This window comes from Enhydra lutris, unplaced genomic scaffold (genome assembly GCF_002288905.1).
Source record: "Enhydra lutris kenyoni isolate GAN:26980312 unplaced genomic scaffold, ASM228890v2 scaffoldscaffold26, whole genome shotgun sequence".
Classification (NCBI taxonomy): domain Eukaryota; kingdom Metazoa; phylum Chordata; class Mammalia; order Carnivora; family Mustelidae; genus Enhydra; species Enhydra lutris.
The window spans coordinates 6,816,661-6,940,460 of NW_019154110.1; the positions used below are offsets into that span (position 1 = coordinate 6,816,661).

The 123,800-nt window shown below is 43.4% G+C and overlaps 2 protein-coding genes across 9 annotated transcripts in view; both read left to right on the forward strand.

Moving 5' to 3' along the window:
• Window positions 1-11,728: 11,728 nt before the first annotated feature.
• Window positions 11,729-74,838, forward strand: LOC111151308 (ras homolog family member T1). 8 transcript variants are annotated; one of them, XM_022509205.1, is made up of 20 exons: window positions 11,729-11,889; window positions 29,335-29,393; window positions 31,284-31,365; window positions 34,693-34,736; window positions 35,026-35,079; window positions 35,211-35,263; window positions 40,507-40,615; window positions 40,929-41,030; window positions 47,066-47,164; window positions 47,700-47,808; window positions 48,575-48,695; window positions 51,118-51,202; window positions 51,553-51,698; window positions 52,886-52,986; window positions 55,054-55,184; window positions 55,837-55,920; window positions 57,556-57,675; window positions 59,552-59,754; window positions 60,816-60,911; window positions 73,741-74,838. In XM_022509205.1, exons 1-20 carry the CDS (start codon window positions 11,814-11,816, stop codon window positions 73,856-73,858), a joined length of 1,992 nt encoding a protein of 663 aa, XP_022364913.1. In that variant the 5' UTR covers window positions 11,729-11,813; the 3' UTR covers window positions 73,859-74,838. The 8 variants fall into 8 exon arrangements, with proteins under 8 accessions (XP_022364913.1, XP_022364912.1, XP_022364915.1 ...); XM_022509204.1 differs by lacking the exon at window positions 60,816-60,911 and adding an exon at window positions 62,555-62,677; XM_022509206.1 differs by lacking the exons at window positions 11,729-11,889; window positions 60,816-60,911 and adding exons at window positions 23,264-23,318; window positions 62,555-62,677.
• A 38,318-nt stretch (window positions 74,839-113,156) lies between these two features.
• Window positions 113,157-123,800, forward strand: part of LOC111151765 (rhomboid like 3) — a 47,321-nt gene continuing 36,677 nt past the window's right edge. Inside the window, exons 1-2 of the mRNA XM_022509949.1 lie at window positions 113,157-113,267; window positions 114,768-114,791. Of these exons, the coding sequence (XP_022365657.1) occupies window positions 113,157-113,267; window positions 114,768-114,791 (135 nt within the window). The remainder of the gene's footprint in view (window positions 113,268-114,767; window positions 114,792-123,800) is intronic.

A 123,800-nucleotide genomic window follows, 5' to 3' on the forward strand; every position in this document is an offset into this window, starting at 1 on the left:
GACCCTGCTTCTGCCTGAAAGGAATCTGACTTTTACAATAATCACTTCCTTGAATCTCTTTAGAGTTTTAGCACCTAAATATGCACCCTAACCACAGTCTTAACCATGTAAAAAAAAAAAAAAAAAAAAAAAGATGTCTTTTTCTTAACTACTTTGTTGAGATATAATTTACATACTATTAAATTCACTTATTTAAAGTATAAGGATCGGGTGACCCCTGGGTGGCTCAGTTGGTTGAGAAACCAACTCTTGATTTCAGCTCAGGTCATGATCCCAGCCAGGTTCCTGGGATAGAGCCCCACATGGGCCTATTCCCTTGGCAGGCAGCCTGCTTAAAGACTCTCTTTCCCTCCCCCTCCCCCCACTCTCCTTCTATTTCTCTGTCTCTCAAATAAACAAATAAATAAAGCTTTAAAAAGAAAAAAATAGGGGCGCCTGGGTGGCTCAGTGGGTTAAAGCCTCTGCCTTCGGCTCAGGTCGTGATTGCAGGGTCCTGGGATCGAGCCCCGCATCGGGCTCTCTGCTCAGCAGGGAGCCTGCTTCCCTTCCTCTCTCTCTGCCTGCCTCTCTGCCTACTTGTGATCTCTGTCAAATAAATAAAATCTTAAAAATTAATTAATTAATTAATTAAATTAAAAAAATAAAAAGAAAAAATACATAAAGTGTACAGATTGGGGCACCTGGTGGACTGACTCAGTCCGTAGAGTTTGCAACTCTTGATCTTGGAGTTGTGAGTTATGTCCTGTGATGGGTGTAGAGATTACTTAAATAACTTTAAAAACATGGGGTGCCTAAGTGGCTCAGTTGGTTAAGCGGCTGCCTTTGGCTCCGGTCATGATCCCAGAGTCCTGGGATCCAGCCCTGCTCAGCAGGGAGCCTGCTTCTCCCTCTGTCCTTGCTTGTATTCCCTCTCTCACTCTCTCTCTCAGTCAAATAAATGAATAAAGTCTTAAAAAAACAAAAACAAAAACAAAAACAACAACAACAAAAAAAACAGAGGCCCAGACAGGGGTCAGTGGTTTGCCTAGGACTGGTCAGCTAGCAGAGCAGGGACTGGCCCAGTTTTCCCTCTCTCGAGTCTCTAACCTTAATACCCTCTGCTAAGGCCCTGTGTTGAGCCAGGAGCTGGCTTTCCACTAATGGGACACAGCTAGCCCTAGAGTGACGAGGTACTATTCTTTTCTGGTTGTTGGTGGTAGCGGTTCTCAGTTGAGAATAGTATAGTGGCTTTGGGTTGTCTGAGTAAGGACAAGACCTCTCTCTTTGTGCCAGCTGACCTTTAAAGGGCTCTCTGTTCTCATTTCCTGCATCGTGAAGCTTTTATCTTCTCACCCAGAGTCACCCTGATGTTTGCCCTTTAAAAGTACCAAGTCTGAGGGGCGCCTGGGTGGCTCAGTCCTTGGGGGTCTGCGTTCAGCTCAAGTCATGATCCCAGGGTCCTGGAATTGAGCCCGCATCAGGCTCCCTTTCAGCAGGAACCCTGCTTCTCCCTCTCCAGCTCCCCCTTCTTGTGTTCCCTCTCTCGATATCTCTATCATAAATAAATAAAATCTTTAGGGGCACTGAGTGGCTCAGTGGCTTAAGCCTCTGCCTTCAGCTCAGGTCATGATCTCAGGGTCCTCTGCATTGGGCTCTCTGCTCAGCAGGGAGCCTGCTTCCCTCTCTCTGCCTGCCTGTGATCTCTCTTTCTCTGTCAAATAAATTAAAAAATAAAATCTTTAAAAAAATAAAAAATATTTAAAAAATTTTAAAAAAATCAAAGTACTAAGATTGAGAATTCAGAGCCTAGGGTTTTTAGCATCTTGAGGTGCTTTAGTTAAATACCATCCTATCTGGTGGTTTGACTAATGGGGCCTCTGTGAGCATGGGGTTTGTTGCCTCACCACGTGATTTCTTCAACCCAGAGGGGAAGCATAAGAATCAGAGAGGTAGAGAATGAAGGTTAGTACTCTGCTTCTTGGCTTTTGTCTTGAGCTTTCGGTCTGCAAATCAGCCTTCCAGGACACTGTGGAAAGTGGTACCCTTCCTCAAATGAAACAAAGAAAAATCCTCTAGAATAGAAATAATGAAGCTGAAATGCCAGTGAGTGAAGGACCTCTCACTTGGAACTATACTATGTGGGGGAAGAAATCATCCACAAATGGATCAAGCTGGAAAGACTTCCTATGGGGACACAAAGGCTCATGGGAAGAGCACCGAGGACTCCTGTGGCAGCTTCTCACCTTCTCTGCTGATGTTTCTCTCAAAAGCTTATGTTTTCTTGAGTAATGTTAGCAACAACGGCCACCTCTGTCTATCTCTCCCTCTCTCTTCCCTTCCACCTCACAGACACTCTTTACCCTCTGGGGAAGAGGCACCTACTGGAGGGAGGCATGGCTATTCCCATTATTGGGGTCCAGGGCTTTGGGTTCCTAGAAGAACCCCCTACCAACCAGGAAGCCACCACTTTCCTAGGCTCACAGCAACCTCTCATACAATTACATCTTTATGTCCCTTAATTTTCCTCCCTCCAATACATTTTTTTTTTCTGGAAAAGTTTAACCTGAAGACTTTATCTCCCAGCTGATTGCAGAAACTGGCCAGGAAAAGCAACAATGCTGTTCCTTGGAGATACCTCAGGCCCTTTTGCTGTGGTTAAAGGAAAAATCCCTTCCCTGGGGGCACTTGGGGCTTTTGACAGGAAGAGAGAATTTTCCTTCCTATATGCTTAGCTCCATCATTCCCCACTGCCGCCTGAGCCCTTAGCCCCAAACCCAAATTCATCCTCATTCGTAATTGATCAATTCGGGGTTTGTGTGTTTGAGCCCCACATTGGGTGAAGAGATTACTTTAAAATAAAATATTAAGAGAAAAAAAACCATCCAAAACCCTAGGTGCTGTGTGATTTCGTGTCCTTCCAGAGGAGTCTTCTTTAATTATAATGAGGGTTTTGTCGAAGATTTGTTCTGATTTGGGGTTTACCTCCTAACCAGCCATAGGCTTTCTCAGGACACTGTTTCCCAAGCTTCAGTCTTTTATGTGCCACAATTCTTGTCACACTTGCCTATCTCCTGCACCATGTTTTACTTAATGTTTTTTCCTAAACCAACTCACTAACCCCTTCAGATACATTCATTTCAAAAGGAAACTTTAAAAAAATGATGTAGATAGGCATCAGAATCCTGTGTCTTAAATAAAGGGGTAACCCTAAATATATGTTTCATGGAAAACCAAAACATTGTGAGCAGCTTGGTTCTGTCCTATAAGGCTCTGAATCTTAGGCTTGTTCTGGAGCTGGCTTGCATGTGTTCTCTCTCTCTCTCTCTCTCTTTCTCTTGTGCACGTGCCCACGCACACAGAAGGAGATTAACGGCTGTTATAGATTTACTGAGGCTTTCATCCTGACTTAATTAGGATAGAAACGGAAAAGGGAAAAATTCTGGCTACAGAGGCCACCATTTCAAGTGTCCCCACACCATCTACAATTACCCCATTCCACAACTTAAGGTAATGTGGCCCTGAGAGATGGTGCACTATGGAAGACTGTGTCTTCCCTCCCTGCTCAGGGGAGTCTTTTCACCTTTATTTTTCAAAATTAATATCTCCTGGGGAGAAAGCCTTAAACCTTTGTTCAGGACACAGTGTCTTAGAGTTACCCCAGGATCTTTTCTTCACCACCTTCTGGACAATTAGTACCAAGTTGTGACCCTGGCTTCTGCTTACTCAAATTTTCCCGGGCCCCTCCACTTCCCTCTGCATCTACTGTGGTTCAGACTCTAATCACTTCTCTGACAGATTATTTTGATTTGAGCCTCTCTGTCTCTAGTCAGAACCCCCTTCCCATCTGTTCTCATTCTGCTAACGTGAGTTCCCCTGAACACAAATCAGATGTCACTCCTCCACTTCAAACTCCCTGGGGGCTCCCCAGTGCCTCCAGCAGAAAGTTCCAGTTCCTACCTCTACTCTTCCCTACCTCTAGCTCTATTTCCTGTCATCCTCCCCCACACACCCTCCACCCCAGCCACCTTGCTTTGTGTCACATCAAATACTTTCGTGAATCCAGTCTACTTCCCCTGTAGTGTGCCCCCCACTGCCCACCTTGTCCAGAGGGAGATCTCTGTTGAAAATGGTGCACAACATGTTTAGATCAGATCAAAGCAGACCCGCTAATAGTAGAAGTTATCAGGAAGGCCCCTCGGGCTAAAACCATGGTATTTTACCTTAGGAAATCTCTAGGGATATTTGCCTGCTTGCTGGGTTAAGGCATGGTGTGGCCCGGGGGTCATCTGTTAACACCGTTGAGTAGGAAGAGCAGACTACCAGAGGAATGCAACACAGTCACATCTAAAGATTTAGATGATGAGATGTCACTTCTTGTGGAATGTTTTTGAAAGGGTACAAAGAATGATTTGGAGGATTCTGGTGATGAGATGGGTGCCTAAAGACGCACTGCTTTGTCTATACTAAACCAGTGTTGTTGGTTACTGTGCTCCTCGCGCTGAGCACAGAGCCTCACCCATGGTGGGGACAGTAAATACTTGTGTTTTTTTTGTTTTTTAAAGATTTTATTTATTTATCTGACAGATCACAAGTAAGCAGAAAGACAGGCAGAGAAAGAGGGGGAAGCACGCTCCCTACTGAGCAGAGAGCCCGATGCGGGGACCGATCCCAGGACCCTGAGATCACGACCCAAGCTGAAGGCAGAGGCTTAACCCAGTGAGCCACCCAGGCGCCCCCAGTAAATACTTGTTAAATGACTTCAGTAATATGGTATCCTACATTAGTGTCTCAAAGCATTGCTATTCTTCTAAATATTTCTTTTTTTTAATTTTTTTTAGATTTTATTTATTTATTTGAGAAGGAGTGAGAGAGAGAGAGAGAGAGAGAAAACAGTGGCGGAGAGGGTAAGGGAGCAGGGAGTACGATGTAGGGCTCAATCCCAGGACCCTGGGATCATGACCTGAGCCAAAGGCAGATGCCCAACAACTGAGCCACCCAGTTTCTGGTAATTTTATTTTAAATATATAATTATTAAATTAATTATTTAATTTAAATATTTCTGGTAATTCTATTTTAAAAATATAATTATTAAATTAACCTTCAAATTTTACAAAAGATGGTTGTACTAAAAATTAATTCATGATCTTTTTTTAAAAAAATTATTTATTTGACAGAGAGAGAGAGAGAGATCACATTAGGCAGAGGGGCAGGCAGAGAGAGTGGGGGAAGCAGGCTCCCTGCTGAGCAGAGAGCCCAATATGAGAGCTTGATCCCAGGACCCTGAGATCATGACCTGAGCCAAAGGCAGAGGCTTAACCCACTGAGCCACCCAGGTGCCCAAAAGTTCCAATAATTTTATGCCATACTTAATTTTTTCCCCTATAATTGTATGCTTTTCCATTTTTAACTGTTGTGTAATGTTCCTCTAAATAGAATATGTATAGGTATGTATATTTTTCTTCTTTGAATTATTTTCTTGGGATATATTTAATTGTCATGATTTCTTTGCAGAAATAAACAGAAATTATAGATTTACTCTTCTATGGAATTTTTTGTTTTGCAGAAATAGACCGTGGCCTAAAAATTTCTGAGAATCACTGGTCAATATTGCAAAGGTTTTAATGTCTTTACAGTGATCAAAAGTTATATTTAAAAAAAAATTTTTTTAAAGATTTTATTTATTTATTTGACAGACAAAGATCACAAGTAGGCAGAGAGGCAGGCAGAGAGATAGGAGGAAGCAGGCTCCCTGGTGAGCGGAGAGCCCGATTCGGGGCTTGATCCCAGGACCCTGAGATCATGACCTGAGCCGAAGGCAGAGGCTTTAACCCGCTGAGCCACCCCGCTGCCCCTATATTTAAAAAATTTTTAAAAACGTTATATTAAATGCATTTTTGCCTTTTGGAGTTTATAATTTGAGTGGGCAGGCTAATCAGTTTGCCCTTGGAAAAATGACACATGTCAGCAAATGAATTCCAAATTAAACAATGCAGTGAACGGTGATATGTGAGCCTGAACTATGTGTTAAACAATGTGATAAATGTATTTTATCTGGATTTTATTTAATCATCAAAAGAGCCCTATGGGGGTGCCTGGGGGGCTTAGTGGGTTAAAGCCTCTGCCTTCGGCTCAGGTCATGATCTCAGGGTCCTGGGATTGAGCCCCAAGTCAGGCTCTCTGCTCACCAGAGAGCTTGCTTCCCTTCCTCTCTCTCTGCCTGCCTCTCTGCCTACTTGTGATCTCTGTCTGTCAAATAAATAAATAAAATCTTTAAAAGGAAAAAAAAAAGCCTTATGAGATAGCTCCATTTTGCAAACGAGGTTTATGTTTTCAGAGAGGTTCTGTAACTTGCCCAATGTTTGCCCAGCTAGCAAAGTGTTGGAGATGAAATGTAGGCTCCAGAACCCAGGCTCTTACCCATTCCCTAAGGGAATTCAGACCATGTGTGGGGAGGATGGTCTGTGAGGCTTCTCAGTATCAATTATCTCTCTCTTTTTTTAAATTTTATTTATTTGACAGACAGAGATCACAAGTAGGCAGAGAGGCAGGCAGAGAGAGGAGAAGCAGGCTCCCCGCTGAGCAGAGAGCCTGACTCGGGGCTCGATCCCAGGACCCTGAGACCATGAGACCATGACCTGAGCCGAAGGCAGAGGCTCAACCCACTGAGTGACTCAGGTGCCCCGTATCAATTATCTCTTAATCGAGGGTTTTTTCTTTACAATCTGTATTTGAAAGGAGCTTAAGAAAATTAAAAAGAAAACTGGATGCAACCTTATCAATATGTGAGGATTTTTTTTAGACAAAAATCAGTCTTTATTATCTTGTTGAGTGTTATAAAAAGTATCCAGTACTTCCATACTTAAAATATTCGTTCTTTTTCCAAAAGCTAAAGAGAACCTGTAAAATAAAGCATTTATATGCTGCAGAGTGGAGGATTTTTTTTTTTTTTAGTATAGTTTGACACACAATGTTATATTAGTTTCAAGGGTACAACATAGTGATTCCACAACCCTGTAAATTATGCTGTGTTAACAGATGAGGGTACTATGTGGAAAAATTGCCTTTCAACGTGGTTAGTTTTCAAATGTCTTTTAATAAGTAATTGTGCTGAGTGACAGACCTTCAAGCCCAATCAAGCAAACAGAATCCGTGACCTCTAGAGACCCATCCATGTGACAACGCAGAGGACATGGATGTTTGAACAATGAACCAAGAGCAAGTGCACTGGAAGGCAAGATTAACTATTTACTCTGTATCTAGGCTTTGGACTTTTCCGTTCCACCAGAGCCGGCTTGACAGGAAAAGGAAAAAGTCTTCCTGGACAGAACGGGAGACAAAAATGAAGTATAAGTGGACAATGAATATTACTTTGGGTTTAAACGTGAGAGGCCAAAGATAAAGGGATCTGAGGAGTGGGACCAGTGCCAGCCCGAGTCTGACTTGGCCTCCTGCCCAGGACTGTGGCTAACTTACCAATCAGAGGCCAGCCTCTTGGTTCCACCCAATGTCAGTCATATTCTACCCACTGGCCCTGGGTGTTTCACTGTTCTGGGATGTAGAGAGAGGCTGTGTGGCAAGTTCCTCCTTTGACAGACATAAAAGATGGATCCTAGGGGCGCCTGGGTGGCTCAGTGGGTTAAGCCTCTGCCTTCGGCTCAGGTCATGATCCCGGGGTCCTGAGATCGAGCCCTGCATCGGGCTCTCTGCTCAGTGGGGAGCCTACTTGTCTCCCCCCACACCCCTGCCTGCCTCTCTGCCTACTTGTGATCCCTGTCTGTCAAATAAATAAATAAAATCTTAAAAAAAAAAAAAGATGGATCCTGTTATCTCCTGGCAAAAGTACTTTGTTCAGACCTCCCTATGTACTCAGCACAGTTGAGGAGGCAGGAAGTTTGTCTTGTGATGGTAGAGCTCCTTCCTAGCAGTGTTTTGGAGGAAAATTCCATCAGGGCCTTCTAGATTCCAATCTGTCTTCTTAGCTCTATCCAATATACTTAATACACAGTAATCAATCTGTAATATCCCAACAGTAAATTCCACTGCCAACAGCTCCATTCCCTGGCTTGTGTTTTGCTGCAGTGTGGCATCACGTGGCTCTACACTTGGGCTCAGGGAAGTGTACGGAAGTCACTTTCTTCACAATTTATTTAATATTTGTGAATCACTGACTACATACCATGCCCTATTATGAGTGTTTTCCTACTGCACTAACACATTTAATCTTCATTAACAATTCCACGAGGTGTTATCACCATTTTGCAGATGAGTTACAGAGAAGTTAAGCAATTTGCTTGATGAGGCACAACTGGTTCCTGGCAAAGCTGAGGTTCAGACCTAGGCAGGCGGACTCCAGAGTCCCAGCTCTTAAACCCTGAGCTATTCTGTCTCTAGGAGGACTTCACAGTGATCCCCGATGGATGCCTGTTAATATCTTGAGAAGAGCATATCAAGGGAGTGAAGGCAGCCAAAACTCCAGAAATGTAGCTGATTGGGAGATGGAGAGGGGATGTAAAAAGAAACCTACATAGCCCAGGAGGCCCAGACACCCTCTCCCCCACTTTAATGAGTGCTGTTGTCTGTTTGTACTAACAATTAGTTGTTGCCTACTGAAAGTGGTTGTTCGTTCTCTCTATTCTGCAGCTCTTGCGCCTGGATTTTTTTTGTTGTTGTTTGTTTGTTTAGATTTTATTTATTTATTTGACAGAGAGAGAGAGAGAGATCACAAGTAGGCAGAGAGGCAGGCAGAGAGAGAGAGGGGGAAACATACTCCCTGCTGAGAAGAGAGCCCGATGTGGGGCTCGATCCCAGGACCCCAGGATCATGACCTGAGCCAAAGGCAGAGGCTTTAACCCACTGAGCCACCCAGGTGCCCCTTGAGTCTGGATTTTTATTTTTTTTTCTTTAAGATTATATTTTTTTATTTGATGGCGAAAGCGCAAGAGAGCCCAAGCGGGGGGCGGGGAGGGGGGCGTGGCAGAGGGAGAGGGGAAAAGCAGGCTCCCTACTGAGCAGGGAGCCCGACCAGGACCCTGGGATTATGAATCAAGCCAAAGGCAGATGCTCAATGGACTGAGCCACCCAGGCACCCCCGAGTCTGGGTTTCTTAAGTAGGTTTCATTTACAAAGGAGTTCCCAGTATTAACTCTGTGATGTTCCCTGCCAGATAAGCTCTTCTTAGTCTCCTGCCTTCCAGACATTTCAGCTAATAGAAATGCCAAAGCTGTTGCCCAGCACATATGTACAACACTATGAAGGCCTTGTCTCTTCTTATGCTTCTGGAGAAGTCCCTCAGAATTAACACTGTCCTCAGCCGGCAATGCTGTTGCTACACTCGTGGGATCAAGAGCCCCCACAAAAGGTGGCTAGGAACAGGCAGTGCCCTAAAGAATTCACCCCTCTGTAAGGGGCCTTTGTCCTTTGTAGTTTAATATTTTTGTCACTTTTTAAAAAAGATTTTATTTATTTATCTGACAGAGAGATAGAGAGCACAGGCAGGCAGAGGAGAGGGAGAAGCAGGCTCTCCGCTGAGCAGGGAGCCCAGTGCGGGGCTCGATCCCTGGCCCTGGGATCATGACCTGCGCTGAAGGCAGCCGCTTAACTGACTGAGCCACCCAGGCGCCCGAGTGTCACTTATTTTTTTAAGAAAAAGTTTTTTCCAGGGCGCCTGGGTGGCTCACTGGGTTAAAGCCTCTGCCTTCACCTCAGGTCATGATCCCAGGGTTCTGGGATTAAGCCCCGTAGCAGGGAATCTGTTTCCCCCTCTCTCTCTGCCTGCCTCTCTGCCTACTTGTGATCTCTGTCTGTTGAATAAATAAATAAAATCTTTAAAAAAAAAAGTTTTTTCCACATATATCCTTTCATGGGCTCCTCCAAACAATTCCATAAGGTCAGAGGCTGGGAAGAGATGATAGTCTTCATTTGGTAGAGAGGAAACTGAGGCAACAGGTGATGTGATTTGCCCAGAGTCACACACAAAGGACGGCAGAGCCTGAGCTCAGTGTCAGCTGTGCTGCCACTGGCAAGTCAGGGTATCTCTCTGGGTCCTGCTTGTACCTATAGAGCAATGAGATTGGAACAGGTGCTCTGTAGGGGTCTTTTCAATTCAACCATCATGGAATCCTTTCCCCTGCAAGATCTGATTATCAAGACTCCCGAATTTCACATTTCCATCCATCTTATTTGCATCCATCCCAGAATACGACTTCATTATCTCCCAGCAAGCAGGGAGTGTATCTCTCCTATTTCCCTCCTTATATTACAGAGTATTTTTTGGAAGGGCTTCCTTCTTCTCCTACACTCCTTAGGGACATCATTATACTAAGAGGCAAAATACTCTGGTGGAAGTGTAACAATGTATTTGCCTCAAAACCTGTGGCTTATAACTTCCTAGCGCACTTCACTCTAACAATGGTAGCTGAGATCAACAGACCAAGTACGGAGCCTGGGAGCCTCACACTTTACCAAATGTTTGACATGTATTATGTTACTTATTCTTCAAAACCACCTGACGAGGTAAGTATTGTTATCATTATTGTCACATTACAGAATGGACAGGTTGGAGAGGTAAAAGCACTTACTCGGGATCCCATACCTAATTAGGTAATGGAGTCTGGATTCAATCCCCTGGAGCATGTCAGCAGCTCTTAACCGCTATGCCAACACCCCACGGCTCCTCCTAGGAGAAAAGGGGATTGTATTTTGCACACTTTATTTCCTCTAGAAACTTACTTTGTAATATTTAAGATAGAAAAAAAAAAAGGCACATTATGCAAAGAGTATTTCCTCATTAATTTTTCCTTCCTTCCTTCCTTCCTTCCTTCCTTTCTTTCTATCTATCTATCTCTCCCACTGTGTGCCAAGTGCTGTTTTAACAGTTGGGATGTAGCGACAAATTCCTCCAGATGGAGAGGGCCAGGAGGAAGTAAGGCAACATTAGAAAAGTCAGTAATAGTTTCTAAGCCAGTGTCACCTATGTGTCTAGCATTATGTTCAGCAAGCCTAACTAAAGATAATTATCAGAAAACCTTGCTCCAGGGAAATGACAGAAAGTGGCTTAGTTTGGTTTAGAAACTAAGTTTGGCTTAGCGCAGAGGAAAGTCATTTAGTTTGCTACAAAGAAATGAATCTTTTTACAAGGACAAGGTAAAGAAGAATGTCATTGTTTAGAACTGTATTTTGTAAGCATCACAGACAAAAAGGAACCAGGGTGATGGTTTATGGGTAGTGAAAAAGGCTCTATCCCGGGAGCCGGTCACCCTTTCATCAATGAAGCATTTTCTGAGGGCTATGTCCTATGACGCTACTGAAAACCTGGTAGGCAGGTCGCTGCTCTCCCGGAGATTATAGTCCGGTGAGAATATTCCCGTCCTGAGGCACTGCCAGGCTCTAGCTATGTGACCTTGGACAAGTACCTTCTCCGGCCCCAATTCTGCAAAATAAATGGGGTCAGACTAGCGGATCTGCCGTTCAAATTCCCAGTCCCCGGCGGTATCCGCGGCCCCCCTACCCCGCGGCTGGGAGAAGGGTGGGCGAGGCGTCCCCGCCCCGCGCTGCGGCTGGCCGGACGCGGGGGGGCGCCGCTCAGGCCCAGAGAGCGTTCGCGTTCGGAAAGTGCTTGTCCCTCGCGGCGCCCCGTCGGCCCCGCCGCCCGCGGAGCGGGAGGAGGCGGAGCTGGAGCTGTCCCGGCTCCCGAGCGGGGAAGCAGCGGAGGAGTCGGCTCGGCGGGCCCCAGCCGACGATCGGGCGGGGCGGCGGGCGAGGCTGGCAGGCGGTACCCGCAGCGCTGGGAGAGCGGCGCCGCGGGGTGGGCGCTCCCGGCGAGAGGTGTCCGCTCCATGCGTGCGGGCCGAGTCCGGCCCCTGCGAGCTGCCGACATGAAGAAAGACGTGCGGATCCTGCTGGTGGGAGAACGTGAGTCCGCTCGCCGGGGCCCTTGCAGCCCCAGCCGCCCCGGGCCTGCTCGCCCCTCTCCGCGCGCTCGGGCCTCCCAGCCCCTTAGCACTCCCCTTCCCGCGGCCCGCAGGCGGCCTCAACCTCTCGGCTCACCCGGGCCCTCCTAACACCTCCCGCTCCTGACCCCCAGTCGTCCTCGCCAGCCTTGTCCCCACGAGTCTCTGACCGCCGGCCTCATCCCTCCGAAGGTCCTCTCCTCCTTTTCCGCTTGGAATCCTTTCCTCCTGGGCCTCAAAGCGTTTCCGAGGCCGCTTCCTTTTCAGAGCCTCTTGTCTTCCGTGGAGATTCGCTTGTCACTGCCAGGCAGGTGCTGATACAGGCCGGCTGACCAATTGGGATAGCGTGAACCGGCTCCCGGGGAAGCTAGGGGGAGGGGTGCAGAACTGTTCGACTTGCCGGCAAGGTCAGGGTTCTGGGTTTTGGGTTTTTGGTATTTTTTGTTTGTTTGTTTTTTTGTTTTGTTTTGTTTTGTTTGGTGCTCGCAATCTTCTCACCCTCTAGACATTCACTTCAAGGTATGGAGCGTTTTTGGCGTTCCTTGCACTTTGCATTGGAATAACTCCCGCTATCCTCGATATTTCCCCCCAAATTTACTCTCAACTTCAAGTTACACAAGCGCTCAGTGAATGAATAATTATTTGGGGAGGGTCCTTTAGTTGAGAGAATTATTGTCACCAAAAAGCCTAGTCGTCCCCCTCCCTTCCCCTCCCCCCTTAAGCAATATTTATTGGATAGCTACTTGGTAAATTTGTAAGTAACAGGCACACAGGAGACCCAAACTGACACATACACATAAGACCCCCTAGAAATTCTTAGATTTCACCTTTTGAAGATATAATAAAGGAGAAATGCCTTCCGTTCACTGACTTGGGGACAGAACAACAGGGACTTCTTGATAGCAGTTGGCTAGTTACATGACTCATTTGGTAGGACTAAAATAGGAAAGTGGGCTGGGAGGACTGAATTGCTTGTTTGTACATTAGTTAATGCTCTGCCATTGATGTTTTGAAGCATTCTGTTTCAAACCCCATTTCATCCTAGAGTAGCTTCTCCAGGTCACTGTGATGCGCTCCCAAGGAAGAAAGCTAACACATTTTTACCCTCTTCTGCAGTGTTCTTTGATAGTCATTGAAATCTCTGTTCACCTGCTGTTTGGAGAAGTCTTTAAAATCAGAATTTGGAAGGAAGCTTGGCCTGATACAGTTTATTTTTTGGTTTGCCGTTGTGAAATTTAATCTTTCTTTATAACTATATCTTAATCTGTATTTTGCATGGATTTCCTTGACAAAGTTCAGGAGGGTGTTACTTAACGTATGATTCATACTGATGCATTTGGAATAAGGTAAGGTAGGGAAGGTGAGTGGATGAGCCACTTAAAAAGCTGATCCTTGGGACGCCTGGGTGGCTCAGTTGGTTGAGCAGCTGCCTTCGGCCCAGGTCATAATCCCAGCGTCCTGGGATCGAGTCCCACATCGGACTCCTTGCTTGGCAGGGAGCCTGCTTCTCCCTCTGCCTCTGCCTGCCATTCTGTCTGCCTGTGCTCGCTCTCTCTCCCTCTCTCGCTCTGACAAATAAATAAATAAAATCTTTAAAAAAAAAAGAAAAAAAAGCTGATCCTTAACTGTGTCATAAAATAGCTGTATAGTACAGTAATTGTAATACTAATTTTCTGAAGGCAAAAACCCTATGTTTTGGTTTTATTTTGGAATATGGGAAGCAATTACAAATAATTAGTCTGTAAAACATCTAAATAGAAATGCTATATGTATGTAAGATATATTGTCCGGCCTTAGGGCATTTAAATGAAAGTGTTTACAGTATTATTTAGAAATACATAGAAAGAACTCAAAATTTGTTTGAAAAATTAAAAGCCATGTTCTGCAGGTATGAAAGCAAATAGGAGAGTTAAGAAAAGTGTGCATGCATGAGTTTTTTGGTCACAGGGAGAACCTGACCTAAAAGACAGCCTTAGTTTTCAAGAAAGAGATTTTTCTTGAAAAGGTTTGTACCAAAAGCTTTAGGCAAGTTACCATATGTATAATTTTTTTTCCCATTTAAAACTTAAGAATTAGACTTAATATGAAATATGTAATTTTAATTAAATTAAATTTTAAAGGTGATATTTGGGGGGGGAATGTTTGAAGCATTATAGGATTTAATGTAAATATTTGACAGTTATTAGCCTAGCTGTCAAATACCACCTTAAATGCTGAGTAAATATAAATGTGACCAAGACTATTTTAATAAATAAAAAAAATATAAACTGGTCTAACACATGGATTTATCAGGAAGCCCACTTTTTAAGGTAAAAGTGGTAGTAATTTAGTTGTCATTTTAAGATGGTTAAGGGGAATAGGAAAAAAAAAAAAAGGAGCTTCATCTCTGATATTGTTGTAAAGTCTGTTCCTTCTCTATCGCTTCAGTATATTTTACTGCTGTTACTGCCCCTGAACCACACAGCAGCATCTTCATTCACTGAAGGTCCCAAAGAGTTGTGAATGGTTTCAACATTCTGTTGGCTGAACCTATCCTGTACTCTGGAGATGAAATGGATCTTTTCTTGGCCCATCCAGAACCTGGATTCTGATCTATCCAGGCTTAAATGCCTACTAATTGCTTACTGTCTCTTTAGTTCTTAGGTCAAAGAATTTAGATTGTCTATAAATTTTAAGGTATTTATTTGCGGAGAAATCCAAAGTGTTTTAAATATCTGCACCTTATCTTTTTTCTTTTTTTTTTAAGATTTTTATTTATTTATTTGACAGAGATCACAAGTAGGCAGAGAGAGGCAGGCAGAGAGAGAAAGGAGGAAGCAGGCTGCCCGCTGAGCAGAGAGCCCAATGCAGGGCTTGATCCCAGGACCCTGAGATCATGACCTGAGCCGAAGGCAGAGGCTTTAACCCACTGAGCCACCCAGGCACCCCTCTGCACCTTATCTTAATAATATTGAACATGATAAGGTCCATTCAGGCCACGTTAAAAGTCAGTTACCATTCTTTAAACAAAACAAAATTTTTTAAATCGTTAAAAATACAACCACGCAAAACTTAGTTCTTCAGGTTATGATTTTTCATGCTCACATTCTTTGGCCAGCATTTGTATTTAGCTAGATTTGCATAACTATGCTTAACAGTTGTCCTTATTGCAATAAAATTAGCATGAACCTCAATGGCCTTTTGTCTAAATCATGTAGCTACATTAAAAGTACACAAGATCTAGTTTCAGTGAAGTCTTGTTTTTAAATAGAGATATGTTTGTCTTTACTGGTCAAATCATTAAGAAAGTGGAACTGTTACCCTCTTTTTAAATGAATCTGGTGGCTCTATTTTTTTGTTTTTTTTTAAAGATTTTACTTATTTATTTGACAGATCACAAGTAGGCAGAGAGGCGGGGTGGGGGGGGGAGCAGGCTCCCTGCTGAGCAGAGAGCCCGATGCGGGGGCTCCATCCCAAGACCCTGAGATCATGACCTGAGCCGAAGGCAGAGGCTTAACCCACTGAGGCACCCAGGCTCCCCGAATCTGGTGGCTCTTAACACAGTATGTCTAACTGATTAGTTTATCATCGAAACTAGTTCAAGCCAAACTTGCTCAGGCTTCAGTTGGCTCTGGCCTAGGCTTTTGTAATATCTCTCCTTAACTGGTCTCCCTGCTTCTAATTCCATCTATTCTCTATGTAACAGGCAGAGTCATCTTTAAAAAATATCTCAGATCCTGTTACCCATTTTTAAAATTCTTTGATGATTTCTAATTTGACTTAGAATGAAGTCCAGACTTTTTAATGCAGGCCTGCCAAGTCCATCACAATCTGACCCTTGGTTTACTCGTGCACTGCTCTCTACTGCTGTCTTGACAAGAAGGCCCTGACTCGGGCAATTCTTCCCTGTGTATTTTTCACTTGATTTTTGGGATGGATAGTAAGCTTCATGAGGGCAGAGGCTGTGTCTTATTCATTGCTGTATCCCCAGTGCCTAGAGTCGGCCTGGCGCAAAGTAGGCAGTCAAATGCAGTTGACCCTGAAACAACATGGGTTTGAACGGTGTGGGTCCATTGATACGGGGATTTTTTTATGGTACAGTACTGTAAATGTATTTTTCTTATGATTTTTCTTTTATTTTTTTAAGATTTTATTTATTTATGACAGAGATCACAAGTAGGCAGAGAGGCAGGCAGAGAGAGAGGGGGAAGCAGGCTCCCTGCCGAGCAGAGAGCCCGATGTGGGGCTCGATCCCAGGACCCCGAGATCATGACCTGAGCTGAAGGCAGAGGCTTAACGCACTGAGCCACCCAGGCACCCCTCTTAGGATTTTCTTAATCACATTTTTTTCTAAAGCTTACTTTATTGTAAGAATATAATATATAATACATATAACATACAAAATATGTATTAATAGACTATGTCATCAGTAAGGCTTCCAGTCAACAGTAGTTATTAGTAGTTAAGTTTTGGGGAGTCAAAAATTATCTGAGGATTTGGGACTGCTGGGGATATGGGGAGTTGGTTGGTGCCTTTAACCTCTGCGTTGTTCAAAGACCACCTGTAGTTTTTTGTTTTTGGAGAGAGAGAGAGAGAGTGTGTGCAAGCGAATTGGGAGGGAGGGGTGCTGATGCAGAGAGAGAGAATCCCAACCAGGCTCCGTGCTCAGTGCAGAGTTGGTTTCGGGGCTTAATCTCATGACCCTGAGATCATGACTTGAGCCAAAATCAAGAGTGGGACGCTTAACCTGCTGAGCCATCCAGGTTCTCCACGTCATCCGTAGCTTTTGGAAGAATGAATGAGTTCAAGTTAGTTCCATTTATTTAGCCTTTCCTTGTTTTCCAAACCAGTCCTCTTAGTCATAAACATTTGACCATTCTCCTTTCTTAAATCCAGTCTGATGTGTGGTTATTGTTAGCATTTGAGGGCAGCGTTCGTCCAGTGTCTTGTTCCAGGTCCTTAGCTTGGTTTTGCCTGGGAGAGTCCTGTGTTCTGGCAGTAAAGTAGACCAGTGATTTCTAATGACGGTGTCATGTCTATTCCGTGTCTTGGCTGCCAGCAGTTAATATTCTTTTTTTTTTTTTTTTTAAGATTTTATTTACTTGACAGACAGAGATCACAAGTAGGCAGAGAGGCAGGCAGAGAGAGAGGAGGAAGCAGGCTCCCCGCTGAGCAGAGAGCCCGATGTGAGGCTCGATCCCAGGACCCTGGGATCATGACCTGAGCCGAAGGCAGAGGCTTTAACCCACTGAGCCACTCAGGCGCCCCAGCAGTTAATATTCTTGTCAAAAGACGTTAGCTACTACTTGAAATACCAGCAGTCATCTTAGTGGGTTGGGGAAAGATCCTTCAGGCATAAAGTAGGAATAAGAATCAAAGAAACTGGGGCGCCTGGGTGGCTCGGTGGGTTGAGGCCTCTGCCTTTGGCTCAGGTCATGGTCCCAGGGTCCTGGGATCGAGCCCCTTGTTGGGCTCTCTGCTCAGCGGGGAGCCTGCTTCCCTTCCTCCCTGCCTGCCTCTGCCTACTTGTGATCTCTGTCTGTCAAATAAATAAATAAGAATCTTTAAATAAAATAAAAAAAGAATCAAACTTCAGTAATAAGCTAGCATTTATGTTGTTAGGAAAAAAGCTTTTTGCACTCCCTTTATTTTTTTTTTTTAAAGATTTTATGTCTTTGACAGAGATCACGAGTAGACAGAGCGGGGGTGTGTGGGGGGAAGCAGGTACTCCGCTGAGCAGAGAGCCGGATTCGGGGCTCGATCCCAGGACCCTGGGATCATGACCTGAGCTGAAGGCAGAGGTTTTAACCCACTGAGCCACCCAGGCCCCCCTCTGCAGTCCCTTTAAAGCCATATTGCTTTCCATTCTGGTCTTTGTTAAATCCTCCAGTTTCAATTATACTGTGTTTAGTACCTGGGTGACAGTTTGTGACCAAGGATGTTCAAGCCTAGTCTGAAGAGTCTCTTTGTTCTTAGGAAGTTCGTTCTATGTCATTCTTGCATGCGTATCACACATCTGTCTTTTGGTTCCTCTGGCACTGGTTGAGCGCTAGGGTTGATCTAGTGCAAAGGACAGGGATGGATCGTGACGTTTGTTCTCCTGCAGCCCAAATAGTTTGCATGTGGTCAATGAAATTTTCCTTTGGAACAGTACTCAGCTATTGCCCCAAATGGTAAAGTTTCCCAGTTAAAATTGTAACTCCATAGTCACCCTCCTCATCCCTGTATATTCTAATTATGAAATTTAGGAAGAGCCAACAAGGCTACGTAAGGAGCAGCAGATAAGAATGAGGAGTAGGTCCCTTTACCACTTGAAACACGGGGTGTTTGTTAACAAGAGAAATAGCCAATATGGCTGGTAAGATGGTAATTAGAACCAAAAAATGTTATTTCCGCTTCATGAATATTAGGAATTTGCTGTCATTTAGAACTAGATGTTCAAAAGATGTGATGAAAAGACAAAGAAATTTTTAGCCTGGATGAATCTCGATAATTTGTTCTATAGTGATGAGTTGTGTTTCCCGTGGATGACCTACTTAGAAGCATGGAGTCTCAGGCAGCGCTGGGGCATGTTGTGTTGAACTGATCAGGAGGCCTTCCCTCTCTGGGGATAATTGTGACCGTGCCTTTTGTTTTTAGAGATTACTTCAGTGTTTCTCAGGCAAAAGAGAGGAAGTAGAGACTGTTAGGTGGCTGGCTAACAATAATTTTTTGTTCTCCATATTAATATTTTTGTTAAATATCTTTCAATTATATTTTTACATGTCTTTTATTAATAAATTATTTGTTATAAAATTATGTAAGTATATATGGTATTTGTATTAAATATAAAATTTAATGGGTACAGTAATGAGAGAAGTTCGTTCCTTTATGGAAATTATTTTTTCTTTTAAGATTTTATTTTTTATTTGACAGACAGAGATCACAAATAGGCAGAGAGGCAGGCAGAGAGAGAGGAAGGGAAGCAGGCTCCCCGCCAAGCAGAGAGCCCAACGCGGGGCTCGATCCCAGAACCCTGGGATCATGACCTGAGCCGAAGGCAGAGGCTTTAACCCACTGAGCCACCCAGGCACCCCTATGGAAATTATTTTTGAAGCTATTGAAGATATGTAGTCTTTATACTCAGATCTGCCATTGTCAAGGGGCCTTTTGGATTGTAGGCTTGTTCAAATAGTTTTTAAAATTTAATATTCTAAAATGTTTTCATTGTTTTTAAGGTACTCATTTGTTTCTCAGTTAAAATTAGTCTAAAATTAGTGGCCTATTGTAATTTTAAACCTGCTGCTTCCCTATTTCTTTTATGGTCTCATTCAGGGTTAGGTGGTTAGGCCTTAAAGGAACCAAAAAGCTCTAGTTTAGATTCACCGAAGCATTTCTTAACTGAATCACATCTGCCAATCTTTTATTAGTTAAAGTAGCTATCATCTTACTGCTCTTCCAAAAGGAAACTCAAAATGATACTAATGAAAATGTACTCATTTTCTCCCCAAGTTCACTGTAATCTCTCTCTCTTGCTCTAATTTTCAACTTTTTTTTAAAAGGGGAAATCCCCTTGGATTTTTATGTGGGAGAGATTCCTGTTCTTTGATTTTTAAAAGGCCTACAGTACAGTTACTTCAGAAAGTAGATGGAATTGTTATGTTGCAGGGAGTACTAAACCGCCTCAGATTTTTTTTAACAGGTGAGGCAGAATATGAATGAGTAAATAAATAAAAGTACCACACTCTAAGTGGTAGTATTCATAAAAAGAGCTCAAATTGGGGGCACCTGGGTGGTTCGGTGGGTTAAAGCTTCTGCCTTTGGCTTGGGTCAAGATCCCAGGGTCCTGGGATGGAGCCCCGCACGGGGGGGGGGGGGGGGGGGGTGCTCGGGGGGGGGCGGGCTTCCCCCTCTCTCTCTGCCTGCCTCTCTGCCTGCTTAGATCTGCGTAAAAAAAAAAAAATTTTAAAAAAAAAAAAAAAAAAAAGAGCTCAAATTGAATGATTCTTACGTTTGGCGTCACCGTCTGTATGTCTGTATGATCAAGCGTAAGTAAAGCTCTTTAATTGTTGTAGTTATGGTGCCCTTTTCTCCTGCCGGGGGTTTTCCTCCTCTGTCCCTGAGGCCTCCCCTGTTGGAATGGAGCTGGTGGCAGGTTTGTACTTGGGCCGGAGCCTGCTGCTGCACTGGTGGTCAGAGCTGCCTTGTTGAGAGTGGTGAAGAAATCGGAATGTCCTCAGAATGTTGGTCTTTCCCTTCTGAAACTATCCCTGGGAATGTAAGGGGTCCATGGGAAAAGCAGACAGGGACAATGGCCAGGAAAAAGGTTGTTCTCATGAGTTTTAAGCAGAGAGATGAGGAAGAATGGATGACGTGGAAGGGTTGTGGTGAGGGAGGAGACTTTAAAAGTAACGTGGAACGCCTGTTGAAGGCCTGCGTGGTTGAGAGGAGCAGTAAGTCTTTCGTTTTCTTGGAAATTAATAGGACTTTTAATGTTGGTGTTTGACTTCATTTTGATCATTTTGTTGAACATTTCCAGTTACGGATTAAAAGTTTGTTTTTTGTTTTTGTTTTATTTTTGTTAAACATTTCCAGTTGTGGATTAAAAGGTTTCTTCTGAAACTGGTGAGGGTTTTGGAGTGGTGGGATACAAGCAGAATTTTAAAATGGTAATTCTAGGGGCCCCTGGGTGGCTCAGTCATTAAGCATCTGCCTTCGGCTCAGGTCATGATCCCAGGGTCCTGAGATCGAACCCCACCTTGGGTTCCCTGCTCAGCGGGAAGCCTGCTTCTCCCTCCCCCTGGTCATGTTCTCTCTCTCTCTCCCCCCTCAAATAAATAAAATCTGATAAAAAAATAAAAAAGTAATTCTAAAAAGGGGATTGTGAGAGGAATCAAGGTCTGAAAGGTATTAACACAGACAGGTTTCTCAAGGACCAAGCAAGTATCAAGAAGCATCTGAGTTATTGAGCATCTGATTCATTTTTCCCATTCTTAACATAGTTGATCAACGATAAGAATGTAGAGATGTAAGAGCTCTGCAGAAATGGAACAGTTTCTGGGAACATCTGTGCTGGTGTTAGCTGTGGGTTTTTGGAGACACTAGGAAAAAAAAGACATCTCTACGCGGGTGAGAAAGACCCAGAAGTTCAAAGATTACAGGAATTGTACAAGCATTGGCTCTTCTGGAAGGTTTGTTGTTTTTAGTACTTGGGAGTTTTATTACTTATTAAAACAGCGTATAGTACAGGGCCTGGTGGACTTCACTGGACCCACAGCAGAGGCAACCTCCTGTCAGGTGACCCACAGTCAGCCCTGCTGTGTGTTGCCTTAAACTAGACATCACCACTCTTTGCAAGGAACTTTATTAGGGCTCTTTCCCAAATGCATCCTTCTTGCTCTGCAGCAGCTTCAGTTGCCAAGAGTAAAAAATAGGCGGGAGGTCCAAGTTCTAGGTTTTCTGAAGCGGCAATAAGGCAGTAGCTTGGTTCATGTTCAGGTAACTGTTTGGCCTCCACTGTGCGTAACCATGTGCATATCAGTAATTAGAATGGACTACTGTGGATTTGGAGATGAATGTTACCTTGAGCTAGCTGAAGGGTTGGGGTTTCTGGGACCCTAAATAAGGCCACGCTGAAAGGAGTTACTTAAGGAAAAAAGTTACGAAATGCTGATTGTTAGCAAGTTCTAGAAATTTCTGGACCCCATATTGCCTTGGAGAGTCCTACCTTGTTCTTATAGCTAGGTGAATGTTCCTGACAAATCACTTTCCCATACACGAAATAGATCACAGATGCAGTTTGGGGATCTGTCTGCCATTGTTGGGGTACTCTAAAGTACATCACTCTAAGGTACATGTAATGTGCACTTTTTCATCTGTTACAGGCCAGTCTTCTAAGGTGTGCTGCATGATAGTGTAGATTAATCACAGAGCATATAAGCATTGATAGCATCTAGTCTTTTTTTTTTTTTTTTTTTTTAACTGATGAGAAAATTGGGGCCCAGAGAGTCAGTGACAACTCAAGGTTATACTGCTAATTAGAAAGCTGATTCCCAAATCCAAATTATCTGGCCCATTCTAGTGCTCACTTAACTCCTTTAATTTAAACTGTGATCATGATCATCACGACAAATGCCATTTGTGTATTTAATGTTTGCCAGGTGTTGTGCTGAGCATTATGTATCTGTCATTGTAATTAACCCTCTTACCAACTCACCAGCAGCTGTTCAGCATTATATAGATGAGTAAACTCAGGTTTGAAGACTTGCCTGGGGAAACACAGCTAGTAAGCGCTGGGACTAAGATTTCTGTCTAGTCTTGGCTGATTCCAAAGCCTTTATTTTTTTTTCTTTTTTTTTTTGGTGAAATATTTATATCAAAGGTATAAAGTATAATATAACAAATACCCATCACTTAAAGAAGACATTACCAATCAGTTGAAGCCCCTTGTATTTCCTTCTCTTTCTCTCAAAAGGAAACAACCACTTTCCTAAATTTTTTTTTTTTTTTAGATTTTATTTATTTATTTGACAGAAAGAGACAGCGAGAAAGGAAACACAAGCAGGGGGAGAAGGTGAGGGAGAGACAGAAGCAGGCTTCCCGCTGATCAGGGAGACTGCCCTGGGTCTGGATCCCAGGATCCTGGGATCATGACCTGTTCCAAAGGCAGACACTTAATGATTGAGCCACCCAGGTGCCCCAGTTTCCTAAATTTCAAATCTGTGCTCTTAACCACTAAGCTGTAAGTTGCATTTACTAAGAGCATTTCCTAGGAGCTAAGATTCAGTAATGAGCAAGAAAGACACATTCTCTGCCCTTGTGGAATTTCCTGTGGGTGATAATGAAATTCTTGTTCCTTCGTCTTTCCAGACACTCAGTAGCTGGTAGGAAAAGTAAAGTTTTCATCAAGGAGGTCTAGGAAGTCCTTCGGGAGATCACTGGTGATATGCTGGATGTTTGCCTAGATGTTATACATGCACAGTACTGTCTTTAGAACCTACGTGTCTTAGCTCATTACTCAGTTTTTCCTCCTTGAGACCAAACCATACGCTGCTTTTATGGGCTTTTTTATTTTCTGCTATGTTTAGAGCAGAAAATATCCCTTTCTCTTCCCACCTTTCCCTGCCCCCTTTCCCTTTTTTCAAGCACGATTGAGCATAGCACTTGATCCCTAACTCTTTCATAGCAGTTTTATCTATCTTGTTTAATACATTTTCCATATTATCCTACAGAGTATGTAAGTTTAAACTTTGTACTTGGAAGACAGTCACGTAAATACTGAGCAAATGAATTGGTAGGAGTCTGCACAGGGAAGATGGGTCATGTAGAACCATAAGTTAATACTGTCTGTATGATCTTCCAGTGGTTTTTTCCCCTAGTTTGTCCAGACATGAGCAAATATGCCAGAATGGAACTTGTACTCTTGGATAGAGGGTCTATTGCAGTGTTTCTCAGTTTTTGAGCCATCTCTACTTCTCATAAATACAAAACTGTCATGTCCTCTTCATTCTGACAATTTTCTGAGTGTTCTACAATTCAGTTCAATTTTGACACTACCCTGGGTTAGCATCAGATCCTACAAGTTAAAGTCCAAGGTCCCCAACAAGATTACCCTTACTTTATTATTTTTTTTGAAGATTGTATTTACTTATTTGACAGAGCACAAGCAGAGGGAGCGGCAGGCAAAGGGAGAGGGAGAAGCAGGCTCCCTGCAGAGCAGGGAGCCGGATGTGGGGCTTGATCCCAGGACCCTGAGATCATGACCAGATCAGATGCTTAACTGACTGAGCCACCCAGGTGTCCTTACCCTTACTTTAGACCCCAGCTACAACTGGGGTCCCTAGATTACCCACACTTCTTGGCTGACTACAAGTTTGGAGCTTCCTACAACCCCCTTAGGTTTGATAATTCACTAGGACAACTCACAGAACTCAGGAAAGTGCTATACTTACATTTACACAAATGAACAGCCAGATTAAGAGGTATGTAGGGCAAGGTTTTGTAGGATCCTGAGCATGGGAGCATCTGTCCTCATGGAGTCGGAGTGTGCCACCTTCCTGGTTCATCATTATGTTCACCAACTAGGAAGCTCCCCTGAGCTTTGATGTCCAGAGTTTTTTTTTATGGGGATTCATTATGTAGACATGATTGATTAAATCATTGACTATGTGATTGAACTCAATCTGTGGGCTCACTCTGGCCTTCACCCTACCAGCTGCTGGGTTTTGGGGTGGGGCTGAAAGTTCCAACCCACTAATCGCATGGTTGGTTTTTGTGACAACCAGTCCCCATCCTAAAGCTCTCTAGGCCCTCCTGTCTAATCAGGATAAACTCAAGTTTGTTGAAAGAGACTGTAACAAAAGATACTCTTATCACCTAGGAACTTCCAAGGGATTTTGAAGCTCTGTGCCGGGAACTGGGTGGGGACAAAGACCGGATGGATTCTTTATTACATCATGCCCTCCTTTAATATTATTGGCAATTTCAACGTTAATTGCACAGAGTAATTTTAGAATTACTTAGAATGTAGTAATTTTAGAATGTATTTTTCCCCTCAGAAGTTACTCTACTGTTCATAGCTCTTCAGCTGCTGTTAAGAAAAACTTTGAATGGGATAGTTCCAGAAGCTCCACGAGGTAGACTTAATTTCCTAAATGGCAGGGCTGAAACGATAGCAATGCTGTTGTGCTTGGGCAGGGAGAAAGTAAGTCAGATAATTCAGTCTGGCTGCTGTGCTAGAGGTCTTTCTCCCACTCATATAAAATTAGAAAATTCAGTTCATTATCAAATATTTGATTATTACATTACTGCAGATGCAGACATGTTAAGTATGTACCTTGTATTCATAACAGTTTAGTGTTCAGTTATGTGGCACAGAAGTAGTCCAAAGAAGGAAAGGGAGGGCTGCAGTCGCCCTGGGATGTCTTTAGGGAAGAGGTAGAATTTGTGCTGCCCTTGAGAGATGGTTAACATTTGGAAAAGCAGAGGAGGGAGAGGGAACGATGTGTTAGATGAAGAAAACCATGTGAGGAGGCAAGATCCATAATAACCTGTTTGTGCTTACACAGAGCAGAATGGCCTTATTTGAGCAAACCATGCATGTGGAAATAGTGGGAAATGAGATTAGATAGATGAGGTGGCATTAAATTATGCATGATTTTTAAAGGCCAGTAGAATGTTTCACCTTGATGTGGTAGGTAATTGAGAGTCAAGGCTTTTGATCAGATGAGTTAGAAAATGAAAAGATGTCTAAGAGAGAGGGGTTGCCATTTGTATTCTAATGGATTTTAATAAGAGGAGAGGTTGGAGGAAGGGATAGAAAATATCCTAATTATAGAAAGGTGGGAACGGAGAGGAAGGAATTAATATTAAAAATTTCAGAGGAAAATTTGATAGAATTCGAATGCTCAGTACAGAGGAAGGGTAAATCAAGCATGGCCAGTTTTTGAGTTTTTGCTTTTTGTCCTGATATGTAGAAAGAATGTTCTTTTTTTGGTGAAAATCTCATAAATCTGTTAGTATATAATCTCCATGAATGTAAAAATAAGGAAGAACTAGTGCCTTGATCAGGTGTATCCCCAGCACCAGGAATAGTGCCTGGTCTATAGAAGTCCTCAAGAAATATTTCTTGAAGGGGTGAAAGAATGCATTTAACATTCTTTAGGTAAATTTTAGTTGCCCTTTGTAAAAAAAATTTTTTAAGTAGGCTCCACGCCCACTGTAGAGCCCGGTGTGGGGCTTGAACTCGCAACCCTGAGATCAAGACCTGAGCTCAGATCAAGAGTTGGATGCTTAACTGACTGAGCCACCCAGACACCCTGCCATCTAGAAATGTAGAACATGCCAGTTTTTACTACTAAATAGTGACTTTTAAAATAGTACTTGTTAACATTTTCTAGTAGCAAAAATTGTTTATATTTGTTATAGAAAATTGGGAAAAGATGCAGAAGTACAAAAGCACAAAGAAAGTTGCAATTATGTTTACTTCAGAGATGACTGCTGTTGGTGTATAGATCCTTCAGGGTTGTTTTTTTTTTCCAGTGTGAATACATATTTATAAAATGAGGTCATATAGTAATCCTGATTTATACCTGCATAAATGTCATTTTTTCGGAGTAAAATGGAACAATTTGAGCCTCCAAATAATGACAGTAGTGGATCTTAACGCATAGAGTAGTGTAGGAATCCATGAGACCGTGCTGATATGAATCAGAAGGGAGTTTTTGCTTAAAGCAGAATGCAAAGTAATGTAGAAGGACTGATAGAAACACCACCACGTAACCACCACTAAAGCAACACAAGACAAAACAAGCAACACAAGACATGAATGGCTGCTAAAACCAGTAGGTGAAAGTTTGATGAGAAACAGTATTCACATAGTCTCAACTTAGAGTTGACTATAGCGGCTTGTAGTCTCACAGGATACTTATCAATTACAAAGGGAATGATAATAACCTGCAGACACCACCTCCTCCAAGTGATGACAATTAACATCACCATGAGTGGGACAAATTGACATAGTCTCCCTTCTGCTGTGATGTACTTTGAGGGATACAGTATCATTTCTGGACCGTTCCTTTGCAGAATGCAAAACCTGAAATTAATTATGAGATAACATCATATAGACCCAATTGAGAGAGAGTCTACAAATTAAATGACTTGTATTTTTTTTTTTTTTTAAATGCTGAGGCCATGAAAGATAAAAAGAGGAACTCTTCCAGACTAAAGACTAAGGAAGGGGCGCTTGGGTGGCTCAGTGGGTTAAAGCCTCTGCCTTCGGCTCAGGTCATGATCTCAGGGTCCTGGGATCGAGCCCCACATCGGGCTCTCTGCTCAGCGGGGAGCCTGCTTCCTCCTCTCTCTCTGCCTGTCTCTCTACCTACTTGTGATCTCTATCTGTCAAATGAATAAATAAAAAAATCTTAAAAAAAAAAAAAAGACTAAGGAAACATGATGACCAAATGCGACATTTGATCCTGGGGGAAGAAAAAGATTTTTCTCTTCTATAAGAGATGGTAATGGGACAAATGGTGAGATGTGAAATAAGGTCGACAGAGTAGATAATAGCACTGTTAGTGTTAATTTCCTGATCTTGACAGTACACTGTGGTTATGGAAGAGAATGATCTCATTTTTAGGAAATACATAGTTAAGGGGCTTAAGGGTAAAGGGGCATCTACAACTTACTCTTAAATGGTTTAAAAAGAGTAGGGGGAGGGAGAGGAAAGCAATGATAATGTTAACATTTGAGGGATTTGGTTAAAGAATAGATATGACTCCTTTGTACTATTTTTGCAGTGTTTCTGAAAGTCCATACTTTCTCAAAATAAGTTAAAGAAAAAAAAAGTGGAATCAGAGCTGCTGGATTAGTCACCAGTGAATCAGTGAATATTTTAATTAATTTATATAGTTTTTGTGTATGTAGTGCTTGCTGACTTTAGGGGCTATCATTCCTTCTCTGTATTATTGTCTTAATATTTTTTAATTTTTTAAAAGATTTTATTTATTTGGGAGAGAGAAAAAGAGCAAGCAAGTGTGCAAGAGGGAGCAGGAGGCATAGGGAGAGGGAGAAGCAGGCTCGCTGCTGAGCAGGGAACCTGATGCGGGACTTGATCCCAGGACCCTGGGATCATGACCAGAGCCAAAGGCTGACACCTAACAGACTGAGCCACCCAGGACCCCATGTCTTAATATTTTTTTAAAGTATGTTGCAGGAAAGAGAACACTGGCTTAGCCATCAGAAAGATGGGTTATTCTCTTAAGTCTGCAACTCATTTTTTTGTGAGCCCTTGAGAAATCGCTGTTTCTGGGTCCCAGGTTCTTCATCTGAACATTTTTGCAGGGGGCTGGATAAGCTGACATTGATAACTATATTCTAGTGGTTCTTTGAGATGGGCTCTGGATTCACTGACATGGTTGGAACTCAGAGAAGTGTTATCTTATAGTCAGCTACTTGAAAAAGGCCCAAGCCTTCAAACACGAGTAAACTGAAAAGATCCTCAGAAATCGGAGCTAGAAGATACCTGTCGCTCAGTCTACTCTGAGCCTCCCCTAACAACACTTGTTTGCAGCTCACCCTGTAGGTGGTTTTGACCCACACTCTTTTTTTTCCTTTTCAAGCCATTCATTATTTTTCCGGAGACTTGACTTGTGGTTTTCATCACTGTTTCTTTTAGTCATCATTTTAAAAAAGGAATGTGACTTTTCTTCACTTTAAAATTTTCCAGTTCTTTCATATTTAGGCTTTACCTTTGGAAACTAATTTGCCGTTATGGCAGAGATTAATAGGCAGGTGGATTGTTTTCCTCTAGAATCACAAAAGGATTTAGTTGATGCAGTTGAATGTATATGATCAGAAAGTGATGGGAATGGAAATGAAATTTCCAAATGAAAATGAAGATTTTTAAGTTTGTGCATTAAAAATCTTGCTAGAAGAAAAAAATCTTGCTAGGTTAGAAAATATAACAGGAAAGCTACTTTGTTCTCACTAAGTTTTTCTATATGATAACCTAAAAAAAGAAAGAATGTAAGGATGTCCAAAGCAGACACACTTATCTTCTCTTGGTGAGGATGTAAGTTAGCTTGTTCTTTTTTAGAGGTGATTTAACAGTAGTTATTAAAAATAAAGAAGATTATGCATGCTAACAAGTTCATTTCTGGGAATTTACCCTGTAGAAATATTCATTGCAGCATTGTTTATAAAGGCAAAAACGTGAACAGTGCTCATTGTTAGAAGACTGCATTAATAAATTAGGACATGTCTTATGATGGATTCTTATACAGCTGTCAAGAAATAATGTAAGAGATCTTTTATATTAATATAAAATGGATTTCCTGTTGCTATTTTTTAAAATTGTGATAAAATATTTAAGGAATATGGTTTGACATTTTAACCATTTTTGAGAGTATGGTTAAGGGGCGTTAAATACATTCACAGTGTTGTGTAATCATCAGCATTTTTTCTATCTAAAACTCTTTCATCATCCCCAATAAAACTCTGTGTTTATTACATAATAACTGTACCTTCACTCATCTCAGGAAATTTTTACATATGGACTTGGAATGCTACCCAAGTACATAATTAAACGGTAAGGGAAGATTGTAAAATAGTATGAATGCTGCAATTCTACTAGTAAACTGTGTGGTGAATTATTGTAATAACATAAGTAAGGAAAAAATCCGGGAGACTTCATATACTAAACTGGTAAAAAGGGATTTGGGGGAAGATTTTTGCTTTTATATATTTTGGTAATTTTTTAGTTTTAAACAATGGGTATGTGTAACTTTTCTAAGCAGAAAAAAAGATAAACTTTAAGCATTGTACTAAAACTGGGTGAGTTGGATGCCTCTGATTTTAGCTAATGAATAACAGACTCTGCTGTGTTGTTGAATTTGAGCTTATGGAGAACCTAGACATTTTATTGTTAAAATAATGATGTTTGTTTTCACAGCTAGAGTTGGGAAGACATCACTGATTATGTCTCTGGTCAGTGAAGAATTCCCAGAAGAGGTAAACATTTTTATGTCTTTTCTACATTTGAAATCTTTTTAATTTATCAAAATTGAGTTGAAGTGAAATAAGTTCTGCACTTTTTTGGCAGGTGTTTGCTTTCTGACAGCTGTGACTTTAAAAGGGCTCATATTAGTTTACACAGGGCATCCCTGAAATGTAGTGCAGGAGCAGGAATCAAACCAGATCCAGGTTCACTAAGTCCTTTCCTTTTCCTCTTTTGGATCTTGGCTAGGACGTTTGTCATCTCTGTGCCTTAGTTGTCCCATCTGTAAAATGGGAGCTCGAAGGGCTATTACAGATCATCTAAGCTGTTAATCCTTTCCAAAAAATAAAATGTTATTCATAGCCCCGAAATATAAAATAGGCAAGTATTCCTTTAGTTGAAATAAGGGTGAAACGTCTGGCTGGCTCCCCACCTGCCTTCCATCTGACACTCCCTGGTCTTTGAGGCATTAGAACCCCTAGGATTCCGACCACATGTCTGAGAACCTTTCATGTTATCCATTACATCATTTTACAAATGAAGAAACTAATTCATAACACCACTGAAAAGATTGTTGTGTGTCTCAAAGGAGGTAAGGTTAATGATAGTAGAGTAAGGTGATTTTATGATTACTGCAATATATTTGTGTTCCAAAATGAGGGACTGTTGGCTTAGGCCTTACGTAAAGTTAGAATTATGTTTTGGGGAATAGGATTGATGCAAATGGGATGAATACTACTTATTCTCTTCACATAGTTGGTATTATTAGTCCCACAGTTTGCATTTCCTTTTTCTTTCCTCTTGTTTAGTTAGGAATATCTGTATAATTTCATTGTTTAGACAGGAATTTGGTATATTATATGGTAGTGTTTTCAACAATTACAAGTGCCACCATGACCATTCATTGTTTCTTTTGCTTTTTCCCCCCCCTCTTAAATGAGATACTGAAATAAGTACTTAATTTGTGGAATGAAGTGTATCATCATCATATGATCACTTGGAGTATAATACCTAAATGTTTTCTATGATCATTTAACTGAGTTTAGAATTGTCATTTTAGCATAGTCCTCTTGGGTATGGATAAGAGGTTTTTAATTGATTTTAAAAAATCATACAGTCTTCCTTAAAAAATGGAGTCATTTAATAAGGCTTATGTAGCCAATCAGTTATCTTCTAGAAGAAATTAATTTTGATAATTTATTGTTTTATTTGAGAATTGCTTTGGATTAACATAGCTCCTCATTTGTAGAGTATCCTAAGCATCAAAAAAATGGAATGAAAATAGCATTTTTAAAAAATCAAATGTTTGAAACATTTAACTTAGGTTAAATGAAACATTTAACCTAATTGAAACAATTAACTTAGGTATTATTTTAGGCTGTATTAGAGCTGAAGTATATTTAATATGTCCTGTGCCCACACAAGTAGAAATGTGCATGCTTTTTTTTTTTTTTTTTTTAAGATTTTATTTATTTATTTGAGAGAGAGAGATCACAAGTAGGCAGAGAGACAGGCGGGGGAAGGGGGAGCAGGCTCCCGTTGAGCAGAGAGCCAGATGCAGGGCTTGATCCCAGGACCCCGAGATCATGACCTGAGCTGAAGACAGAGGCTCAACCCGCTGAGCCACCCAGGCACCCCTAAACATGCATTTTTTTTAAAAGAAGTGTTTATCGGGGCACCTGGACAACTGGGTTGTGCATCCAACTCTTGATCTCATGTCTTGATCTCAAGGTTGTAGGTTCAAGCACAAAAAATAAGCATTTAAAAGTATAATAAATCTTGGAAGGATAAGTATGGGTGGAAGGGGCTAATATATAGGTGAATTTACATGATCTGTTAACAAGTTTGATGGATAATAGCCGAAGGTTTTTTTTTTTCTTTTCTGTGTTTGTTTGCAAATGAAGGTTCCTCCCCGGGCAGAAGAAATTACCATTCCAGCTGATGTCACCCCTGAGAGAGTTCCAACACACATCGTAGATTACTCAGGTAATGAATATCCTCTTGTGGGTGAAGCTGCAGGGTTAATCGAACAGTCCTCAAAAAAGGGGTACATACTGAGCTTTAAAAAATGTGCCAGGATAGGCGTTCCTTTTTCTCTAGCAATAAATAATCATTTCCTAATCTTGTCTCATTTATATCTCCTTGCCAACCCCCACCCCACACCCCACATAAAGCCTCCGTCTTGTAGTTCTCTGTCCTAGATCTACTAAGCTGGGTTCCATAATAATGAAAAAGAAAGAGTGATGGTAAATGACGAGTAGTAGATAAATCATTACCCTCCTTGACTTGGCATGTTTGCAGAGGTAAGTTCTGGATTAATTTTGTTATCAGGCATTCAGGAATGCTCTTATGATGTAGAAAGAGTTCTGAGTTTGAGAATTTGTTGAGTTCTAAATTTGTTCTTTAATTTATCAGAATTGTCCCCTCCCCAAAATAACAGTTAAAACAGTCGTCAGCTTGCTTACATTATATGATAATAGAAGCACATTTGTATTGCTTTTAATAATTTAAAATTTTTCTACCCACTAGTACTTACTTTTTTTTCTTTCAAAGATTTTATTTATTTATTTGACAGAAGGGGGTGGGGAGAGTGGCAGGCAGAGGGAGAAGCAGGCTCACTGCTGAGCAGAGAGCCTGACGTGGGGCTCCATCTCAGGACTCTGTGATCATGACCTGAGCCGAAGGCACATGCTTAACGACTGAGCCACCCGAGTGCCCCTAGGACTTACTTTTTAATCACAAAATTATTTTGCTCTGTTCTGGGACTTCTTTAAAAAAAAAAAAAAAAAAAAAAAAAAAAAAAGGAGGGGTGCCTGTCTGGCTCAGTTGGTAGAGAGTGTGACTCTTGATCTTGGGTTTGTGAGTTCAATCCCCACATTGGGAGTTAGTTGTAACAGATGGACCACTCTGATGGGTTATGTTCATAAAGTGGGAAGCTTTGTGGGGGCAGGAGGTATAATGGGGAATCTCTGTACCTTCCACTCAGTTTTGCTGTCATTTAAAACTGCTCTAAAAAATAAAATCTGTTTGTAAGAATGGCATAATTACATTGGTAATACTTTGTTTTCCTAAGCTGGTATTCCACATACTTTAAAAGTGCAATGCGGGGCACCTGGGTGGCTCAGTGGGTTGAGGCCTCTGCCTTCGGCTCAGGTCGTGGTCCCAGGGTCCTGGGATTGAGCCCTGTGTCAGGCTCTCTGCTCAGCGGGGAGCCTGCTTCCTCCTCTCTGCCTGCCTCTGCCTGCTTGTGATCCCTGTCTGTCAAATAAAAAAAAAAATTAAAAAAAAAAAAAAAAAAAGTGAAATGCCAGGATTTGCAGTCCTGCAAATTACGATTATCGAACTCTTAAAATACGATTATCAAACTCTTAAAATTTGGCTAGTCTAAGCTGAAAAGTGCTGTAAGTATAAAATACAGGTGGAATTAGAGAGTTGGTATGAGGGGTGAGTGGGTGGCTGAGTGGGTTAAGCCTCTGCCTTCGGCTCAGGTCATGATCCCAGGATCCTGGGATTGAGCCCTGCATTGGGCTCTCTGCTTGGCGGGGAGCCTGCTTCCTCCTCTCTCTCTGCCTGCCTCTGCCTACTTGTGATCTCTGTCTGTCAAATAAATAAATAAAATCTTAAAAAAAAAAAAAAAAGACTTGGTGTGAGAAAAAGAATGTAAATTTTATCACAATTTTTTTGTTGAGTTCGTGATCAACTTTTAATATTTTTGATACCTTGGATTAAATGAAAATGTACTTTTACCTGTTCCTTTTTACTTTTTGAACAGGAAAGGGGCATAGGGAGAGGGGGAGAGAGAACCTTAAGCAGGCTCCACGCCCAGTGCAGAACCTGTCATGGGGCTGGATCCTATGACCCTGAGACCGTGACCTGAGCCAAAATCAAGAGTCAAACACTTGAGCCACCCATGCACCCCATCCTTTTGATTTTTTTAATATGACTATGGCAGCATTAAAAATGACATACAATGGCTTGCTTGTCCAGCTGCTAGACAGCACTATACCAGAAGCTGAGGGGGTTGGACGCTTTCTGTGGCAGTCAGCCTTATAACCTGCTTCATTTACAAAATTATTCTCTTACTGCATTGGAGTTGAAGCCATTACCCATTGATTACTCAGCACACGAAAAGATACTTAAAATGTGGCCAGTTATTTAGCATAAATTAAAATATCATTATGCTCATGTATGGTATTAGATTGTATGTCAGAAATAACAGGCATTTTGGGGGGGGGAGAATATTTAACGTAAGGTAATCTAAATTAATGTCCGTTACTGGTTTCTCTTCATTTGAATGCTTTTTAAAAAATTGATTTATTTGTTGGGCGCCTGGGTGGCTCAGTGGGTTAAGCCACTGCCTTCGGCTCAGGTCATGATCTCAGGGTCCTGGGATCGAGTCCCGCGTCGGACTCTCTGCTCAGCGGGGAGCCTGCTTCCCTCTCTCTCTCTCTCTCTGCCTGCCTCTCTGTCTACTTGTGATCTCTCTCTGTCAAATAAATAAATAAATAATCTTTAAAAAAAATTTATTTATTTGTTTATTTATTTGAGCGAGAGAGAGCAAAAGCCAGAGGGGCAGGGAATCTCAAGCAGACTCCCTGCTAAGTGCAGAGCCCAGTGCAGGGCTTGATTTCCTGACCCTGAGATCATGACCTGAGCTGAAACCAAGAGTCGGACGCTTCACTGACTGAGCCACCCAGGCGCCCCATTCATTTGTATGTGTTTTCATCGTAGCTCTCATCATGCATATCCCCTGCGCTCTGGGGTTATATGCACATCCACCATTTGAGCCCATTCCAGCCAGAGATACGTGCTAGAAAGGGAACTCTTGACTCATCACTATCATGCTTGGGTTTTGCTTCTGGGGCCTGCTTTCTTAAGATACAAGCTCTTAAGCTTGTATTGCCCAGATTCTCACCTGGCCTTCTGACCCTGTGTGTGTGGACTCTTTGTCTGGGCTTCTGACCGCAGCACCTAGTCTTCTAGCTTGGGTTTCTGATCTCTTTGGCCTGACCCGTCTCAGCTCTGGATCAGATGCTGGCCTAGATTTATCACACAATGCCTTCTGCTCTTCGTGCCTGAGTTATCCCCTGGTAGACTTGTCTTTCAGTGCCAGCCAGCTTCCTTATCATAGTCCAGCTCTTTCCTTTCCCTGACTTGCCCTTGTCTTTGGCACCTCATCTGGCTCTACACTACTACATAAATGTCATGAGGGATGAAGGATGTTGGATGCGTGCCATATAGAATGTTAGCTTGGCCATTAGTTTTTATGAAAATGTTTAAAATAATGAACTTATTTTACTTTGTCATTTGTAGAAGCAGAACAGAGTGATGAACAGCTTCATCAAGAGATATCACAGGTGAGTTTAAAAAAAATAGCTGTAGGAGGTTTTTTTGTGATAATTTTGTGAGTGTCTTGTTTATTCTCTCACTTAGGTCTTTTCAATTCTTTGTTATTAACTGCTGACTTTGATTGTGTATTTTTGCAGTAAGTTCTTAGGAACTCTTTCCTGAGGCATGCTAAGTGTGGGGGGTTTTTTTAGGTTTCAAATTTTAGTCTTCCTTTGGCCCAAATACGTTAATTTAGTTGCTACCAGTTACATTTGTGTTGTTTAAAAATACCATTAATTTCTTAATTTTTTCTTGTAGGCTAATGTCATCTGCATAGTTTATGCTGTTAACAACAAGCATTCTATCGATAAGGTATGAGCGTGTGACTTTCTTCAGTATATCTAGTTAAATTTCTATGGGTGCACTTTTAAAACTGATCTTCCATTTAGAGTTTTCAGAGAAGATCCTCACTGTGGCTTAGCTTTTGTTGATTTTCTTCTTAGGTAACAAGTCGATGGATTCCTCTCATAAATGAAAGAACGGACAAAGACAGCAGGTATATTTTTTTTCCTCTGAAACTTTGTATATTGAAAAATTTCAAACTTAGAGAAAAGTTGCAAGAAATAGTACAGTGAACACCTGTAAACCCTTCACTTACATCCACTAGTTAACATTTGCCACGTTTGCTTTACCTATAGGTCTTTCTCTGTTTCTGCACAGATGCTGGTTTTGGGAGGAATTATTTGAGGCAGCACATATATTTGTGAGCAAAGCAGAAAACCAAGTTCTGGTACTAGAATGATTTATAACTTCTGACCTTAAATATTTTGATCATTGATCTTCCATTATTTCTTTTTCTTAAAAGTGCTTAAGAAGTCTCCACTTTAGAATTCCTCTTTATCTGTATTGTAATTGCCTTCTCTGTGGAGGTGCCCCTTGGATGAGGAACGGTTTCCCCTTGTCACTGATTACTTACAGGGTGGTGTGTATAAGGGCACGGGACTGGGAGGAGAGCGAGTGCCCTCTGGGATCTGGCTTAATCCACTTGACTTCATTGAGCCTTCCTTCCTCCTCTGTAGTGGAGACGAGGCTAATGCCAATCTTGGCTGAATTTGGTAATTTTGAGAATCCAGTGAAATAATGCACTTGTACTGCTTTATAAGTTCTCTAAAGATTGCTAGAGATCTTTATTAGGAATGTATAGAGGGAAATTTCTTGGGAATTCTTTGGAAGATAATGTGTGATGGGAAGAAGTAAGAGTACACACCTTCTGTATTTTTCATATGAACAGAATGATAGTTCTGGGTATAAGTATTTTCATTTTTAAGTCAAATGGAAACCAAAAATTTTTCTTGGAGTATTACTTAATGGAACGTATTATTTATGAGGCATTCTTAAACTTTAGGGAAATCAGACTAATATCTGTGTATTGTACACATCTGATCCTTTCTTTAATTTTTTAGATTTCTCTGTTGGCTGGACATTTTTGTGCCTTGAGACTGTAAAGATCTGGTTCTAACCAGATGAACTTTGTCGTTGACCCTGGCTCATGTATTTACAGAGGGAGACTTTGTGACTGTGTCTTGAGCTCTGATGGCTCCTCTTGGTCATAGTTTTAAACTTTGAAATGACTTCCTGACAAGGTGAAAAGGCGACAGTAACCCTGCAGAGCTATGCTAGCCACTGTAGTAGACTCTAGTTAGTTGTGGCGATTTGACTGCAACTTAAGTAAAATTAAATAAAGCTAAAAATTCAGTTCCTTGGATACACATAGCCACATTTCAGGTACTTAGTAGCCACTTGTGGCTGGTGGGTACAGTAGTGGACAGTCTGGATAAACATCATTTCCATCAACACGGAAGGGCCTATCAGCTAGGGCTGCCTTCGAGGGGCCCACATCTACATGGTCCTGACCCTTGGTCTTCTTGCCGCATGCTTGAGCTGTTTCCACGGGAGACTCTTCAGAGAAGGCAGTTTTTCTGGACTCTTTATCAAGCACCAGGTTGGACCCCTGATTTTAAAAAAATTAGTTTCACTATGACAGCTTCCTAAAATTCTGTGGCTATTTTGTGGCCCTTTTGGTATCCTCTGAAAGTAGCTTTTAACATTTGAAGATCAAATTGAGTTTTCTCAGATGTGGCTCTTCTTGTTTTTTTTTTCCCCCTCTCCAAATCATATGAGCATACTTCTTTTCTTTTCTTTTTTTTTTTAAAGAGTTTATTTATTTATTTGACAGAGAGATCACGAGTAGGCAGAGAGGCAGGCAGAGAGTGAGAGAGAAGCAGGCTCCCCGCTGAGCAGAGAGTCCCATGTGGGGCTTGATCCCAGGGCCCTGAGACCATGACCTGAGCTGAAGGCAGAGGCTTTAACCCACTGAGCCACCCAGGTGCCCCGAGCATACTTATTTTCTTGTGCTTGACTTGTCCCAAGGGGGTCTGTTTCTTTATTATATGGACCTTACACTTTCACAGTAACTTCTTCCCGAGCCTCATATCTTTTTATTTATTTATTTATTTATTTATTTATTTATTTGACAGAGAGATCACAAGTAGACAGAGAGGCAGGCAGAGAGAAGGGAGAAGCAGGCCCCCTGCCGAGCAGAGAGCCCGACGTGGGGCTCGATCCCAGGACCCTGAGATCATGACCTGAGCTGAAGGCAGAGGCTTAACCCACTGAGCCACCCAGGCGCCCCCTGAGCCACATATCTTAAGTTTATGTTTGTTGCACATGTATTTTCGGTAGGACTTTCATGCACTGTTGTCACAGTCGTCCTTTTTTTTTTTAATTGGAATAAGTATGTTTAATAAATACAGGTAAGTAATTTCTGAAACTATAAAACAGAAAACAGCACAATTACATACAGTAAGAAGATGCACAAGCCTGACATAACTAAAATGCTTCCATAGTTTGTTAATCTCCCGAATTTGTGACAGGTTGTCAAATCTCAATATTTTTCCTCTTTTGGAAGATTGGGGGGGAGATAGGCCACCCTTTTCCCCACCTTCTTCTGTATGTATACACACTCATACTCCTACATTCATCCTGTGGTTATGGAAATACAAATCATTTTTTGCTGAGAAGGAAGAACCTTCATTTAACAAACATCTATTTAGTAAAATACCATTAGCCAGATATTAATGATTCTGAAGATTAAAAAACTAATGAGACATGATTCATGCTCTACTATTACAAAGGCCCATTTAAAGAGATCGGGTTATGAAGGCACTTCAGCATCAGCTTTGGGTATAGATGCAGTCAACCCACGTGGCTTAACTTGGGAAATTATAGAAGATCTCCCCCTATTTCCTGTAACATTCCTATTTGACTTGCTTCCTAAGAGACTCACATATCATACGTATAGATTCTACTAACTTCAAAGAATTTTTGTTCCTCTAGGGAATATCTATGAATTTTTTTCATTATTCCTCGTAACTAGCAGTCACAGTGGTTCTTTTTTTTTTTTTAAGATTTTATTTATTTATTTGACAGAGAGAGAGATCACAAGTAGGCAGAGAGGCAGGCGGGGTCGGGGGGAAGCAGGCTCCCCACTGAGCAGAGAGCCCGATTCGGGGTTCCATCCCAGGACCCTGGGATCATGACCTGAGCTGAAGGCAGAGGCTTTAACCCACTGAGCCACCCAGGCGCCCGTCACAGTGGTTCTTAATCAGGGATGCCCATCACTGTCAGCTGAAGTGCTTTCAAAGAATATAGGTGCCTTTTCCCCACCCCTGGAGTTTTAGAATCTGTAAGTTTGGAGTAGAGCTTGGACATACGTATTTTTTGAAGCTCCATAAATTATTTCTGTACACCTTTAATTGCAAACCACTACATTTTTGGAGACCCTCCTGTCTTTATTAGGAATGTATATTTGGGTTATATAATGGGCCAGTCCTTTTACCCATAACCATGCTGGGGGGTGGGGGCACATAAATAAATGCACTTAAGAATTTCTCTTGCTCTCCGGAGTTCCAGCAAGATGATTTGCTTTTTCTCCAAGCTCTCTTGCAGGATGTACAAATAACAGTTCCCTACTAGACTAGCTCTCTTTGATAATCCCCGTTTAGATTTCTGATAGGCCTGTCAGACACAAAATCCTTAATTCCCTGCCTACTCCCCACTGTCCCCCTCGCCCCCGAATCAGTCTTTTGTGACTCAGGAGATCTACTTATTTTGTCCAGCCAAAAACCTATATATTTTTCTTGGTTTCTGCCTTGCCCTCAATCTCCATATCTAATCTACCACTTGTTCCTATCAGTTCTGCTTCTAAAATTGATCTCCAGGGGCACCTGGGTGGCTCAGTCTGTTGAGCCTCTGCCTTCAGCTCAGGTCATGATCCTGGGATCCTGGGATCAAGCCCTGCATTAGGCAGGGTTAGCAGAGAGCCTGTGTCTCCTTCTCTCTCTGCCTGCTGCTCTCCATGCTTGTGCTCACTCTCTCTGTCTCAAATAAATAAGATCTTTAAAAAATATATATATATACACCTCAAATCTGAATACTTTCTCTCCATCTTCACTGTCCTAATCCGCTACCACATTTTAAAAAGCTTTTTATTATTGAAAAAAATTCAGACACATACAAAAGTAGAGAAGATTGTCTAATGATTCCCTCTGTATCTGTCACCGGCGTCAACAGTTGTCACTTCATGGCCAGTCTTGTTTCATTTCTTACTCCTCCCATTAGGATCGTTTTGAACAAATCATATTGTCAGTATTTCAATCTGTATCTCCAAAAGGCAACATATGACTCGTTTTAAAATGTTGATCAGGGGCACCTGGGTGGCTCAGTGGGTTAAGTCTCTACCTTCAGCTCAGGTCATGATTTCAGGGTCCTAGGATCGAGTTCCGCATCGGGCTCTCTGCTAAGCAGGGAGCCTGCTTCCCCCTCTCTCTCTGCCTGCCTCTCTACCTACTTGTGATCTCTCTCTCTGTCAAATAAATAAATAAAATGTTTAAAAAAAAAATAAAATGTTGATCAGATCATATTTGCGTCCCTATTCCTAATTCTTCACTGGCTTCCTGTTTTACACTTACAATAAAATGCACACTCCCTACTGCAGCTTGTGTGTCTGGCCTTTGCTCTGCTTTCCAGCCCCTTTACATACCTCTTTCCCTTTGCTTAGTACTCTCCACCCTCTTATAGTTTTCTGTTCTTTGGACTCACCAGGGTGTGTTTTCAGTTTGAGCCCTTTGTGTACACTGTCCCTTCTTGCATAGCTCTTTCCTTCCTCTTCACAGGGCCCATTCCGTCTCATCCTCTATTCCTTGGCTCAGATGCCACCTTGTCAGAGAGATTTTCTCCTGATTGCCATATAATTAGCCCCCTCCCATGACTATTCCATATCCCCCTATTTACTTTCTTCATTGCACTTAAGGAATTGGAAAGTGTATTGTTTATTTGCTTATTGTCCATTTTCTGATTTTTCACTATTAGAATGGGCAGGGACCTTGTCTGTCTTGCTTCATGCTTAGAACAGTACCTGGCTTATAAGAAATACTCAGTAGGGGTGCCTGGTGGCTCAGTCAGAAGAGCATATGACTCTTAATCTTGGGGTCGTGAGTTCAAGCCCCAGGTCAGGTGTAGAGATTACTAAAGAAAATAAATTCCAAAATTTTTTTAAAAAGTACTTAGTAAATATTTGTTGAACATGAACATGCTGTCTAGGGGACTGGAACTGACTACAGTAGCAGGTTCATGTTGGGGGATTAAGTGAAGTTAATTAGAATGGTTATTATACACTTTAAAATAGATATTTTAGGTCTTCTGCTTTCCTTATTATTGCAATATATCCTGCTTTTTCAGACTGCCTTTGATTTTGGTTGGGAACAAATCTGATCTGGTAGAATACAGTAGTATGGAGACCATCCTTCCCATTATGAACCAGTACACAGAAATTGAAACCTGTGTGGAGGTATGCCTTACCATTTGATTTAGAAATGTACTGCTGATGAATTCTCACTAAACTGTGGTTTAAAATAGGATGTGAGAAGGTGTGGGATGGAATACATTTCCTGCTGTTTGTGAAGTCATGTAAACCAAATACAAAAGAGAATCCAGAATTGGCTTCTGAGTCGTTTGTAGACATTAATACTGTGATTTCAACAAAGAAAAGTTTTTCTCTTTCTTCAAGCAATCTTGTTATTACCTTATATCGATAGTTTAAAAATTGTTTTTAGCTCCTGTCATTGCTTTCAGAATATAACATTTTAAACTTTTTTTTTCAGTGTTCAGCAAAAAACCTGAAGAACATATCAGAGCTCTTTTATTATGCGCAGAAAGCTGTTCTTCATCCTACAGGGCCCCTGTACTGCCCAGAGGAGAAGGAGGTAAACCCCTGCTCCCCAGGCTGTGGTAGTAGGGGCTGGAATATGTAGGTAGTAACTCTAGTAGTGATTTTTAGTAACTCTTGAGTATTCTTCTAAACTGCTGAAATTTAAATTTATTGTCTGTTAAACAATTAGGGGACTCCTGGGGGGCTCAGTTGGTTGAGCATCTGCCTTCGGCTTTGGTCATGATCACGGGGTCCTGGGATTGAGCCCTATATCGGGTTCCTTGCTTGGCGAGGAACCTTCCTTTTCCCTCTGCCTGCTCTGCATACTGTTCCCCCTGCGTGTGCTCTCTCTGACAAATGAATGAATACAATCTTTAAAAAAAAAAAAAAAAAAAGCCCTTATCTTTAAAAAAAAAAAAAATCCAAAAACAATTTTTCTAGATATTTCAAAGACATTCATGTTAAATACTGTGAATAGTATTCCAGGTCAAATAGTATTTCAGGAAATGCAATTAAAACAAACAGCAGCGGGGGGCGCCTGGGTGGCTTAGTGGGTTAAAGCCTCTGCCTTCTGCTCAGGTCATGATCTCAGGGTCCTGGGATCAAGCCCTGAATCAGGCTCTCTGCTCAGCAGGGAGCCTGCTACCCCCGACCCCTGCCTGCCTCTCTGCCTACTTGTATCTCTCTCTCTCTCTCTGTCAGATAAATAAATAAATAGATAAATCTTTAAAAACAAATAGCAAAGTCTGAAGATTTACCTAATAGCCTACTTATTTTGCTAGTGTAAAGTTCACAGACTTAAAAACACACGAATGAAAACCTTGTGTAGGGGCGCCTGGGTTGCTCAGTGGATTAAAGACTCTGCCTTCGGCTCAGGTCATGATCCCAGGGTCCTGGGATTGAGCCCTGCGTCAGGCTCTCTGCTCAGCAGGGAGCCTGCCTCTCTGCCTACTTGTGATCTCTCTCTGTCAAATGAATGAATAAAATCTTAAAAAAAAAAAAAAAAAAGAGAGAGAGAAAACCTTGTGTAATCAATTTACACGGGTACAGCATGTAACACAATTTGAATAATCCTTTCTGTTTCATAGCTAAAAAACAGTAATATCTAAAATTTAGCAATATTTGCTATAGACTTTTGTCTTTTTTTTTTTAATATTTTATTTATTTATTTGACAGACAGAGATCACAACTAGGCAGAAAGGCAGGCAGAGAGAGAGGAAGGGAAGCAGGCTCCCCGCTGAGCGGAGAGCCCGAAGCGGGGCTCAATCCCAGGACCCTGGGTTCATGACCTGAGCCGAAGGCAGAGGCTTCAACCCACTGAGCCACCCAGGCGCCCCATAGACTTTTGTCTTTTTAAAAGAACTTATGTATTTGTTTTTTAATTCCAGTATAATTAATGTACAGTGATGTATTAGTTTCAAATATACAATACAGTGATTCAGAAGTTCTTTATGTTACTCCGTACTCATCATAGTAAATGTAGCCTTGGGGTACCTGGGTGGCGTCAGTTAAGCCTCTGCCTTTGGCTTGGGTGATGATCCCTGGGTCCTGGAATTGAGCCCTGCATCCGGCTCCCTGCTCATCGGGGATTCTGCTTCTCCCTGCCCCTCTGCCACTCCCCCTGCTTGTGCTCTCACATGCTCTCTCTATCTCTGTCATATAAATAAATAAAATATTTTAAAATGAATGGTTGAATGAATGAACCCTTAATCCCCTTCACCTATTTGCCATAGACTTTTTTTTTTTTAAGATTTATTTATTTATTTGAGAGACACAGAGAGAGAGACCGTGCATGGGTGTGCACTCACTCCCAAGCTGGGGAGAGGGGCAGAGGGAGAGGAGAGAGAGAATCCTCAAGCAGACTCCACACTAAGCAGAGAGCCTGATGCGGGGCTCAGTCCCAGGACCCTGAGATCATGACCTGAGCTGAAGGCAGAGGCTTAACCCACTGAGCCACCCAGGCGCCCCTGAATTACCTTCTTGTTGAGTTTTTAAAAAATAAAAGTTGCACATTTTTTCCAGGGAAAGTTTATAGTATTGGTGAGTGGCTGCCAGGTTTTGGCTTATGGACCAAATTGGCCTGCCACCTGTTTTTGTACAGCCTGTGAGCTTAGAATTTATTTACTACACGTTTTTCACTGTTTGGGAAAAAAAATCTGAAGAAATAATATTTTGTTATATGGGAAAATTCGATGACTTTCCAGTTTCATCGTTCATGAATAACATTTTCCTGTGACACGGCCATACTTGTCCTTTTCTGTTTGTCTGTGACTGCTTTCGTGCTGCAAAGGCACCAGTAGCTGCAGCAGAGCCCTCGTGTGGTGTGCTCCCCTCCCCCTGCTGTGTGCGCACCGCTGAGCGCGCCGACGCCATTATGACTTAACGGCATGAGTACCGTGGGCACCGGCACCTGAGCATCTTAGTGTTTTATCATCTGTGCATTACCTACGTGCCAGAGCAAAGCAGACAGATTTTCCGAGCTCAAACTCCAGTTCTCGCATCGTTTTTTGTTGTTATTGTTTTTTAAAGATTTTATTTATTCGACAGAGAGAGAGATCAAAAGTAGGCAGAGAGGCAGGCAGAGAGAGGGAGAAGCAGGCTTCCCGCAGAGCAGAGAGCCCAATGCGGGGCTCGATCCCAGGACCCTGAGATCATGACCTGAGCTGAAGGCAGAGGCTTAACCCGCTGAGCCACCCAGGCGCCCCTCGAATTGTTTTTGTTGGGGAACCTTGATGCAAATGCAAAGGAGATTTCCATGTTTGTAACCCATTTGACTGTGCACTTGAGCTTCCACCCAACCTTCAGTCGGAACTGATTAGTCTGTAGTGGAATGACGTGCTAAGAGGAAAATATCAAGAAAATAATCTAATTTTGTAAGTGCCTTCAAAGCAGTTAATGTGCTCCATTAAAATGCTCTGTTTATGGATATGTGTCAGTATTGGCCATATGGATCTACAAAATGATTTTCAAAGATGAAATATGTGAAATCTCATTGCAGATCAGCATTAACAGACGAACATCCTCAGTCTTCATGATGGAGAACACTAACTGAACCCTAATTAAACAAAACGTTACTCCTCCAAAAAGAATTCTGTTTTTCTTAGTAGTAGACCTGTATAGCAAATATATACTCCGTTATTGTTACATTTTGAATTCTGTCAGTAAAAACTTGATGGAAATTTGATTCTCTTTTGCTATATAAGATATAAATACCTACATGAGGGGCGCCTGGGTGGCTCAGTGGGTTGAGGCCTCTGCCTTTGGCTCGGGTCATGGCCCCAGGGTCCTGGCATGGAGCCCCATGTCCAGCTCTCTGCTTAGCGGGGAGCCTGCTTCCCCTTCTCTCTCTCTGCCTGCCTCTCTGCCTACTTGTGACCTCTGTCAAATAAATAAATAAAATCTTTTTTAAAAAAATGATAAATAAATACCTACATGATATTCTTGATTTTGCCTATTGGCCCCCAAAGCCTAAAGTACTTGCTGTGTGGCTCTTCACAGAAAAAGTGCTGACCCCGGTATGAGTAATTAATCTGAGTTATCCTTTAATCTGACCCTGATTTACTTTTCCTTAATCCTGGTTTACTGTTCCATAATTGGAGTGCTTCCTAGTTTACTCTTAGTCCAGTATTTCCCTAATTTGCCTCATAATAGTTACTAGGCACACTTGTTAAAAACACCAATTCCATTCTGATTCAGCCAGGTACATTATCTTATGCTCAAGGAAATTTGGGAAAGTCTCATACTATGCAGATTTACCTGAGTCCTTGGCCTAGGTAAATTAAATCCCCTCTATTGGTTTGTTCTCAGTGCTTTAATTGCTACTTTTTTCCTAGGCCTATTATTAGCTCTCCTAATCTGCTTATCGTCCCTGCTCCTTCCCTAGACCGAGACTAAAACTTTTGCCACCATCTGTTACTTGTTTCTTAGGGGGACCTGCCTGAGGTAAAATGTGTAACTTTTACCTTGTGTGTAACTAAGACTAAACCTTGTCTTAGACAAGTATAAACTTTGTGTCTAAGCTTATACCAGAAACATTTTTGTAGACAACAATAATAAACTCTTTTTTTTTTTTTTTTTTGTCCTAAGTAAACTCTATACCCAGCATGGGGCTGGAAGTCATGACCCTGAGATCAAGAGCTGTACCCTCCTCCAGCTGAGCCAGCCAGGTGCCCCAACAATAGACTTTTAGCACAGGGGGCAGGTGGGTGGCTCGATAGGGTGAGCCTCCTACTCTTGATTTCAGCTCTGGGTTGTGAGATCTAGCCCTGGTCCAGCTCTGAGCTCAGCACAGAGCCTCCTTAAGATTCTCTCTCTCCCTCTGCCCCTCCACCCCAGGTCGTGGGCTCACACGTGTGTACATGCTCTCTCTCTCTCAAAAATAAATAAATGTAAACAGAAAAACCTTTTAACACAGATTTGAGGTGGAATCATTAAAAAAAATAATATTAAAGATTAAAGCCTGATGATTAATTCAAAATTAATTCCAGTGATGATGGACTCTGTATGGCCCATGGAGTCCTCTGCTTACCTAATAATGAAAAAGATGTGACTTGTATGATAATGTTTATTGTGTGAGGGTTTCAACTACTCATATGCAAAATGAATTTTTTATTACTGTTAAATTTTTTACAGCCTTGTTGAGATATAATTTTTTTTTTTGAAGATTTTATTTATTTATTTGTCAGAGAGAGAGAGCGTGCACAAGCAGGCAGAGTGGCAGGAAGAGGCAGAGAGAGAAGCAGGCTTCCTGCTGAGCAAGGAGCCAATGTGGGACTCGATCCTAGGATATTAGGATCATGACCCGAGCCGAAGGCAGTGGCTTAACCCACTGAGCCACCCAGGCACACTGAGATAGAATTCTTAATACATTTTAAACATAGTAAATTTTGGTGTTATATTTTAAAGTAGTTACTATTTAAATACCTTATTGAGCCAATAGCTTAGACCACTTTAGTTTCTTTTTTTTTTTCAATTTAATTTAAGATTTTATTTACTTTTTTTTTTTTTACTTTTTTTTAATTTTTATTTAAGATTTTATTTACTTGTCAGAGAAAGAGCACAAGCAGGGGGAGCGGCAGGCAGAAGGAGGAGCAGGCTCCCTGCTCAGCAAGGAGTGTAGTGAAGGACTGGATCCCAGGATGCTGGGATCATGACCTGAGCCGAAGGCAGGCACTTAATCGACTGAGCTACCCAGGCGTCCTAGACGACTTTAGCTTCTGATGCATTTCAAACTTTAATGAAAATTGCATCATTTCATTTTTCTTCAAATTACCTTTTTTTTTTTTAAGGATTTTATTTATTTATTTGACAGAGAGAGAGAGATCACAAGTAGGCAGAGAGGCAGGCAGAGAGGGTGGGGGAAGCAGACTCCCTGCTGAGCAGAGAGCCTGATGCAGGGCTTGATCCCAGGACCCTGAGATCATGACCTGAACTAAAGGCAGAGGCCTAACCCTCTGAGCCACCCAGGCGCCCCAGGATATCATCTTTATTAATTTTGAATATCTAATATTTGGATCCCATTTATAGAAGTTATATCTTACCATTCTTTAAGTAAAAAATCACCCATAAAAAAAAAATCACCCATAATTGTAGACTTTCTAGCTTATGGCTCATTTAATAAATACTCTTTTGTCTTTTTTTAAGAAAAAAAAAATAGAGATTTTATTTATTTATTTGACAGAGAAAGAGAACAAGCAGGGGGACCGGGAGAGGGAGAAGCAGGCTCTCTATTGAGCAGAGAGCCCTATGCGGGGCTCAATCCCAGGACCCTGGGATCATGACCTGAGCCAAAAGCAGATGCTTAATGACTGAGCCACCCAGGCACCTCTCAGAATTCTTCTTTTTTTTTTTTTAATATTTTATTTATTTATTTGACACAGAGAGAGAGATCACAAGTAGGCAGAGAGAGAGGGGAAAGCAGGGGCTCGATCCCAGGACCCTGAGATCATGACCTGAGCTGAAGGCAGAGGCTTAACCCACTGAGCCACCCAGGCGCCCCAGAATTATTCTTAACATTATTTACGAAAGCCATATTTTGAATTCCCAACTATCTTGATTAACATAATTGTTTCTTTTCTCAATGATGTATAGATGAAACCAGCCTGTATAAAAGCCCTTACCCGCATATTTAAAATATCTGATCAAGATAATGATGGTACTCTCAATGATGCCGAACTCAACTTCTTCCAGGTAGCCCTCTTCTTCAGGCATTTCTATATCTTGGGGGGTTTCTTGTTGAGAAAAGTTCTAACAATATTATTAGCTTAAACAGTGTTATGTTGATAAGCATGTCTCTTTCATGTAAAACTGTCTTTCCCATCAAGCTAGTTAAATCTTCACCTGGGGTATAAAACTCTCTTACGCACAGGAATTGAGGGGACTCTTTGACCGTGTGTCATTTCATGGGATACAGTGGATGCATTAAAGATGACTTGAAGTTTGAACTCCGAGTTATCTTTTCTTTCTTGGTTTTGTATAACATGGGTACACAAAGAGCTCTGTGTTTTAGAAATGCTATGGAGAGAGTAGGGAAAGTTTCTTTCCTTCTACATATGACATGTTTTAAATAAATAATGCAAAGCAGAGATGATCCTATTCTAATTTAGAATTTGGTTTGTTGTTGTTATTACAACGGATTTAGTGTTGTTTTGTAGAATAATGTTTTGTATTATGTGTGGTTTTAATGCTGTTTTGTTTTTAAATTTATTTTTATGTTTTTTACTAGAGAATTTGTTTCAATACTCCATTAGCTCCCCAGGCTCTGGAAGATGTCAAGAATGTAGTCCGAAAACATATAAGTGATGGTGTGGCTGATAGTGGATTGACATTGAAAGGTGAGTGGATGGTGTTTTCCCGCCTTTTAACTTGATGTTTTCAAACTTCGGCATAAGGTGAAGGTCTTAGCATTATGTATACTTTAAGAGGAAATATTAGTATTTACTGATAGGCTTAAGATCTGACTTGGTTATTAAGAGTTAGAAGAGATAAGCCATTGATGGAGATAATTATCCTTACTGTCAGCATAAATTAGAGGTGGGGAAATTGCTAGATCTTAGGGAATGCAGAGGTCCATTTGAGGGGCTGAGATTTCTGGGACAAATTTATCTTAAAATTCTTACTATGTAAAAGCATCCTTTAAGTATAAATTATTTTCAAGGCAGACATTTTGTCTACCAGTCACATTTACCAAGTACAGAATGTTCCTTGTAGAACATACTGTAGCGCCACAGTGAAATAAGAGATGAAATTGAAAAGCACTGTTTTCCATTATAGAAATGAGTTCAAAAATCTTTAAAACAACTTCATTTATTTTTATCATGTAACTTTGGGAATGTCAGTGTATTCCTTGGGATGCATTTTTGGCCCTTTTATCCATTGCTCTCTCTTGCTGACTTGGGTGTATATGGGAAAGGATTCTGAAGTCAGCTCTGTTTCATTGAAAGATTTATGAACTTTGCTTTGATTTGACCTTTGGTGTGCAAAGCTGTATGCCTATGTTCATGATTCTAGCTCTTGCCATTACATGTTACACGCTTTTCTCCCTTGTGACTTTGTACCCTTATTCACATCTCCTGTACTTACTGATTTATTTTATTTCAGGTTTTCTTTTTTTACATACACTTTTTATCCAGAGAGGGAGACATGAAACTACTTGGACTGTGCTTCGACGATTTGGTTATGACGATGATCTGGATTTGACACCCGAGTATTTATTCCCCTTGTATGTACCTTTGGCTTTCTAATTGAGTTTGCCTGCCAAGTATTTTTAAAATTTTATTTAGCGCACAGTTTAGGTAGGCTTTGAGCTACTCAGAACTAATTTAGACTTATAGAGAGTTTTATAGCAGGATTTGTCAACCTTGGCACTATTGACGTTTTGGACCAGACAGTTCTTTGATGTAGAGTCTGCCCTGTGTCTTATAGGATGTTTAGCACGTCCTTAGTTGCCAGTAACACCTCCTCCCCCAGCTCTGACAACTGAACATGTCCAATGTCTCTAGAAGTTGCCAAATGTTCCTTCAGGAATGAAATCATCCCCAGTTGAGAGCCCCTGATTTATAGCATGGCATAAATTTTTCCTCCTCTTCTCATGGGGAATAAGAGTATCTTTTTTTACTCATCTTACTGAGGAAGGAGATGACAAATGCTGGACAGACTTGCATTTGGAGTCAAGACGTCAAGAGTATATTGGTTCACTTCTTTCCCTTAGTCCTTTTCCTCTGTAAGTCTTACAGCCTTTTCTTAGCTCTGGACGAAAGAAGTTAATATTTCCTAAATAGCCTGTTAAGGAGTTTTGTGGTTCTGTTTGTGGTTATTTTCTTCTGAGAATGCTGTGTGTCAGTTGTGTTTGTTTAAAACGGACCCGGTGTCACCTGAAACAGGAGACTGCTTTGCTGTGTATTGCTTGTCCCGTACCCTAGGGAGGGAAGCTTTTCAGGAAAGTGACATCGCCATATCTGGCCTTTTGGGTCTTCAGCCCTTCTTCTCTACTTTCCCTTGGCACATTGTCTTCATATTGTCCCTTTTTCTTTTAGCATAGCACCCCTAGCTGTCTATGTAAGGGTTCAGAAAGACTCTTGTTTTTTCATTTATCATCATCGTGGTGAAAGCAATGTTCTTTCTGGTCCATGAATCAGGTCTAAGTTGAAACTTCTCTTGTTGGTTACTAAATCTTGGCTCAAGGAATTTCCCAAAGTTTTGAGCAAAAAGTGTATTGAATGAATGAATTTGTCCCAGGACCTTTGTCAGGTTTTCTTTTCTGTGCCATTAACATGGATAGGTAAATTCTACAGGAAGTTGCTCATTACTTTCTTAAGTAAGACAGTAAGAATACTCCAGTAAGAAAACTTGCTTAGGGCTTTGTGGCTCACACTAACAATTCTCAGTTTCTTTATGCTGTCTGCCTTTCATTTTCTATAGAATAGCCTCGTAGAGCTACCACTTGAATCTCTCTAGCCTTATTAAACTGTCTCCTTCTGTCCTTCATACTGCTACTAGATTAGTAGATACATAAATACAGATTTGCCCATGTCACTTCCCATAGAGCCAGGATAAAGCTCAGGCTTCTTAACATGTTAAACAAGGTCATTCATGATCTGCTCTGCTCATGCTTCACTTCCTGCCTTCATTCTAGAAGTAAATACTACTACTAAACTGCTTACAGTCTACCAATCATCTGTTGTTTTGGACTCCAGGCTTTTGCCCAGGGATTCTCACTTTTCCCCTCTCTCTCTCCCAACCTAATTATTGCCTTTTATCCTTCAAGTCTGCAAGTCAGGTGATAGTGTCTCTGACACCTTCCCACCCCCATGCCAGAGATGTCCCTTTCCGTGCGGGCCCCTGTAGCGTCCTTGTTACCCATATCCACCACTTGCCTCATTCTGTTGCAGTAGTGAGATTGTCTGTGGTCCGTCTCCTACTTAAATGTGGTTCCCTAGGGGTAGGGAGCCGGTCTTGTTTTTGTGTACTAGGGACACTAGCTTTGTGCACTAACTCAGTGCCTTTGATTGAACTGAACTTAGGATGGGTCAAAGGACAAATCAGGCAGAAATAACCTCTTTCCATCATTCTCAGCTCATTATAATGTTGACATAAGCCATAGTTAGGACTTACAGTTTGTTTACAAGAAGAGCAAACCCATTACAGGGTAATCGGTGTTACTTGTAAAATTTTTATTTCAACCTGCCCTTCAGAAATTTAAGAAAACTTCATATGTCAGGTCAGAATGAGTGTTACTGCCGCTCTTGTGAGAATGGCCATTCTGCCCCATTGACTTTCCCTGGGAAGGTCTAAATGGCTTCAGCAAAGGTATTTTATAGATGCTATCATCCCACAAAAAAAGACTTGTTGCAGTTTTATATTTGTTTCTTTCTTTCTTTTTTTTTTTTTTTTAATTTATTTGACAGACAGAGATCACAAGTAGGCAGAGAGGCAGGCAGAGAGAGAGGGGGAAGCAGGCTCCCTGCTGAGCAGAGAGCCCAATGCAGGGCTCGATCCCAGGACCCTGGGATCATGACCCGAGCCGAAGGCAGAGGCTTTAACCCACTGAGCCACCCAGGCGCCCCTTTATATTTGTTTCTTAAATTAAATTTTAATACTTGGTTAATGATTTATTTTACTCTTAAACTTTCTTTTGTCAATAGGCTAAAAATACCTCCTGATTGTACTACTGAATTAAATCATCATGCATATTTGTTTCTGCAGAGCACCTTTGACAAGCACGATTTGGTAAGCTTTTAGCCACAGTTTGCCATGATTGTAATAATATTTTTTTGGTAAATGATTTGACTGTTCCCTGAGCTAGGGGATGCTCATGTCACATAGACAAAAATTGCTCAAACTTCTTAAGCTAGAGTAGCAAAAGTTCTGTTTATTTTATTATTTTCTCAAGATGAAAAAATCTAGTTTCTGATGGATTTTTATATAGGTTTTCTTAATACGTGAGAGGAATTTTCTTCAGAAAATGTAAAATTTCATTTGTTTTTAGAAGCGTAGCTTTACTAGGCTGGGGGCTCTGTGTGTGGGAATTATTCTCTTAGATATCTAAACATTTTGTATACTTCTTTGTGTATCCTCAGGATAGAGACTGTGCTTTGTCACCTGATGAGCTTAAAGATTTGTTTAAAGTTTTCCCTTACATACCGTGGGGGCCAGATGTGAATAACACAGTTTGTACAAATGAAAGAGGCTGGATAACTTACCAGGGATTTCTTTCCCAGTGGACGTGAGTACAGAGCTCACCTGTTTTCCTTTAGTTACAGCCAGTTTAAAATTATGATGTGTCATATTCATCATTCTGTAAGTTGGTTAGGTCTTACCGAATGCTTCAGTCATAACTGCCTGTGGGCAGGATTTATCGTGCTGCTGCTGTGTCTACGGTGAACTTTAGATGTTCTGTCAATGTATCAGGAAGCTTGTGTTTGCTTTTGGATGATGTACAGGGAAACAGTAATAAGTCTCTCATCAAAACTGAACTAGATTTTAATGCTTTTTTGATTGAAGGAGTTGGAAACCTCATTGCTATTACACAGTTCTTACACTTCCAGAATATGGGGAGAGCATGTTTTACTTGATGCTGAACACTTGAGGGGTTTTTTGGTGGTGGTTTGTTTTTACTGCTCTTCTTTTTTTTTTTTTTTTAATTTTTATTTATTTATTTGACAGACAGAGATCACAAGTAGGCAGAGAGGCAGGCAGAGAGAGAGAGAGGAGGAAGCGGGCTCCCCGCTGAGCAGAGAGCCCGATGCGGGGCTCGATCTCAGGACCGTGAGATCACGACCTGGGCCGAAGGCAGAGACTTAATCCACTGAGCCACCCGGGCACCCCTTTACTGCTCTTCTTAATGGGGGTTCCTCTACGGTCTACTCACAGCGTAGTTGGCATTGCATCCAGGGCACTAAGGACATCCTCTGGTCGCCCGTGATGATATCACTACTTAAGCCTTGGTGAGACTAACTTTCCCAGCACCAGGGACTGTTCCTTTTTCATGTCACAAGAAGGCTTAACTAATTTCAAGTGCCTTTCAGTTATTTTTACGCCTTTTGCAAACCTTTTCAGATTGAATTATCAGGTCTGCAACCCACCAGTATTTGCAGTACGCTGTGTCTCTTGGGAAGTGGCCAGTATAAAATATCCTTACTGTAGATTTTACCAGCATCTCATTGCTCATCTCTGCATAGGTATAGGAATCCCACTCTACCCCTGCCGGTCTTGCATCCCCTCCCTCTCTTCTCTTCCTGAAAAATGGCGGTGTAGGGAAACCCATGGTTGGGCACATGGGAAATTAAAAGAAGTGTGACAGAAATTATCTGGGTCTGGTGGTAAGATTATTTGAGCTGTTGGTATTTTTTTTTTTTTTCCTATAAATGGTCTTTAGGAACTTTTCACATGTCCACCTCCTCCCTTTCTTAGGCTCACGACCTACTTAGACGTCCAGCGATGCCTGGAGTATTTGGGCTATCTAGGCTATTCTATATTGACAGAGCAAGAGTCTCAGGCTTCTGCCATTACAGGTAAGTATCGGGATAGTACGCAGTTCATGCTAAGAAACATTTTTTAAATATTCCGGGTTCGTGTGTGAAAAGGGTGAAAATAAACTCCTCTTCATTAGTCTTCCATGATTGTCCTCTGTTCTCTCAGTCATTTGGTCATTTCTTTTGAGTTCAGAGCCTTGATTTTACTGTTAATCAAGAAAGAAAGAGTATGGGCACCTGGGTAGCTCAGTTGGTTAAGTGTCTGTCTTCAGCTCAGGTCATGATCCCAGAGTCCTGGGATCGAACCCCGAGTCAGGCTCCCTGCTCAGCAGAGGGTCTGCTTCCTCTTCTGTCCCTCACCCCTCTCTCATTCTTTCTCTCTCATATAAATAAATAAAATATTTTATAAAAAATACTTAAAAAAAAAAAAGAAAAGAAAGAGAAGAGGTTTTACTTCTAGCTTACCCCTGAGGACACTCCACTGATGAACATCAGGGAGGGCTATGGGCATTAAATGTATTTTAATGTGCCAGTTTATCTTGTCTTTTCATTTTCTTTAGACATTAAAAACAATACCTATTAACACATAATCCCAATACTGAACTAATTGTGTATCTTTTGGTTTTGTAACCATTTTCTACATTAGGAAATCTTTCCCAGACTTTATAATTCTTGTTAGGCAGTGTGCTCCACTTAAAGAATACCCATAGGTATGGAAATAACAAATTAGGGGATGGATTGTTTCAAGATTTTCTTATATCCCAGTTGGTAGGGGGAAATGCCATATCTTACAGGAGGTCCTAGCATAAGAAGACAATCATTTTTTTTCTTTTTAAGATTTTGTTTATTTAAGAGAGAGCAAGAGAGAGAGAGAGAGCATGAGCAGGGGGGCAGGCAGAGGGAGAGGGAGAAGCAGACTCCTCACTGAGCAGGGAGCCCGATGCAGGGGTCGATCCCAGGACCCTGGGACCATGACCTGAGCTGAAGGCAGATGCTTAACCCACTGAGTCACCCAGGCACCCCAAAGACAATCACCGACAGAGCAAGTATCCTTTAAAGTAGTTAACCCATTAGACAGTATTTAATTCAGCACCAAAGAGCAAGAAACGAATTCCTAGCTAGCATGAGGTTCTTTCACTCTCACAAAATATTGTGGCCATCTTGCTCTGTCAATAAGTATAGTTTTATGTATCTTTTTTTTTTTTAAAGACTTTATTTATTTGACAGACAGAGATCACAAGTAGGCAGAGAGGCAGGCAGAGAGAGGAGGAAGCAGGCTCCCCGCTGAGCAGAAAGCCTGATGCGGAACTCAATCCCAGGACCCTGGGATCATGATCTGAGCCGAAGGCAGAGGCTTTAACCCACTGAGCCACCTAGGCGCCCTAGTTTTATGTATCTTTAATGTTCAGTAGTGTGTCATCATAAGGATGTTATGTAACTTATTTAACTGTCCCATGATTGTTGTATGTTTTTTATCATTTTCAGTTTTTGGCTACCGTAAATAGTGCCTCTGGTGAGTTTTGTTATAGTTGAATTTTGGGGTACAGCTTAAGGAGGTCTCTTTACCTCTGGAAGAGAGGTGCCCTTGCTCTGCTGTTGGGAGCATTGTTTTCTGTTGTGCCTCTTTTACAGATTTACATTTGAAAGCCAGTGAACCCGAGTGCATATCCCTTATCCATTTACAAATTCAAGAGTGTGCAGATTAGAGATAGCATCTTTTAATTTATAATTTATTGTGACAGTTATTTATTACAGAAGAAAGTAGATGGGACATAACGTTGGCTATGTTCACTGTAATTTTCATTCATTTTTAGGATATAATTTTGCTTATGAAAGTGTGCTACTTATTTCGTGATGAATAAATGTCATTTGGTTACCAGAAGTTGTCTTTACAGCCAGCTTTCCGAAGTACATCTTTTCTACCAAGTGAAGCCCTCCCGTATATTTAGTGCTTGGTTTCACATACAGCATGGCTCTTGCGCAGTGTGTCTGTTTATTCATCATACACTTCATAAAAATGAGAAATCCCGTATACTATTTCGCAGAAAGTGAAATGGAGGTGCAGCGAGTCTCAATGGTATATGATTATTTTTTCTTTCTTCTTAGTAACAAGAGATAAAAAGATAGACCTTCAGAAAAAACAGACTCAAAGAAATGTGTTCAGATGTAATGTAATTGGGATGAAAAACTGTGGGAAGAGTGGCGTTCTTCAGGCTCTTCTTGGAAGAAACTTAATGGTGAGAATTCTCAGATAATAGAGCTTTATCCAACAGATTTGTATAGTCACGAGTTTATATGAGTTTTTCATAGCCACTAAGTCTTGTAGATGATGGCTGGAGCTCAGCGGCCTGTGTATATTAGTGAAGGGCAATCTGAGGGTAACAACGATCCTGTTGAACTGCCTTTGTCTTCGTTTCGTTGGTGTGAGCTGTCATTTGCCTTTTTTCCTCAGCAGTATTTAGGCGGGCGTTGAATGAGTACATATGTGGAAGCACCTGCCATGGCGCTTGGCATGAAGCAAAGTATAGTAAATATTTCCGATTGAGTCCTGTATCTATTTCTGGATGTGTCTCCAGATGGGTCTCATGTCAGACCAAATCATAGTGTAAGAATTGCTAGCAGGTAGCTCTATACTACACGTTCAGTAATGTAGTTTCCTTCCTTTTCAGCTGCTCCTTTACTTTATGCAGAACAAATGCATCTTTTGTCTTAGACCTCAAGAACTAAGAAACAATCAATGTCCCCTTTGTACTGATAAATAATACATAGTGTAGGGAAGAATGCCCTTTTATTTATAACACACCCATACATACATGCAGAGTGGGTGTTGATGAAGACTCGGTACTGTAATTTCTTACTGTAAATATTGAGACTTTTGGTTGTTTTCAGAGGCAGAAGAAGATTCGCGATGATCATAAGTCCTACTATGCGATCAACACTGTTTATGTATATGGACAAGAGAAATACTTGTTGGTAAGAAATTCTCTGGCATATAAAGATTACTAATTGTTAGGTATATTTTTATATGACTCTTTGAAAACATAATTGCATTTAATATAATGGCTGTATGTAGAACTTGTGTGTTTTTTTTTTCTTTCACCTGGTTTATTCATTGGAATTAATTTTAATTCCCCTGATGGGTGTGGTGATCACATGGGCGTAGATATAAGTGAAAGTTAATCTATTCGTTTGCTTAATTGTGTATTATACACAATAGAAAGTAAAAACAACAACAAAAAAACCTTCTCTTTCCTCTTTCTTCCACTTTTCTTTAAAAAAATTTTTTTTTCCTCTACTGTTGACTGGAAATTAATATGAAAACCTCACTGCAGGTGCCTGGTAGTTTGTCTATACTCTGAATCGAATTTCATCTATTTAGCAGAGAGGAGTATAGTTACCAAATGTGTTAGTCTAGAAACATGGATGAAAGAAGTGTATGACTGAAAAGACACTCTGAAATACAGTAGAAAGAGATTATGTCTTCTTCTTGGATCCAGTCACAGTTTGATTCGAACCCTGATCCACCACTGATTAGCTGTGTGACCTCAGGCAAGTGGCTTCCTCTCTGAGCCTGACTTTCTTATCAAGCTAGCTAATCTGAGGAGCTCCTAACAAATAATAGCTACCAGAAAAAGCTCATTTCCTTCCTTTTTCTTTTTGGAAATAGTTTGTTCTGCCAGACAGATGATCACATTGAATTTCATACAATTTTCCCTCTTGATGATAAACTTTTTTTTTTTTTTTTTTTATGATAAACGTTTTTTTGTCAGTTTCTAATTTAACCTTGTTTATCTCCCATTCTTCTCCTGTTAAGTATAGTTCTACTTAACTGCGTACTCAGTAAATATAGCTGACTGTGAATATTCCTGTTTTTATTCTTATACTGTCTTTGTAAATTGGTATCTGTCACGCCTCTGACTATCCATGCTGTGTTTTATTTGGAAAATATCAAGTCACTTCTGACCTTGTACTTCCTTCTTCTCGACATAGGTGCACTGCCTTTAATAACTCAGTAGTACTGAATTTTACTCTTGCTGGATCATTGTCATAGGGGTGACATTTCTTTAGACGTTTTATAATAAACATTAAAAAAGAGTAGGCAGGAAAAAAAAAAGAGTAGGCAGTGGAGTAGAACAAAATGACCTTAGTGTAAAGAGTCTTTTTCTTTGTTTTCTTTTTGTTGTTGTTTTTGTTTTTTTAAATTGGTGAGGAGAAAAGGTGGTCTGGTAGAAAGAAAATAGACTTGAAATCATATTTGAGTTCAAATTTTGGTCTGATGACTTGCTAGATGTGTTATCTTAGGCAGTTGACTTAATCTGTTTAGCCTGTTATCTTACCTATGTAGAGAACGTGGGTAAACAGCCTGCCTAGAGCAGGTCAGTCACTAAAATATTTGCTCCTGGAAAACCTTAATCACCGTCAGTCCACAAAATCAGAAGCTACTTGTTGATCTACACTTCCCATCTCTAAAAATAGCCTGAAAAGTTATGCTTAACTTCTTTTAGAAGTACTTTATTTGGAAGTCAAGCAATAATAACACATCATGACTTTAATGAAACATCAATATTACAATATTAATGTTTCTTATTATCTTTTTCTTTTTACAAGTTACATGATATCTCCGAATCAGAATTCCTAACTGACGCTGAGATCATTTGTGATGTTGTGTGCCTGGTATATGACGTCAGTAACCCCAAGTCCTTTGAATACTGTGCTAGGATTTTTAAGGTTTGTTGTTCTTTTGGTCTGTAACTGTTGGTTTGGGCTGTAACTTTATATGGAGTTAATGGAATTATATAATGTGGTGTTTTCTAACTAGGGAGATATAAGAAAATCACTTGCAGAGCTTTTGAAAAATACATTTGTCTCCCATCGTTAAAGGTTTTGATTTCATTCTGAGGTGGTGGAGTCTAAGACTTCTGTATTTTAAAAACATTTTTTTCCCAAAAATAAATAGATAGATAGATACATACATACATACAAATAACAATATTTTTCCACATGTGACTCTGATGTGCATCCATAGTTAAGAACCTCTGTATTACTGGAAGGTCTTCTTGGCCATTAGGAATCCACATGGAGAGGTGCCACACTGTCTCAGTCAGTGGAGCACATGACTCTTCATCTTGGGGTTGTGAGTTTGAGCCCCACACTGGGTATAGAAATTACTTAAAAATAATATCTTTTAGGGGTGCCTGGGTGGCTCAGTCGTTAAGCGTCTGCCTCTGGCTCGGGTCGTGATCCCAGGGTCCTTGGATCGAACCCCGCATTGGGCTCCCTGCTCAGTGAAGAGCCTGCTTCTCCTTCTCCCTCTGCCTGCTGCTCTGCCTACTTGTGCTCTATCTCTTGCTCTGTCAAATAAATAAATAAAATCTTAAAAAAAAAAATCTTTTGAAAAAAAGTAGTGTACATGGATTATATATTGCCAGTTACACCAATAATAATAATAATAGAACAAGGGGAAAAACCAGAGGCTTGAAAAGTCCTCAGATTGAGATTTTCACCAAGATGCTATAGGAGTTAAAAACTGTATGTACCAAGGAATTTATTCTAGCATTGTTTTTAATTAAAAGAAAAAACTAGAAATAATCCAGATGCCTAACAATAGGAGGATGCTTTACTAAATTAAGACAGAATGATATGGTGGAATGTTAAGTGGCCATTAAAAATAATGGTTTTTGAATTCTGAAAACATGGAAGGTTCAGTGTTATATTTTTATTTTATTTATTATTTATTTGTAAGATTTTCTTTATTTATTTGACATAGAGAGAGACAAAGCAAGAGAAGGAACACAAATGGGGAGTGAGAGAGGGAGAAGCAGGCTACCCACTGAGCAGGGAGCCTGATGTGGGGCTCAATCCCATCACCCTGGGATCATGACCTGAGCTGAAGACAGACTCTTAATGACTGAGCCACCCAGGCCCCCCTCAGTATTATATTTTTACATGACTATGTCTATCATGACTGCAGCTATAGAAATGTTTATAGAGGGGCGCCTGGGTGGCTCAGTGTGTTAAGCCTCTGCCTTCGGCTCAGGTCATGATCTCAGGGTCCTGGGATCGAGCCCCACATAAGGCTCTCTGCTCAGCAGGGAGCCTGCTTCCCCCTCTCTCTCTGCCTGCCTCTCTGCCTACTTGTGATCTCTCTCTCTGTCAAATAAATAAATAAAATCTTAAAAAAAAAAAAAGATGTATATAGATGCATGTGCTTAAGGACTAATGATATGAAAAATGAAAGTAGTAAAAAAATAATAAAATCGTGAAGCAGAAATTTTTAAAATGAAAATAATGTGCTCTAGGATAGAGGAATTTAGGTGGATTTCTCTTTGTTTCAAAATATGGTATCTTTTTAATAAAAAATATCAATTTTTTTCAGATGTAATGAATCTGAAGAGTCGTTACAGATTTGTACAGTTACCAGCGTTAGAAAATTGGCCCTGGTCTTATGAGACTGCCTGGTCCACTGTTAGTCGCTGCCCTTTAGTTTACTTTCTCCCTGAAGCTATGCTTTGCCTAGCCAGAGATAATTTTTAGTACACATTTAATTAAATGTAGTAATTTTTTAACTTGTCATCAGATTGTGATTTTAGTTTTTATCCCATAGCAACACTTCATGGACAGCAGAACACCTTGCTTAATCATAGCTGCAAAGTCGGACCTGCATGAAGTTAAACAAGACTATAGTATTTCACCTGCTGATTTCTGCAGGAAACATAAAATGCCTCCGCCACAAGCCTTCACTTGCAATACTGCTGATGCACCCAGTAAAGATATCTTTGTTAAACTGACAACGATGGCCATGTACCCGTAAGTACTTGCTCTGCCATCATTTTCGTGCTGCATGGTTCATAATAACATCGCATGCCATGATTAGTCATGAGGGCGGGACCTTTGTCACATAGAAGTTGTTCAGCAACAGAAAGAGACTTTGTAATGAGAAGGAACAAATTTTGGGTAAACGTGAGTCTGGTTTGGGTGCCATACTAAAATCACACAAACAGTGCTCCTGACAGGATTTGTATATTTTTAAGCAGTAACTATTTAAACAGTAACTATTTTAATAGGATAGTACAATGAAACACAACCCGCGACCGAGCGTTTAAAAAATAGTTTTACTGCAGTCAAAGGGGGTTGACATCATGTTGCTTTATGTTTTTAAGACATTTCCGTATGAACAGAAAGTTCATTTTAATATTTTTCTGTTGATTCATTGACCTTGAGTATATGGAGGATTCTAAAATATTTTAGGAAATTATGTTTAAATTATAGATATGTTTGAGAATATAATGTCTTTTTTAAGTGCTGTAAAAAGTAGTTGTAATTGGAATTCCTGCTATATAAATGTCTCACATTAAGTGTTATGAACCATGAATTTTATGTACATTTATTGTATATCTATACATATGCATAAGCACATAACTGTGGACATTTTCATAGCTTACTAACTGCCTTAGAATTGCATGGTTCTTAATGGCATTCTCCTCAAGTACTGTGTGTGTATAATTCTGTTTTGTAACAAGATAGTTTTTCAGGCAGTGCGTTTCTCAAGACTTTAGCTTAATCTATTTGTTATTAATTTAGTCTCTAAATTATTTTTCCTCTTACGAAAATTGTGGTATAAAATAGAGTAATGATCAAACGTGGCTACGAACTGAAGTCTTTCAGAAAGGTGTTAATTTGTGCAGATTCTTCAAATCAGAGTTAACTTCACTGCTGTTCTGTTAACTAATACTTTTTGAAAAAAAAGGCAGCAAGCCCTTGAAATTCTATTTGTATTGGAATACAAGTCATTCCTGTTACTATAAGATAAACAGAACTTAATTTATGTTTTACCTTTGCTTTAAAACTCTCGTGTATGTTATCTACAGAGAGGATCATTACAGAAACAGACTCTCCCGAGACATGGGCAACACTGATAGAATAGAGAATTTGAGAAAAATCTGGGTCTTTCTAAAAACTGCTTTGTAAGTTACTTTTTCTTTATGGCTTCTGTGGGATTTTTGTTGACATTTTCTTGTAGATGACCAGATCTCCTTTCCTGCCGTAATTAACATTTCGTAATTATCCAGAAACGCACTGCTTGGTCAGGCTTGCTGCCTAACTGTATATGACAGTAGTGTTTTTTTTCTTTTTCTTTTTCTTTTTTTTTTTTTGTTTACTATGTAAATGCACTATTTTAATCTTGTAGATAACTGTAACTGTGTTTTCAGATCTGCATCTTTAAAACGTTTTGCTGCGATTCGTGTGTGTTTGTATGTATGTGTGTGTATATATGATAAATGTACATACAGGGACACTTGCTTATATGGTTAATCCCAAACTACTTCTCATGAAGCATCTCCCTGTTGCTAAGCATACTTTGCGTCTCCTTTTTGGTGGGTGGAGCCTGTGTATGTTGAAGAGTCAGACCGAATTGATAAAATAACAGATGGATTCCAGTATGACAGCTGGCAGTGACTTAGTAGCGTTGATACGTTCCTCATCACAAGTCAGGTTTTAAAAAAGGAATGTCTTGAGTCTATGAGAGCTTAAAAATTAATTCTCGTTTTTCTTCATGTTGGGAATTAGGCATTATTGGGATGCTGCTAATCTCCACCACCATGCCACCGTGTGATGTGGTCTCATCAGATCTCACAAGCTAAGCCAAGTCAGAGTGGGCCAGTCCTTTGACTGAGAAGCCTTTAAAAAAAAATGGGCAGGTGTTACAGGAAGTGCTGGCATTGATTCATCAGGCGGCGCTCTTCTGAGTGGGTTCGGCGCCAGTGCCTCTTCAGGGTGCCGTGACGGCTTTGACCACTGGGCAGTCCCTGGGGACCCCCTACTCTTGGTTGTTAGGACGGAGGTGAAATAGATTGCCTCACGTGCCTGTACCGACTAGTACAACTCCACTCAACCAGAAAGGAGTCAGAAAGCCTCCCTAAATTTCATATCTGATGCCAACTGGACCCATTGTTGATTTTTACATCCTCACCCAGAGTTTCATACTTTCATACTTAGCTGCTGTGTTTTCGTAGCAGATGAAATCAACCCTCTGTTTTGTTCACGTGGAAATTTATGAAGCACTTTGATTTCCTTCGGGAGCCAGGGTGCTTGATGAATTGAAGACCGTCTCCTCAGGGTTGAATATACTCGTCTTTTGACCCTTTTGTGTATTTGTCACTCTTCTCCTTCCTGGTTTTTCAGGCATGTGTGTATGCTGAGGGAGGAGGAGGGAATGGTTCCTTAAATGCTAGCACACTTTGTCCTTTTGGTGGGTGCTATGGCTTACTCAGTTTTTCTTTTTATTAATTTACACGAGGGTGCCATCTATTATTGTGCATATTATTCCACTAAAACTCTTGTGATGATAATTCCATCCCCCCTCCAAAAAAGCCAAGAGTATTAGCTAATTTTCCTTAGGTTTTCTCTAGGGAGGGAGGAGGGAGCTATTGCTATGTACTGTATTTTTGGTAAATGTGGAATTCTGCACAACTTTAGCATGCCCCACACTGTCCTTTTCCTTAGTGTTGCTTATGCCTAAATCTTTTTTTTTTAAGTTGGCACACCCTAACTTGTGCCGTATTTGTAAGTAAGAACTCAACTCCTGTCCTTCTGTGTGTTTTCGCAGCCATGCCCGGTTACGCTGTATGTGCACCTGCAACAGGTGTACATTTTGCATCTGTCAGAACTTCCTCAACTCAGACTTGCTGCAATCTGTAAAGAACAAAATCTTCACTGCAGTTCTTAACAGGTTCTTAACTTTATTTACTGGGTACCAGGCATTCTGTTAAAATACAAAAGAAAAAAAAAAAGTGGATAACTCTTCATTATACAGATACTCACTACAAAGACCACAAGCCAACTGATGCCCAACTAACTTCCACTAAAATTCTCACCGTGGTGATGATGTTTTCAGGGGACTATAAAATAAGATTTTGGATTTCTTTTTTCATGAAGTTTAAAGTATCGTTCATATGACAGGATAATATGTATAGGGAGATTAAAACCTTTTGGCTGAGAGTTGTAGAAATAGGTGAGGACTTTCATAGTAACAAAAAGACACATTGAACCCAAATGTGAAACTGTACTCGCTTACGTTCAACTAATATAACTTCATTAAAACCACACTAATGCGAACGGTATCTCGGGTTTGAAAATTTTCTGTATTATAAGTACCTGGAATGTTTATGTGAAAGAGCATGGCTTCTGGAAATGAGGATAATAGCTAACTTTGAGGATTCAAAGGATTATGAGAAAGAACAAAAGATCTGTAGTACTCATTTTTGAGGTCTTTATAATTGAGCCCAAAACATATAGTATGCCTAGAAAGTGATACGCTTTTTAGAAAGGGAAGGGAAACAAATAAGTAAGATATTTACATTCCCTCAAAGCAAAGAACTTGGAAGGTTATATTCTTATTCTGGTCATGCTTCCCTTGTTCAAATTTACATTTTGTGAGCATTTAAGAGACTATGGACTATAAATTTGGATCTGCTGTAAATTTTTTTGTCTAAAGATGAGTGTTTTGAAATCGACACTCAGCTCTCATTGGGAGCTGGACTTGATTAAGACACATGATCAAGCTAAATAGACTTTGGTTAGAAATGGGTCCATTCTTGGTCTTACTGTTGGACTCTCACTGAAGGCTAGTGGGCTCTGACTGTAGGATAGTTTGTGTCCACCAGCAGAAATAGTAGATATGGCTATGAAACAGTGAGACTATATTTAATGTGGGTCAGAAACTGATCTTGAAGGCATTCTAAAAAGAGTTTCAGTGACGTTTTGAGCACTAGTAGCTCTGGAATAAGAATGCAGCCATCTCAGGTGACTGCTTTGAAGGGACTGCCACACTAATTTGGTGGTAAAGTTCTGCCTCTGTCCTTTGAATGGCATCTTATAATGTAGTAACACAGATTCTCTTATGAGGACTATCTGAGAAAATGCAAGGCTAGTTCAAACCAAACAACATTCAGAAGCTCCGGTGTTGGAAATGCTACCTAGAGTCAGAAGAGATTCCAGAACTCTCTGGCCTAACCTCCCATTAGAATGCCTTCCTGAAAGCCTTCCTGTGGAGAGTACTGTTTATCTGCTGATGGCTTTCCTCACCGGAGAGGATTTTTGCTTTTGCCTTTGCTCTTTATTTTTATTTTTTAACTAAAATGATTTCCCTGTAACTTTCTCTCCTTTAGTTTTAGTTCTGCCCTTTAGAACAACATACGACTATTCTACTCCCTCTTCAACCTAGCAATCCTTCAGACATTTGAAGACGGCCATCATGTCTCCCCTAATTTTCTCTTCTCCAGGTAGAACATCCCCATTTCTTTCAGCCTTTTCTTAAATTAGATGGTTTAGTGACCTCATCAGTCCTGGTTGTCCTCGTCTGAAAGCCCTTTAGGTTTTCAGAGTTCCTCTTAAAAGAGGTGCTGCTGAGAATGGGGAGCAGTGCTCCAGGTGTGATGGGACCAGTCTCGAACAGCGGGGTCATGTCCCACAGTCAGAACAGCACCTGTCTGCTGCATGAAGTGACGTTGTTAGCAGCCCCATCCCACTGTGGATGCATATGAATCTTGGGGTTCACTGAAATCAGATATTTTTTTCATACGAGGTACTATTAAGGCAGCATCCCCTCCTCTCTAATTGTGTACTTGACATTTTTAGTTGAGTCTTTGAATCTAAACACAGATACATATGTATCTCTATTAAGTGTCATATTCTTCTTTTTGATCCATTTGTTCTAGCTCAGTCATTTCAAACATTATTTCTGTCATTTGTCCCATTATCTATCTCTCTTGGCATTGTGTTATTTGCAAACTTGATAGATATGTCTTCTTTATCGTTCAAGTTATTGATAAAAAATAATGTTGAATACCAAGAGATTGGAGAGAGAGAGAGGGAGCCAAAGCCAGCAAGCCCTGAAGTATTCCCTCGGAGAACTCTTTTCCCAGTGACACAGGTTTAAAATTCTTGGGAAAAGATTATTCTATAAATTAAAAATATTTTATTATCCAGTCCATATTTTACCTTAGTATCTTATAAGAATTTCATGGAGGGCTCTTTTGAAATCAAGATGCAATTTCCTTTTCTTTTTTTCCCAATATGTAATTTCTAACACATTCTTCTGATCTATCAATCTATCAATGTAGTAATTCTATCCAAATAGGAAGTGACATCTATTTGGTGTCTTATTCTCAGTGAACCCACCTTGGCTCCTAATAATTGCTAATCAAAACCATCTGTTTCACTTATTCTATGAGATCTTGAGTGTCCGTAACTTGCAGATTGATTGATTGTCTGCATCTTTAGGGACAATTTTATTCTTAGGTCGGTTTAGTCAGCTTCCAAATGGAAAAGGTTGGGTGTGTATTAATTGATGAGCTTGCTCATGGTAAAGTACTCTGTACAAAGATCTTTGAAGGGAAATCAAGTACATCTTGTCATATCTATTTATAAACTAGAACTAATTTAATGGTAGTGTCAGCATACATCCCCGACATCTAGTAATCAAGAATGGAATGAATGAAAAAGATGAGGGAACCCAATGTACCTTTCGAAGAACTCCTTCCTGATTCCTTGCAGTGTTTCAGAATTTTGTAGAAGTCCAGTGGGAATTTAGGACTTCTGTACTGAAGTTTCCCCTAGTTTACAAAAGGATGTAGATAAGGTAGATGGGGGTGGAACCCCAGAACTTGAGTACCTACAGGATCGGGATAGGTAATGTCAGTGCACAAAGGTGGTCAGGTATGAGAAGTAAGAGACGTAGGGACTGTGACAGGCCCTGTCTAAAAGAGGCAGCCACAACTCAGCTCTGGCCTTTTGTTGTCCGGGCTGGCTGGTGCCAGGTCTTCTGATTCTGTGAGACACGAGACATCAGGATTTTTATGTGAAATTTCCTGCTATTCAAATAATGGCAAGTAAATTTAAGTCTTTAAAAGCACTGATCAGAACAAAACATGTTTACAGGCCAGCAGCTTGCAACCTCAGTGTTAAGATACGGCCTAGAGTTGTGCAATTGCAGGATAAAAAAAAAAGAAAAACATACACCTAAGGAATGAAAATATCTCCTTCCCCTTCCCACCAACCAAGTTCTACTCCCTTTCTCATGAAAGAATCTGAAAAAATTGTGGAGTGCTGGGTTTGCCTCCTTTCTTTCCTCTCTCTTTCGGGTTGTGGCAGCCTTTGGGTGTTGGTCACTGTTGGTTCGCCATGCTAGATGTATCTTAATGTTATAAAGCAGAAAAAGGATTGATTAATTTGCTAAAGGTCATTTAGGAATTTTTCACTGTAATTCAGTAGGGAGGAGTCTCACTCAACAATAAGCCTTAGATCTCTGCTTTTAGAAAGCTGCCACGTCTTGTAGTTGAGTTAGATGTGTAAAAGAGTAGTTTCAAAATTTTTACGGAAGCAAAGAGTTTTAGCGAATGTCTGCAAAGAAATTGACAGGTATTGGTGCATACATGTTGGTCTCAAACTTAATACCTTGTTTCAGTATGCTTGTAAACATGTTGGTTGAAATAAATCACTTGCAGAGATAGTACATGTTTGAGGCCACATTAACCCTTTATCCCCCTCTGCCCCTGTGATTTATTCCCTCAGACTTAAGTACCTGCTTTAGATAGGACCCTGCTGTGAGCTGGGGCAGAATATGAAGATGAAGAAGATAGGGACCTGCCTTTAAGTGCCTCTCTAAATACTATGTTATTAAAAATTTTTCCTTGAACTTTGGTTATATTTTCAGGAACCTTAGTCCCTCAGGCTACAGAAGTAAGGCTATCACCTGATCACGACAGAATTTAAGCTAATAATTTACATTTAGGCAGTTCCCACAGATTCATTTCTGAAATAATCCATTTTTTTCCCTAGCTATCTATTTTTGACCAGTAAACATTGTCCCCCTTTTTTTGAGCTTATTTACTGACGCTACATATTTTAAGTAGAGTAGTAATAAAATTTGTTTTCTTTTTAATGTAATTGAATATATATTTATTTCAAGATGTCAAAAGTGTTAAACTATGTATCTGACATGTAACTTTGTTCTTTAATAATTACGATCTCACCCTAGTGGTCTGGACAGGTTTATGTTTTTCTTTAGGACAGTTTATGAATAAGGGGACTTATTTGAATTTAAATACATTTGGAAGATGATTAACGGGGTCAGATGATTTTAATCTTTGGCATTGCTTTCATTTCAAATAGTGTAAATCATGGTACTGGGAAAATACACCTTCTGGTTATATTTTTATTTTAATTACCTTTTTAATCTGAAAGTGTTATAATCCTACATGATTATGTAGGAGTGAGCTGGATTGTTGGTTTGAACTACCCAGGATTCTGGTTACCAAGTACTTATTATTCTGACTTCAGAAGACTCCTACTTTGCATGACTTTGTTACTCTTCTGCAGTGTGCTGTGGACGTTAACTTGTCCTTTCCTTTAGGTGTTCATTTTAATTTGTATGTCTGTGTCAACTTAGTCACTTTTTTAACTTCTCTCAGCCCCTATCCCAGCTAATTTCTGTGTATAACCCTCCCACTTCTCCTAACCTATAATTTAATCAAAATGTTTATTTTATAATTTATTTTGGTGTGATTTTCTTTGATATGTATTTTGGTTTTAGGATTTCTTTCATCCCATTTTATTATTTGCATCAGCCATATAAATTATTTGTTCATGTTACTTCTTAAGTTTAGTAGCAGCATTTTACTTTAGCAACTAAGTGCATAGATCACAGTGAGTGCTTACAGCAACCCAAAGGTATGATGGATGGTCATTGTGGCCATTGAATTCTTTGCCCTATTTTTTTAATGCGTTTTTAAAATTGGGTGTATGTGGCATTTATTTTAAGCCATTTATTAATGATATTTGCCCATATTGCTTTAATAATCACCTAAGTTGCTCCTTCATGTACTTTAAAACCATTTTACTTAATAGGAGCCCCTTTTTGGAAGAAAGGATTTTATTATTGTCACACTGAAAGGAACTGCCTTTTCATGGGATTGCATTATGAAGAGGATAGATACCTAGAAATCTTAACGTCCTGGAGAGTCTTCTGGGAATGTAAGAGTTCTTAGGATATTATGTAATAGTGAACTATTATATCCAACAAAGTCTGTCCTGTGTTTTGGTTTCATATGAAACTTCTATGTTCCCTTGTATCAAGGTCCTTACAAGACATTTCTTTTACTTAGGATACAGAGTGTTATGTTTAAAATTATACAAGAGCTTATGTTACAGATTCTCATTAAGTAAGCTGCTGCTTGCTTATGCATTTTAAAATTTTTTGCCATTTGGTTAGAATATTAAAGGATGCCACAAGGAAAAAAAACAAAAAGGATGCCACAAGGTAGAGTTTGTTCTGATCTTTCAGTATCAGTAGATAACATAGAGGTATTATGTGTTTCCCGTGTATCTATGGTCATCTGTAAATTTTGGTTCTTCTAATGCTTGGTGAAGCATTTCTTGACATTGATGCACATTTACGTCCTTTTCCAAAGTATGTTACTATTTAGGCATGCTCAGTTAACAGCTTCCTTGTGATTTGTGTTGCAGTTCATCTGCTAGTTCCAGAACTAGCTCTAGTTCACTAAAAGAATTGTCATTAAAATTATTGTTAAGAGTAATGGCATTATTATCAGAAACGAAGGTAAAAGACACTTCACCAGGCAAAAACAAAACACCAAGAAAACATTGAGAGGAATAAAAGCAGGGAGGCCCAGAGGACTTTAAAAAACAAGCGAAATATTCAAAAACAGAACATTTAACTCTAGTTTTGGTGATCTCGGTACAGTTTTTAACTTGAGCTATGGAAGTGCAACTAGGAAAAAGCTCTATGTGCTATCTGTGAGCCCTAGTGACTAGGTTCCATGCATTACAGTTACAGAGGCGGTTGCAAAGTATTAAATTAAAAATTCCTACTTGAAATCCTTATGTGGGTAGAATTAGAAAATTAGAAGAACATTCATATTTCTGCATCAGTACATCTCTGCTTTGGGTTTGGAAAGGATGGGGTGGTAAGATGAGAAGAATGCAATCTAGGAAATTCGCATATATTTCTGCAAAGTTGCACAGACGGCTGGTAAAAGCACCTGGGTGGGACTGCTCTTCGCTGCCTTGAGTTCGCTCCATTGAACTTTTCTTTCCTCCTCATAAGAGCCTGCAACTGACATCTGGACCTTTCTGGATCCCCCCCTCGCCACCTTCCTTAAATTCTAATCTTTGCAGACTCTTAGGTCTCTGCAATATAGTGTTTATACCCCAGATATATAAAGACCTGGGACATGTTATAAAAAACAGTATTAAAAATACCCTATTTGGGAATAGCTAAAATTGGTTAATTCCATTGAGCCCTTTAGAATTTGATTATTTTGTTTCTAAATAGTGCAACTGATAACCATTCCTTTTATTATTGGTCAAATACACTGAACCGATAAAAATTTTAACTCATGTTCTTATATATGTTGTAAATTGCAGAGTGAATCAAAAGTATCTTGTCTGCCTGTTTTATGGCATTCTGTGCAGAGGTCCCTAGGAATTGTGGTTACTCTTTTATATGCCTTGTGTGACTGTTCACACAGACACTTCTTAATTTAAGCCTTTATTGCCTGAAGTTTGAAACCTTTCCTTCTCTCTGCCTTATTAAAAGTAGCAGTGTAGGGGTGCATGCCTGGCTCAGTCAGTAGAGTATGCAACTTTTGATCACCAGGTTGTGAGTTCAAGCCCCACATTTGGCCTACTTTAAAGAAAAAAAAAAAGCGCTTGACATCTGATTGGCATATGGGCCCTCAGGACTTCTAAGCAGAAAGCCAGCATCCAATATGAAGAATTTTCCACCTAAGAACTTAGAAGCTCTGACAAGCTTCAGATGATTAAGGTTTTTATTCCAGCATTTTGTCATTATTTCTTATGTTCTAATAAGAGATACTGCTGAACTAAATTATTGTACATAGAGAAGGAAGATGTGATTCTGGTATATCAATAGATTTTTTATTTTTTATTTAATTTTATTTTTTTAAGGTTTTATTTATTTGTCAGAGAGAGAGAGAGAGAGAAGGGGCACAAGCAGGGGAGGAGGAAGGCAGAGGGAGAAGCAGGTTCCCTGCTGAGCAGGGAGCCTGATTCAGGACTTGATCCCAGGACCCTGGGGTCATGATCTGTGCAGAAGGCAGACGCTTAACCAACTGAGCCACCCAGGAGTCCCTCAGTAAGATTTTTTAAAGAGAATCTTTATATATACACATGCACACACATTTTTGACCTTGTAATACTCATTTTTGGGAAGTCTCTTAAGGAAACTCTACTAAATACAGAGAAAAATCTTATGTAGAAGGATATTCATCCTTTAGTTATAGTCACCAGTAAATAGAGACCACCACCCATAGGGGAAGCAGATACAGTAAAGCTGTTAAAATGAGGTTTCTGTAATTTATGAAAAAGTCCTTACATAATAGTAAATTTTTAAAAAGCTATAAAGTTTTATAATTTATACACATTGTGTTTGCAGCTGTGTAAGAAACACATAGAAAAAGTAAAAGGAAATGCCCTACATTTTAATTAGTTGCCTTAGGTGATGGGACTCTAGGTGATTTTTTTTTTCTTCCTATTTTTATTTTCCTCATATCTTATAATGAGCATCTATTACCTTTTTGACAGTAAAAAAATAATAATAATAAACTAAAAAGAAAAAAAAAGCATGCCATAAGATAATTTATTCTAAAATGATATTTTATGTGAGTCATTTTGAAAGAATTATACTTCTGAATTGTGAAAGAATTATTTTTGCTTGAGTTTAGAAATGAACTAGGAGGCAGCTTCGTGAAACGATTGCTCTGCTTTCAGCTTGAGACCTGAAGTGGCAAACATGGCTCAGGTCTCATACTTAGGGAGTACAGTTAAGATCGTCTCACTGTTCTCTCTCCAGGTGCTGTCAGTCAGCTAGGCAGTGACGAGTGTGCCATCCATTATCAATGCTTTGTCATATATAGAGAACCTGGTTAGTGCATCTCTTAAATGCACATGCTAACTGCATAAAATAGGTCTCTAAGTAGGTTTCCATGTCTACAGGTATCTTACGCAACCACTATAAGGTTGATGGAGTCATTGGAATATATCTTACGAATTAATAGTTGCCTTAAGTTTAAAACTGGGTATATCTTGACCGTGTATCTTTATTGTTTCTTATATATAAATATGAACTGTTATTCTGCCTATAGAAGGCTATACTATAGCTTGGGGAAAACAGTAATTACTTGAATAATTCAAGTAATCTTGAAATGCAAAAATAAACGAAGCAATAAAGTCAGAATATATTAGTTCACGAATGGTAATACTTGCTTAAAATACAACAAAGGGAGTTATGTGAAACCGATTCCATACTCGAAAACTATTTATGAGAAATCATTTTGACTGATTTTACCGTGATGACAGCTAGCTGTAATCCTAGCCCTTTTCTTTCCCAAATTAAAAAAAAAAAAAAAGTAAAAGAAATCTCAAAAATCCTTCATCAGTGAAGATGCATCAAAATCAGAGAGAGACCAAAGCTGAAAAAAAAGCTCTCCTGCCCTTTTAGCCTGTTTCTCACTTTAAATTCTACACGTCTCTATTGATTGGGAGTTACAGACTTCGAAACTCTCATCATTGGTCTCTGGTAGTCCCTGAGTTTGGACTCCATTTTTTGCAGACTCATGTTTGCAGTTGTTGGTGTTCTGCAGTTAGAAGTATCGGTCAATTTCCTGACTCACAGTCGTTAACCTCATTTTGATGAATACTTACAGTCACCACCTCCCATCAGGCCCTGCTGAGGAACTGGTTTCCAGGGCTTCTCTTGGTGTTTCAGATCTAGAAGAACGAGCCTCGAAGGGATATATAGAGAATGTACATAACAGCCTTAGGTTTTCTTTCCTGATATGTGAGTGTTTCTGAAAAGTACCCATAGATACTTTTTTTTTTTTGAAGTTTGGCAATTTGTTACAGAATACATTTATTTTAAATATAGAAAGCATGAGATGCATCATATTAGGGTGGCAACACAATTTCTGTGTGGGATGTTTAATTGAGAGATGTTATTTTCAGTCCCCTTCTCTTGTGAGCTCTGCTGTGAACTGCAAACTGTGTGCATGTGTATAAAAGGTTAAGAGCCCGGGTAGCTGAGTGGGGTGCCATGCTGTTAGCAGACGACGAAGGCAGTATTACTCACCAGGTGCACGCCGTCCACTCTGTAGAAGATTCCATCTTCATGGCGTCATCTCATGGTCCACTTTTTCTTGAAGCCAGGTAACATTTCCCACAACCAGTGGGTTGGCCTTGTTGGAGTTTTTCCAGCTGGAAAACTGAAACCTACGAATTTTCATCCCTAACTGGGAATAAATAAATAAATAAATAAATAAATAAATAAATAAATAAAACATTGCCTGTGGAGGAACTAACTCACAAGGTGGAATGAACCCATGTTATCACTTTGCTTTGTAAAATAATATGTCAGGAGTGATTTTTTTCTTTCTTTCTTTCCTTTTTGCTTTCTTTCTCCTTCTTCTTCTTCTTTTTTTTTTTTTAAGGAGCTGGGGAGAATAAGAAATTGGAGTGCTGTGTGTTGTTTTGCCATGGTGATAAGCATGGAGCACTCTGGCTTGTATTGTAGACTTGTTTCTAGAATGGGCAGATTGTATTTTGTGATAACTGATCTGATTGGCACTCTGACGATTACTGAGGCAAAGTCATTTTGTACAATTGATATTCTTGGCTCTTAACTCTTTTGCATATGTCGGTGTTCTGGTCTTTTAACGATGTCTGACTTTTGCTTCAAAGCTGTTTGTTCCCTACTTGTGAAATAACCTGAACTAGACAGTCTCTCTAAGCTCTTAATTCTATAAGTTTTCTACATCTCCTCAGTTGTGCTCATTTAACTAAAACTCCAGTGACCCTTGAATAAAATATGCCCGCTTTTGCTTTCAAGCGTTACCCTCTTTATGGTAAGCTGTCATACTTGAGAACCTTGAAGGTGCTTAGCAGTGTCATTAACTGAGCATGCTCACAAACCCAGTTTGTGGTACAGGCTGTCCCTGTTCTTGTCATGCATAATACGGCTTCTTTTATGTCATTTACCTTTCAGTCCATCACGTTACATGATGTCCTTTAGTTGGTACCATTGTCACTGCCTGTCTGACTAATATCAGGGTTGGTTTTTTTTTTGTTTTATTTATTTTTTTGTTGTTCTGTTTTATTCTGAATTTTCTTTCTTTAACCAGCAGTAACCCAATTAATGCAAACTGGTAAATCTTCCCTATCCCCTTTGGGATTTTTTTGGGTAAATTTTTTCTGGGGCTCAGTGTTTTTAAAGTTGACTTTAAGCATTGCTCTTAGAAAAGTATGGTCACTTGTCGCTTAACTGCTTACATGATAGCTTTTGATTCCTGGCAGGAGATTGCATACTAAGTTCCATGAAATGGACTCTCAAAATTGTGAGATCTCGGTTTTACCTCTCATTTTGAAGGACCGTGGTGGGATTAAAAAGTAGTAGGTTGATTTGTCTACGTTCTCCATTTCCCATGTGAAGAAAATGTCTAAAATTTTAGATGTTGATTACTCCCACGTAGTAGCTAATTGTAAAGACATTCGTCTTTATTAATGTCTACGTTATGTCTAAAGATAATGATTATCTAAGCAATGTACGTGTGGCTCTATTGATAAATGTTTTTGGTAAGCATTACTGTATGCAATTAGCCTGACAAGTGTGCTAATACTTCCCTAAAAGTAGACTGTTAATGTAATTGGTATTTTCATACTAATCATGTTTTGAACATTAATTATATTTTCTGACTACAGGCACGTGACACAAGCTGACCTCAAGAGCTCCACGTTTTGGCTTCGAGCAAGTTTTGGTGCTACTGTTTTTGCAGTTTTGGGTTTTGCTATGTACAAAGCATTGTTGAAACAGCGATGATTAAAAAAAAAAATGCCCTACCAAAAACAAATACTTTTATGTATTTATGTATGCTTTAAATTCTGCTAGAAATATTGAGATATTTATACATGCAGAGTTACTTTATTAATATTTGTAATTCATGCATAAGAGTATTTTAATGATAGTTATAACTGCAGTATTGGCTAGCATATGGAAAGAAAGAGCTTAACAGCCAAACTCAAATGGCTAAATTTCAGAGGCCAAAAGGGAATATTTTGTAAATAATGTACATATTCAGGCAAGATATGGTCTCCCAACCTGAATTCTAGAAATGATGTTTCTAGATGTTTCTACGTGGTATTGTTAGTGTTCGGTTGGCTCACTCTCCTAGGTCTAAGTCAGCTCCGAGATTGTATTTACTCATGGATCACTTATTTATTTCACATTTTACTCAGAATGATCCTTTGGGTTCTTTAAAGAACACGAGGCACAATTTGCCATTTTCTCTCCATTTTTAAGAACGGAGGAGTCCTGGTCAGCTCACACCTCTCTTTCAGTCACTTGTGGTAGGCCAGCCTCGAAGCCGTCGTGCAGTCTAGAAAGTTGCCTAGCTGAGTGAAGTGCTTCTTGAAGGAAGGAGTGAGTTAAAGGCAGTTAGTGGGGGCGTGACCTATATGATTATGTTGCTTCCTTTGTCTGTATGTAGAATTTTATAGCCCTTTCAATCAAATGAGAAAAAAGATTTGTATATTATCAATGTTTTTAGTTTAAATAAACAGTCGCCATTACTACTACTGAATTTCCTCCCCCAGTGTATGTCATTCTCTAACGGCGTGTCTATGATAGTGTCCTACAGTGGCTGCATGTGTTGTAAAGTGTTCTCTATCTGGCTAGGATAACCCGGAGGCAGCACTTTTTTAAATGATAAAATAAATCCAACGAACATAAACTCTCATGATAAACCTATTTTTTTCCATCATCCACCTTTTCGAGTATTTAAATAAATAACTGCTGTGTACCGTGACCTTGAGTTTTCTTGTCTTACGAAGTCAATATTCCTGTACAGGTGTGAACGAAATCCTCTGGTTTCTATCTTTCTTACCTTGAAAATTATTTTTTGTTCAAGCAGATAATACTCATTAGGTAAGAAGACCAGTATGATTTGTATGTAGAAGAGGAAGTCTCTTTGAAAGCTGTGGGCAGATCTATTCTTCAAGGAGGCCAGTTGTGATCTCCCGCATACACCTAGCTCACGTGGTTCCGGCTGTGACATACATGTTTATCCGCGCCTCTAACATGGATTTTTTTCTTCTTTTTTGCTGTTCTGATGGACGTCCAAAGATCACACTCCCTGAACAGCTGGAAACAGCGTAACTTACGAGCTCTACACTTGTAAAATGACCTGGGCCGTATTTAGCTGCGTACTTCCCTGTCCCCCCACTTCCCATTTCTATTCTAAACTTGAGGAAAGGGAAAGTTAAGCAGAAATCTGATGACTCCTCCTTTTCGTCTTCTGGAAGCCTCCTGTTTACACGCGTCAGTTACACAGCCTCCAATGAGTCAGTTCTTTCCTTCCAAGTTCTTCCCTGTTCAGACTCAAATGGATACACTTTATAGATTGATAAATTTGTGAGAAACTGAGGAAGGTAGTTTGCCAAGATGTGAAAAGTGATGTTTATATATGTAGACTTTTCTCTCTCAGTCTTTTCATTCAAAGCTCAAGTGTCCAACTGACAAGAAGACCAGCAGCACCCCTCCCCCGTCTCACCTGCTCCTGACCCGTCCCCCCTACTAAGCCCAGCAACATTCTAGTCCCATCAGCGAATGCAGGGGGGTGGGCTTGCAGGGGGAATGCTCCCTGGTTTCTCCTCTGAAACCTACAGGGTCACACACATATTTTCTTCATTTCACATTCATTTTAGAGACCAGTTAATATGAGGAAACACGTGAATAAAGAAAGCAATAGGCTTCTTCTGGCTTTTATGGTTTACTCTCAGAAGATGCAAGCTGTAAGGGCACCAAGGGAAAATGAGGAAAAGTAGGAACTTGAGGATTGGAAAGAAAATTTTGCACTTTTGCACCAGTGGCATCCTGTCTTTAATGGATGGTTCTGAGGCTGCTTGCTACAAAATTTCCCCCGCCCCAAGATTTATTTATTTATTTATTTACGGCGGGGGTGGGGTGGGTGGGTGGGAGCAGACTCCCTGCTGAGCACGGAGCCCAATGCAAGGCTCAAACTCTCGGCCTTAGCCGAAATCAGGAGTCGGATGCTTAACCCACTGAGCCGCCCAGGGGCCCTTGCTGCGGTATTTTAATGAACAGTGAGGCAGTCATGGGAAGAAACCTCACTTCAAATGTTTGTGGTCCTATGGCATAATGTAGTAACTTAGCCTTACTTAGCACATCGGGGGGCTCTTGCTGCTTGCCATTCATATGTCTTTTTTACATTTGACCCCAAAATGAGTAAGGTCCCATATTGCCGGAGCTAATAACTACAGTAGAGTGGACGGTGGGTGTCAGGAGCTGAGGGGCACATAATCCTCTGAAATGGCCTGTGAAAGAAGAGGTCGGAGGGCTGTGGGTATCTGTGCATATCTGTACATTACCCATCAGGGGGAAAGCGCCAAGGAGGAGACATACTGTTGAGCCGGTCCTGAATGAAATGAGAATTTTTCTGACCGGAGGGAAGGCAACAGAATGATGACTAGGGAGAACAGAGGTAAGTGCTCAAACTGCATAGAGTATAAATCTTTCCTGAGTAGGCCCTGAGAATTCAACTGCTGTTCGTTTTGGTGCCCCTCTTGTCTGAGTTGTACTAGTAAAAAAATCAACATAAAAGTGTCTTTAAAATATATGTGTACAAATCTTAAAAATGAGTATGTGACCGAGTTGTCATGAATACATTTATTTGGCATCATCCTCTCAATTTTAATAGTCTTTGTGCTTTTAGGAAGCTGATTTGGGACTAGGTCCTTTCTGGGAAGTAGGACGTCAAGATGCTAAATTTATTTAATGTTTATGGGTTGACAGTGCTCCACTCAGGTAGCCTGACTGTCCCAAAAACCTCAGTCTCCAGATTTCATAGCCCCACTTGTTAAAACCTCTAAACTTGTAATTCTTGTCTTTTTAACTCTGTTTATCAAAAGTCTATCTGTGAGAATGAATGTCTGTGAACCCATTTGGGCCTCAGCTTTGTTTCCACTTCCATCTCTGACCTGTGAGGATCACGGGTTACGAATCTGACATTTCTTTAGTGCATCCCAAATTTAAAAACTCCATTGGCACACACAAACTATTCAGAACCCTTTTCCCTGTTATTTTTGGCTCAGAAAGTATAGACACTTTTATCAGAAAGCAAGATTTTGACATCATTAGGAAGCACTTCCTAACTTCCTAAAGTCTTTCCAGTTTCTGGATGTATTTTCCAGTGACAGTGTTTTGCTCTGTAGATTTTATCTTCTCCTTCAGCGTAGACCATTGCAGAAGTCAGACAGGGAAATTGAGAGCTTGCCATTCGTTCTGGGTTTGAAAGCTGTATGTCGGGTGTATACTCACAAGGAGGCATTGCCAGTATATCTTTATACATACACACTGGAAAAATCAAATTCCACATGATCACTTTTTCCTCTTTCAGGATTTTCCTATTTGTGGTCTATATTTTAAGTCTTTTATAATCAGACACCCTTGGAAGTTTTTATTAGAATGATGTGGGTATGTATGGGGTAGAATAACTTATGGATCACAAACTTTTTCTGTAGTGGGCCAGATAGTAAATGTTTGAAATTTTTGCTGCTCCTCCACTCTGTCATAGCAGGAAAGCAACCACAGACAAAAAAAATGGGCATGACTGATATTATTTATAATATGAGTATAACTAATAAATATTCATTTTATATTTATATATTTATATTTCTATATTTCTATAATAAATAATAAATATAAGTATTTATTATTTATTTTTAAAGATTTTATTTATTTATTTTGGAGAGAGAGCATGAGCAGGGTTAGGGGCAGAGAGAGATGGAGCAGCAGACTACCCGCTGAGCAGAGAGCCCGATATGGGGCTCAGTCCCAGGACCCTGGAATCATGACCTGAGCTGAAGGCAGGCACCTAACCAATAGCCACTGAGGTGCCCTGCATGGCTGCATCCTTTAAAAAAAAAAAATTATTTTAGAGAGTGAGCGCACCTGTGAGCATGGCAGGCGGGGGTGGGTGGTGCAGAGGGAGAGGGGAGAATCTCAAGCAGACTCCCCGATGAGCAAGGAGCCCGATGCAGGGCTTGATCTCATGACCCTGAGATCGTGACCTGAGTTGAAACCAAGAGTCAGACACTTAAGGGACTAGGCCACCCCAGCACCCCACCGTGACTGCATTCTAATAAAACTGTGTTTATAGGCATGGAAATTTGAATTTCATATATTTTCATTTGTCACAAAATATTTTTTAAAATATTTTAACCACTTAAAAACAGAGAACCTACCTTAGTCCAAGGGCTGTATAAAAACAGGCCGTGGGCCCGATCTGACCGACGCCTGGTGTAACTGATGAAAGTATAGTAATAAATGCATAGCAGGTTTTACTAGTAATTAAAAAACAATTTACCTGATTGTTTTGGAATTTGAAAAGGTACAATACTGTATTGTATTCATGTTTTATTTGTAGGGAAACTAAGATTGGATCTGTAGGAGGTGTTTCCTTTGTTTCACTTTTGCCAATGGTGGTGTTCACCAGAACATATTCGCTGTGGCAGGGCTGGGGCTCATCTTGGAGGGCAGCGTGGCCTACGCAGGTAAAGAGGACATCAATTTCACTTCCTCTGAGCACTCACCCTGGAGCTGTTCTTTTGGTGCTTAATCCATGTTTGTTTTCCATTTGTGAAATTGTGTAATTAATTGCACACCTGGAAGGTAAAAGAATCCTACAAGAGGGGTGCCTGGGTGGCTCAGTGGCTTAAGTGTCTGCCTTCAGCTCCAGTCATGATCCCAGGGTCCTGGGATCACCTGTGTCAGGCTTACTGCTCAGCGGGGAGTTTGCTTCTCCTTCTCCCTCTGTCCCCCCACCCTGTTTGTTTGTTCACACCCTCTCTTTCTCTCAATAAATAAAATCTTTAGGAGGAAAAAAACAAGCATTCTGCAAGTATAGTAGTTTGACCTCTAGTTAGCTAGGTGATCAGCCCCCTGTGTGCATGACAGTGTGATAATCCTTCTTATTTCTTTGGATATTAAAGGCAAAATATCAGAACTAAAATAGACCGAGGTATCACCTAACACCATGCTTTTATAGAACAAATAGCATGAAGAGTAGAAGTGACTTATACAGAGCCACACCGTTAGTCTGTGCCTGAGCTAGGATTGGAACCCAGGTCCTGACTCCCAGTTCAGTGTCCTCCCACTGCAGGAGCCAGCCCTTGACAACTTGACTTGGTTTTTTCCCTTTGGGAAGTTTGCAGTATGTTCAGTTTTAAAAGCCAGGCCTAAGAAGAAAAAACCAACAGCATTTTGACATTTCCATTGCCAAGAAGGGTTAAAGTGGGCAAAGCAAATTTTCTGGAAGACTTCCAGCTCCTCTGAGGCCTACTGCCTTCACTTCTGGGAGCTGTCACCAGGTGTCTCTTTAGAGCAGTGCAGGTTTGGCGGTGAGCTCTCTTTCAGGGGTAGACTACTGAGGGAAGTAGGGCTGTAACCACTCTTTTAAAGACACCGTTTATGGTTTTTGCTTACTTGTCCTTAAAATTGTTAATTTTGAAAAAAAAAAAATGCTTTCTCTTTTTATTTATAAGTAGCAAAGTACCTTAAAACCGAGGCTTTACCAGAGGGGAAAACTCCTAGAATAACATTTTATCACTGACTTAACTCTTTTTTGACCTCTGCTTCTCTCATTGGCCCGTGGGATTTCCGTGCGTCCAGCCCCCTGCGCCCCAGCCACTTCCGGGTACCATCTAGACCGGAAGCGGCTGAGCGTAACGCATCCAGTTATTCATTTTACTGATTTACCTCTGAGATCTCTTAACTTGTCCCCCCGATTCCGGAAGCATGGTCACCGTGCTGGGGAACTTGTAAGGGCTAGTTTTCAGGCTCCACCCCACACCGAATGACTCAGAAACTTGGAAATGGGGGTCCAGCAAAATGGGTGTTCACAAACAGCACGCCCCCCCCCCAACCGGATCCTGACGCCTGCTGAAGTCAGGACTGCCCACGGGACATGGGGGCAGTCAGAGTCGTTCAACACATGGTCTTTGCCTTCAAAGAGGTTACGGTGTGCTGGGATAACAAAGTAAACAGTTAAAATTGTTTTCCAGCAGAGTGATTATGCATCTGTTAAATAGGTTAGCAAACTTAGGTCTTTCTTTTCTATTCACGATACCTTCAAATCATAAGTGGTTGACAAAACCCTGCAGACCCCAGCCAGACCTTGTTTGCCCCCCAAATTTGCGCTCTCCCATCCGACTATGCCCCAGAGAGATCTTTCTGTTCTAACAATGCACCTTGCTCACACTTGTGGCTGCTTTGCAGATGCTCCCTCTAAAATCCTGCCCCCGAAGCTCCTTATCCTTTAGGTCTCGGGAGGATTGAGGCCTGGCTGCTGGTGCCCAGGATCTAAGTCTTGGTGTTTAGGATGCATCTGTCCACTTTACCCGCCTCTTCACAGCGTGGCTTCCCAGCCCTGACCTGTGTTGTGTTCAGAGACCATCTGGTCTACCCTCTCTAGAGGCTCCATTAAAGGCCTTAAGCAGGGGAGGGATGTGTTGGGCAGGTGTCGGCACATTGGCCTTTCCTCTGCCACTGAAGAACCGAACCTGGAGTGGCTCACCGACTCTGTCCTGCCAGACTCTGCCTTGCTGGCTGTGCACTGAGTCACAGATCTTTGCCCCACTTAATCGTGCACCTGCCTACTCTTAGAATACCCCGGGGAATACATGTCCATCCCCTGTGTCTGACTTAATTTTCTTGATCTATGCAACCCTTTCTATTTATTTATTTTTTAACATAATACTGTATTATTTATCTCAGGGGTACAGGCCTGTGAATCTTCAGTCTTACACAATTCACAGCACTCACCACAGCACATAACCTCCCCAATGTCCATCCCCTAGCCACCCCATCCCTCCCACCCCCCTCCCTTCCAGCAACTGTCAGTTTGTTTCCTGAGATTAAGAGTCTCTTATGGCTTGTCTCCCTCTCCGGTCTCATCTTGTTTCATTTTTCCCTCCCTTCCCCTATGATCCTCTGCCTTGTTTCTCAATGCCACATATGAGTGAGATCATATGATAGTTGTCTTTCTCTGATTGACTTATTTCACTTATGATACCCTCTAGTTCAGTCCACATCGCTGCAAATGGCAAGATTTCATTTTTTATGGCTGCCAAATATTCCCATATATATACACACCACACACCACATCTTCTTAATCCATTCATCTATCGATGGACATCTAGGCTCTTTCCATACTTTGGCTATTGTGGACATCGCTGCTATAAACATTCAGGTGCACGTGCCCCTTTGGATCACTACATTGTATCTTTAGGGTAAATACCCAGTAGGGTAGCTCTATCTTCAACTTTTTGAGGAATCTCTATGCTGTTTTCCAGAGTGGCTGCACCAGCTTATGCAACCATTTCTTGACGAGCAGCTGTACTCAGTCACTGCCGCACTTGTGGGGACACTGTCGAGAGGGTCTGGAAACTAAGTGGTCTCTTAGTGGTGTTGCAGGAGCAAGAGTATAAAGAGTATAAAGGCATAGACTTAAGAGCTAAGGTCTGAGTTTGCATCTCAACTTTGCCACATTCAAATTACTTGACTTTTCTGGTTCTGTCTCCCCCTCCCCATAAAATGAAGATTGGGATCATTGTGTACATTCACTGAGATCTGTCTCTGTTTTTCCTCCTTCCCCAAGAGAATAGTCCCCACAGCAAACACCGGTGGTTGGCAAGGGTCTGCTCCTCCCGTGTTTGAGCAGAGCTCAACCATTGTATCTGGGAGAGCTGGAGAGACCTGGGTGTGTATTTTCCTGTGTGTATCTAAGAAATGCCTTGACTAAGTTGTCTTGAGTTTCGGGCCCAATAAAATGTCCCTTAGCCCCCATTGCCTTGGCAGGTGGCACAAATAGCTGAATTTCCTATCTTGCTGTCAGTCTTTTTTTCAGTCTCTGGCTGGCTATTGGACCTCTGCCGAACCTCTCCAGGGTTAGTGTTCTCCAAGGTTCTGTCCTCAGTTTTCTTACCCTACCTATACTCTGTCTCTAGATGATCTCATCGAGCTCCTTGACTATTTTTATTTAACTTTTTATTTCAAAATAGTTTGAAACATTTTACAAGTTACAAAAATAATAAGATTTGCCTGTTCTGGGCATTTCAAATAAGTGGAGTCCTACAACAAGTGATCTTTTGTGACTGGCTCTTTCACATACCATAATGTTTTCAAGGTCCGTCTATACTGCGACACATATCAGTATTTCATTACCCTTTTTTGGCTGAATAATATTCCACTGTATGGACATACCACATTTTGTTTATGTTATCAGTTGAAACTTTTTGTTTTTACTTTTTTCATAACAATTTTTATTTTTTGGGACACCTGGGTGGCTCAGTTGGTTAAGTGGCTACCTTCGGCTCAAGTCATGATCCCAGTGTCCTGGGATCAAGTCCCACATTGGGCTCCTTGCTCACGGGGAGCTGCTTCTCCCTCTGCCTCTGTGGCCACTCTGCCTGCCTGTGCTTTCTCTCTCTCTCTGGCAAATTAAAAAAAAAAAAATTTTTTTTTATTTTTTTTAAGTAAACTCTACGTCCAACTTGGGGCTTGAACTCATGACCTGGAAATCAAGAGTTGCATGTTCTAAGCCAGGCACCCTTTATTTCTTGGCTACTATGAGTAATGTTCCCTTGAACATTTGTGTACAGATATGTTTTCACATATCCTTGGGTATATACCTGGGCGTGGAATTGCTGGGCCATCTGTAATTCTGTGCTAATATTTTGAGGAACTGCCAAGTGGTCTTCCAAAGTGGCTTCACCATTTTACATCCTCAGCAGCAATATATGAGGATTTGAGTTTCAGCGCATCCTTGCCAATGCTCGTTATCTGTTTTTTATTGTAAACATTCTAGTGAGTGTGAAGTGGTATCTCATTGTGATAGTGACTAATATTGATCTTGCCCAGAATAGTTCTTAACTGTGATACTTGCCACATTTTCTACTTCTATCATTTCTTCTTTTATTAATTGGGATGGTACTGTCATAATTTTTTAAATTTGTATTTATTTTTTTAAGTAGGCTCCACACCCATCATGGAGCCCAAAATGGGTCTGGAACTCACAGGCTCACAACCTGAGGTGAGATCAAGAGATGAAGACTGAGCCATCCAGGGGCCCCCAATTTCATTCTTTTTTTGGATGAATAGTATTCTGGGGTGTGTGTGTGTGTGTACATCTTCATCAGTTCATCCATTGGACACTTAGGTTATCTCCATATCTTGGCTGTTATAAATAATACCACAGTGAACATGGGCTGAGTGTATCTTTTTGAGTTAGTGTTTTCATTTGCTTTGGATAAATACCCAGAAGTAGAATTGCTAGATCATACAGTAGTTCCATCTTTAATTCTTTGAGGAACCTCCATACTGTTTTCCACAGTGGCTGCACCAATTTTTTTAAGATTTTATTTTATTTTTAAGTGGTCTCTACACCCAGGGTGGGGCTTGAGCTTGAAACCCTGAGATGAAGAGTCACACACTCTACAGGCTGAACCATCCAGGAGCCCCTGTGGCTGCACCAATTTAAATTCCCACCAACAATGCTTCAGGATCCCCCTTTTCCCTCCTCCTCACCAGTACTCGTTACTTCTTGGCTTGTTGATAATGGCAATTCTAAGGGGTATGAGGTGATACCTCATTGTGGTTTTGATGTGCATTTCTCTGATGATGAGTGATGTTGAACATCTTTTCATGTGCCTCTTGGCCAACTGGGTATCTTTGTTGGAAAATTGTCTATTCAGATCTTCTGCCCATTTTTTAACTGGATGGTTTGGGTTTTTGCATTGAGTTATAGGAGTTCTTTATGTGTTTTGGATATTAACCCCTTATGCGATATATGATTTGCAAATATTTTCTCCCATCCTATAGGCTGCCGTTTCGTTTCCCGTTGATGGCTTCTTTTGCAGTGCAGAAGCATTTTAGTTTGATATAGTCCCATTTGATAATTTTTGCTTTTGTTGCCTTTGCTTTTGGAGTCAGACTCTAAAAATCATTGCCAAGACCAGTGTCAGGGTGTCTTAAATCATCACTGTGTACTCAGGGCCTAGAACAAGGGTTGGCACATAGTCAGTGCTCAGTAAATATGTTTTGCATGAACAAATGACCAGGCAATAAACAAGGCTATTTGCCTTAAAACTCTGTGGAAGTCAGTGCAACATATCGGACTGAGCGAGGAAATAAAAACTAAAGGAAACCTAAATATTTTCTGCTGAGATGGGCTCTGCCAGCAGCTGTGGGGTGGGGCCCCAGCAAAATCAGCTACAGAATGGCAGGGACTCAGATACAGGGATCCAGTGGCCACAAGCCTCAGAATTGGGGTTTGGGCTTTTCTTCAAGTTATCCGATCAATGAGGCTCCTTAGCCTTAGCTCAGCAATCTCTCTCCTACTGCAGGAGACGAGAGATGTTGATGATGATGGGGAGAAAGGGGAACCCTCTTGCACTGTTGGTGGGAATGCAAACTGGTGCAGCCACTCTGGCAAACAGTGTGGAGAGTCCTTGAGAAGTTAAAAATAGAGCTACCCTATGACCCACCAATTACAGTACTAGGTATTCACCCAAAGGATACAAAAATGGTGATTCAAAGGGGAACATGCACCCTGATGTTTATAGCAGCATTATCAACAATAGCCAAATTATGGAAAGAACTCAAATGTCCATTGACCGATGAATGGATAGAGATGTGGGGGCACCTGGCTGGGGCAGTCAGTAGAACGTAGGACTCCTGATCTCTGGGTTCTAAGTTTGAGCCCCACGTTGGTATAGAGATTACTTAAAAATAAGATCTTTAAACAAAAAGAAATTAAGATGTGGTATATATATGAAATAGTGAAATCTTGCCATTTGCAATCCCACGGATGGAGCTAGAGTGTTTCATGCTAAGCAAAATACGTCAGAAAGACAAATACTGTATGATTTCGCTCATGGAATTTAAGAAACAAAACAGATAAACATGGAGGGGGATAAAAGGGAGGCAAATCATAAGAAACTCTTTTTTTTTTTAAGATTTTATTTATTTTTTGACAGAGAGACACAGTGAGAAAGGGAACATAAACAGGGAGAGTGGGAGAAGGAGAAGCAGGCTCCCCGCTGAGCAGGGAGACTGATGCAGGGCTCGATCCCAGGTTCCTGGGAATCATGACCTGACCCGAAGTCTTCCTGATCATAAGAGACTCCTTTTTTTTTTTTTTTTTTAAGATTTTTTATTTATTTGACAGAGAGAGCGAGATCACAAGTAGGCAGAGAGGCAGGCAGAGAACGAGAGGGAAGCAGGCTCCCTGCTGAGCAGATGTGGGGCTCGATCCCAGAACCCTGAGACCATGACCCGAGCTGAAAGCAGAGGCTTAACCCCCTGAACCACCTAGGCACCCCAAGAGACTCTTAACTATACGGAACAAACAGGGATAATGGAGGGAGGTGGGCGGGGGATGGGCTAGCTGGGTGATGGGGATTAAGGAGGGATCTTGTGAGCACAGCTGTTAATATGTAAGTGATGAATCACTAAATTCTACTCCTAAAACTGATGTTACACTATGTTAGGTAACTAGAATTTAAATAAAAACTTGAAACAAAAATAAATAAATAAAAATAGAAGCTCCTGGGTAGCTCAGTTGGTTAAGCCTCTGCCTTCGGCTCAGGTCATGATCTCAGGGTCCTGGGATTGAACCCTGCATCGGGCTCCTTGCTCAGCAGAGAGCCCGCTTCTCCTTCTGCCTTCAGCTCCCTCTGCTTGTGCTCAAATAAATAAATAAATAAATAAAATATTTACATAAATAAATAAATAAAAATAAAGAGTGGGCTGATTGTGTGAGAAATAAAGCTGAAAGAGTTACGGCAGGGAGAGGTGCTGTATTGGAAGACTTTTGTCTTTAAGGAGATAATGTGTAAATAAGTGTCTATTGCAAGTAGAAAAATAATAACTATAGGATGTAAAATCAAATGCAATGGGAATTCAAACAAAGGGGGAATTTTCTCAAGTTGAGGAGCTCCCCTAAAGTTTTGTGGAGGAAATCATGTTCAACTTGAGCTTGAACAACTTATACATAAAAAGTGTAAGTGTGTATGTATTATTTTTTTTCGTAAAGAGTACTTAATTTCACCTGGGCTGAAGGAATTGAAGTGCTCGTGTATCTCATATTCCCAGGGCTAGAGATCAGCAATCACTTTTTTTGAAGGGATTTTCTCTAGCATGTTATGTAAAAATGTAGACACACACTTCTATAAAAAAAATGTCAAAAGTAGCAGCTGAATTTGAAAAATATGCTCTATAATAACGTACTTGGAACAGAATATGTGTTTATCTCAAGCAGCATGAAAGCTGTGTTAATCTGTTAGGAATAAGTGGCAGCTGAGACTTGTACCAGATTATAAACCAGGTGCATCGTACATTGCAATCAGGATTCTGCCACCTTTTAGGAGTCACATTTTGGGAGTGAGTTACTACTTGCCAGAAGTGTCCTTCAAAGCCTAGTGATGAAGCTCTGCCTGCCCAGTAGTCAGTAAGAAAGAATTAAGGGGGTACCTGGCTGGCTCAGTTGGTAGAGCACGTGACTCTTGATGGTGACTCGTGACTCTTGGTCTCAGGGTGGTGGGTTCAAGCCCCCCATTGGGTGTAGAGCTTATTTTAAAAATAAATATAGGGTTTTGTTTTTGTTTTTGTTTTTTTTAAAGAATGAATTAAGAGAGGCATGTCATCTGCCAGTGAGAGCCTTAATCTTATGTAGCCAGGTCTGTGGAGATCTCAAAACCAGGCGACCAGGGAAGTTGGCCAAGGAAGCTTGCCTTTGGGTGTCTGCTGGCTGGTTTCTCTGTGTCCATGGAGCCATGCATCTTTAGAGCTCCCTGCTGTACTCTACTGAGTGTGTATTTATGCCAGATCAAATTTTTAAGCTGATTTTCTCTTTGTGAATCATGAATTTTTGAAACGAAAATATATGGTTCTGGAAGTTGTGAGAGACAGGGACAGCTGTGTGTTCCTTTACTGGGTTCTTGCTTGGAGAAGGAAAACACTGTCCTCTGTTGTTCACCCCATGCAATCTGGTTCTGGTCTTCAAGTTGCATTCCTATAAGGATCAACCTCTACCCGCTACATCCAAGGAACAGTTCAAGTGCTGCTTACTTTGCTTTTTAACTGAAGATCTCAAAAACAAGGAAATCCCTAGCTTCTGACGGTCCAAGCAAACCAAGGTCTGGGAGAATTGGCAGACAAGGATGTAGGTGAAGAGGCAGTCCACCATCGTCCTGTCCCTCCTTAGGTCAGCATTCAGATATTTTGAGCAGGGCTGCTTGGTGTGGCGATACCAACTTATTTCCTCTTTGGTTGATACTTTAAGAGGCACTTACATTAAGGGAGTTACCCATTCTGCGTATCTTTACCCACTAATTTGAAATGACTGCTTAAATCCCCAGCTAGCAGGTTGGATCCCCATATATTCTGTTGGCACGATGGCTCTATTTAAGGATGCCCCTTCTCAAAAAGTAGAAACAAAAAAGGCAACAAACCTTTCTGAGAGTATGTATGGGGTTATGGCAGACCAGGGTAAGATGCCTATCACAAAAGATAACCTATTTTGCTCATCAGTAAGCCATTTGTCCTTTGACTTCCCAAGGTCCTGGAGCAACAGGAGTCCAGCTGGCGCCAAGCAGGGGGACTCCTAGTGCTCCAAGCAGTAGGTAATTTAGGGTGAGTGATGAGGTAGCACCCTGTCCCTTCTTGGTTAGGAAATGATTTCTGAGCCTACTTGTAGGGGGCAATACAGCATAGGGAATTCTGGGCTGCAAGATGAAAATGCCTGTGCCAGCATGCTTCTGGCTTCCCGAGGATGGAGGGATCCCTAAGCACGTTGATCTCCTGCCAGGACAGAAATGGAGAAATGTTAAGAAGCATTAGAATTTGCTAGGTCTCTAGTTTTTCTACCTCACCCCTTACCCCCACCCCAGGCACAGAAGGATAGAGCAACTTAGCTCCCTTACCAGCAGTACTGAAGAATTGTCCCCACCACCCTCATCTCACGATCACCTACCTCCAGCCTATATGGGAGCTCTGAACCTTCGAGATAAACTGCTCACCTAGGGACTCAGCCTACCCGATCCTGCCCGGCTTTCCTAGGATGAAGCCAGGACAGAGTTTTGGCAGAACTAATGGATCCTTTCTTTGGGATGTGTTCTCCCAGCTTCATTTTCCTTCCCTTGTTGCCTTTATTTCTAGAATTCTGGGAGCTGTACTGATCATTGTTTCTACCCATCATTATTAAGGGAAAGATAGGGAAATATTCCCATGGTAACAGTTTCATCTCAAAATATCTGAATGCTATTAGCTGCTTTCCCCTCCAGGGAAAAGACTAGATTTTTTTTTTTTAATTGTTCATCTTCATCTTCAGAGTACAGTTGACAGGTCCTGTCTACGCTGCTGGGAGGCCAGCCTAGGTCAGGAGCAGAGAGAGAAAAGTCCACAGAGCCAGATTTGTTTCCTAGCTGACCTCACTTTCTGAATAAAGTGAAAATATTTAGAAGAAACTTAAAATTTAGTGGCACCTGGGTGCCTCAGTCGGTTAAGGGTCCGCCTTCGGCTCAGGTCATGATCCCGGGGTCCTGCATTGAGCCCCGCATTGGGCTCTCTGCTCAGCAGGGAGCCTGTCTCCCTTCCTCTCTCTCTGCCTGCCTCTCTGCCTGTTTGTGATCTCTCTCTGTCAAATAAATAAATAAAAATCTTAAAAAAATGTATGTTTCATTTTTAGCTCACAGTTTGTGTGGGTCAGACTTCGGGAGCAGCTTACTTAGGTGGTTCTGGTTCTGGGTCTCTGATTAGGTTACAAACTGCCGGGTGGAGCCATCTGAAGGCTTGAGCGAGACCTCAGGATCCCTTTCCCAAACGACTCACTCCCCTGGCTGTGGGCAGGAAGCCTTTGCTCCTCACGACACTGTCCTCTCTCCAGGTGGCTGCTTGAATGTCACGGCAGCTCCATGGCACCCAGAGCAGGTGATCCAAAAGTTAGAAAAACGGGGGGAAGGCGGGGGGAAGCTGCATTCTTTTATGACCTAGTCTCTTGGTTCTGCCATATTTAGTTCATTAGATGTGAGTCACAAAGTCCAGCCCACACTTAGGAATCGAGCTCCACCTCTTGAAGGAAGGAATATCAAAGACTTCGCAAACATATTTTAAAATCGTCGTATCATAGTAGTTATGAAAAAGAATGAGTCAGTGCTATATGTACTGATATGAAACAATCTCCAAGATACATATTCAGTGAAAACAGCAAGATACGGAACAGTAAGTTTGGATATCATTTGTGGTTTTTAAAAGCAATGAGGGATATATATGCAAATATACATACATATGCTTTCATATACATAGATTATCTCTCGGAGGATGTACAGTAAACTGGCCTCGAGGAGGAGGACTGGGGACAGAGGTAGAAGAGTGATTTGCTTTCTGAACCTTGTAAATTTTATTTGTGCAAGAATTACTCTTTAATAATAATAAAGTAAAATTTAATCTTAAAAATGGATTAAAATAACAGAAATAAATAACATTGTGGGAAGGACTCAGAGCAAGAGAATGACCAGCTTGGGGTAGAATTAATTTTTTTTTAAAGATTTTACTTATTTATTTGACAGAGATCACAAGTAGGCAGAGAGGCAGGCAGAGAGAGAGATGGGAGGAAGCAGGCTCCCCGCTGAGCAGAGAGCCCGATGCAGGGCTCGATCCCCAGACCCTGCGATCATGACCTGTGCTGAAGGCAGAGGCCTCAACCCACTGAGCCACCCAGGCACCCTGGGGTAGAATTAATTTGTTAAAAAGCTACTAGGGTTGGAGCGTCTGGGTGGCTCGGATGTTTAAGCATCCGCCTTTGGCTCATGTCGTGATCCCAGGGTCCTGAGACTGAGTCCTGTGTCGGTCTCCCTGCTGGGCAGGGAGCCTGCTTCTCCCTCTCCCTCTGCTTCTCCCCCTGCTTGTGCTCTCTCCATCTCTCTGTCTGTGTCAAATGAATAAATAAAATCTTTAAAAAAATAAAAATAAATGAGAGCTACTAGGAGGGTAGATGATCTGGAGGCGATTAATGTGCTTGCTTGCTTATTTTCTTTGAAAGCATGTGTTGAGACAGGAGGCTCTAAGCAAGAGGTTCGAGGAAAACAGGCTGAGCTCTCTGAAGGAGGGCGCTTCCTCAATCTCCCACACCACTGATACCCACCTCCCTGCCTTTGTGTGTGTCTGTCGCGTTTTCTCTCCTCTTACTGCAGATAAACTACCTACAAGCAGCCCGTCGCTTCAGTGCTGGATTCCAGCCCCTCTCACCTACTCCAGCAACTCTCTCTCCCTCTTCCTCTCTCTCCTCTCCCACCGCCTTCTTCACTACCAACCTTTTTTTCTCCTGGATCTTTCTAGGCAAATATATTGTTATTTCTGCCATCTGAAAACATTGCCATCTTGTCCCCATTCCTCTGTTTCCCTTTATTGCTTGACAGTTTCTCCCATGTCGGCGATTCTCTTTTTTAAGATTTTATTTATTTATTTGACAGAGATCACAAGTAGGCAGAGAGGCAGGCAGAGAGAGAGAGGGGGAAGCAGGCTCCCTGCCGAGCAGGGAGCCCGATGTGGGGCTCCATCCCAGGACCCTGGGACCACGACCCAAGCGGAGGACAGAGGCTCTAACCCACTGAGCCACCCAGGCGCCCCTGCGATTCTCTTTTTTAAAACTGGGGATGGGGCGCTTGGGTGTCTCAGTGGGTTGAGCATCCAACTCTTGATTTCAGCTCAGGTCATGGTCTCAGGGCAGTGAGATCAAGCTCTGTGATGGCTCTGCACACAGTGGAGAGTCTGCTTGTCCCTCTTCCTCTGCTCCTACCCCTGCTTGTGTTCTCCCTCTCTCTCAAAAAAACAAATACAATTAAAAAAAAAATCTTGCGATAAAATTCACACACCATAAAATTCACCTGTTTAAAGTGTACAATTCTAATATATATCAGTGGTGTCTAAAATATTCACAAAGTTGTAAAATTCATCACCCCAAAAAGAAACCCCATACACATTAGCAGTCATTCCCCCCCAGCCCCTGACAAATGCTAATCTACTTTCTGTCTCCATGAATTTGCCTATTCTGGATCTTTCATATAGATGGAATCATATAATATGTGACCTTCTGTGTCTAGCTTCTCTTCATTTAGCATGTTTTCTTTTTTTTTTTTAAGGTTTTTTTATTTATTTAACAGAGAGAGAGAGAGAGAGATCACAAGTAGGCAGAGAGGCAGGCAGAGAGAGAGGGGGAAGCAGGCTCCCTGCCGAGCAGAGAGCCCGATGCAGGGCTCGATCCCAGGACCCTGAGATCATGTCCTGAGCCGAAGGCAGAGGCTTAACCCACTGGCCACCCAGGCAGCCCTAAGCATCTTTTCAGGTGCTTATTGGTTATTTGTATATCCACTTTAGAGACTTGTCTACTTGAATCCTTTGCCTATTTTTTTTTTTTTTAAGCAGGCTCCCCACCGAGCAGAGAGCCCAACTCGGGGCTCGATCCCAGGACCCTAGGATCATGACCTGACCTAAAGACAGAGGCTTTAACCCACTGAGCCACCCAGGTGTCCCATCCTTTGCCTATTTAAAAATTATCTTTTTAGGGGCATCTGGGTGGCTCAGTCAGTTAAGCACTGGGGAACCAAGACAGTGCAGGAGAAGGAAAACTAGGGTTGAGGGGCTCAATAAAGTCTGTCCTTCTGCCACTAAAAAAAAAAAAAAAAAAAAAATGCCTTTGGCTCAGGTCATGATCCCAGGGTCCTGGGATCGAGCCCCACGCTGGGCTCCCTCCTCAGCAGGCTAAGTCTGCTTCTCCCCCTCCTTCCTGCTTGTTCGCTCGCTCTATCTCTGTCTCTTTCAAATAAATAAATATTTTAAAAATTATCTTTTTACTAAGTTATATGTGTTTGTTTCATATTGTGAATACTACTTCATCACATATATGATTTTCAAGTGTTCTCTCCCATTCTATGAATTGTCTTTTCATTTTCTTGATAGTAACCTTCGAAGCATATGTTTCTTTTTTTTTTTTTTAAGTAATCACTACATTCAATGTGGGGCTCAAACTCAAGACCCTGAGATCAAGAATCACATGCTCTACTGACTGGGCCAGTCAGGGGCCCCAGCATATAAGTTTTAATCTATTTTTTTTCTGTTGTTGCTTGTGCTTTTGGTATCATATTCTGTCAAAATAACCATTGCCTAACTCAACATCACCAAGATTTACATCTGTGTGTGGTTTTTTTTTTTCCTATGAGTTTTAGCTCTTACATTTAGGTCTTCGATCCATTTTGAGTTAATTTTGTAAGTTATGTGAGCCAGGGGTCCAACTATATTCTTTTACAAGTGGATATTCAGTTGTCCCAGCACCATTTGTTGAAAAGACTATCCTTTCCCTACTGAACAGTCTTGGTACCCTTGTCAAAAATCAGTTACCCATAAATGTAAGGGTTTCTTTTTCAATTCTATTTTATTGATCTATATGTTTATTCTCATACCAGTACCCCACAGTCTTTATTACTGTAGCACTACAGTAAGTTTGTGAGTCCTCCAACTTTGTTCTTTCTTTCTTCTTCTTCTTTTTTTTTTTTTTGCTTCCAAGATTGTTTTGGGTATTCTGGATCCTTTGCTTTTCCATATGAATTTTAGGATCAGCTTCTCAGATTCTGGCAGGGAAAGGCCAGCTAGGATTTTGTTATGGATTGCATTGAATATGTTTATTACCTAGGAGTATTGCCATCTCAATAATGCTAAGCCTTGTAATCAATGAACATGGGGTGTCTTTCCATTTATTTAGGTCCTCTTTAGTTTCTTTAAAATGCTCTGGGGCACCTGGGTGGCTCAGACAGTTAGGTGTCTGCCTTCAGCGCAGGTCATGGTTTCAGGGTTCTGGGATCGAGCTCCAGTCAGGCTCTCTACTTTGTGGGGAGTCTGCTTCTTCCTCTCTCTCTGTGCTGTCCCTCTCTCTCTCTCAAATAAATAAATAAAATCTTTAAAAGACAAAACAAAACAGTGTTTTGTACTTTTTAGTGTATAGGCCTTTACCTCCTTGGTTAAATTTATTCCTAAGTATTTTACTTCTTCTGATGCTATTGTAAATGGAATTGTTTCCTTTTTTATTTTATTTTATTTTATTTTCAAGTAAACTCTACACTCAATCTGGGGCTTGAGCTCACAACCCTGAGATCAAGAGTTTCATGCTCCACCTACTGAGCTGGCCAGGTGCCCCAGGAATTGTTTTCTTAATTTCATTTTCAGACCATTCACTATTAATGTATAGACATGCAATTGATTTTTGTATATTAATCTTATATCCTGCAACTATTAGCTCTAATAGTGTGTGTGTGTGTCTGTGTGTTCCTTAAGATCTATATATAAGAGCATGGCATCTGTGTATAGAGATAGTTTTACTTCTTCCTTTCCAACCTAGATTCCTTCCATTAAATTTTTTTTTCTTAATTACCCTGGCTAGAACCCCAGTACAATATTAAATAGAAGTGATGGGAACGGACATCTTTGCTGTATTCCTGGCCTTAGAGGGGAAATATCCCATCCTTTCAGCATTAACTTAGCTATTAGCTGTGGGTTCTTTATGGATGTCCTTTATCAGATTAAGCAAATTCCCTTCTATTCTTAGTTTGTTGAGTGTTTTCATTATGAAAAGGTGTTGGGTTTTGTCAAGTGCTTTTTTCTTATCTATTAAATGATCTCTTTATCCTAAAAAGGGTTTTATCCTTTATTCTATCAATATGATGTATTACATTGTTTTTGTAGGTTGAACCAATCTTGCAATTCTGGGATAAATCCCACTTGCTTCTTGTGAGATTTGTATATAAAAAGGACTTTAGGATGAATTCAGTTTGCTAGTATTTTGTTGAGGATGTTTGTATCTATGGCATAAAGCATTATTGATCAGTAGTTTTCTTGTGATGTCTTTGTCTGGTTTTAGTACCAGAGTAATACGGGCCTCATAGAATACTTTAGGAAGTGTTCCCTCCTGTATTATTTTTTGAAATAGCTTGTGAAGGATTGGTTTCCTGTTTTGTCTTGAACCCACTCTGATCAGGTTTTTTGCCTGCGCTACTGTGCTGAAGTTGCCCTTGCCAAGACTTCCAGAGACCTCCACGTTGCCAGTTCAATGGCCCGTTCTCAGCCCTCACCTGACACTCATCAGCAGCATTTGATACAACATTTTCTTCCTTCTTGAAATACTCTCTTTTCTTGGCTTCCACACTTTTCCTGGTTTTCTTTCTGCCTCATTTTTTTTTTAAGATTTTATTTATTTATTTGACAGACAGATCACAAGCAGGCAGAGGCAGGCAGAGAGAGGGGAGGAAGCAGGCTCCCTGCTGAGCAGAGAGCCCGATGTGGGGCTTGATCCCAGGACCCTGAGATCATGACCTGAGCAGAAGACAGAGGCTTTAACCCGCCGAGGCACCCAGGCGCCCCTCTGCCTGTTTTTTTTAAAAAACATTTTATTTATTTGGCAGAGTGAGACACAGCAAGAGAGGGAACAAGAGCAGGAGGAGTGGGAGAGGGAAAAGTGGGCTTCCCGCTGAGCAGAGACCGGGGCTTGATCCCAAGACCCTGGGATCATGACCTGAGCTTAAGGCAGATGCTTAACTACTGAGCCACCCAGGCACCTCTTCTTTCTGCCTCACTGACCACTCTTCTCAAATCTCCTTTACTGGATTTTCTTCCTTTATCAGATCTTTTAATAAAAGGGTCACAGTCTGGGGTGCCTGGGTGAGCCAGTCGGTTAAGCTTCTGTATTCAGCTCAGATCGTGATCCCAGGGTCCTGGGCTTTTTCCCTCTTTTTTTTCCCTCCCTCTCTCTCTGCCTCTCCCCCGGATTGTGTCCTCTCTCCCTGTCTCTCTCAAATAAATAAATAAAATCTTTGAAAATAAAGGACCACAGGGGACACCTGGGTGGCTCAGTGGGTTAAGCCTCTGCCTTCAGCTCAGGTCATGATCTCAGGGTCCTGGGATCAAGCCCCACATCAGGCTCTCAGCTCAGCAGGGAGCCTGCTTCCTCCTCTCTCTCTCTCTCTGCCTGCCTCTCTGCCCACTTGTGATCTCTCTCTGTCAAATAAATAAAATCTTAAAAAAAAAAATAAAGGACCACAGACCTTGACATTTTTTTCCCCTATTTTGGGTGATTTCATCTGCTCTCCTGAATTTAAACACCAATTATATGTTGAAGTCCCCAGATTTGGAGCCCATATGTGATATCTCTCTGTCTCCGGATTTAAATGTCTATTGCTTAGTAGACATCTTAATGTGGATTTTGAACACACATCTCAAACTTACCACGTCTAAAATAAAACTTTTGATTTGTCCTCCAAAACCACCAAATCCCACCATCTTCCCCATCACTATTCCCTGCAACCTTATCCTTCCAATTGATCCTAACAAAAATCTCAGAGTTATCCTTCTTGGCTCCTTTCTTTCTCTTACTCCCTACCCATTCCATTAGCAAATCGGTGTGGACTACCTTCAGAATAGCCAGAGGCTGACCACCTCTCACCACCTCTGTGAGTAGGTTATCACCCTGGTCTTTCTCCGCTGGGACTGTTGTAATAAGTCTTCTAATTGTCTCTATGCGTCTTCCTTTCCTCATCTTGTCTGTTCTCAACACAGAAACCACCCAAGAGTTAGTATCACGAATAGATGTTGAATTGTGTCAGATGATTTTCTGCCTTGAGATTATCATTGTGTTGTTGTTTGGGTTTTTTTTATTTTGTTTTGTTTTGTTTTGTGGGGGAAGTCTGTTAATGTGGTAAATTGCATTGATTTTCAAATGTTAAACCAACTTTGCATTCCTAGGATTAACTCCATTTGGTCATATTGTATTGTCCTTTACGTATATGTTGCGGTTGATTTGCCAAAATTGTAAGAAGGCTTGAATCTATGTTCATAATGGATATGGTTTTTTTCCTTCTCTTGAAATGTCTTTTTTTTGGTTTTGGTGTCTGGATAATGCTGGCCTCATAGAATTAGTTGAAAAGTGTTCCCTCCTCTTCAGTTATCTGGACAAAGTTGTGCAGAATTAGTATTTACTTTTAACCTATCTTTTATTTATTTATTTATTTATTTATTTATTTATTTATTTTTTTTTTTAAAGATTTTATTTATTTATTTGACAGAGAGAGATCACAAGTAGACGGAGAGGCAGGCAGAGAGAGAGAGAGAGAGGAGGAAGCAGGCTTCTTGCCGAGCAGAGAGCCCGATGTGGGACTCGATCCCAGGACCCTGAGATCATGACCTGAGCCGAAGGCAGCGGCTTAACCCACTGAGCCACCCAGGCGCCCCAGACCTATCTTTTATTTAAAGTAAGTTTCTTGTAGATAGCATATAGTTAGATTGTGATTTTTTTTCTTTATCCAGTTTAGCAACATTCTTTATTTTAGTGCTTGCTTTAGGGTTTACAGTATATACCTTTAGCTTATCTCCAACTACCTTCAAGTGATATTATACCACTTTACATACTCGATTAAAATCTTGTGGATGAGATAGATAAAGGGGATTAAGAAGTACAAACTTCCAGGTATAAAATAAATAAGTCACAGTGATGATAAATACAGCATAGGGAATATGGTCAGTAAGATTGTAAAAACATCGTATGGTGACAGATGATGACTGTACTTACCATGGGGAGCACGGAGTAAGGTACAGAATTGTTGAATCATTATGTTGTACACCTGAAACTAATGGAACACTTATGTTAATTATACTTCAATACTTTTTTTTAAATATTTTATTTATTTATTTGACAGACAGAGATCACAAGTAGGCAGACTGGCAGGCAGAGAGAGAGGAGGAAGCAGGCTCCCTGCTGAGCAGAGAGCCCGATGAGGGGCTCGATCCCAGGACCCTGAGATCATGACCTGAGCCGAAGGCAGAGGCTTTAACCCACTGAGCCACCCAGGCACCCCTATACTTCAATACTTAAAAAAAAAAAAAAAGAAACAACAAAAAATAAAACCTGTAACTGTATACTTCTGTTTCTCCAGTCCCTGGCTTAGGGCTACTGTTGTCACATATTTTATTTTCACGTATGTTATAAACCCCATGATTCAGTGTTACTGTTTTTGCTTTAGGAAACTGAATATCAGGGCACCTGGGAGCTCAATCCGTTAAGCATCTGCCTTCAGCTCAGGTCATGATCCTAGGATCCTGGCATCAAGCCCCGCATGGGGCTCCTTGCTTAGCGGGGAACCTGCATCTCCCTCTCCCTCTACCCCTCCCCCTGCTCATGCTCTCTCTCTCTCTCTCCCTCTCTCTCTCTCTGTCTCAAATAAGTAAATAAAATCATGAAAAGAAAAGAAATCGATTATCCCTGGGGCACCTGGGTGGCTCAGTTGTTGGGAGTGTTGGACTCTTGGTTTTGGCTCAGGTGGTGATCTCAGGGTTGTGAGATCAAGTCCCGTGTTGGGCTGCATGTTCAGTGCAGAGTCTGCTAAGGCTTCTCTCTCCCTCTCCCTCTCCCCCTCCCCACTTCGCTCTCTCTCTCTCAGATGACTAAATAAATCTTAAAAAAAAACTGATTATCTCTTAAAGATATTAATTTTATTTTTAAAAAATACTTGATTTTTAAGTAATCTCTACACCCAATGTGGGGCCTGACCAACCCCAAGACCAAGAGTCAAATGCTCTACAGACTGAGCCAGCCAGGTGCCCTTTTTAAAGACATTTAATTTAAAAAATACACATATGTAAGTACCCATCTATTTTTTTCTGGTGTTTTTTGTAACTCTGTATAGAGCCAGATTTCTATTTGATATCATTTTCCTTCTGCTTGAAGGTCTTCTTTTTAACATATCCTATAGTGCAGGTCTGCTCATGGTGAATTCTTTCAGCTTTTGTATGTCTGAAAAGTCTTTATTTCCCCTTCATTTTTAAAAGACATTTTCACTGGGTAAAGAATTCCAGGGTCACAATGTTTTTCTTTCAGCGTTTTAAAGATCTCGTTCCACTGCCTTCTGGCTTGCGTTGTGCGTGGCGATAAATATGCTGTCATCTTATCTTTGTTTCCATGTGCGTAATGTGTCTTTTCCCTCAGGCTGCTTTTATAATTTTTCTCTTTATCGCTGGTTTTAATCAACATGATTAGGAAGTTCTTTTGTGTATTTTCTTCATATTTCTTGCACTTGGGGTTCACTGAGGTTCTTGTGTTTGTGCATTTATAGATTTCATCAAATCTAGAAAACTTTTCACTGTTATTCCTTCAAATATTTTTTTCTACTCCCCGCTTTTCCTGGGACTTCCAACACACGTCAGCATAAACATATTAGGGTGTTTGATGTTGTCCCCCTGCTCACTGATACTCCATTAAGTTTTTAGTCTTTTTCTCTCTCTGTATCTTATTTTAGTAACTCCAATTACTGCGTCTTCAAGTTCACGAATCTTTTCTTTTCCTTCTGTTAATCTTACCCAGTGTATTACTCATCTAGACATGCCTGGGATTTTTTAATCTCTACACATTCAATTTTGGTCATTTTTATATCTTTAAAGCTTCCATGCTTCTACCTTTGCCCGTGTTCAGGCTTTTGTCAACATGTTAAAATGTAACATGCTACCCCTTGGCTCAAAACTTTCTGGTGGCTTCCCATCTTAATCAGATAAAAAGTCGTAGTTTTAAAAATGACTGGTGCCTAGGTGGCTCAGTCATTAAGCGTCTGCCTTTGGCTCAGGTCATGATCTCAGGATCCTGGGGTGGAGCCCTGCATCAGTCTCCCTGCTCAGCGGGAAGCCTACTTCTCCCTCTCCCACTCCCCCTGCTTGTGTTCCCTCTCTCGCTGTGTCTCTCTCTGCCAAATAAATAAAATCTTTAAAAAAAAAAAAAGTATAGAAAATGACTGACAAGGTCCTATATGACTTAATCTGACTTCATCCATTACCTCTCTGACTTTATCTCCTTCCTTCACTCCTCTCCATCTGCTCTGAAATATATGAGCCATGCTTCTACCCCAGGGTTTTTGCACTTGCTTTTCACTCTGCGGTAAAGGCTTATCTCCCATACGGCCACATACCTTTTCTCTCACTTCCCTCAGGGCCTTACTCAAATCTCACCTCAGTAAGATCTTCCCTTCCACCCCATTTTTAAAACTTCATTGTCTGCTCATATAGGCATTTCCTGAATCTTCCTTTGCTTTACTCTTCTCTATAGCTCTTACATGATCTTATGTACTGTACTCTTTCACCTAATTAATTTTGCTAGTTGTTACTCTCCGCACTGTTAGCTCTGAGGGGGCAGAATTTTTCTGTTTTGTTCACTGCTTTACTCTCAGCTCCTAGCACCATAGCACCTGGCACATAGTGAACACTCAGATATCTGTAAAGTGAATGAGATGAATGAGACTTTTTTAAGTGAATAAATGAGAGCCTGTTGACACCCGGGGTCGAGGGAGAGTTTAATAAAAAAGGCAGGAGAATTAGCACATATTATGGGAGCTGTTTCCAGAGTCCTTTTCCCATATCATTTAATTCTCATAACCAAGAGGCATCGTCCCCATTATAAATATAACAGAACCGCCGCTAAAGGAGTTTGAATCATCAGTCTCAGACCAGCGAAAGTAGCAGGACTGGGCCTTGAACCCATGCCCTCTGTCAGACGCCATTGATTGAGGTGAGCACCCAGCTAGCAACAGCCTGAAGGGACAGGTCTTACGCTCCTTTCAACTTTGATAACGATTGTGACTACTTCCCCCAAAGAAGGGGTAGAGCTTCTACCCCAGATTTGGTAGAAGCAATTCCCCATTTCTGAGTTACAACCACCTAGGAGAACTCCAGCCTGGCGGAGCGAGCACACCACCTGCGGATACCCCTGAGAGCCTGGGACTTATTTTTAGCCCGAATAGGAAAAGTGCCGAATATCTTCTAGGAGAGTTGGCAGCTGGCGGGCTGCTGATACAGCTGTGTTTATGTAAGCTGATGGCAGAGGAGAGGGTGAGGCTTAGCGAGGAGGGAGGAGGTGCTGGGTCCACCTGTACTCGCTGATGCGCTGATGTCCGGAGCCGTTGCTGGAAAGCCCTGGGTCAGAAGTTACTGCGAAGGAGAGGGTCGCCTAGATCTTTCGGAAATTGCAGAGAGTGTGGGAGCACGTGGCTCCCCAGAGTCAGAGCATTGGTTGAAGCCTCCGCAGGTCCTTGGCTTCCGCCCACTCAATCACCCAGGAGTAAATAAAAGAACAGAAGTGCATCTAGAAAGCATCGCCGTTCATCTGATTGGACTGTAGTGCTCAGACAGGCCAGGTGAAAACAATATCTAACACACACAGAAGTGGTCAAACAAGGGGGTCCTGTTTTCTCAGAGGCAGACGAATAAAGCTCTTCAAGGAGTCATCTGTAGACTTGGGAGAATCAAGGTTGAAATGTTTTCTAGTGGGGATTTTTTTTTTTTTTTTTACATTCAGTTATGAAAATTTTCAAATAAAACAAAAGTAAAGCAAACAGTGTAATGAACCCTCAGGTACTCCTCACCTAGCTTTTAGCATGTAACGTGGCCACAGCCTTGTTTCATCTGTTCTCCCTACCCACTCCAAGATTATTTTCAACAGATCCCAGACAGCACATCATTTCATCTGAAAACATTTCAGTGTGTACCTCTAAAATATAGGGAATCTATTAAAAAAAATAAATAAGCAACCGTGATACTATCTTCACACTTTTAAAACAATGAGCAGGGATGCCTGGGTGACTCAGTCAGTTAAGCGTCTGCCTTCAGCTCAGGTCATGATCCCAGGGCCCTGGGATCGAGCCCCACATCAGGCTTCTTGCTCAGCAGGGGGCCTGCTTCTCCCTCTGCCTGCTGCTCCCGCTGTTTGTGCCCTCTCCTTTTCTCTCTCTGTCAAATAAATAAATAAAATCTTTAAATATGAACAATTTCTTTTTTAGGATTTTGTTTATTTATTTGACAGAGAGAGAGCCAGCGAGAGAGGGAACTCAAGCTGGGGGAGTGGGAGAAGCAAGCTTCCCACCGAGCAGGGAGCCCTACTTGGGGCTCGATCCCAGGATGAAGGCGGACACTTAACGACTGAGCCACCCAGGCACCTCAACAATGAATAATTTCTTTTTTTTTTTTTTTTTTTTTTTTTTAGATTTTTATTTATTTGTCAGAGAGGGAGAGAGAGCGAGCGAGCACAGGCAGACAGAATGGCAGGCAGAGGCAGAGGGAGAAGCAGGCTCCCCGCCAAGCAGGGAGCCCGATGTGGGACTCGATCCCAGGACGCTAGGATCATGACCTGAGCCGAAGGCAGCTGCTTAACCAACTGAGCCACCCAGGCGTCCCAACAATGAATAATTTCTTAAGATCAACTATACAGTGTTCAGGTTTCCCAAATTGTCTGAATAAGCGTTTTTTACCCCCTTCTCTTTGTTTTAAATCAAGATCTCAAAAAAGGTTCATCTCTTTCCTCTCCTCTTTGCAATTTGTTGCTGAAGAAAGCAGGTCATTTTTCCTGCAGAGTCTTCCACAGTCTGGGTTTTTCTGATCACATTCCCCGTGGTGCCGTTCAACATATTCCTCTGTAGATTTATTAATCTGTTAACTGCCTATTTGTTTCCTATAAGCTAGTGGTTAGATCTAGAGACTTGATCAGGCTCAAGTTCAATTCTTTTTTTTTCTTTCATTGTTCTTTTTTTTTTTTTTTTTTTTTTTTTAGAGAGAGAGCACACGCCAGCTGGTGGGGAGGGGCAAGAGGAGAGGGAGAGAGACAACCTTAAGCAGAGTCCCCGCCGAGCATAGAGTCTGACCCTGGGCTCGATCTCATGATCTCACAACACTGAGACCATGATGTGAGCGGAAATCAAGAGTCAGACACTTTACTGACTGAGCCACCCTGATGTCCTGGCTCAGGTTCAATTCTGTGGCAAAAATATATCATAGGTTGGTAGACCTGGCTGGCTCAGTTGGTGGAGCACGCAACTCTTGACCTTGGGGTTATGAGTTTGAACAATACGTTAGGTGTAGAGATTACTTTTTTTAAAAGATTTTATTTATTTGAGGGGCACCTGGGTGGCTCAGTCAGTGAAGCATCTGCCTTTGGTTTGCCTTGGGTCCCCGGGGTCCTGGGATCCAGCCCCTCATCAGCAGGCTCCTGGGATCCAGCCCCTTATGGGGCTCCCTGAGCCTGCTTCTCCCTCTCCCTCTGCCACTCCCCCTTCTTGTGCTTTCTCTCTCTATGTCAAATGAGTAAATAAAATCTTTTTTAAAAAAAATCCCAAATCATACAATTAAAAAAAAGATTTTATTTATTTGAGAGAGAGATCGTGTATGCATGTGCACAACCGGGGGAAGGGCAAGAAAGAGAGGGAGAAGCAGACTCCCTGCTGAGCAGGGAGCCTGATGTGGGGCTGGATCCCAGGACCTCAAGATCATGACTTGAGCCCAAAGGCAGACGCTTAACCAGCTGAGCCACCCTAGGCGCCCCTAGAGATTACTTTAAAAAATACGTCAAACCTGATGCTACCTACTTTCATCGGAGGCAGCAAATGTCTGGTTTCTTTTTGTGATGTTAGCAGCCTAGAATCATTGCCTAGACCCCATTAATTGACTGATGCCTAATGAATTTTAAGGAACAAAGGTGGCTGCAGTGGCTGTCTCTAAGTAATGCATTCATGAGAGCATTCCCTAGAGAATGTGTTGTTTGTTATTTCCGAGTCACGAAGCCAGCCTGGAAGCCTGTCCTGGTGGTTGCACTGTGGGGCAGATCTCCGGTACTCTAGGGAACCTGGGGCTTTGTGTGTCTGGGTCAGCCCTGTGGGGTGTTATGACGGTCTTCCCCACTAGAGGACACTGTGGCTCCAGGACGTCACGTTGTTCCAGTCAGTGTTGCAACTCGGAGGCCTCTCAGAAGACCAAACCTTTGGCGTGCATTTATTAGGCACCAACTGTGTGCCTCTTGTGTCAAAGGGAGAGATGAAAGAGGTCAAACACAAAGTCCTGTGGCCTTGTTGCCCAAGGTAGTTTCATTGTATTTTCCTTTTAAAAAGAAACAGAGGTATATCTACGGTTGCTCACCCCCTACAAGGGTGGCTGCCTTCGGCTGTAAACTGCAAACCAAATTTGGTTACTTGGTGTTGGACTTTTTTTTTTTTTAAACAACTGCGATATATGGGCTTTTTGGAATGTGAATGTATCCAAGAAAGATGCCAAAGTATATTCATCTCTGAAATAATTTATTCATCGATTCAACACCATGTATTGAGTACCCAGTGGGGAAAGGGAAGAAGAGATGACGCTTGCTCACTGAGAGCTTCTCTGTGCCAGGCACTGCCCTATCCTTTTTATCTACATCCTAGCAAGATGTGTCATTTTAGCTTCGTTTAAATCCAAGACCATGAGCCCTGTTGAACTAACTTGGTAAAGATTATCCTGCCAGATGCAGATGGAGGTCTGTGAATAAGTATGTCAGTTTTCCACCAACCCGCCTAGAACCTAGGCTGACAGCACGATACTAGAGGACAGAGCAAGTGTGGCAATTACAAAGGCCTCCTGTCCTTATGGAGGTCATGACGTAACATAGACATTATGACAAACAGACACACAATCACAGGTCCCCTAACATGTGGACACCCTCACCACCTACTGCCAGCAGATGGGATGCTGCCCTTCTGCAGGGAGGAGCCCTCTGACCACCAGCGATAGAAACCCCCCCCACCCCGGGCTCTGCAGGACTGATGCCTTTTTGGTGACTGCCCACTCACCCTTACCGCATCTGTCCCGTGACCCAGGCTTTGGGGGGTGTCTGCCTGACTCAGACCATGACCACCAGCCCACCTGGAATGTTTAGCAAAACCAAGACAGAGATGACCTCCAGAGGTTACAATCAGTAGTTACATGGAGGAGGAAGGCACAGGCAGGCACACGCATGATCAAGCAAAAGCAAGGAGTTCTTGAAAATCTGTGCTAACGTAGCAAATAATTTAAGATGCCCTTCACCAATCTTCATATTTTCAAACCCACTTAACCATTCCCCCAGCCTTGTCTCTATGGCCTCAGATTTCAGCTCTGGCAGCACCACTGAACCCACATCATAAGAGCCCAAGCTGTGTAATTGACTAAATGCAGTCAGATACATTAAGGAGAGAGAATGACAGCTGGCACCTGGGAAAATGAACTAACGGGCTTCAGCTGGGAAAGGAGATACAGGTGGCAGGTGTCTAAAGAAACACAGTTAGGAGTGCTTGGAGAAGACCAATCCCGAAAGCCACTTCAACCTCAGGCAATCACAGCTGTGAGGTTCTGGGGAGAGGACAAGCGTGGGTGTGCTTTAAGCCAGCACCCTCCTCCAAACGAGCCCCAGGATAATGAATGAGCCATCAGCCAGCGCCTTTGCTCTCCGAGGAAAGGACCTCCCTCTGCAGACCGTCCCTCTGCAAATACAATTGTGCCTCAGGAACCATCTGGCAAATGTGTCCGTTCCTTCAGCAGTTCTGGTATTTCCCTGACTTGCAGCCCCTTTTTCTTGGATATAAATTGTTGTAGCAAGCCAAGCCAGCAGAATGCTTATGATGCTTCAGGCTATCCCCGAGCCTGGTTAACCCCACGGTTCGCAGGCTAGGAGGCTGCTCATAGCGAATCGAAGTCTGGGAGGCATGCATTTTCTTCTGTGCTGTGCTTACGTATTTCGGAGTCTACGGCGCAAGCATGTGAGCTGCAGACCACAAGCGGCAGCAACCAGATTGAGTGCACTTCCGTTGCAGGACGTCCTTCACGGAGAAGGGACAGGTTAACTCCATCTCTCCGCAGAGGACTTGGACAGCTCCCCAAGGAGCCACAACAGGCTGCCACAGCTGTAGGACAGATCACGTGCTCTGGCCACACACGGGAGGATGGCCAGCAACTCTGACTGCCAGCAGCCGGGCCCCATTTTGCATAGAGCCACGTTCCTCTTCTGACCCAGCCTGCTGGTGTGCGAGGCTGGAAAATTTGTGGGTCACCTTGGGGCCCCCTTGGGCCATCCCCCTATTTCCAGGCTGCTTCACTGCTTCTAAGTTCAGAGAACAGATGGACTGGGAGACCAGGCTGAGCCATCACTCATAAACCCCCTTACCCCCACCTGGAGGGTACTGGATTGTCACAACAGGGTGGGAGAGAAAGCAGTCGGAGCAAAGCCTCCCAGAATGTCCCCATCACCTAACAACGAATAGGCAGTTTCTATGCCGCTTTACACCTTCCTGCCTTAGTACATGCAGTTCCCTCTGTCTTGAACGCATCAAGCCCTCCTCCACCTGGCAAACTCCTACTTGGTCTTCTAAGATCCAGCTCCAGCATCATCTCCTTGGACCCCCTTTCTGCCACCCCATGCTCAGCATACATGTCTACTCAGCACCGATAGCACTGTGCCGGAAGGATTTTCTAGCGTGTCATCTCCACCTGTCCTAGAGCTCACGGTGGGCAGAAACTAGGTCTCATTCATCTCCGTGTCCGGAGCCTCAGTCTGCAAAGATGTTTATAGGTGCTGTTTTGGAATGGAAAGTCGGAGATCGTGGGGTTTTGAGATGGATTCTTCTACTGCAATCTCTTAGTCCCCAGGGCTGCATGGCTAAAGAGTGACAGGGCTTGGACCAGAACCCAGGTCTGCTGGCTCGTGAGCCTGCTCGCAAGTACTAAGGAATCACATCCTGATCTGTATTCCCCCCATCCAGCCTGGGTGGAAGGGGTGATGGGAAGTAAACGGGCTTCTGGGCAAGCAGCAGGAGGGAGAAGGGTCCAGGGGACCCAGCTGTATTTCAGGGCTGGGGGAGAGGTCACAGTCCATCTAGTCTGACGTCCACGCTCATGGATGAGACAGTGGAGGCCCACGGGGTTGAGGTGTTTGGTCAAGGTCACACAGCAAGCTGATGGCAGCGGAAGGAAGAGAATGCATGTCTCCGAATCCCCGGAAGAGTTGAGATGGCCAAGCCCTCCTGACCAGCCGCTCTCCGAGGGGCAGGTCCCTGGAGTCCTCGACTCTTCTGGGCTTTTCTTTCCCTCTCCTGGTGGCACAGCACTTAAGTAGGGTGCATTCTGCATAAATAATAAAGAACACTTTCCTTCCAGGGAGGAAGGCTGCGTCTGGGCAGGCACAGTGACAGATGGTATTTACAATGTGCGCGGAGAAGTTCTCACACCGCCTCACTTGGGCCGCGGCTGAGAGATGGAAGAAACAGATCCGAGTGCCCACCGTCTCACTCCCCTGCCCGCCGTTCCCAGGCGGTGGCGGCGGTGGCTGCTGCCGTGTCCCCATCATCAGAAAGCTTGCCTCATGCATTCTTCACTGCAGCCCCTCACCGGAGTAGGTGTGGGATTAACGATGCTCCTCCCCAGAGGAGGCCCAGTAAGGCCTCTGAGGCCAGAGGCTGGACAGACTTCCCAGGAATTCTGACCTCTGGGATGCCTGCCTTCGGCCTGGAGAAGCAGCAATGGGGCAGGGTTATTCCTTGAGCAATACTTTCGGAGAGCTTTCTAGGTGCCAGGAATTGTTCTAGGAGTCACAGCCACTGCTGTAAGTGAATAGAACCAAGTCCTTGCCCTCCTGGAGTGTACCCTCCGTGGGAAGACCGACCCTGGGCCTTGGGGCCGGGTTCTGTCCGTACAGCTGGCTGGACACCCTCATGGGAGGCCGACACTGTGCTGAGGCGAATGAAGGCAAACCGTCCCCTCCTTCTGGCAGGAGATTGCACAGGCAGCTTAAGAGAAACAAAGCCGAGAAACAGACCGATGGCTTTTTCCCTAAAGCCGAAGCCACCCCCTGATGCACACTGGCCTGTGACAACAACGGGACAAGCCATGCTTGGGCACCCTGGTTGAACCCTGCCTGGCTGCCCTGGGGGAGGATCAGTAGTTGGGGCCAAGGACACTCACCATGTTGGCTTCCCCTCACCTCCTTTCACTCTTGAAATAAGAAATTTGGTGAGAGGAATGGAGACCCAGACCTCTTCTGGCCCAGGGGTTTTATGTCCCCGTTTGTAAAATGGAGGCAGTTGTACCTATTCTGCTTACCTCAAAAAAGCCAGCTTTGGGGGGACGAAATGGAATGACAGACCTAGGGGCACCTGGGTGGCTTAGTCAGTTAAGCGTCTGCCTTCGGTTCAGGTCATGATCCCGGAGTCCTGGGATCGAGCCCCGCATCGGGCTCCCTGCTCAGTGGGAAGCCTGCTTCTCTTGCTCCCACTCCCCCGCTTGTGTTCCCTCTCTCGGTGTGTCTCTATCAAATAAATAAATAAAATCTTACCAAAAAAAATAAAAGAATGACAGACCTAGAAGCGCTTTGACATAAAGGCAGCAGGCATACGAATGTATCTTTATTATGCAGAAGGATCTTTTCTCCATAACATCAGACTCCTTGCTTGTTGGGGGCTGAGAGTAATAACTCTGTAATTAGACTTCATGTCCTATCAACAGACATGCTCTGTTTTTCATTAAACAGACATTTGTTCGGCTCCTACGGTGCGCAGTGTTGCATATTGTGATGGATGCAAAACCAAACGGGCCATAAGAGCCTCTCCTTCAAGGAACAGACACTCTTGGAGAAAGAAGATAAAACTTGGCTGGAGAAAGGAGTGGTCCCTTTGGGCCAGAGGGTAAAGGAAAGGCTTTGGGAAGGAGGGACGTGCCTCAGAGAGGGGCATGCGAACCAATGAGGAGATGGGACCTACCTCCTGCATAAAAACCAAAGGTCCCACAAAGTGTCAGAGGCCCAGAGAGAGTCCAGGAGGGGCACTCTGGGGACCAGCCACGCCCCAAGGAGACAACAGAGAAGGAAGCCAAGAGCCGGCAGAGCGGCGGACAGTTGCCCTGAACGTGTGGCTGGCTCCATTTTGGAGCTGGGAGAGTCTCCTCTGTGCCCTTCCGAGCTTTGCTTTTGGGAGCCCACGCCTCTCTTTGAAAGAGCTTGGTGTCTGTGAACCTAGACGTCCTTCCGCAATGCTTTAAGTGTCTCGGCAAATTGGGGGCCCCGGAGGGAGTGAGAAAGGAAGAGACGAAAGCAAAGCTGCGTTGTGCCTTGTGCTGTTTGATCTCCAAGACGGCGGGCAATAATGGAAGCATGTGGGAGCTAGGACGGAGGGCGGCCGGGCTCCAAGTGGCGGTCGCCTCCCTGAGCCGTGTCTGCTGTTCAGACTTGCAGGCTTCAAACACGACTGGGGGGTTCCTGGAAGACAAAAGAATTCAGGGCTGGGGCTTGGATCTCAGTCAAAAATAACTCATGTCTTCATCTCAGGCAGGCACTGGGCGGCCGCTTGGGGCTGTTTGCAGGTTTCTCAGAAGATCGGAGCGCCAAGTCGTGAGACAGGCCTGGAAGGGTCAGCTTGGGTTTGCTTTAGGGAGAGAAAGGGCCTTGAGGGGACCATGCCCGATTGAGGGAGACCTGAGAATGGGAAACTGCTGTGGCGGAGAAGAGGCCCAGGCCAGAGAAGTTCTGGAGAAAATCACACCCTCTCTTCACCCCCCTGCTCTGCATAAGCCATTTGCTTTGGGCGGTAATTACAGCCCTTAATGTTCCTTTCCTGGCTTCTCATTAGCTCATGTGGTCCACAAAAATCCTTGGCTCCCCTCACGCTGCTTCCCCCTCCCAGTGGCTCCCCCTGGCTTTCCCGAATCACCACTGGCAACCCATTGTTCTAGCCCCCAGGTTCAGAGCATCGGATCCTTAAAACCCACTCTGCCCTCTCTGGGTGGGTCCACTTCAGAGACTCAGCCCCCAAACAGTTCTTCCTCTTCCCTCCTTCCTTTTCTCCCTGAGCTGTCATCAGAAGATTATCTGATTTTCTCCTGGGAGGCCAGGGCCTGGGTCTTCCTCCCTTTGTGTTCTCAGCACCTCGGCCAGGGTCTGGCAAATAACAGATTCTTGCAATGCGTTGGTGAATTGCACCCTTGAGCTGCTGCCAACTTAATCTTCCTAAAACGCTGCTCTGCTCCAGTAAGGAGCTGTCCCTGCTTCTCCCTTCGCCTGCTGAGCGAGGTCCCACCTCCTCAGCCTGGCACTCAAGGACTTTCAAGACTTGGTTCTCACCACCTGGCCACTTGGCACTCACCCTTGGAGCTGTTCTCGACGATGTCAGTGGCTTTCCTACCTCTGTGCCTTTGCTGCGGTGGTTTCCCTCCACCCAGAAACCCTTCCCACGGCCTCCCCTAAAGCTGCCCCATCTTTCGAGGCTCATCTCTGAACGGAGTTTGACTCTTTGGAGCTCAAACCACTCCTCCCCAGACTCTCATCCTGTGCTTCGGCCGCCTAACAAGACACGGTTCGGAACCATGAGAGAGGTCACAGGTGTGGAGCACTGACAAAATGAAGGGTAGGGTATCAATCAAAGCCAGTCAGCCCTGGTTTGCTGTCACCGCCCAGCAGACCTAGGGTGCTCTGAGAGCCGGGCCCGGAGACAGTCATCTACCTGCCCCACGGCAGCCACAGCAGCCGCTCAGTGAAAGTGGGCAGGCACCAACGGCCATTCCCTTCTCTGTCCCCAGTGTGACACTGACTGCACCAGTCCTCAGATCATCCCTGTCCGGGGTGGCCCAAAAGCTGTCAGACAGCCTGGCCACTCCCATCCCTCTAAGGGGTCCCATTGGCTGCTGGGGAGCGGGGTGTCCTGAGCAGATTGCCTGGGCCCCAGGGGTGAAACAGACTGGCTGGAGAGGTGGAGGCTACACTGAAGGCTAACGGAGGTTCACGGAGGAGGCTGGGTGTTACAGCTCGTCTCCAAGGCCAGATGGCCATTCTCCTTCCAGCGAGGGCCAGGGAAAAGGGAGCCGTCTCCGGAAAGGAAGTTTCGGTTAGTGGTGCGGAATTCTTTCCCAGGATACTTCCGTTGTGGGTGAAATGTTCCTAGGGCAGACAGAGAAACAAGATGTCTTCCTGGAGACTTCTTGGATCCTCCCTCTCCTCTAATTGCGGCTGTGCTTGTGACCTCTTCCTTGGATGGCATCTCCCATTGTCCTATGCTCAAGCCAGCCTCCTCCTGTCTATCTTCATATTACAGCTGAAGATTTTTTTTTTTTTGAAGATTTATTTATTTATTTGAGAGAGAGCTGGTGCGTGTGCAAGAGTGAGCATGCAGTGGGGAGGGGCAGAGGGAGAGAGAGAATGTTAAGCCGTCTCCCAGCTGAGCCCAGAGGCCAACACGGGGCTGATCCCAGGCCCCTGAGATCATGACCTGAGCAGAAACCAAGAGTTGGTCGCTCAACTGACTGTGCCACCCAGGCGCCTCTGAAAGGATCTTCCTTTCTTTCTTGGAGAGATAGGGAGAGAGACTGCATGTGCATATGAGCACAGTGGGAGCAGGAGAGAGGGTCCTTTTTTTTTTTTTTTTAAGGTTTTATTTATTCATTAGAGAGAGAGCACACAAGCAGAGGAGAGAGAGAGAGAGAGAGAGAGAGAGAGAAGCAGACTCCCTGCTGAACAGGGAGCTGGATACAGATGGTGAGCTTGATCCAAGGACCCCAGGATCACGACCTGAGTCCAAGGCAGACGCCTAACCATCTCAGCCACCCTGGTGCCCCAGGGGGAGAGGGTCTTAATCAGATGCTGTGTTGGGTGCTGAGCCCCACACAAGGCTCAATCCCAAGACCCTGAGACCATGACCTGATCTGAAACCAAGAGTCAGATGCTCAACCGACTGTGCCACCCAGGCACCCCTGGAAGGATCATCTTGTATTTATTTCTGAGAGAGACTGAGAGAGCACCTGTGCTTGTGTGGGGGAGGGGTAGAAAGAGAGGAAGAGAGTGGGGGAACTCTTAAGCAGGCTCCATGCCCAGCACGGAGCCCAGTGTGGGGCGGGGCCTCATGACACTGAGATCAGACCTGAGCCACATTCAAGAGCCAGACGCCTAACCGACTGAACTCCCCACATGCCCCCCACGGGCTTGTCACACGAAGGAGCCTGCTCTCAGGGACTGCCATGCCAGGTTGCTCCTACTAGCTCTCTGCCATACCATACTGCTTCCCGTGCCCCTAAAATGCCTTCCCTTCAGGTTTCTCACTTTCCTGGGTTCTGGGGACATATCCTTTAAGAAGCCTTCTTGGAACCTCAAGAACCCCATCCTTTGGGTTTCTATCTCCCCTGGGCTTCCCTGACTTTCTCCAGCTGAACAGTTTCTGGAATGCAGGGCTCAGATCCTCTTTATCTCTGTATTCCCGAAGCTCTGTCATCGGCACTTGGAGGAGCGCCGTCCGTGTTCAGAGAACTGAGCCTGCCGGGGTCTCTTCCACCTGGGGGGATGACAGAGTTGGATCTGTTGATAAGAGATGCCTTTTTCCCCTCATCCCACCCCAGGATTTCTGGACAGCTGGTCCAGTCCCAGAGATCTGAGTCTCCCACAGCTAGCACCCACACAGGTCATGTAAATGGTATTCCGGAGCGTGGGGAGGAGGCATTGACATTGACCTCAGGGTTCCATGCTTCCTTTTGTCCTTCCAGACCCGTGTCTTTCCACAAAGAAGTAGGCCTCTCTTCTGTCCCCCTGAAGGCTGTTTTCAAAATCACACCCTGTGCAGACAGTTTTATTTACAAGGAAATCTTGGCAGGATCTTGACTTGTTAGTAGAGTAGGAATGGGGGAGGGTGGTGAGAAACAAAAATAGTTGAAATGATCACACTTTCTGAAGCCGAGATGAAAATCGGTGTCTGTAGCAAACTCACCTAATTAGAACGGAGTTAATTTCCTCCTCTGTGTTTAAGGGGAATAGTCATTGTTGGGTGAGATGGTCACAGGTTGGACTCTGGGGCTGGGTTGGGTGTCTGCTCTATGGTGATGAGAATATTAATTGCAACTTTCACTGTTGGAAAAGAGTCTCCTTTTCTGACAGGGAGAGAGAGGAGCAAAGACCAGTGAGTGGGTGGATGTTGGGTGGTGGGAGAAGGACTGGTAGGGGACTGACTGACCAGGACTGAGCCCCTGCCCTGTTGGGAGAGGTGGCATTTGTCCTAGCTGACCACTGGACCAATTTGCAAGCAGAGCTTCTGCTTCTGGGAGACAATCTCCTGGGAGGGCTTTCCCACAGGAATCAACAACCCCCCCCTTTTTTTTTATAAGATCCCCTCTTTCTCTGATCTAACTTCATTACTACTTGCTTTAGCTTCTTTACCTCCCTTCTCCCAGTTGGGGCACCTCTCTGGGCTTGCCTCTGTCAACCTGGTCAAATGAAGCCAGGGCACGGTCACATAACTCTCTTGTAGAGAGGGCAAGATTTAGGATTTGGGGTCCCGACTGTCCCTATCTCCTGAGTTCTCCCATCCCTGAATTACTGGGCGTATCTGGACCTCCCAAAATCTGAGACTGAGGGCAGGCGAAGAGAGATAGAAGGGTGTCAGGATCCTGTCCTCCCAGCATCCCGCCCCCAATTCACTCCCAGTTAACCCCGACCTTGCCAACTTAGGGAAAGCCTCACCCCTGCCTCCTTCGCGTATCTGCAGCCTCCGAGGGGATCATTAACCCAGTGGCTTTGGGAAGTGGGCGTTGCACCCCACCCCGACCCCGAGACCAACCCGGGCCCGGGGTGGAGGCTGGCCGTAATGGGGCCACTGACAGCACAGCACTCCCCTCCGCAACCCCCAGCCCCGGGTGGTGCGGCCACTTACCCGCCAACCCAGCCGCAGCTCTGCCCCCTCCCCTCCCCGGGCCGCGCCGCTCTGACCGATTTGGCTCTGGTGGTGGTGCCCGGGGGCGGGGGACGGCGGTCCCCGGGAGCAGCCCCGCCCCCGCCCGCGCGCCGCCCCCGAGGAGTCCGCGGGGAGGAGGAGACTCGGGCGCAGAGCGGGGGCCGCGGGAAGCGGGAAGGGAGCGCGGTGAGCTGCGGGGCCGGGGCCGGCCCAAGGGCGCCCTCGCCTCGGAGCCGGGCGTGGGGGCTGGGGCGCAGGCGGAGGCCGCCGGGGCCGCAAGCGCGGAGAAGTTTGGCTGCGAGGGCCCGGGCGTCCCGGGGTGGCGAAGCGGCGGCGCGGGGGCCGGGGCCATGGGGGCGGGCGCGGGCGGCGGGGCTGGCGCGGAGGCGGCGCGGCGCGCACAGAGCCCCTGGAGCTGCGCTGCCGGCGCGGCGCAAAGTTAGCCCGGCGCCCCGGGACGAGCCCCGCAGCCGCCTGCTGGCCCCGGACCCCGCGTCGACATGGGCGAGCACCCCAGCCCGGGCCCCGCAGTGGCCGCCTGCGCCGAGGCGGAGCGCATCGAGGAGCTGGAACCCGAGGCCGAGGAGCGGCGGCCCGCGGCGCCGGAGGACGTGAGTACCCCCTACCCCGCCCGGGCAAACTTTCTGGGGGGCTTTAAGGGGGAGCTGCCTCCGTCTCGCCCCCGCGGGGCAACTTAGAGGTTTCAAGGTGACGCGGGAGAGCCCCGGATTGGCCGGGTCCCCGCGGGCGGGAGGGGGCGGAGGGACCGGTCTCCCCCAAACGCGCGCGCGCCACCCCCCGCTCGGGCTCCGCGGCTTCCCTGCGGGACGCAGCCCAGCCGCTGCGCTGGGGACTGGTCGGCCGCGGGAGCCCCCACTCCGCGGCTGGTGCAGTGCCCGGGACACGGCGTTTTCCCGCAGAGGCGGCCGCGTCACAGCAGTGACTCCCCCTCCCCTCCCACTCGCGACCTGCGGGCTCTCTGAGCCCGGGGAAGGAGCGGGCGCCGCAGAGTCCCCGGAACCCGGCAGCGCTGACCGGTCTGGCGACCCCCTCCTTCGCTTCCGGATTAGCTCCCTCCCTGCACCTGCCCTGTCGCGACACTGATTGAAATTCAAGCCGGCCCGGTCCCTGAACCCGGCGGGAGGAGGGAGGGGAAGAGCGCTGGGAGCGGTGTTGCTTCCAGAAGAGAGCCCAGGACTCCCAGACCGTGTCGATGCCAGCGATGGTCCCCCGGGCGAGGATGGGGAGGGGCTGCCCCAGAGGGCTTCCCTGCCATCTGCTGCTGGAGTCTCCTTCCCTGTGGTCCGTGGAGCCATCGGCGGAGCGGGCACTGGGGAGTCCTAGGAACTGGGATTGCTTAAGCTACTCCCTCCTGAGGTTAACCTGCATATAGAGGTGAAAAACTGGAGAGACACTCTGCCCTCTCTCAGGGTAGGGAAATGGAGAAGCCAGGACCCTTAACCTACCAGTGAATGTGCCCCAGGGCCGCTTAACCTCTTGCCTCCCCGCTGGCCCCCTTGGTTAAACCTCTCACCTGCTTCTGGCTCCGCAGCTCTGTACCTCGTGCACTCGGCACTTAGATTCAGCCTTGGAGAGACTGTTTAGATTTCAGTGCATTTCGGAGACCCCCTCCTCCCAAACTTCAGGCAAGGGTTAGTGTTCATTCAGGGCTGAGTTTTCCTGAGTAGGAGGTCTCTGACCCCCAGCAGGTCTAGACTGTTGCGGCAAGGTGGGTTCCCAGGTGTGGGAGTAGTCGTGGACACGAGCTTTAGGCAGAAGTTATTAGAGGCCCTTGGATAGATTTGGATGCCTTTATTTAGTAATTGCTGAGAATCACCCTTGTTCCGCTTAGCTTATCCCTCCTCCAGCCTGCTGGTCTCCCAAGAGAGGGACATCTCCCCCTCCCCAACCTGAGTTCCCTCACTTTGCTTAGTGCAGACTGATTTGGGGAGCTCTTCCCAGGTTCCCCTGGTGTCCTGCCGCGGGTTCCTGAGACTGGGCAGCAGCTGGGAAGCTCTGTCAGGAATATCAGGGGGCTAGAGAGTCCGTGGTGATAAGTGTGTGTTTCTTTCTCTCTTCCTCCTCTTCTGCATGGCCTCTCTCTCTACCAGCACTGGAAAGTCCTGTTTGATCAGGTATGTGAGCGGTTAAATCCCCCCACTTCCTTCCAGCCCTCCCCTCAATCAGTCTCCCTGCTTGCGTGGGCTTCCCTAGCTCTGCACTCCTGAGACGGTGACGTGCGGTGGGGGCGTGGCTTAGTGCATCTCTGAGAGTGATCGACAGTGCTCTCCACTGCTCTCCAGGTTTCAGGAGTAGGCGGTGGGCTCCCCTGAGAGATCCTTCGATCCCTCCTCCTCCCAACTCTGCCTCACCAGAGCTGGGTTTATAACATGTAGAAATTGCACAATACATACCGAAAGCCTGGGATATTCCCTATATGCGGGGAGGGGGGTGGGTTCCAGCCGGGACTGGGGGTGTGGGGGAAGGGCTTAAGTTACTCTCCCGCTCCTTTTTTACCTCCACTTTCAAAAGATCCATGGCCACTACTGAAGTCTACTCCGTGCTGTCCTTGGAGGGTGACTCACAGTATGGGCTCTTTTGCAGGCTGACTCTAACTTTGTGGCAGGGATGAGAGAGTTATGGGAAATGCATGTTATTGTTTGCAACTCCTAGCGTCTAGGTGTGGGGAGTGGAGGTGGGAATACCAACTTTGGAATCTGTCGATGGACATTTGACCTTCAGCAAGGAAACAGGTTCTTCATTGCTTCGGGCCTGAGAGTTTTTGTGTATCCCCGCCCCCCCCCCCCATTCCCCTATGCAGAGGAGAGGAGGCAAGGGATGTCCCAGCATGAGGCGGGGGAGTAGTGAGTGCTGTGGTCCTGCAGTAGGCATGATCGCTCTGTGAACTTTGTGCAACTTTAAGAGCCCAGGCTGGTTGGGCCAGAGGGAACCTGTTGGGTTGAGCAAGGAGATGAAGCTGACAAAGTAGCTTGGACCAGACCGTATCCTGCTGTAGGCAGGGAAAGCCTTTGAAAGTCTTTGCAACAGGGATCCAAGCAATGCTTTGGAAAGGTCCTGTGTGCCAGTGGGATGGAGGTAGGGTGGATTGCAGGAATGAGACCGGGACCTGCTGCCGTGAATGGACATGGAGGACGTCAAGAGTGGGAAGGAAGAGGGATGTGGCGATGGGCGAACTGGAAGATCTCCCTGGACCCGTGTGGATGGGCGAAATGCACAAATAACTTTGAGATGCTGAACCTGGACGGCAAAAGGGAAAATCAGGGTGGGGTGGGCTGTTGGCAGAAATGACAGCTTTGGCGACAGACCAGTTCGATTCCAAGAACCCACCAAATGCAGGGACCCGAGTGGGACTGAGACCCAGAATTACAGCTGGAAAGTCATGGCAGGAGGGGTTGGGGAGGGTTGGGGGGCTGCTTGCCGATGTCATCCACGTTAGCACGAGGCCTGGCTGTGGTTTGGGGAACATCCACAGGCTCCCGGCTCCCACCCCAGCGGGGCAGCGTAGCTCTCCCTCTGCTCCCACTCGCCACCCACTCTCCCTCCAGTTCCCGGGAGCGCAGCAGCTGCTGGCCTGCAGCCCTGAGGCAGGAGGGGCCGCCTGCTGCCACCGACACCAGGACCAGCAGGCTGCCAGCCCTTCACACCTCCCGCCAGATTTAGAAGCAGGACCTAGAACAAAGTGTATCATTCTTTTTCCCTCTGTGTCTGTCTTTCTCATTTGATTAATTTCCTGTGTATGTTTACATTTTAAAAGGAGCTATTTGGGTGAATGGAGGAAAACTTTTAGTAGGAAGAATTTGGAGCGGAGAAAGGAGAGAGTGTGTGGAGAGAACGTGTAGCAACTAATATTCGCAGGTGGTCTGTGAAGTCCACTTTCCTCCACCGAAGGGAGGTCCCTCGTGTCACAGGGAGCATCCCCCTGGTTCCAGGAAGGCCTGCCGGGAAACTGTGCTAGACACATAAAATTAATTCTAGGAAAGAAACTCCCAACATACTCTGGGCAAGCCATTGTTTTTCACAGTAAGTTCTGCCTTATGTCTATTCCCCGCCCATCATGTGGTGTTAGAAGCCTATTACTGGGGGCGCCTAAGGGGTGCCGTTGCTTATGCCCCTTATTCTAGGTTTGGGATGAGGTCATGATCTCGGGGGCATGGGATCAAGCCCCACATCTGACTCTGCACTCAGCGAGGATTCCGCATGTCGCTCTCCATCTAAAATAATAAATCTTGGGGCACCTGGGTGGCTCAGTGGGTTAAGCCTCTGCCTTCGGCTCAGGTCATGATCTCAGGGTCCTGGGATCGAGTCCCGCATCGGGCTCTCTGCTCAGCGGAGAACCTGCTTCCTCCTCTATCTCTCTCTCTGCCTGCCTCTCTGCCTACTTGTGATCTCTCTCTGTGAAATTAAAAAAAATAAAAAATAAAATAAAATAATAAATCTTAAAAAAAAAAGAAGAAGAAGAAGAAGGAGAAGCCTATTTCGGGCACCTTCCTTCCTATGGGTGATTTGTGTTTAAGGAGAGCTGCTCCTGAGCAGGGCTTGACCTCTGGCAAAGATCCAGTCCCTCTGTGTTCCTTGCCCCTACATTGTGAAGCTGTCCCCGGGACCATTCCCCAGGGGCACTAACTGGAGAATAGCTATGAAGCTTCACAAAGGTGTATGCAAGTTCACGGGCGAGGGTGTTCAGAATTAGGAAGGGTTTTCCCCTTGCCTCTTCCCGTGGGCCTGCTTAACGGTAGGACTTGAGGACTGGGGACTTTGGGGCACTTAGGAAAGAACATTAGACTGGAGGTTGAGGCAGTCCCCTCAACCACCTTATCCAGACATAGATAGCCCTGACCAGTCCAACTGTGGTCAGTGGGATGGGGTTCATGACACCTGTTGGAGTCCCTGTGAGCTGATGTGTTCACCTTCCAGAGGTCGATGGGATGAGAAGCTGGCACCAGTAGGTCCTCCTTTCCTTCCTTGGTTAAGGGAACCCCAATGATTATCCAGTTTCAAACTGGGACCTGCTAAGACTTCTCCCCCAGGTTTTAGGGATGGCATTGCACCGGTTCCCTCTGTGCTGTCTGCTTCTTCAGCGCATGGAGTAGCTTTGACGTAGCAGGAGGCTAATTAAACCCCAAGAGCTAGAAGTCATGATCTTGGCCTGTTGGTCCTGTGTGGTCATCCCTCAACTAAATGGTCAGGATGCCTTTTGTGGGAGTTGGAAGTGAAGAAAACAGGCGACCCCAGTCCCTTGGAGGCTCCCCACTCAATATTCTGGGAATTAGGCTGGCCTGCTCAAGCAGGAGAGTAGCGCGGCAGCCCTCCTTACCCCACCTCTGACTTCTTCCCCCTGGTTCCCGGGAAATTACCGTAGGCAGGAAACCTGGAGGTCATTACTTCAACCCCCAGATGGTCCATCATATGTTTTGTTTCCTATTTCCACATCTGCTTGAGGGGATTATCTTTTCATGAGCTTGGGATCTGAATGGTTTTCCTAAATATTAGATTTTATTTTATCATTTTTTAAAAGATTATTTATTTATTTATTTGACAGAGGGAGGGAGAGAGAGAGAGCAAGTGAGCACAACAGGCAGGGGGAGTGGCAGAGGGAGAAGCAGGCTCCCCCTGAGCAGGGAGCCCGACGCGGGGCTCTATCCCAGCACCCTGAGATCGTGACCTGAGCCGAAGGCAAACATTTAACCAACTGAACCACGCAGGCGCCCCGGATTATGTTTTAGAGTTACTCAAATATGAATCTGTTGTCAAAGTGTATTATCGTGGTACAAAATGTCTGATTTTTCTGTAGTTGAATCTGTTGAGCTTTTCCGTCATGATTCCTCCTGTTGCTTTGGATCTGAGACAGTTTTCATCCCTCTTTATTTTTTTTTTTAGAGTTTATTTATTCACGTAAGCAATTTCTACACCCCACATGGGGCTCAAACTCACAACCCTGAGACTAAGAGTCACATTCTCTTCCAGCGGAGCCAGCCAGGCGCCCCAGTCTGCATCCCTCTTTAGATCTTATAAATATGCACTTCTGTTTCTTACTGCATTTTCTGTGGCTAAAGAAATCATCTAACCCTTTACTCCAACCAGACCTTGTTCCAATCCAGTTATGCCAGCACTTATTTTTTTTAATATTTTTTAAAGATTTTATTTATTTATTTGACAGACAGAGATCACAAGTAGGCAGAGAGGCAGGCAGAGAGAGGAAGGGAAGCAGGCTCCCTGCTGAGCAGAGAGCCCTATGTGGGGCTTGATCCCAGGACCCTGGGATCACGACCTGAGCCGAAGGCAGAGGCTTTAACCCACTGAACCACGCAGGCGCCCTATGCCAGCACTTATTAAGAAACATTACTTAATGTGTTTGGAAAATTTAACACTTGGTAAAAAATTTTTTTGGGTGGGTCAGTTTATTCTTTATCTCTCATCTATCGCACTGGTGTTTGTAATTTTGCACAATGTGCCCTTCAGTCCTTGCTTTATGTTGTTCCATAGGATCCTCTTTTTCTGGTTATGCTTTGACAGTCTCCGTCCCTTCCCGAACTTCAGGGAGGGGCCAGCAGGGATCCAAGGTCAAGGTCTAGGTTAAGCTCTTAACCCATCAAGGGCTTCCAAGGTGGGAAAGCCATTTCCAGGTTCACCCTTAAAATACCTTCAAGATCTGCCAATGTTTAATAAGCAAAAGTGTTTGGAGCAGAGTTCTGTTAACAAAGCCCAGTTGCTTTCGAGCTCAGGTGAGTGAAAAGGAAAAGAAAGGATTAGAACTAATTTTTTTTTCTCCCTCACACTGGGAGTATACATTTTTCAGGCCCCCCCATAACAGCCCCAACTTTGCTAATCTCCCAGCAGAGCAGACAAGTTTTGACTGTCCCACCACTGAAATTATAAACGTGCTATAGCCAGCATGTAGAGCAACTGAGAGAGCCTGCTGGGTACCGAACCCTGGATTTGGAGTCAGATGGACCTGGCTCCAAGCCTGACTGCCTTTGAGACTGGGGCCAAGTGGCATTAGCTCCCTGAGCCTTAATTTCCTTGTTTGTAAAACAAGGACAGTGCTGTAGAACTCTAGGAACAATGGTGGGAATTAAGTGGAAGTAGAGACTCTTTGCAGTGTCTGATACCAGTGGACATTCGACCGCCTCTTAACTGGGAATCAGAATTTGCTGGAAGATGCACAGGACAGCTTTTGAGATCCAGGCCCCCCAGGGAAAGCAGCGGCCTCTCTAAACCAGCTCCTTCCCAGTACAGGCTCCTGGAAAGAGAGCCACTTCCGAAACCAGAGGGTTTTCCTGCTGGCTTTCCCCACCAAGTGTCTCCCCTGCTCGGCCCCCTTCTCTCCAGCCTGTGGTTTTCCCTCGACCTGACCCCAAAACCTACCTCATTTGCAGTTCTCACGCAAGCTGGCTTAAGTTCTGGAAGCTGAAAAGAGGTTCACACAGGGCCATTGAATGGATTAGTGAGGGCCACAGAGAAAACACCTGCCTTGGAGACAGGGCATTGACAGCGGGCTCCCCGGAACACATGATTAGCCAGCAGAAAGAGGTTCCCAGAGAAGGACAAAGCCACAGGTTTGACTGGAGCCCTTGCTCGGGCTCTGCACCTCTAGCCCCTTATCAGGTGGCCTCCAGGGCCCATGGGCCATGGATGTCCCTCCACCACAAAGCCAGCTTTCCTATCCTGCTCCTGCCCCAGTGACCTTGGCAGTCATGCTGAATTAACCCTTTTATCCCTGACCACTATGGATGGCAGTTGAGCGGTGGGGCCAAGGGAGCTGAGATCGTATGCTGCCTGCCCCATAACGGGCGCACACGCGTTCAAGCAGACGACAGCCCCGTGTGTGTTGTCTGGGGTTCCAATGTCTTTTCCGCACGCAGGCCCTGACCCGGGGGTCGCCTCGCTCATGCTCGCCCCTCTGGGGCTGCTCCCACCTCGAAGACCCGAGGTTAGGAGAAGGCTGGTGGAAGCCTCCAGTCCAATCTGCTCATCTTGCAAACGGGGAAACAAAGGCCAGCGGCCTTCTGAGGTCAGTCGGTGCAGTCGTATCAGAGCTGGGACTAGAGCCCAGTTCTGTTTCCCTCTGACCTGTGTTCCTGCCACCAGGCCTTGCAACCTTCCATTTGCTTACTTGGCGTCCTGAGTGACTAGGGCAGTGGGGAGGACACACCCCTGGCTCAGGTCCCAGTTTTGCTCCCAGCTGTGTGGGAGGAGGCAAGCCAGGTGACCTCCCCAGGCCCCTGTTGCCTCATTTGTGAGCTGCTGAGAGTACCCCCTTCCCCTCGGGGTTGTCGTGAGGCCTGGGGGATGGCGTGTGCGTGGCACCGGCCATGGTGTTTGGTGAGCACCCAGTAAACATGGCCGCCATGTCCTGCTCCTGGAATTTAAGAGAATGGATGCTGTCCTCAAAAGAACCTTGGACTCGTAATAGTTCTAGGTGGCAAATCAGCGTCCAGATCCCCAGTCTAGGGTTCCTTGTACCCTGTTGAGCTGGCTTCTTCCACATGCTTCCCGAAATTTCTGTAGGGAAAGAAGGGAAGCGTTGGGACAAAGGCTGCCTGGGATGCGAGTGGCACCCAGGTGTCTCCTCGGCTCACTGGCTGGATGCCTGCATGGCTGAGGGTGAAGGGTCCAGCCATCAGGAGCCCAGAGCCAGGCTCCTCCTCCTGGTGTCCCATTTGGCAGTTCCTGGTGGCCTCCCGTGAGCATAGGGCACTCTTCTGTGTTACAGAAATGAGCCCGTGTATATCTTGAGTTGTGAACAATTAGGGGTAGCCACCAGCTCTGTCCCGCCAGCTTTTCTGAAGCAAATCACAGGTTTGAGTCGGCAAATATTTCTTTCAGGGAGCAACTGTTGAGTACCTACTGCATGCACGTAGGTCCTCATCTCATTTTGATCTTTCAGCAGCCCTGTGAGGTGAGTGGTGCTATTCCCTCTTTACAGAGGAGGAAGCTAAGGCCCCAGGGGGCAGGGCTTGCCCAGAGACACCAAGCAAATGAGGGCCCTCTGCGGAGGGAGTATAAGTTTGTCCACAAGGCCTCGGGTGGCTTCTGGAACAGGGTGGAGGGCCCCAGGAGACGAAAGTGTCTGGTGACCGTTTATCCTCCCTGGCCAGCTCCCACTCCCCTCCTCTCTGGATCTCTTAATCCTCTCATCTCTGGGGAACAAGGGGCCCTTCTGTGGTTTCCAGAAGAAGCAGCAGGTGGAAATGGGTATAGGCTAAAGGGAGGGCTGGAGCAGGTGTCAACCCCCTGCCCTCTGCTTGCACCCAGTCCCACCCCTCCTTACCTGTCTCCCCCCACCCCTCCAGGGCCTGGATGCCTGCCTTTGTGGCTATGACTCAGCTTTAGTCCCCAGGCACTGTGATGGTTGTGCCTGGATGAGTCAGCGGGCAGTTCGTCTGCTCCTGGGGACCCAAGGGACCTGCCTCTGAGTCATAGCCCCCAGCTGCCCTCTAGAGTCTCCAAGGTCTTCTTTGGGGGGCTTTGGAAAGGAGCAGCAGGGTCTTCTAAGAGGCTCTCAGGGTGGAAAGAGACAAAGCCCTGAGGAAAGAGCCGGCCCCCACCCCTCACTGCCCACCCAACCCCAGCTTCCTGCATGGGGGTGGGCAGTCTGGGAGCTCTTCCCCTCCAACCCAGGTGTTGAGAGAGTTGGGTGGCTTCTGGAAATATGCCCGTTATCCAGCCACTCAGCCTGGACTCAAGCCAGGATGCCCACTTCTCTGCTGAGGGAAGGGTGTTCTGGCTCCCTAACCAGCCTGCCGACCTCAGAGCTGGCTTCAGCTGTTTGACTTAATGGGGAGGAGGGATGCTCAGGTGGGAGAAGCCTCCTGAGAGGGACGAGCTGCCTCCCCCTAGACCAATTCCATGGGAGCCGAAAGAATAGAAATAATACAGCTGGGAATCCTACAACCCCGGAAGCTTCTCCAGCTGTCAGAAGCCTGGGCTGGCCCTATCACAGGGGAGCCCAAGGCTCCCTCGTGCCTCCATGTGGGGAGACCCAAGGACAGGAGGGTCAGAACCTGGTTTTCAGGAACTGCTCTCTCTTCTTCCCAGGGAGGCTTGAGGTCTGAAAATCCATTCCAGCCCCAGCTTGAGCAGGCCAGATGGTGCCCTGCTCCGCTCACTTGGGAGAGCCTCTGGGCAGGTTGCTTAACTTTGTGTACCTCAGTTTCCATATCTGTTACACGAGACCAATCACACTCACTCTAGGGTCAGTGTGTGAGAATGAACGTAATAAGATATTGGCCAAAAATCTGTGTCTCAGAATCAGGAGGAGAAGTCAGGGGACTGGTGAGAGATGGTTTTCTCTATGGGAAGAATTAGCATCCTCATTTGCAAGAAAGGAGAGCTGGAAGAGAAAGCTGCTACTCCCATAACCTCACCTCCTGACCTCAGCAGCTGCAGGCCTGGACCTAATTTATGGGGCAGTAAATATCCATAATGGGCCAGAGCTCCCAGGTGGGCTCTGGCTTTTGGGTGGGGACAGCTCTGCTGAGCCATAAGCTGCAGGGTAGCCTCATTAATTCATCTCTGTTCAGAAGCTGGGTAATGATGCAAGGACCCAGCAGATGAGGCCGGGTAACCATCCCCAAAGTGGGGAGGGGCAGCTGCCTGTGCTTGCCCCCCCCCCCCCCCCCCCCCGCCGCCATGCATGCCATGTGGTCAGTTCCCAGGGCTCCTTCTGTCTTGGAAGACAGAAAGAGGACACTGGGGCCAGGGATGGGAGCCTTCCTTAGATCCCAGTTCAGATCTTCTGGACTGGGCAGTTCTCCACCACAGTGGCATTCCAGGTGCTGCCTACGGGGGTCCTTGAAGGTCCCCACCCCCTTCACTGAGATCCTGGGCCTCTCTCCATCAAGGAGAGGGAGAGCATGGTCATGGGAGCTAGAAGGGAAATCGAGTGCTGGGAACAAGGATCAGACGGGCAATTGTCCTGGAAATGCAGTTTGTCCAATTCACACATACATAATTGATGTAAAATAAGTGTGTTCCTTTCTTCTTTTTCATATGCTTCACTGCTCCTGGGTAAACTCTGAAGCTTGGCCTGGCTCCCTGGCCGGCGGCTGCGGCGACGGCGACGGGAGGTGGGGAGGTGGGGAGGTGGGGAGGTGGGGAGGTGGGGAGGTGGGGAGGTGGGG

Bases quoted from the DNA above. Each gene is read 5' to 3' on its own strand.
- LOC111151308 (XM_022509210.1), top strand. From the start codon at position 29,319: ATGTTTGTTTTCACAGCTAGAGTTGGGAAGACATCACTGATTATGTCT. The intron at 40,616-40,928 runs GTATGCCTTACC...TTTTTTTTTCAG, and splicing joins AAATTGAAACCTGTGTGGAG to TGTTCAGCAAAAAACCTGAA. The intron at 52,987-55,053 runs GTAAGTATCGGG...CTTTCTTCTTAG, and splicing joins TCAGGCTTCTGCCATTACAG to TAACAAGAGATAAAAAGATA.